Source organism: Psittacula echo (genome assembly GCF_963264785.1).
Source record: "Psittacula echo genome assembly, chromosome: 1".
Taxonomy (NCBI): Eukaryota; Metazoa; Chordata; class Aves; order Psittaciformes; family Psittacidae; genus Psittacula; species Psittacula echo.
The window spans coordinates 59,571,180-59,715,358 of NC_137735.1; the positions used below are offsets into that span (position 1 = coordinate 59,571,180).

Here is a 144,179-nt window from a genome sequence, read left to right on the forward strand (position 1 = left end):
ATTCCCTCCCTCCTCAAAAAAGTGCCTTTCAGAAGGATGGTTTAACAAAATGCCTGCCTGTCTCCAAAATGGCTTTTGTCAGCCAAGTGCCAAGTGAGGAGAGGAGCTAGACCCACAGTTTGAGAAGAGTTATGCCCATCCTCATGGCCCCACACAAATACTGGCTCCACATACAGCAGGAAATTCAGTGTGAGTTGAAGCTATCAGAGTGCTCTTTGACCCCTTTCAGAGCCCCAGAATGAAGCTGAGGTCAGGGACTCTGACTGCTGGCTACTAGCCCTGCCATAGTTGCAGGAACAGCAGCTTATACCCATGTAATGGGGATCAATGAATCTCACCATAGGACTGACTGCTTGTCCCCATGTGCTCGGACTTCCCATCACCAGTGTCAGGGACTGAGATGAGGAACATATGACTGCATTGAAAGGGAAGATGTGCCTTTTGTGAGTAATTGATCTGTCTCTTCTATGTGGACTTCTACATAGAATGGGCGGAATCACTTCACATTGAGCTAGAAGATCCAAACCCATTGATGACATTTCAGGGAAGTGCAGCCCTTGTCACAGTAATGGTAAAATCTCCACTGCTTTTATGCATCTTCCTTGTAGAGCTTAGTTTATCAGTGGTAACTATCTCTGCTTATTTTGGTGGTGTAGCTTTCACACACCTTTCAAGCAATATGTTTGCTGTAGACCCATAACTTAATACAGTGAGGAAAGGGCCAGTCACCTTCAGGGAAGCCCTACTAGTTTATGTCAGCAAAGTATTTGGCTCTGTACAGACTTTTGTTTATCAAAATATTGAAATTGTGTGTAATTATCTTAGATTGAAATAATAAAAATATATTTTTTGCAATAATTTTCCAGGAATTGGTTTAGATATTCAAGTGTTCATTGGTCAGTAATAAAATTTTGATCATTTCAATGTCTGCAGTAAATCAAAAGCTTTTCTTCAGAAGCAGCAGCTCAGACGTTATAATTTTAAAATAACGTTATAAATACACCCACCGTAATGACTGCAACACGACTTCCTCATATACACAGAAAGTAGCCATGATGATCAATATTATTCTTTATTGCTTTTGAATGGAAATAAATTTAGAAATGTATTAATATCTGCTATTACAGCTCAATGATTAATATATTTTATGGCTAAAAGGGGATTTATATCAGTTTGTCTCACCTCTTTTACAGCAGTTTATACAGTTTCTATATAATAGTCTGTTCAAATAAGTGTATCTCACAGCTGGAATTCAGGACCTGTGTTTTATATGGTCTTTATCTGCCTGTTTTTAGCAAGCCCCTTACGATTAGCCAATAATTTGTCACTGTCAATGTTCTGACTAGCTTATACCAAAATTTCTGCTTGCTGTATTGAATCCACCGAGGATTCCTTGCACACTTTTCATCTAAACTCTGAGACAGGTATATGTCTTTAATCACAATATAATCTTCTTCAGTTGTAGCTATTTTTTTCTTTAGATGCTGACATGTTTTGCATCAATGGTAAGACAATAACTCATTTCAGTATAGCCAAAATTTAATCCTAATTTGTATTAGGTGACCAATATTGTTAGGCATCTGCGTTCCCACAGTCAGGACTTTCCACTAACAAAGCCAGTGAAGGCATTCAAAAGCTGCATGACTGCATCAACAAGTAACAGGGTTTTTTCTTTCAGACCTTAGCTACAGAGAAGTTTGTCATGTCATACGGACATAAAGCATCTTAGTTAGGAATTGGGTTAGCCTCTTCAGTCAGAACTGCCTAAAGAATTATAAATAAATTAGGCAAGCTCTTGGCATTGCAAGCATTTTGTCATTTCAACTGCCCAGTCCTGTTAACACGAAGCTCAAACCTTCTTTATGTGTTCAGCCCCTCTAGTTTGCTGTTTCCTTCTCCTATGTTTCTTCCATGTGTCTATAACTGGGGCGTATTTCATGTATGCAGGCTCAATTCTCCAGAACTTAAGCGCATATACAACTTGATGTAGCATGGATTATTCCATTGACAGCAACTAGATAACTCATACATGTGAAGATGATTATATCTGTAAATATTGTTAGGAGAGGAACTTTAGTTTGGAAATTTCCTTCCTTTGGGGATGTGTGTGTGTGTGTCCCTTCACTTTCATTTGTAATTCTTGCAACAATCAGTTTCTCCATTATTTTATAGGGTTTCTATGATCCTATTCTGTGTGTCGCTAGACAAGATGTGGTGACCACTAAATTTTTATGTACGTTATAACACAATCAAAGAAAAGAGACCTGTTCTGCTCCCACCCTGCCATCCAGAGTGCATATTAGTCATGTGGTCACTTTTATCTGATGCGACATTTTTTTTTTTAGTTAATTAAAATTCTTTTAGCGTAACAAACCTATGTGATTTTTATAATAGTGATTGTACCTTCCCACATAGAAATGTATTCAGAACTTTGTGTCTCCACTGGAAAAAGCTGTCTTCAGAAATCCATGGTGCCCTTCTAGCACTGTAATCCTAAGTAGCCCAGAATCTCAGAATGGAAAAGTACTCCTAGTTGTATTAAATCCTATTAAAAAGCAATACAAGGAAAAATGAAGTGTAAACACGGTTTGCAGAAGCACTTTTAGAGATTTTTTTTTTTTTTTAAATAATCCTTATTTTTACCATTAAGGCTACTTTTGCTTTGCTGCAGACTTTTGCATTCTGAAAATGAATTGTCAGGAAAGAGTAAGAAAACCATCGAATTATCCAAGCCCTGATTTAGTGCCTTTATGGTTATAATTTCTTTTACTTCAGTTGGGTTTTCCTGGAACAGCTGCAAGGAAAGCTCTTCTCTATTAAATAACAGAGAGTCCATAGTACTAAAACCAAGCAGGTATGAGATCCTCTCTCTATTGGCAAGCAACCCCCAAACTGTGCTAAAGAACTCCTGGTGTTTTGTTAATAAATATTTCTAGAATAGATGAAATGTGACATAATTTTGTAGATACTTACTAAGGGCACATACATACACACACATACACACATACATAAAATATATATATACACATACACATATATGTATATGTGGACACCTTTAAACATCTGTCTCAGTAGATACCAGTGGAATTTGCTGCATTCATTTGTGATTCCTTCTGGGCTCTGGAATTTCAGGATCTGACTTCTAATGGGGAATCTCTAGATGTGTTGTTTCAAATGGTGGTTTAAATAAAAAAAAAAAAACTAAAAAAACCCAGCAGCAACAATGCAGCACATCACAATAGTAGGTTAAATATAGGCGTGGATTACAGAGCCATTGTTTTCACTCCTGCTAAATAAGACAGCACTCTTAAAATGGAACACCACTTGACCTTTTGTGTCTCATCAGTCTGTGATTGTATTTAACTGATGCAGGGAGGAAACATTTTCCCCCTGGAACTGTCCCTTGTTGATATGACGATCACTGCTGCTGGGTCACACCATGTACAGGGGGCAGAAACTGTGCACTCCAGAGCACAAGGGGGATCCTGCAGCTCATGGAGGAGCTCTGTCCATGTCCCACAGTGACACACGCTCTTTTTTCAACTTCTCTCAACTTGCGCTCTCCTCTGGCAATCTCAAACCACCACAAGTGCTCAAACATTCAAAAATCACTTACTTTGAAGTGGAAATTCTTGATGTGCAAAGCAAGAAGCAGATCTGCATTGTGGACAAGGTGAGTGTATTATTCCAGCATAGTGGGGATGTGCTTGGTTCACATGGTGCCAGTTCAGGGGCTCAGTTTTCACTCTGCTCTGATCTTATTCTGTAACAGAAATACTTTCACTATTTTCTCTGGGAGATCCTAAAACCTTCTTGTTAGTCACAATCCTTGGCTTTTTTTTCTCCAGGATTTTTGCAAATAATCCAAAACAGGTTTCTTGGAGACCTGGCTGCTCTGTGGACTCAAGCTATGTCCTTAAGCTGTCTCTTGACACTTAGATGACTGTTTATTTCAGAACATGATATGTGAATGTCTACTTCAGAATGGATAATGAGTTTTAATACATTTGTAAAGCTTAGCATCTCTGCAATGCTGTGGTTTCTTGTTAGTATCTAAATGTATTCTACTGTGCTCTATGTATCAGATTGGGCAGGAACCTGGCAATTTTAAGAGATTTTATTTTGAATCAAAGTGTTTTAGTTAAAGAGGCTTTTTTTTTTAAATAATGTGAATTTGAAAAACATATAAACTACAGTCCAATTGTGTAAGTAGGATGAGAGGACTGGGTGGGAAGAAAGTTTAAGACACGGTAAAAAGCAGCTGAGAAAATATTTCATAAATATTTTCATCATGGTTTTTGTGATTCATTGTCCCTCAGCAGAAGAGCTGAGCTCTTGCATGCCATGAAAATATGAATCCTAATCTATTTGGACTACATAAATTTTCAGTAACATAGTGGAGTTTTGAGACTTATTATTTTGCTAGGAAAAAAAAAATAATAAAAAATTCCCTTATCCTCACTGGCAACAGCTGGAAACAGTAGATAAGTCTGCTTCAAATGTTGAATTTAATGCCTTTGAAATATGCTGGGTGGAATACTACCAGATTACTAGTGTTCTTGATAGTTTAAAGAGTGGTTTTGCTATTTGTATGCCTAAAGATAAGTGTCTCATTTGTTCATTCTTAATGTGGCAAAACAGTTTTTGAGAATTTTTTAACCTAGCCAAAAAGGAAACATACAAAATAGTCAAACAAATATGGTGACTATTAGTACCAGTCCTAATGATAATGTTGGCATTAATTTATCAAATGGCATTTACTCAGTCATTAAAAATGAGTTATCTAAATACTATACTGAATATGATTTCAAAAAACCCCATAAACTGCTTCTTAACTCAAGCTTTCCTATAGTGTCATTAAAAGAAATATATTAAAAGAAATAGAATTAGGCAAAGAGCCACATTTCAGAAATCCTTTCATGATTCATGGAAGAACTGTAGTCTGCTGAGACAATGGTAGACCTGCGTTTTAATCTTCGTTCTGAATTTTGATGAACCTGAACATTTTCTGCCCCCTCTCAAAACCATGGATTCTGCCCCTGAAGTGGTGGAAAGAGAGTTACAAGTGGTGACTGTGAAGTACTCTATATAGAGGCAAAATACACACAGAGGAGCAATAACAACTGGAAACTGAAAGTTTCAGAATCTATGTTTAATTTACATGTTCATGGCCAGCAGCATAGACCTTCTTATTTTTTACTTTTCTTTCATAGCACTGTATGTGCAAGTATGGTACAAAACTGAGATTTCCAAGACTGCCTAAAAAATTTGGATTCTGAATGCACATTCACCTGGTTGTCTAAGTCCCTTAATTTGCTGTGATAATCCCTTCCTAAAGCAATCTTGAAAGTACAGAAGTTCCTTACTTCTGTGATCACTTGTTAGTATTGGTGAACTTCATTTCAGTTTGTTGTTAGAATGAGAACATTTTACCGGATTTTGCATAATCTTCTGCTTAATTAAGTATAACACTGATATAGACCTAACATGGCACTTCTAAGGCCTGTTTTCTGTTTGTAAAACAATTATGATTAGCTTCATTTCTCAGGGTTGCATGTACTTATTACTTGTCAGGATTTAGAATAGAAGAGACTAGGAACCATAGATTTTAAAATGTATGTATTTATACTCTTATTGTGTATTGTTAGTAGTTCAGACTATTATGATTTAGCAAATACATTTATACATGTACATTAATAAATCTAAACGGGCAGACAACATTGTAACAACAGAGAGAAGACTTCTGTCTTTCTCCACCTAATAGAAACTCAAGCAGAGTGACTAGGTGGTTAATGCTATGTCATTAAATACCAGTTACTGCTTCCAGAGGGTTAGTTTCGATGAGATCCTTGCATATGCATACAAATCCTATTCAGATTAGTGGAAGCTTTGTAAATCTGCAAAATGATGATACATCTAACTAGTTTTGGTATTTAGAAAGAAATGATGTTTTGTGCTCAGTGAAGTGCCAGGGATTTAAAGAAGGGTGTTTGGCGGTTTGATCTCAAGCGATCAATTGACATCTATAGGCTTTGAATCCAGCATAAGTGACTGTGAATTAATTCTTCATCTTTAAAATGAAAATAACATTATTTCCTTTGCCTTTCTTACCCTTCTTATACTTTGGGGAAGGATCAGTCACTTACATTAAGTGAACTGAGTGGTTACTATAAAATGCTGCTCATCCTTAAGATACACTTAAAGGAACAGAATAAATATATATTTGCCAGTTTTTTAAACATGTAAGATACATTCACATTGTACTATGTGCTTTTCCACTGTCAGGAAAGGCAGGAAAAAATTATTCAAAGAAAGTAGTAGAAGAGGAAAGCCCCAGACATTTTGTCCCATAGTCATCTCCCCTTCCCCAGGAGCAGGGTCCTGAAGAAAAATACCTAATTTTGTAAAACCTGAAGTAAATAGAGAAGAGTCGGCAACACTGGCAGTTCATTTTACACGTGTGCTTTGAACATAAGGTTATTTGTAGGAGCATAATTGCTTTTATTTAATGTTATCAACCCACTCTGGGGACTTTTTCTGTTATGAATATGACATTATGCTAGCAGTTTGGTGCATAGGAGTTTTGCCGGTGAGTTGCTTAAAGAATTTTAAAGAAAAATGAGATTGTGGCTGCCCCATCCCTGGCAGTGTTCAAGGTCAGGTTGGATGGGGCTTTGAGCAACCTGGTCTAGTGGAAGGTGTCACTGCCCATGGCAGGAGGGTTGGAACTAGATGAAGTTTAAGGTCCCTTCCAACCCAAAACATTATATGGTGCTGTAAATAATAGCAGTGTGAGATCTTTTTCCCCACATTTGTTCTTGGTACAGAAATCAATTCTGAGGTGAGATGTCATGGAAAAAAGGCTTCAAATTTTGGGGATGGGGAGAGAAGGGAGGAAACACAAAGGTGTCTCAAAATTTTTTTTCCAGTTACTCTACAAAATGTCCCCAGACTGATTCTGGCAGGATAGCAGGCACCAGCGATTTATAGACAAAATGGGGCTACCTTTGACAGCAGAAAAAAGGGATCAAAATGGAGTTAGTAGGAAAAGCTAATTTAAATCTCTGCTACAAGCCCATCCATTTGTCCTTAAAAGCAGTATATGAATGCTCAGAGGAGGTACACTGGGACTGTACTCAACTGAACAGAACTATCCACATTCTGATCTGATGGCAGCGGACAGACAAAAGGCATTTACGTTTTGAGGAGTGCTCTGTGCTCTGTTTATGAGAGAGCAAGAGTCTGGGTATGTGGACCAGTTTTAATGAGAGAGTCCAGGGTCTTCCTTCCTTCCTGCCCAGGGAGGCAGGCATGTGTCCTCACATACAACACAGCTTGGCCATAAACAGAGCCATGAGAGCCTGACCTGAGATCCTTCTACAGCCCAGGAGAGGATTTCTCAGTATGGAGAGGTCTTTGTCCAAGCTTGCACAGAGCTTACAGGAGCTGGTGTCTGAAGGCCACTATTACGCAAATTTAGTCAAGAAGTTTGGCCGATATTTTGACAGTCAGTCAAGGGGCGGTAAGTAACAGTTGGGCATCTTCTGGGTGAATCTTCAATCTCTTTAACATGCACATCAATCCTGTCCTTTTTTTTTTTTTTTAACATGTTCTGTAGTGGAAACATGAATCATACAGATTTCTTGCTCAAGGTGTGAAAGAAGTATTCAGCAAGGAATAAATCTCTTCTTTGGCCAGTGTAAAACAGTAGGTGAGCCTAGACGATCAAAAGTGCCTTTTTTCCTCATAATTTATTAATTTCTATGGATGAAATCCCTGTCTGTAAAGAGGATAGGACATGCAATTAGTGATCTCTTGTTAAAATATTTTCAGTTGAAGAGAGACACAAAATGTCTAAGGATTCTGACTTCTGTATTACTTCCAAAATGCTACAGAAAACTGCATAACATAAAAAAATTTGTTAAGTCTTAAAAATGAAAGAAAATAATCCCTTTTTGTATTTTTTAACAAATAATCCACATTTTTCATCATCAGCCACAACTTATGAAAAATATGTAGTTACTCAAAATCTGGTTGACTTGTGCATTATTCCAAAAGCCTGATGTAGGTTAGTTTCAAAATTACTGATGTGCCATGATTTGATTTATAAATGCTGTTAAGGCAACTCATAACTCTTTCTGTTATAGCATTCATTGTATAATGTTTTTTTCTTCAAATTGTAGTAAAAAGTATTTTCCCACAAACATAGTGCAATGCAATTAATTTTACATGAGTTGCTTTTAAGGCAGAAAGTGTTACACAATATAGTTTTTACAGAATAAACCACCTTTGGGAAAAACCAGGAGGGAAAGCTTTTTCCCATCAAAAGCTTTAAAGCTCAGGAGTTTCATGCTATGCAATTTTGCAAGTTAAGCTATAAGCAGAACTGCAAACTCAGGTTTTGGCTGCTACGCCGTGGCTCTCCTTTACAGAACGCTTCTTAAGACCTACAGAAGAGAGCTTCTTCCTAAGGTGTGCAAGAAAAAGCTTTTTAAATTGGTGTTCTGCAGACATGATTGAAAGTTATTTCCAACTGTTCCTTAAACCAGCTCTCCTGTACCCAGTGCCCTTTCCCATTAAAATCTTTTTGGAAAACCCAGTTACTGCTAGTTAAATATTTGTGGTTAATGATGTACTGTAGGAACATTTAACTATATGTTTGTGAGTGTAGATATGCTGTGCAATGCCTACAATGAAATTCATGTGAACAGTTATTTTTCTTAAATTAAAGGACCCTTGCATATGGCCTGTGCTTTTGTTACACAGTTTTTGTCATGCTCAGCATAACACAAGTCTTTACATCAATTCAGTCTCTTGCATATACAATTCTTCCTGCAGTTAAATATTAACACAGTATATGGATTACTGCATCTTTTGCCAAAGATGAATTAGAGCTTATTGTGGTTACTCTGAAAGGCTTGTCTGTTTCTGAAAGAGTTCATAACCATTTTTGTTTGTAAAGCACCTAAAACAAGTGTCCTTGTATCTGTTCATTATGGCTTCATAACACAGTGGTTTTACTCTGGAATGACAGCAAAATCATATAGAATTGGTATCTCCAGTACCAGAAATCTATTACTCTTGCCTGTGGGTTGCAGCTCTGTCACAGAAAGTAAGCAGCTAAGAACAGTCATCGCCAGCTCTCTTTTGCATAGCTATCTCTAGCAAATAAAAATAACTTCTCACATCATAACTAGGAGATCAGACTTATCACATTCATTTTAGGTGAGCAAATGCAATCATTAAAATAGGTAATGTAACTCTGCAAAGGACCTCTTTGCAGTACCAGGAAATTGCCTTTTAACATCAGACTCCTCATTTGCTTCATTCTGGGGAAGTATATTTTAGAAGTCCTTTCCCAAGAAATACATTAGTATTTTCTTTGCCTTGATTTTGGTCTGCTTTTGTTTGTTTGTTTGGTTGGTCGGTTGCTTTTTTATTTTGTTTTGTTTTGTTTTGGTTGGGTTTTTGGTTTTTTTTTGTTTTGGTGTTTTGTTGTTTTTTTTTTTTCCCCTAAATCTTGCAATTATAATATGTCACTTCACAGGACTCTATATTCTTCTTGTGAAGAATGAGCAGAACCTGTGCACTTCCACAGTGACCTCATTTCATTGCATTTCATTTTTAAGATCATCATCTTTCTCATTCAAGCAATCTATTGTTAGAGATATCTTGCCTCTGATGCCAAAGATGCCCAGAGGGACTGAATAACCATCTGTGTCAAAGGAGGAGGCTTCCCTGGTAAGACTACATGTTGATGCTGAGTCCCACAGACTAGAAATTCCCACAGCTGTATGGGTAAAGGAACACAGACATAAAACTATCTGAATGCAGGCTTATTGCTGTGGATGTCCTCTTTTTTACTTTCTTTTCTTGGTTTGTGTCTTTTACTGCATGTTTTCACAGCATCCAGCACAATGGGGATCTGGTTCCTGCTGGGAAGCACTGCAAGGAAATTCATTGCATGTAACAAAGTCTATGCATTTTCTTGCCCTTAAGAATTGAATCTTATGCTATCCCCCAAGTGCTGGAGGTGATGACAGTAGTATTTTCTTTCTCAGTTTTTAGCTACACTTGGTAAAATAGGTAAACAGATTCAAATTCTGTTGAAGCAATGCATCACACTCATTTCTTCCTGTTCTACTACAAATTTACACCATTTTAATGTCAATATAGCTACAGATTGTTTCAGATAAAGAGAAGCAACTCGACATACTCAATTCTACTTCATCTTTGCTGTCACCATTCTTGTTTCAATATAGCTTTTTAAATGGAATACCTGAAAAATAGCTTTTGATTTATCTAAAAGAGAGAGACTGAGTAGAGGAGAAACTTTTAACTTTAGGGCATTTAACATTTGTAAAGGGGTGATTTGAAAAATTAGAAGCTACTACAGAAGACTAATGCTTCAGCTGATACTGATTTTCAAAGCTTAGAAGTGCCTTTAAATGACAGGTTTTATACATCTCTCATTTTAGATAGAAAAGTCTAACCCTGGGGGAAGAAAGAAAGAGTTAGATATAATAAATGATTAAAAAAAAACCCCAACAAACCAAAAAAACACAAAAAAACCTTAATTCAAAGTTCAGTGAAAACAAGAAAATGCATTTTTGAGACACCAATTGTGCTCAAGTTCTTCATGAATGGAACAGGTTGCCCAGGGAGGTTGTGAATGCTCCATCCTTGGCGGTGTTCAAGGCCAGGTTGGATGAGGCCTTGGGTGACATGGTTTAGTGTGAGGTGTCCCTGCCCATGGCAGGGGGGTTGGAACTAGATGATCTTAAGGTCCTTTCCAACCCTGACTATTCTATGATTCTATGATTCTATAAACATAAGCCTTTCTGGCCAATGGAAAAATCAGCTACGCTACCAGAGCAGTGAATATTGCCAAATGTGTATCTATAGAGACAGATTTCCACCCAATGTGAAAATGCCCTCTTTTCCAACAAAGTTATGACATTTTACCCCAGCTGCACATTTGCCTAATTTATTACATCAAAGATAATTCACCAATTATTGCAAATTGTGAATGTACTGGAGCAATACAAGACCACAGGGAGCTGTAGGTGTTTTATTAGTCTAAGAGTTAGCACAACCCATGATGGAAATTTAGGTGTATAATGGCATCTCATATAGGCATTACTGTAGCATTAAAATGCTCCTGCCCATGATTTATTGGTCCGTCAGAACACGCTTCAGGTTTTTTATTTCTGAAATCAGACCTATGATTCTACGTGAAATACCTGAGCCATGTAGTAATGGTCCTGAAAATGTCTAGCAGTATATATAAGTGCTATCATATGTGCCTATGTTTAAACAATGAAACCTTAAAATGCAAGCTTTCCTTTTTTAGTGCATACAGATCTTGTGTTACAAGAGAACAAATTGTGAGTCAGGGAATCTGTACCAGAAGTACAGCAAGCAACTCTTCATTGCATTTGATACTGTGAAAAGTACTTAGATTTCTAACTGACCTGATGATGTCTAATTGTTCTCATAGATCATCTTCATTTCCCATTCCTTTCTGCTTCTCAGCTTCCTGCTTCCCCTCATGGACCAGAGGGCTTGCTGTCTTTCCATCTTTCCCTGCTTGTTCTTGCCAACATAACTTTGGACCTACTGGCCAAATATAACTACATATGCAAGAAGGTTCCTGCTTGTTTAATGGCAGCTATATTGCATAGTTTCAAAGCAGGGAGCACAGGCACAGTGCAGCTTTCACCACTGCTATATGCCAGTAGTCACCTCAACAGGCACCTTCTGACCAGGCTGTCAGTAAGTACATGGCAGCAATACAGGTCCAGTTTCTTGCCCTGTGAAAACATCATGGGACACAGGAATGGTTATGGGGTGGCTGGAAAAGCCTTTGAGGTCCTTTATTAGTAGAAAGTAAGGCTTTATTAGCCCTGCTGCTCATAGAACCACTTGTTTTGCCAATACATATTTGCCTCTGAATTTTCTTTTGAGTTGATCTCACTCTTGCTTTTTATTTTCATAAAATCTCCTAAATAGTTTGTGACCATCCTGTGCTAAGTATTGGTTGTGTTTCTTAGGTAAACTGCTTGATTTTAAATGTTATCAGTCTGTGTATGTATCAAAAAACAAACATGAAACTCTACAGGCATTTGATAGAAAAGGGAAGACAAATTCAGAGAGATTTCACAGCTAAGCTACATACTTAATCTTTGCTAGAACTGGTAATCAAAATCCAAACAAACCCCTAAACTTCTTCCTGAGAGGAACTGGTCAAATATGGTGTTTTTTTCTTAAAGTGTATATCCAAATATTGTTTCTTTTGCAAATTACAGTGAAAAAAGTGTCTTGATTTTTCAATGAGGTAGAACCTGGGAAAGATTGTTTTGCAAATTAATTTTAGAATATTTCAATCAGTTATGACACAATAAATATTTCAAGTACAATTTCTTTTAAAATTTAATAATGCATTTATTTGAATATTATTTCCTATTGAGTTATTTTTCATGCCATGAGAGCCATGTGTTGTATTATTTTACACTATCATGATTGATGTGCCATAAAATAATGCAAAAGTAATGAAAGTTCCATACTGGTGAGAAATAAAAAGAAATGAAAATAACACAATGAAATGAATTTTCAGTGTGTTCCTGAAGCAGGGTTGAAAAAACAATCCACCAATATTTTCTATTTCATTTTTAAAATTTGAAGTCAATGCAAAACTACACGTCCAGAGTTTTGCCAGAACAATTCATTTCCCTGCAGAGAAGTGGTGCGACAGTGACTGGTTCTGCTGTTAAAATGCTCAAGGTGAATAGGGCAACCCTACTCAGTTCCCTTTAAGAAAAGGTCAGAAGGCATAGAGATGTATCAATTCCAAACAGATTTGTTCAGAAATAGGTGAATGTGATGAATTCTGTAAATTGAAGGATGGCCTGCGTGCCTTCTGTCTGCTAATGGTTTGCATTCTTTTTGCTTCCACTCTCATCTTTAGCAGAGGTAGAAAAAGCTCCTTCTGGTGTCTGACACCTTTTCAGAAAATTTCTTGCAAAGGGGAGGATTTTTTTTATATGAATACCCAGCTAGCAGTACAAAAACAACACAGCAGCTTTAGTTACAAACTTGGTTAGTGATAATTGACATGACTACAGCCAGCAAGCATATGGTTATGTGTATTCTTAGATAATTTGACCCATAATCACTGGAAAGATTAGTCAGTTGGATTATCTCATATGCCAAGGTTCTTGTGACCACATATTAATCTAGGAGACTGCTAAGTGACACATCTCTCTACTCACATAAAGTGGAACTGATAAGCTAAAACCATAGTTCTGAATATCTCCAGTTTCTCTGAAGACTGGCTTAAGATCAGAGCTAGCTGTTTGGCAGTTCATTGTCTTTGTTTTGGGATCACGCTGTATCATTGGAAATCAGCAACATTTTACAGAAAGTAAATCAGGAAAACATTCTAATTGATCTCCATGTTTTGTGAATTTGGCTTCTAGATCAGATTACTTTTTCTTATAATTAATTTTCAAAGACAGTATTAAAAATTGGATATTGTTTTACTGTAAACTCCTTCAGGATGTCTCACACTGCTCTCTTGTAGCTTGGCAAACCAGTTCACTGCAGTCTACTGAGTAAAATATTAAATTCTATATAATGCCTTCGTGTAGTGGCTGACATCGCTTGTCTGCATCTAGATTTACTTTCTGTAAAATGTTGCTGATTTCTAATGATACGGCATGATCCCAAAACAAAGACAGGGTACAAAACCAGCAATGATGAAGTATTTGCTGACTGCTGAATTTGGAAATTACCTGGCTTTCCCATTAGGGGGTTATCTGTATTGGGGTCAGATCCTCAGCTGCAAGAAGCTGATGTCACCCTTTTGAACAAATTTACTCTAGCTGAGGATGGGTAATCTTCATTTGGTTAATGAGCAGCTGGAGTGGCAGAATTTTTGGATTTCTTCAATTATGGAAAATGAGTGCCTGTTGAGAAGCAAGTGGCTCAGCAGTGCAGTGGTGCTGGTATATCACAAAGAGAAAAAATATTCAAGGGGAAATATTGAATGAAAGATCACTTATTTGCTAAAATTCTATTGTTCAAATTCTTATTGATATTCTGCTAACCTCTAACCCCTAAAATAAATACTGAGTGCAAGAAATATGTGATGTAATTACACACAGATCGTCAGATTTGTTATAATTCCTTGACTTATAAATGTGAAAGAAGTATGAAGTAGATAACTATCAGATTCACTTTTACTCACTAAAGGCAGTATTAAGTTCCCTTATCTTTCACTTAGTGCTCTTCCTTGAGTGATGGCCTAAGTTACTAATACCGTATTTTAAATCTTACACAGAAATTGATGTTTTGTGCATTGCTGCATAAAGGAAGGATGAAACTGGTATGGATGACCCAGAAAGGTCCTTTCATTCTTGAACTCTTAAAAAAAGAAAAGCTGCCTTGAATGGAAAAGTAAAAGTATTTTGCTATGAAGATACAGGAAAAATAGGATTTGAGGTTCTTAAATAATCCTTTTCTGAATGAAAAGTGCAATAAATGCAACCCACACTGTAAAATCTGCATTTTTTCATGACAACTTTTTTGTGAAGAAAAATCACTCTTGAACCTTACACATGACAATAACCTACTAGAAAGTTAACTATATTTAAAATCTGGTGTTAGAGTGAAAGTTAAGTTGGAGAAAAATCTAGCTTGACCATCAGGCATAGAACATGTGCCAAGTAAGAGGTGTTTTTACAAAGAAATCAATCTTGTTTTAAATAGCTAAGGAAGGTCGTTCACTCCGTTTTCCCTTTTCGTATTTGAAAAGTGCTGAAATAGAGGAAAAAGAGGGTTATAACACTTTCAGAAATAATTCAAATGAATAAAAGGAGAGTAAGACTAATAATTACAGAGAAATGTTCCAGGGGTTTTTATGCAGTTAGTACAAAGGGTAATAAGAGCAGATGCTGTTCCAGTCTGTACAATTCTCTAGCTAGTATTGATGTACAATGAAAAGAACAAAAGATAATTAATGCTCTACAAAGAGGGCACTCTTAGTAGTAAGCTGATGTCTCAGCATCCATCTTCACATTGATCAAGATTAGAAACTGTAACTTCACCGGTTGTTTTATGAGGCCTTTGAAAAAGGACACAGAATTATCAAGATTATAAAAAAATGTATTCCATTCTTTTATGGCTATAGACTCATTTATTCTGCCTGGGAAAGAACACTGCGATTCCTCTATGTCATTGCCTATTGAAGAAGACAGCATTTGTGTTATTTTTCAACTTGCGATCTGTGTAGTTTGTCTCAAGTGGAAAGGTCCTTATCTAATCTAGCTGGTCCATAAAACAAATGTCTTCCTGCCCTCCTGGCTCGATGTGTGCTCCAGGCCTTCCTGCACATGCAGCCTGTACAGTGTGATGCCATGCAGAGCTGCCGGACTGTGACTAACCAACCAAGTACATGTTCTGCCTGGGCCTTAGCTTGCAGCACCTAGACCTGCTCTAGCCTAAAGCAGCTTGGATGTACTCAGGAACAGCAGGGCTCTTGCTTATGATCTCTGCCTTTCTCATACGTGTTGTGAGGCACAGTCCCCCCAGCTGCAGCTACATGGTTCAAACACCAGCTTCGGAAATAGGAGAAGTGATGTGTGGTGGTTCACATCTCACCACGTGGATACCCTGACTGGTTTCTTGCTGCAGTAGGCTGTTCTAAACACAGATCCTGGCAGGCACTTTGTAACTTTTAAAAACCTAAGGCATATGAATGGTTCTACAGTTAGACCTGAAACCCAAGCTTAGACTAATTTTTTGATAGCTAAAGATGACACATACTCAAAAGTACAGGAGATGGAGACCATAGGTTGTTTTGAGCTAGCACTGTTCTGTGAGCATGCTAAGCTTAAGTCTTGCAGCTTCCCTTGACTTAATCAGATGATCAGTTCTCCAGAGCATGGGTTGGCCCTGGCTTCAAACTTTCCCAGAGCCCTTCATGGTGAGATCTCCTGTAAGGGATGCAGGCCTTGCAGTAACATGGCTTATGCTGTATTTAGAAAGCCATATCACTCTCCGTCACATTGGAAAAGACCATCCCTGTCCTTGAGCTGCAGCTTTGAAAACCTGCACACCTGCCCTGCACTAGGACTCATGACACATTTTAGTCTGCAGTCTTGTGTGCTGTATAGTCTTTGCCAGCTAACAGCACTTGCATCTGTATCTGAGGGATTCTAGGCTCCAGATCTCATGGGTGTGAGTTTACAAGGTGCGATTTCAGATATTTTTAGAGGGTTTGAAAACAGAACCCACCTCTATCTCCCACATTCAAATCCACAGCAGTTGTACACATCAGAAGAAAAGACACATGTAGACTATGGGAGATGTGCTGTTCTACTCGATGTTGCATGGAATGTCTTAAGTACAGTGAATAGAGACAAAATATTTTCTTAGTTTCTTCCATTATTCCCTGTAGCTAGGAAGAGACAAGACCCAGCTGGCATCAGGGACTCCAAGGGCAATGTCGCTTTCCTGACCCAGTACTGTTCAACAGTGTTTGGGTGCAACACAGATCTTGGTGCTGTTTGGAACGGAGAAAGGGTACATTCTTGGCTTCAAGGACCCCAGCCTTTGATTTGTGTGGAGTTGGTACTGCTTAGCACCTGCATCAGAGACAGAAGTTAGTGTTTAAGTGGAGATTAATCTATAGCAGTTTCTGCAAATAAGGGGTTTTCCAATACCCACTAAAAACCTCTGTAACTGTGGAAAAGAAAGTATTCTAAACCCAAAGAAAAAGCTAGGAAAATCTGAACTTTGCATACCGTTTAGCACAGATATAATTTTACAGCTTTTAGTCATTGAAATCTGTATTAAGCTCTCTGTCCATGTTATTACTAGAAATAGGTTGGCTTACTGCTAAGCACTAATAGCATGTATATTGTATAATTGTGTGGGGTGGCAAATTATAGAAGAGCAAAACTTTTCTTTCTATATTAATTTGTTGCTTTGGAGTCAGCAATTTTATTTTCTTACATCAGTATTTCTTCCAGCTCAGTCTTATAAGCTGAACCACCTATGTTAACGTGCTGACTGATCACTACTAGCAGAATTTCTTTTTTATCTATTTTTTTTTTTGCATGGTTATTGCCACCATTCACTAATATCACTAATAAGTATAATAGATTAATATCATTAATAAGTACAATAGATTAATAGCACTAATAAGTACAATAGGTAGATAGATAGATAGATATCGCCAATCACATTTGAAAGAAGTGGGGCTACAGGCTAAAGATCGTGCCAAGATCCAAGCAAGTCTCAATAAGTCAATTAATGCTTAATTGTACAAGTTCTAACTAATTCAGTGAAATAGGAATTGGATTGCCCAGCAAACTGTAGAAATCTTCAGGGGGGAAGAGACAGACAAGCTTCTGCAGAGCAGAACCACTGGGTTCTTGTGTAACTACCAATGAGGCAGTGTCAAGCTACAGACACATTCTGGTTCAACTGAGGGAATTTGGAGATAGAGTGATGCAGGTGATGAGTGCCCAGCCAGGGAAAATGGTGCTATGGCTGTTTCTCTACCTCAACCCAAAGAAATTCTGCTGCTCCTCAAGATTTTGCTAAATGTCACCACCACTTCATACTGGTATAACCCTGTGCACGTGCTAAAGTCTCCAAGGATGGTGGTTTTCAGCATTCTATTCTCTGACTGCAGCAATGAGGTCTCTTGCTAGAGCCAAAACAGATCCCGATAGTTAAACCACAGTTCAACTTATTTCTCAGTCTCTGTGCTTAAATGAACAGTACAGAATGTCAACAGCAAAGGGTAGTCTTGTTAAGACCAGATCCTTACCTCTTGCCACCTCGATCTCAAGCTCAATGTGCTACTTCCTTAAATGTTCCATTGCCTTTCTTTGTAAATGCAAGGTACTTCTTAGTCTTTTGCTCTAGTAAATCATAAATGTTCTCAGATACTTTCTACAAAGTGAATTAAGAAATCAATATACATAATAAAATAGAGCCTAAAAGGCCTCCAGACTAACACCTAACACTGTGACACCTGAATTGCTTCAGTGAACATGAATAACGGCATACAGAAGCAAATTTATTTTAGAAAGAAAATACAGAACTTGCCACTTTGCTACTGGCCCCTCAGGAAAACTCTTTCATGTCTCCAAGTGACATGCACCAGTATGTTCAAATATAACGTTAAAGATAACCCTTCAAGTTTTCTCTCTGGTTTGATCTTGGGGACAGTTATTGCCACTAGCAGGGCCAGCAGCTTTCCCTTGACCTTTTTATTAGACAAGCAGAGGTGGACAATTTTTAATAACATATCAACATGTGAGAGCAAATTTGCTGATTTGCTTCATTACTGCCTAAGGAAGTTGCAGACAAATTGAATCGTCTTTTCATTAGAGTTGAGAAGAAGGGATCCCAGACAGAAGAAGACAGACAAATTAATCTGCCTGCATTTTGTTGTTTTGTTTTTTTTTTCCAGGTACCTCCGTCATCTACCCTTCTTGATGTGAAACACAAATTCCACAAAGCATGTAAGTACTACAGCAGCAGGCTGGAGGCATGGCTAGAAGCCTTTCAGCTTGGAGAAATTGTCAAATTTATTTTTCATTAAGTCTTGCAAGAAAGATGAGCCTACCCTGACAGCTCTAGTGCTATGTAGGAGCACTGTTTGGGCTAAGGTTCTACTGTAGCTATCACAGATGTGAGAGGCTGGAAGGAGAGGAATGCATAATTTATCACTGCCAGTCCATTATTAGGGGCTATACATTTCTATCTTCTTTTTAACATTACATAGTGTCAGTTCAAGACCACTACTGCATTTGCCCTCCTAGTGTTATATTTGATAAGCTTTGATAACATAAGGCTGTTTCAAGCTGGCTACAGACAAACTCTGTAAACTAAAAAACTACTGTAGTGGGAAAATCAAGCACAGAGTGATTAAATGATTTCTCTGGGATTGTGCAGGCAATCTGACAGACTTCTCAACTGACTCAGCCATGTCCAGTTCCTTAATGGTCAGGGCAATCTCTCTTTCTTCTAGTATCACTTTTCTTGTCTTTTGCATTCATGAGGTGGTGAGAAAATAGAAAGCGAGAGGTAATTTTTGCACATACAGACTGCAGACATGGACCTTGTACATGAGAAGAGATTAACACAATCACACTCAAAAACTCCCTCTTTTCTTCCTGCCAGAGAACAGAGCAGTTTTGCTGGATGCTTCCCTTCTGCCTCTTCCTAGTTACAGGCCTCCAGCTCTTACTGGAGAGAGGTTGTTGGGAAGATGGGAGAAAGAACAATGAAAGTATCCGAGTGCCAAAGTTTGGTGCCATTTGCCCTTGTCCACTGAATTGCTGGTCAGGATTTTGAGGAGTGGGGCCAAATGTACCTGAACTCTGCAAGACATATACATGTATGCAACTGAGATCTGAAATGCTAAAATACTGCTGTATCTGCATGTGCAGAGATCCTAAGTGTGGCACCCTTGTTCCTAGACTGTGAAATGTTTCTCCCACTTCTGCTTGTGGGAAGTAAGGTGTTACTTGTGATGAGGATTGAAAAACTTGAGTGTCACCCACATTTGAGACGTACAGTTCTACTCAAGGCCTGTAACTCTGAAGTGGGCTTCTTGGAATTGCAGGGGTATTTAGCTGAGCAGAAGAAGGTGCAACAAGAATTGAGGGTTGGAAGAGAAGGCCAGAGAAACTCAAGTTAGGAATGAGGTAATGAGGTATTTGTTTCCAAGAGAGGACAGTTTATTGTTGGAGTAAGCATCTTAGATGATAGACTTCCATTATTCTTACAAAAAGGGTGTATTCAACTGAAGGCTAGATGCCTGTTATTGAAAAAACAAAAGGAAGGTGCTTAGTCAGACACTAATACCCTGGAGTTCAGAGTAGGGAAGTAGAAAAAATATTATGCTTCTCCTCTGTCCTTAGAATTTAATAAAACACTAAAGCTGAAGGCTTTTATGATTGCACAAAAGTTCAGTTGATGAAGCAAAAGGCTGTTGACCTAACTACTCTAAAACTACTTGTTTTCACTCCCTGCAAGAGCTTGTTAAATTCAAAATGGTAAAAGTTAAAAAAAAACCCCACAGCTAAATATGAAAAGACTGAGTGCATAAGTTTTAATATTTCAGTAAGAGTGTGTCCTTCCATCAGTTTATGAAATGCAGTGCATTTCTGACTAGACTCTCTTAAATCAATTGAAACTGGATTTATATTGATGCAGCTTAAATCAGCTGAAGATCACTGGCACAGAAGTTTATCCCAATTTAACTGTAATGAGGTTCTTAATGGATTTGGGCTAAAATGGTGCAAGCCTGTTGTATAAGACATTTTAATGGCTCCTGTATACATATTGAGAGATATCTTACTCCCAGCGCGGTACATGAAGCTGAGTATAAAGAAAGCAATACAACAAAGCACAGTACAAATTGTGAACTGAAACTCTGACAGTGCAAGGTTTTACAGCGCATGAAAGGACTGGCATATGCCTCCAATACATTTTCCAGTTCTCAATTTTTTTTATGTCAATTTCTCACATTCCCAGAGTACACTGTATCAGGGTCCTGTGTCCTTTCTTCCCATTCCAGCTCATTGCTTTGATCTCTCTTTTCCAGTTCAGCCTGGAAGTTGTTGTCTCATGAGGTTCCCCCTCCTCCTCCTTTTTTCCCCACTTGCAAAGAACAAGCCTTTTTTATTTTCATAAAGTTTGGAGTATGACATCTAATAGGATACAGTTCTTTCAGGCAAGAGCTGATAAGGGGCTGAAGTTGATCTGTGAATGCCTTTGGTTAACATGTTATTTTGTACTAGCTCATGCATTCATTTCTGTCATTTCGTGTGTGCCAGACTCACATGTTTCTCTATAATCTCTTACTGAAACACACTCCTACGCACACCCTTTTACAGTCTCCCCGTCTACATACATTCTCCTTTGATCGCGCATGCAATTAAGCTTTCTGCTCAGCTGGTATCTTGTCAGCCCTTCAGTGAGAGGAACCCCTGTGCAGCCATTTTGCAAGCATTATTTCTGTCGCTGATCAGTTTTCACTGCCTGATTCAAGAAAGGAGAAAAAAGCCTGAATTATGAATTACTGAACAGGAGGACGCTAATCATTAAAATAAAAAAAAAATTAAAAAATGCAAGTGGCAACATAATATGTTACTGCCAAGTAGTGTTTAAGTCAGTCAAACATTAGTTTAGATCTGTGTTGATACGCAAAGCAGAATATGAACTCAGAAGTCCAGGAACAAATACAGAAATACTCCTCAGCTTTTCCTTGACCAAAATTGCCTCTACTGGAACAACCCCAGCAAAGCCTAACCCTGTGTTTTGTGTGGCACTGAGTTCTGCGGGGAAATCCCAGTTTTATCCCTGGAGACCCGGGGAATCCATGAGCTTTGTGGAGAATAACGATCTTAAATAAGCTGCCATTTCCACGGGAATTGAAAGGTTTTCTCTTTTTAAGTGGTTTTGAATCAACCCCTGGTCGCTGTAGCCACTGCCCCTTTCAGGGACCAGCAGCACCAACCGAGGTCCACACAGAACAGCAGTTTCCCTGTTGCAGCTTTCCAGCCCTTGGCTCTACAGGAGGTTTTTGTAACAGATGCTAAATCCAGACTGTCGTTCTTAATAGCAATCATCACACCTGCCCACCATGAATCTACCTAATCCTTTTTAAACCTACTTACAATTTCGACCTCAGCAAAATCCTCTGGGAAGGAGTTCCATAATATAAGTATGTTCTGGACAAATGTCTATACTTCTGCTGCTTGATATTTTCTGCCAGAGATTGAGTGCAGCTGAGTGCCTGAGTTTTACTGGCCATTACAGTGTATTATGTAATGTATGGTCAAAGAAGCCTCAATCAGATTGGTGCTGTACACTAGGTGACTTTACTACTATTTTCCTCCTTTCGGCTAGCTGGCAGAGGTGAAACCAAGCCAAAAACTAAGTGTATAAGAAGCAAGGCTCTTGTCCCATTTTTTTCAGTTGCTTACAATGAGTTAAGTACCTGGCATTTTCTTTACCTTGTAGGCTTAACTTTGCAAGATCTTGTCCTTGGCAATAACTCTTCACCTTTAATTAATTTTTACCTTTGCAAAATACATTGTACTACTGGGGAGAAAATCTTACTGATAGAAATAAAAAACTGTGATAATAATGCTAATTCAAGTATCAAATAGCAAAAATGAAATACTTTTAGAACAGGTAATATAGTGAAGCCAGAGATCATTAAATATTTTCAAGATTATTGCAAAAAAGTTGCTGAAAAAGCTCTTGAAAGAACAAGAACAGAAAAGAGGGGGAAATAATATCTCAGCTATACGGTAACAAACTCATGGATGCGACCTGCACAAGGAGGTAGCACAATCTTTTGAAGTCAGAAAAGTGAGCTTAGGGAGACCAGAAATTGCCACCTAGATGGAAGGAGCAGGCAGAGGAGGAAGGGCAGATGGGAGGAAGACTGGTGACGGGTGGAAGGAAAAAGAGAATTTGAAGAGAGAACTGAAAACACATGCAGAGTATCCCGATCTGACAAGAGGAATGAGGTGCTGAAGTGCTCAAGCTGCCAACTGTCCCGATAAAAAACTAACTCCTAAACCTTCAGCTCCAAAATTGCAGGCCCCTCCAACTAAGCTAGCGGATGTTATTTGGGACGTTTAAAATAAGAAATGTCTATGAAAGTAAATCAGTAAGAAATTGTCAGTAGATGAGACTGAAGAATAAACACCATCATTTCTGGACTTTATGAAACTTTAGAAAACTGCTATACCGTCTTACAACTGCTTATTACAGATATTTCTATAGCAATCCTAAGAGCTACATTGCCTTGAAAACCACTGAGATATCTCCTGTTGCTTTCCTCTAGAGAGAAGACAAGGAGAAAGACAGTGAAATTCCTCCTTCATGGTGGGAACCAATCTCTTCTTTAGGCTCTTCCTTACCAGGCTTGTAGGCCAGTGTGTTAGGATGCATTAATCTGCCAGGTTTTACCTACTGCTCTCATCCTGCATGTTCCCCAGAAGCCATAGAACAGGCAGCCCCTTAGACGTCATTACCCTGCAGACCTCTTGGTCACAGCATACCCCTGTCCGACTCCCTGCACAAAAGCAAGATCTGAGGCTTCTGTGCAGGCCCGTCCAACATCATTTCACTGAGTCTATCAAACACTCCCACTGATTTCCAAGTGCCTTGAATAAGATCTTTATCGTTTAATGTAAAGAGATACCTTACCATGTCAGAGGACAAATGTAAGCAGAAGTACCATATCACACAATTCTTTCCCAGCTGCATGGAAGGCCTGTGCATATTCTCCTGCCTTCCATTTTCAAAATGACCAGTTACTGCCTCCAGCTTGCTTCTTTCCTCAGTTGCTTGTCAGTAGCGCTCAGCTCAGCCAGCACTGAGCAGCAGGAAGGACAGCAGCATTTTGAAATCAAGAGGTTCCTGTTTGACCAAAACTCTGAAGCAGATCTTCAAAATACTGATGAGCAGTAGTCATGCTGGACAAGTGAAGAGTAAGAAGAATGTCTTACTGCTAAGAAATCACTAGACAAGCCTTGTGAGAGAAGCTTAAGTCACATGAGGTACTAAAGCTAATCCTTTAGTGGAGGAGGTGCTTTTCCTTTTCTCCTTTCCAAAAAGTCTGCTAAGGGTTTTCATGCTCTGAATCTGCAGCTTTCCTGGTTTTGATGACATCTGAGAGCTAGCAGCACGAGTCCAAGAGCAAGGGTGTAAGGAAAACTCCGTATTTTGCCAGGCCTATGCGAAAACATAAGAGCTGGATGCAGAGCAGTTGCTGGAAAGGATGACTGTACTGCATCACATAATTCTCTTCTAGAGGCTGGCTGCGATGTTAAACTTCAAGGCTCAGAGAGGTGAGAAAGGATGCTGAGGGGATTAGTCATTAAGAGCAGTACCAGGGAGAATGGTGACTGCTAAGCTAGTGCCCTGCCTACCGGCTCAATATAATCAGGACTGTTTGATAACACAGCCTTGCTGAGAACGTGCCGTTCCTCTGATTTCTCCACACTGTCTATTACAGCTGGATTCTCAAGTTGAAGAAAGTTAATGAAATCTGTCAATTTTGATGCCTGGAGAGACTCATGTGTCTGATGAATACACCTGCTGTGGACTCAGAGAAGCTGAATTATGCTATTTATGGCTCTCCCAAGCTGACTGCAAGGTCTTGTCCTGTCAATCAACTAGAAGCCCTTCATGTGTCTCACAAACTGAAGAGACCCAAATAAGTTATATTTAGGGCATAAAGCCTTGCAAAAGGATCTTTCTTCTGCCTTATATTAGGAGATCAGAGTTTGAAAAAGCCAAAACTTTTGAAAGAGGCCTCAGTCTGATCCTGCCATGAGTTGCCTTGAGCTGAGTGCATTCCCAGGCAGAAAGGTAGCTACAAAGTCTATGGCTTTTAACAAATCTTAAACTCATTCCTCTCCATTTTTATCCTAAGTAGTGCATGCTAGCCCAGAGCAACAACTCAAATCCATATATGGATGAGTATTCAAAGGGACAGGCGATACCCAGCTGTGCAGGCTGTCTGACTGCGGAGCTCATAGGCCCAGCATTATGTCCCCAGTGCAGATTTGCAGAGCATACTGGGTTGGCAGTCACATTCAACTTTTGTTTTCAATAAATTTTCCCCTCTCTACATTCATAAAAACTCAATCGGAAATTAACAGTGAAGGCGAATCGCTAGAGAGAGATGGGCAGTTATTGCAAATGGGCAGTGAGAAGTACAGTGTTTTCATCTGGGTAAATGGCTTTTTCATCTATCTTGACTTTGTAAATGACAATGACTAGATTAGGAGGAAACATGATGATATTTATTTCATCTTATAATTTATTTTTCCTTTGTCTTAGTCACGCAGCAGATAGCGGTAGAAAAATAGTTTACAAAGAATTTCAGTACCCCTCAAATGACACAATTCTAAACTTCTTTTGCTTCTCTATACCTGTCAACACAACTCAATTTATTAGATGCTCCTTGAATTTCTTGTTACTGCCACAGTGAGGCCTGCATATACTTAAAATACTACTTTTTGTTTTGCAAGGCTAAGCACAAAATAAGGAACAGCTCCTGCCATAAGCCTCAAATTAGTTGCTACTATCTTCTTCCCCAGCTCACAATCAGAGATCTAATCCATGAGTAAATTGCTTCCTGCCTCTGCAGTGTGTGTGTGTCAGAACAGAGACCTAAATTCTTGCCCTGGCATGCTGCTTTAGCCAAGAGGCCAGCTTGTCCAGTAGGCTTCATTTCTGATCTGTACAGGAGGAAGTATCAGGAGGATGACCTCCTCTCAGCTTATTTGTGGCATATCTGTGCAAATCTCTTCACAGAAAATAAAAGAGTCTGCTGGTACAGATTTGTGTACCTTGAATTTATGGCGTAGCTGTCAAAATAATTGAAGCACACCTGTCAAAGCTGGGAATACTTTCACTTATTCCGTAACAGCCAGTCAGGAAATGAGAATGGATTCATTGACTTAACACAGTTTAAAAGAAAAAAGACAAACTGAATTAGCGTCATGATTTTAATCTTCAAAGTGACTAAAAATTTACCTTAAACTCCAAAATCTCTCTCTCTTCCCATCCCCTCCACTCCACCCCCTTCTGTGTTGGAATTACAGAAAACCAATTCTGGCCAGTTTTCAAAAGGGACAGACAACGCATGGAATGCTCCAGCTGAAATCACAGTTGTGTAGCCATTGGGCAGCCCTCCAGAAGGTACCATGCACTTCACAGACACTATTTTGCATCCTGAGTTGTGGTCATAACCCTCCCATTCAAGCCCTGACTCGTGTCTCTTGTTGACACTGCCAATGCCCAGAAGTTGCATTTAAACATTTCTAGCTGGGTGCTGATGTCTGACTTCTTTATCCCAGCATAATTGGACTTAATAATGAGAGCAAACACCAGACTAGGCACCTGTGTTCACTTTTGCTGAGCACTTGAATCTCATTATAGGTTGTGGAGAAAGAGACGTCAAATCAGTCTGAAAAGCATCTAATCACATACCCCTGGAGTTTTGCTTTCTGAAATGTATATGTGGTTACAAAGAACATTTTCCTTATGTAGTGAGTTATGAAAGTTACGGTTTGGCTTACCCATGTGGTTTAGAAGCAGTGCACTTAGTAACGTAGTACCTTAAGCAAGTCTTTTATGGTCAGATTTTTAAAATATTTAGGTCTTCTAAAGATAACAATAAAAGCCAGAAGACCAACTGAGATTTTTGAAGCCTCCTGATTTACATGGAAATGAGTGTGATTTTTAAGATTTAGGTCTTTGAGACTTGATTGAAACCCAACCGAAGTCATGATATTGACTGGGGTGAGTTGTGTGCTAGACACATTCTCACTTTTGAGCTTCATTTTCTCATCTATAAAATAAGAATAATTAGTCTGTCTTTCATCCACCTTGGGATCTTTTGTCTGTTTTGGCTGTGATCCCGTAAAAACCATTTGGGACAAAGAATGACTTAAATATATGCCAAATGACCTATTGAACCAGAGGGAGAAGAGTGTCTAAAACACAAAAGTCAGGCTATCCATTAAATGTTCACAGAAATAAGATGACCTTCAGGAAAACACATAAATTTTTTAAATCAGCAATGGAAAAAGTGAAGATCAACTCAAAAACTTTAATGGAAATGAACATTATTTGTCTTATTTTGGCAGCTGCTCCATCTGATGTTATTGCATTTCATTAGCAGGATTACAGATATCATTTCAGATGTGCAACATAATAAAAGAAAAGGCAGCAAATCTATTGAGATGTAGCTTGAAGCAGAACTGGCCCTCTCCACTCTCTGGGATATTGTTCCCGGATGAGATTTACAGGGCTCTAACAGTGCATCACAAATGACATCCTATGTAAACAATCTGAGAACAAATGTGAGATGCTATTTAAATGCCTCATTAAGAAAAGGAAATTTTATAGCTAGATTCTTTGCTTTTCTTGCTTTTGCAGTAGATTTAATTGACAGATCTAAATGGGAAACAACAAAATTTGTTTACCAGAATTGCCTATTATTATTTAGAATGGGTTTTATATTACTGCCTATGGCTCAATTGAGAAAAGGGTAGTGCAAGGCCCTATAGAGGTAATCCAGGCCCTAGAGAATATCTAGTCTCATGTAAAATGAAGAATTAAAGCATACTGAACTATTAATACAAGATGCTAATGTAGTTTTGTTTTTTAAACAGCTTCTGCATCAGTTTAAATGTGGTTATTACACTTTTTTGTCTGAAGAACAGTTAGACTTCCAACAGTAACTTGATGTTCACCACCAGACTCATGTGGGTTTAATGTTCATTCAAGGAACTCAAGACGCTAAAAGCCCCAGTAGGTCTTCATGATTGTGAAAAGAGTCTCATGCCCATTAAAAAGACTGATGCCTGTTGATTATGGCAGGGTCAAGATCATTTCAGGCCTTTAAAAGTGCTCTGCATCTGTATCAGGATTTTCACAGAAGTCCCTGTGCTTTTGGACACCAGAGTTGGGCAGATGGTTTTACAGAAGGATCCAACAGTTTCTCCTATGATGAAATGCATGAATTAGGTCTGCATTAAATGTCCCAGGAACTTCTTGTGAAAGAAAGCAAATAGGCTCTAGATAACAGAAAGGAAGAGACTCTCCCATGCCAGAATGAGAGGAGCTTACCTCCTTCTTGGAAAGCTCTGGGAGAGAAAAAATGACAAGGCCCACAGTGTCACCTCTGCTAGGTTAGAGAAGAGGCAGCAGCTTTAGCTGCTAAGTTCAGACTTTCCACTAGGTCTTCTCTGCCTCATGGCTTCACTGGCCGTGCTTCTGCAGCTCCCAGCTTCCACAGGGATGACAGGAGGTGTGACATAAAAAGTGTCTGCAGTTCTGGGTGTAGGATCAGGTAAGCAGAACAAAAGCAAGGGAGGCTGTTGAGACCTGAATGTGAAGGATGTCACCCTGTGATGATGACTTGTTTTGCATTTGTTTTCATGCGCGTTCTCTCTCGTATTTGTAGGCTGTTTATTTTTTTGTTTTGGCATGGGTGGAAAATAAACTCTAGGAACAATCAAAATTAGAAATCTTGCAAGCAAAACTTGATATTTTCCACTGTGTCAAGTTAATAAAAGTAATGCATCAAAGACAAGAAGCTGAACAAACGATTCACAATAAAAATAATGTAGTAAAGGGGAGTTCCACCTCTTTCTAAATTGTCTCCAAATTGCAGTGATATTGAATATATTTGCTGGAAATGATTCACCATAGAAATAATTGATATGTGAGTTACACTGGATCTGCAGCTCATTCACAAGCTGTGCTCATGTAAAATGTGGGCTCGTCTTGCCCACTGCCTGGCTCTCATTGCTGCTAATGGATGTTAGGTACTTTTGTGCATCTACCTCTGTATTCCAGTTTAGTTATTTACAGTCCTCCAAGTATGCTCCACCAACCGACATTAAATTGAAACTAATTCCTATGCCCATCAATGAGTCTGAAAGTTTTCAAAGAAGGACCAAAACACCTCATCTCCTCTCTGGGGAAACAGGAACACAGCCATCTCTTGATTCCTCAAAAGACTCTGGAAAAAGAAGCTACCCAATGTTTCACCTACTACCTTCCTTTCTCATTATTTTGATCTCTTTTTTGAATGTTTGAAAATAAGCAAACGTACACAAATAGATGGGGTCCCTGAAAGTGTAGAAAGCTTAGCAGTATCTAGCTAAGAGAGGACAGGGACTTCTCTGGAATTTGCTCATCTTTAGGAGAACAAGCTAGTTTTTCCTGGAGATAACCCCTGTACCCATTAGGTAAGAGCAGTGGTTGCTGCATTGCCATGTAGAAGGCTGCCAACACATTGCTTAGTTTGATCATTGCCAAGAACTGTCTTAATTTACACTGAGATGACTGCATGGCAGCACCTTGGCTGAAGGAACATTTTTGATCTCTTAAAAAAGAAACAACAAAACAAAGCACTGAGGTTTTGAAGATCTGTCATAGAACTTCAATTTCAAATCGAGTAAGTCTAAACAAACACATTGGATTCAGTACTTGCTAGATGCCTTTATATAAGGCAGGTTTGAATGTGGAATGTATAGACACATTTCCTGTGTGATCTGAACAAGATTTACCACATAAAGGTGCAGGCATTTGAAGCCCAGGGGAAAGGTGGCTGTATATACTTTTGTCGTGGTTTAAGCCCAGGCCGTAAACCAGAACCACGAAGTCCACTTCCCCCCCCCCCTTTCTTCCCTCCGCTCCTGGAGGGACGGGGAGGAGAATCGAAAGAATGCAGCTCCCACAGGTTGAGATAAGAACAGTTTAATAACTAAGGTATAACACAAATCACTACTGCTACCACTAATAGTAATAATGATAAAGGAAATAACAAGCAAGAGAATACAACCGCTCACCAACCGGTACCTCACCCCCACCCTGCCATGTTCCAGCCCTTCCGGGCCACTCTCAGTTCTACCTCCTGGGCATGACGTGCTGTGGTATGGAATACCTCTTTGGCTAGTTTGGGTCAGGTGTCCTGTCCCTGCTTCCTCCCGGCTTCTCCTCCTCCCTGGCAGAGCAGGAGACTCACAAAGTCCTTGGTCAGGGTAAACATTCTGACCCACAACTGAAAACATCAGCTTTATCATATTATTCTCAGGTCGAAAGTCAAAACACAGCACTGCACCAGTAGAAAAACTGACTGCTACTGCTAAACCAGGACAGTATCCACCCCTTATTCCATACCATTCACGTCATGCTCAGATCCCACATTTTCAATATACCCTCACTCTCATCTCAGTGCACTCTTATCTTAGTGCACAGACCAATCCCTATAAAGCTGCTGAGTCCATTCAGTCCATGATGGTGGGCTCCATCTCTTGTAACAGTCTTTCAGAGCAGGAGAGGCCCATTGCAAAGTCCACCCCTCGATCATGAGTCCATCTCTATGCTGCATCTCCGCCCTGATGGATGGGCCCATCAGGCTTAAAATAATTCACCCTCCCCTGCAGCAGTCTCTGCAACTTGTCGGGGACTCCACAGAGCTGCCTTCCATCTCCGACGCTTCCAAAGCACTGGAGGGGCCCAGTGGATTAGATACTCGCCCATACTGTCCCACACACCGTGACACTCATGGCTGTCCAGCCTTGGGGAAAACCTCTCGGTCCCCCTGTATTGTCTAAACCCAGACAAGACCCAAACCTGACTCTGCTTAACTCTCAGGATCAGACAAAATGGTCGTGGGTAGAACACACTCTGTGTGTGTGCCAACATGCTGATCCCCATCACAATCAGCAGGCAGGTCCCAAGGGTACCCAAAGGCCATTCAAAACTCTCAAATGATGCTGCTGTACTTGTCACTGGGGCTGTAGCTGCTGTGCTTGAAGGCTTTCTCACCACCAGCTTCTCTTTTTCCGAGTCCAGATCTTCCTCCTCTGCCTTGCTGGGAAGCGCTGCGGGGTCTCCTGCATCCTCCTGGGGCTCAGGCTCGCGGGGCTCGGCAGACGGCTGCTGGGGGATGCTCTCTGCCGCCGCGGGGCTGGGCTCGGCCGTGGGGCTCGGCTCCTCCGCCGCCTCCTCCCGCTGCTCGGCAGCCGCCTCCTTCCCGGCCTCCGGCCCTGCTCCCGCCGCCGCTTGGTCCCCGGGGCCGCTCTCCCGGGCCGCTTCGGCCGCCGCCGGCTCCCGGGGCCGCTCCCCCTCGGCTCCCCGCAGCCTCACAAAGACGGAGGCGAGGACGAGGGCCAGGACGGGGAAGAGCAGCGGGACGGCCAGGTACAAGTCCACGGCCACGTCCATCCCGCCCTGCTGCCGGAGCCCGCCCGTATCGCAAGCCATTACCATAAAATACAGTGAAACAAGAACCTTAGCCCAAGGCCCACACTTGATAAACACTAACACAGCAAATACCGGCTCCAAGCAAGCTACGACATACAGAAACTGTGGTATCAAAAAGAACAACTTTGAGAGCCCATAAATCAGCATTGTGCCTTGGTCAGATCTGTTGTTACCTCAACCCTTCCTGCCCCACGTTGGGCGCCAAAAAGAACTGTCGTGGTTTAAGCCCAGGCCGTAAACCAGAACCACGAAGTCCACTTCCCCCCCCCCCTTTCTTCCCTCCGCTCCTGGAGGGACGGGGAGGAGAATCGAAAGAATGCAGCTCCCACAGGTTGAGATAAGAACAGTTTAATAACTAAGGTATAACACAAATCACTACTGCTACCACTAATAGTAATAATGATAAAGGAAATAACAAGCAAGAGAATACAACCGCTCACCAACCGGTACCTCACCCCCACCCTGCCATGTTCCAGCCCTTCCGGGCCACTCTCAGTTCTACCTCCTGGGCATGACGTGCTGTGGTATGGAATACCTCTTTGGCTAGTTTGGGTCAGGTGTCTTGTCCCTGCTTCCTCCCGGCTTCTCCTCCTCCCTGGCAGAGCAGGAGACTCACAAAGTCCTTGGTCAGGGTAAACATTCTGACCCACAACTGAAAACATCAGCTTTATCATATTATTCTCAGGTCGAAAGTCAAAACACAGCACTGCACCAGTAGAAAAACTGACTGCTACTGCTAAACCAGGACAACTTTGTATATACTCTTCTGCATATACTTTGCTCCATTTTGGTTATAGATAAACTGTTTAATTATTTAGCATACACTTTGGGAAGTCTTAACTTTTCCTTCACCTCTTTTATTATTGCTTTTGCGATGACATATATTGGATGCAGGTTTAAGGCTGCAATCTAGGCACTATTCTCTTTCAATGCACATTTATATTCCAACTTGTTTTTTTGGATAATATGGCTCATACTTTTGATTTCCTGTCAAAATGAATATAGGAGGTGCAATGTTTTCCAATCAAGATTTCCAGCTCAGGAAGCTAAGTCATGCCTAGCATCAGTTAACAAGGCTCGATTTTCTTCTTTAGGCAGGCAAATGTAACTTCCATAGCCTGGCAACCAGAAGTTACCAAAGCTTCTAAGTAAAGAAAATTTATAATCTAAATTATTCCATAAATGTGGTTAGAAAGAAAATCTGGAGGTAGAAAAAGTAAAAAGAGAACTGTACATGAAAAATCAGAGGCTGAAAAAGAACCAATAAGTCAGTCATGAAACACAATACTATGGTTTTTTTCTGTGTTTGAAATATACAACCTCACATTCTCCACAAGCAACTCTGAATTCTGACACAAAAGCCCTATTTCTACAGCATCAAAAATATTTGTGAAAACTTTCAACTAATTCTGCTTGTACATAAGAAGACTGCCTCCAAAAATTTTTACTGAATTTTTGGCACTGAAGTAGAACAAAGAGGAGGTTATGCCAGTGGTTTATTTGCTTTGAACAATGTGTATTGCTCTGGTTTAAGTACATACTAAAGGGAAGGCAGTATTTTTTTATATTCTGCCATTAGAGCACAAGTTTTTGTTCACAAACAGTCTAGATGAGTTGTGGCTATAACATTTACAGAGGAAAAGCAGTAGAGGTGTCCAAAGGCCGTTAAATGTTTGCTGTATATAATGGGATGAAATCTCATCCCTCAAGTATGAGAATGAACATATTCACCTAGCACTATCGCCATAATCAAGTCCCACAGTGATTGTGACTGTGTAAGTGTGGAAAAGCAATTTTAACCATGTTACACTTCTTTCTACTTGGCTGCCTCGTGGTTGATGTGCAGACAGCCTGCCTGGGTTCATCTCCTACTGGGAGAGGCTTGGGATGGTGTGTCCTGTGCTCTCCATGGGGACTAGAGCATCATTCACAGCATGCACAGGAGGTGACCTAGAATCAAACATGTTTTCTGTTTATTTAAGGAAAATAATTTGTCCTCTGTTGCAGAGCTGGCATAGGAAAAGCAGTTTCCCAAACCCTGTGGCAGTCTTTCTGAGGCCCTGAAGCCTTTGCTCAACCTAAGTAACATGGTGGGATGGAGAATGAAACCAGCCCAAATAATTTCTCCCAGAAAGGACACGGGAACATGACTGAGCCTCTGGCTTTCATGCTAATGTTTTATCTGCTGCCAAAGCAGGGCAGATATGTTCTACCTTTTCTTCACTGCCTGTGGAGAAACTACAGTTTAGTCCTGGTATTAGTGGAGATTAATTTTCAATGTGGTAAGTTTATCAACGAATCTATGAGAAGTTAATTTGCACTAAGAAAGAAATCATGTCAGTTCAAATGTGTTCAGCTAACTGTTGATGTCATCGGTATGGCCATTAGATAGAAAATCCACATTGCTATTGCAGTTAGTGAGGGAATGTATCCTGATTAGATTAGAGGCTAGAGAGAGTGCTATCCCCTGGACAGTCAAATACTGAAAGAAAACCATGCTTCATTAGCATGTTTTATTAGCTAATTGACTAAGGAACTCTTTTAACGAAACACAGCTAGAGCCTGGGGTAGGACTCTCCTCTGCCCAGTACACCTGTGATGGAGGCACAAATGAGCTTTTGAGCCATTTTTGCTGTGTCAGCTCTGATTGTTGGAGCGCCGGGTACTTTCTGATGCTGGAATCAGCAGAGCCCCAAGCCTGCAGACAGTGCAGGGTATAACAGCGGCCTTGCCAGTTCTCTGCTCTGCCCTTCATGCTGCTACCTAAATGTGCTCAGCACCTGTGCTGAGCTAGTATCCAAACTAGAGTTGGGATACTGATTTCTGAAGTGAGGAGGCAATGACCTGTGTTATCAGTGTTCTGAAACACTGCCTTATCTATAACACTGCAAGGCACAGGGCTGTTTGTTCTCTCCGAAACTGGCACAGGCTGAACATGACCTAAAGTTTTGAAAGAAACAACATTTTTAAACAGGCCTTTATATCTTACTACTTGTGTTTTCTGAGACCACAAGGATAGTCAGATACTTGTGTTTAAATGTTCTGATTTGCTGCCTTTGAATCCCTTGGCTGGGTTAGCTACTGCCACACCAGTAAAGGTATTTGAACATTTAAAGATTCAGAATAGACAGCAACTGATTTCATAAACCACCAAACATTAAACTGCATTTTTAAAAATCCCATGATAGAATATGAAAAGGCAGATAACAGAAGGAAGGATATTTTTAGTCGCTGGAACACATATTTAGTTTGGCAAATGTATGCTCCTTAACATGTAGTTTCTCATGTTCTGGTCATTCTTTGTGTGAAGACTTCACTGACACAGTTCATATTCAGGAAAAGAATCCTTCTTGAGTTCTCACAGCCCCTTCAACAATTATCTTTGCTACCCTTTCCAAACTTGTAGAGGCAGGAGAATCAAAGACAAAGATAACTTCCAGAATATAGATCCTTGTTTGGCATAAATTACACACCTCTCTCTTAATTGGGGTTGGCATTTCAGAGCCCGAACACAACTGTCTGCAAATACAAAGCAGACTCTGTGCTATTTTAGAGCATGGATCACAGGACACAGTCGTCTCTGGGAGTCCCTGGTCAAAAGAATCCCCAAAGTCACAGAGTCCAGCTTCACTGACCAACCTGCCTACCACCCACCACCCCACTCCCCGCAGTGACAATGCACTACTCTGTGTGCCGCAAAGGCAGCATGAAGCCCATGCTGTGGGGAGCCAGGCCGGCTGCTGTGCCCTGCAGCGCCTGATGCCCTCAGCACCTTCTCACCTTCTTGCACTGTTTAAGGGCAGTCCCTTATGGGAATGATGCCTCAAGCTCGAGACTTGTCAGAGTATCTGTTTACTTGTTTTTCTGTATTCTGCTCTGTGGTTGTTGTTAATGAAATGAAAGGTGAGCCTCATTCCCTTTCCCTTCCCTTGCCCACGCACATTCATTTAAATGCAAATCCACATAGAAAGATCAAAATTAATTATACTTTCCGCAGCAGGCTACACAGAAAATTGAAATGCACACGGCTGGATTTTTCTTTTTCTCTCTTTTTTTTTTTTTTGGCAGTAGGAAGGATAAACAATATAGCAAAAATAATAAAATACAGATCTAAATGTTGTATTCTTGCTTGCTTTTAGTTTCTGATGCTTTTTGCTTGTCTGAATTTCCACAGTTGCTTTCAGTGTCAAGCTGTTTCAGACTGAAAATGGAAGGCTTAATCTGCTAGTGACATAAATTGACCTCTAAATGACAAATAATATTCTGTTTACCACTAATAAAAATTGATCTTCATTAGGAAAAACTGCTGACTCTTAAGAAACTTTTCCATTATTGCCCAATCAGAATATAGCTGAAGTCTGATATGGTTTTTTCTTTGTGGAAAAAAAAAGGCTGGGGGGGGGGAGGAGAAATAGTGTTCTGTTCCTCAAGTTGTTCAGGTATTTATAGAAGCTTTTTCCAATGAAAATGCAATCAGATGAATTTGATTCATCTCAGATGTTCCCTGGAAACCTTACAAATTAAACAAATCAGAGAAAATACTCAGAAAAAAGCTGACAAAGAAAAGGGATTTGTCCCTGGGTATGGAGCCATTAAACTCATTATCCATTTCAGTACCCTGATGAGATTTTACTGAACACTGGATCTGCTCCTTTCACTGACTTCTGATAAAAACATGGATCTAGTTCAAGACCTTGCTAAAAACATGGATCTAGTTCAAGACCTTGCTACAGATCTTTAAACATTCTGATATACCACATTATAGGTCCTTCTACAAAAAAAAACAACAGCACAGCTAAATGATCCTGGATCCAGCAAATACCTGCGTGTCCTGGTTTTAGCTGGGATAGAGTTATTTTTCTTCCCATTAGCTGGTGCAGTGCTGGGTTTTGGGTTTAGGCTGAGAACAATGCCGATAACACATTGATGTTTTAGTTGTTGCTAAGTAGCGCTTACTCTGATCAAGCACATTTCAGTCCCTCATGCTCTGCCAGTGAGGAGAGGCACAAGAAGAAAGGAGGAAGCAGAGACAGGACACCTGACAAAACTAGCCAAAGTGGTATTCCATACCACAGCACGTCATGCCCAGTATATAAACTGGGGGGAGTTACCCAGAAGGAACCAATCATTGCTCAGGTTGGGCTGGGTATCAGTCAGTGAGTGAAGAGTAATTGTATTGTGCGTCACTTGGGTTTTCTGAATTCTCATTTATCTTTTCTTGTTGTTCCCTATTGTAAGTATAGTTATTGTTGATATTATTTCTATTATCACTATAGTTTACTTAATTTCAAATTATAAAACTGTTCTTATCTCAATCTGTAGGTTTTACATTCTTTGAAATTCTTATCCTCCCCCTATCTCTCCTGGAAAAGGGGAAAAAGTGGAGGGAAGTGAGAGAGAGGATGCATGGTACTTAGTTGCCGGGCGGGTTTAAACCATGACACTTCCCAAGGCCAATCCTGTCCTCTAAAGACTTAGTGAGAGCTGGTAGCAGCATACACTTGGTGGCCCTGCAAGCACATCTGAGCTCAGGAGCTCGGTATGATGCCAGGCCAATACATCTGGCTGGTAGCTGGAGAAGGCCTAGCTAGAGCTGGTGTCTCTGCACTAGCCCTGAAAAAAAGAGACCCACGCAATTGTGATTGGTGATTTGTGGGTCAAGGCAACAAAACATTTTTAGGTTTGTGGCCAAAAAGGGCCTTCTGAGTGGGACCTTGATTGCCCCAGGCTTGCTGCTGCAATTCTTAAAGTGAGCTAGATGTTCAGACTGCAGTAGTCAGTGGCTGTCATTTATTACAGTGAAGGCAAAAATAGTAAGTAATAGCTTCAGATACTTTCTTTCTTGGTCTTATGGCCCAACGTAGTTTTACTGTGGTTCTTAGGTGCGTTTTGCTTACTACCATCGTGCTCAGGAATCACTCAAGTGAAATGACAGCACTATAAATCTCACAGCCTTTTCTTCCAAATAAAAGCAGAAAGCAACAGCTTCAAGTCGTTTCAGCATCCCACTTTTCCTGCTGTCATCTCAGTACAGCAAAGGGTATGAAAACCTCAATCCAGCACAGGCTATAATTGTAAGCGTGGCAATATCTCTATCCCCATTTTCTCAGACGCTTTCTTGTCTAAAAACACCATCCCCACACATACTGGTACGTGAATCTTTCCTAGCAATCTCTTCTTAATGCTACACAGATATAAAAACTAACGTCTGATTAAAGTGAGGGAATGCATTTCAGCCATGCTCAGTTCACACAACCAAATGCTGTTACATTTCTCAGCAAATGTGTAACATTTTGTGACAATATAAGGGATACTGGTGCTGCAATGATCCCCAGAATTGTCCATATTTCTGCAAATCTAAACTTTAAAACTAAAAACTAAAAAATAAAATAAGAAAAGTTTAAAATTTAAACTTGAAAACAAATTTAAAGTTGCTGCTGCTGATTGATTATAGTTATTTTGTTGTTCATATCATCCTATTCATATCACAGTGAGTATTGCTTGTAGTTATTTAAGGCTGTTTGTCATTGCAGATGCATGGGTGCTGAAATACAATGAGAAGCAAACAATTTAACTGATAACAAAATTAGCTGATCATGGAAAGTCAGTCTGCTAATTATCTCCAAATTGTGTCTGTCAACTCTGTTTTGCATTTCTTACACTCCTTACTCCCCAGAAGAATAGCTTTTGCAGGGCCATGTTCTAAGGAACACACTGAATTACCCAGTAAGAGAGGTCTTCATCATGTTATACCTTTGCTGGCACACAGGTTCATGTAACTTCATAAATAGTTTGTGACAAATGGGCATTTGTGTAATTTACCACAGTAATGCACTAAAGAATTTTTTATCAAAGGCTCTTTCTGAATCTTGACAAAAATTAGACTAACCCCTTCAATTTCAAAAGCATTGTAAAGCACCCAGTACTTAGATTCCTTAGTTGTTAAATTTTCAAAACCTCTTGTGATATTTAAGTAGTGGGGCACACATGAAGCTCAGTTTGAATTTCATGTGGATAGAAAGTACCTTTGGCACTTTTAGAACTTCATATGGGCTTTTAAAACTGTCCTCAGGTCCTGTGATTGACAGCCTATTCATTTACTGAAATTCTAGTATAAATGCAGTGAAAAAACAAACTATGTGAGCAGTGGGACCAGCAGAGCTTGGTTTTCTGTGTGTCTTTCCATAGCGGTATTGGCAGCTGGGCATGGTACTGATACTGTCATTGCAGCAAGCATTTGTATGGTTATTTAATAACACTGCATCTCCTTTTTATATCCAGTATATCGATAGGTGATTTTATACTTGTGTATGGTCAAATTAAAGGTGGCTGTCAGTTTTCATATATACTTATGTTTTAATTTTTGTTTTAAATAATCGCAAGTACAACAAATGACCCAACCAAAATTAAATATTTTTCCTTATGTCCATTCTTTAAAAGAAATTATTAAAAGTGAACATTGAGTCACTTTCCAAGAAAATACTCTCCTGTGTTGAAAAATGCTGATGTTTTAAAGGTAATAGTATTAAAATGTTTTAACAGTTATTAAGTAAAAGCATGGAGTTTTTCCACAAAGTTGGAACAGATTTTTGACAGAGAAGGTGGAATAAGGTAAAAGGTTTAAGACTTATCATGAATTGCTTACACTTCTGGACTAAATGAAGCCTGTACACATGGAATAAACATTGTCTGAACCATAACAGTACGAATCATGGAATTGTAGAACAGTTTGACTTGGAAGGGATGTTCAACGATCATCTAGTCTGCCCGCCTGCCATGGGCAGAGACATCTTTCCCTAGATCAGGCTGCTAAGTGAAGAAGAATGATGTTGATATCACTTAAATCAAGGAGTTTGTGAGGAGTGGGCAAAGTTTTCAGGTGCCTAAGTGCATGAAGTTGAGGGGTGACCGTATTAAAAGACCAAGACAAACATCAGGAGAAGTCAGGAGGATAGAAATAATCAAATAGGAGATGGAAAACCAAGATGACATTTCAATAGCTGTCCAAACGCAAAGCAAAGAAAGGAATCGAACCTGTTCTACACAAACTCAGAAATCTAAGAAATGTGATGGAGGACCCACAATATTGGCTAAACATCAGAGAATATAATATTGGTTAAATAGAGCTGTTGTTTAAACCATGAAGTTTGAACCATTGTTTTATGGTCAAGTCTGTATCTGCTTTTTCAAGTGAAAACTGGTCGGTGATATAAGTGGGCTGAAATGTTATTTTTGCAACATTTTCTAAGTGTGAAATACATAGCCAAAACTATAACCCTGCTTAAGAGAGCTGAACAGCTCTGCTGATCACAAAGACTATACAGGGACGAGATCTACTCATACCATGTGACTGAGCTTTGATGCAGTATCACAGTGTCAGAAAGTAAATAATAATACATGCCTGATCTTAGATACAATAAGATAAACTCAGCCAGCCATGCTCTTGGACTGACATTAATCTCTGTAGGAGGCACCAATGGAAAGTGTTAATGAGAATAAACTGGAAAGTAAAACCATACTAAAAAAAAAACCCATCTGCAAAAGAGAAACCCTCCAGAGAAAACTTCCAGACTGGAAATGAGGGGAGCTTTGCCAGGTGTGGGAGTACAGAGGAGCCTTGGAGTGCTGCAAGCAACTGCATCTGTGTCTCTATCTTTAGTGAGTACTTGTTTATCTGGGAGCATGCACTCTCCACATGCACTTCTATACTCCTGCTGATGGCAGGTTAAGCTAATCTGCCAAATGATGACTCTAGGTATCCAAGAGAGATATCAACCCCTCATTCTGACAGGTAGTAGCAAGAAATAACACAGGTGATAATGAGTTGCTTGGCTTCATTTCACTATTAAAAGCAAGGAGAGCTCTTTTTCTATAGGAATGACAAAGAAGAGATTCAGAGCAGCCCTGCAGAGAAGGACTTGGGGGTGTTGGTCGATGAGAAAGTGAACATGAGCCGGCTTCAGTGTGCGCTCGCAGCCCAGAAAGCCAACTGTATCCTGGGCTGCATCAAGAGAAGCATGACCAGCAGGTCAAAGGAGGTGATCCTGCCCCTCTACTCTGCTCTCGTGAGACCTCACTTGGAGTACTGTGTGCAGTTCTGGTGTCCTCAACATCAAAAGGACATGGAACTGTTGGAACAAGTCCAGAGGAGGGCCACGAGGATGATCAGGGGACTGGAGCACCTCCTGTCTGAGCACCTCAGACAGGCTGAGAAAGTTGGGGCTGTTCAGCCTGGAGAAGAGAAGGCTGCGTGGAGACCTCATAGCAGCCTTCCAGTATCTGAAGGGGGGCTATAGGGATGCTGGGGAGGAACTATTCATCAGGGACTGTAGTGACAGGACAAGGGGTAACGGGTTCAAACTTAAACAGGGGAAGTTTAGATTGGATATAAGGAAGAAATTCTTTACTGAGAGGGTGGTGAGGCACTGGAATGGGTTGCCCAGGGAGGTTGTGAATGCTCCATCCTTGGCGGTGTTCAAGGCCAGGTTGGATGAGGCTTTGGGTGACATGGTTTAGTGTGAGGTGTCCCTGCCCATGGCAGGGGGGTTGGAACTAGATGATCTCAAGGTCCTTTCCAACCCTAACTATTCTATGATTCTATGATTCTATGACATGAATGTGTGTTTGCCAGAGCCAGGCTGGATTGGAAGGGCTTCCCACATTGCCCAAACAGAAATCCAGAGCTGTCCTAGTGAGAGCTCTGGAGGATCCCCATGGGAAACAGTCACAGTGGTGAGCAGGCAAATCTTTGATGTTTAGGAATATGTGGGGTTTCTTCTCTATGAAATGAGTCTCATCAGGCTGATGAGTCTCTGAGATCCGAGAAATAAAGTGGGGTCACACTTCTGTCCAGAAAGCAAACATTTTTTGCAGGAACCCAGACAGTAAAGGCTTAGAAAGAGCCTTGCTAAAGTCTGCTGCCGTTAAGACTGAAAGTTGGAAACTTTCACATTCAGACTAAACCCCTGATATGTACAAAGCCAGACGTGTTCGGACTTTGTCCCCTACTCCATTTGCATATCATTTCCACTTGATGTTAGCTAGTGGCCCCCCACCAATAGTAAAATCTGGGTAGAAATATCCCAACAGCTAATTCCAGGTCCCTCCAGCAAAATACATGCAACACACAAAGGATAGTCTGGAAACCAGAGAGGCACAGTGGTGTGATAGTAAGGTCACTGAAGACAAGCAGCAGCAAAGGCACAGTTCCATCTGTCTAAATCTTTGAGTATACTTGAACATAATGGTGTACTGAGGCTAAAGGACTGGAAATGTGTGATGACGTGCTGAAACGCACAACCTCTGTTTGCCCTTGTGAAGATTATGAGCCATACCTAAAAGCACATTGCCACAGGATCAGGTAAATTGGCTTTTATTGAAACATACTGTAATATGGGGAGGGGAGAGCTGAGGAGAAGATTCCAATTTAACGCAAGTACATTGCATTTCAGGCTCTCAAATAACTATTGATATCTGCTGTCCTGGAGCAAATCATATCTTCCTTGACAAGTCAGACAGCTGCTCTTCCTCTATCTTCCTTTTGTTATCTTTAATAGCCATGGATTGTTGTAATACCTGGAAAAAATAATGTTTGTGACTTACTTGATGGATATCTTGCCTCCTGCCATTAGCCCTGGTTCATGGGTTCATCTAATGCCTTTTCCTGCCTACCTACAAAACTCAGACCAAATGATTCTGAAATAAGAGTGCGCTGAGTGCCACTGCACAGTGGGTGCAGTGAACATTGTGTACTCCCTTTCCTCCTAACTCCCTTTCCTCCCTGCTCTTGTAGCTCACTTTCCCCTCCAGCTGGCAGCTGGTGGCATCAACAATCTCTCCTCATCATCCAAAATACAGTTAAGGCAGAAGCAACATCTGGAGTTCATCTGGTCCAGGCTCCTGCTCAGAGCAGGGCCAACTTTCAAGACCTGTAAGATTGCACAGGGTCTTCCGCAGCTGAAGCCTGACTGTTTCCAGGGAAGCAAATCCCACAGCTTCTTGGGCAAATGTTCCCATGTCTGATCACAGTCATTGTGAAGAATTTTTTTCCATTTGTTTAAGGTACAGGAATACTGATATACAGGAATAGTAACAATTATAAAGCAGGTCTAAAGAAAACTGTGGCTGTATTCGACCAATTTCACCTGGACTTTGAATTAAAAAGACAAAGCAAATCTTTTTAAAGCTATTGACTGTCCTAAGGTGTATCAAAGAAAATAAAGAAAATGCAGTAGAAATGGCTGGGGGTGGTGATAGTGCAACTGACACATTTATTACAGAGTTTTGGCAAATACACTAATAAATAGGGTGCTCTGTATACTTCCCAGTGGTGCGCACACACACCCATTTGTGTGTGTGTGCTGATGGAACATTCAGCATAAAGGCTGGCCCTTCCAACACTCCCGTGGGGAAAGGGGATTTCTGGTTCTGTATGTGTATTGTGCGCTCCTCCTAGCTCTCTCGTATTCTCCTTGTATAGCTGAGACTGAAAGAGAGGATTTATTTTAACCTTAAATTTGTAGCAATCACCTGAAAAGAATACTAATAGAAAGAGAAATTTAGATCCCCTACCATGAAATTAACCGCCATGCTTTGTGATTTTAACAGGTCCCCAGTGGTACCCTTCCCGTGTTGGCCTGCAACTAGAACGCAGTAAGTATTCATATGGTTGAATACAGCTACCTAATGCATTACTAATCCTCTGGCAAGTTCTCCTCTTAACAATATTGCTCTCTCTATATGTGTTATTAGGTGAACTGTTGGCACTTTCTCATTAATTGATATCAATGATTAACTTATTAGCTCTCTCATTAATAATGGAATCTAATGGTTTTCATAACCACTGAGTAAAAATGCTTCAGGATACAGTATATGATCAAATAATGAAGACAAGGCAGTTTGAAATACATTTACTCACTTCCCTCACTCACTGCATTATCCCTTTTAATACTTGCTCACAGCCTCATCAGAAGATGCAACTGGCATTATTGTCAGTGCACCCGTTCTGGGTGGACATGACAGTGGGAGATGAAGTTTCTGTGGGGCGTGTGGCATTTGTTCTGTGAACACAGCATTGCAGAGCCATAGAAAATGACGGCTCAGCAACTGGTGGAATTTAGCACCCTCACTGACTTAAACAGCTATCAAACGTTGAAAAGGAGACACAATACATAAAGTGGCTGTTGGGGTTTCCCAATATCCAGCTTACTGGCCCTATTAAAAAAATTGCCATTTTATGTCTCTGTGTGCACATTGTGGATCCATCAGAACTGGAAGCAGACGCCTGAGAATACTGTGAAAAGCAATGTAATGCTCAGATTTATACATCTGGTCTGCCTAGGTCAGACTGCTTACAAAAGATATCATGGATTGTGGGCCTTTGCCCAAGAAATTGTACTCATCATGATGGTGCCACCTATTGTAAAATAGCTTAAGAATGCAAATGTTTCAGCAAATGATACCAGTGAGAAAGACACCGCATAACACTGACTTTCCCATTAGTCTTGCAAGACAGAACAAAAAGCTCTCTAAAAAATTGTCTGTGTGATTCCATGGCACGTTTCTAATGGTCTAGATAAACAGAGATAGCACCATAACAATTGCTATGCATTGCTGTCCAATGTCATGTCAGCCTAATGTTTTTGTTAAAATGAGAGCAGAATAACTCCGATAGAAAGGTTACAAATTGCTAACCTGGAGAATAAGTACCAAGTCACCAAAATAAATCAGAATACAAGCTGGGCCTACACCCTGACCGTTAAAAGGCAGCCTATGTGTTATGTTCAGCCTCTAGGAGAACGCCTGTTGCTCCTTCCATCTCTTTCCTTTTTGTTATTACAGATGGGCCCTATTTGAAGGATTCTATTAGCATTCAAAGCCTTGCTGTTTCCTCCATCATTACACTGTATTTTACAGACCTTGGTCAGCAGGTTGGTTGGACCACAGTAAGTATGAACTTGTACCAATCAACATGATATATCTTAATGTATTGTGTGTTTTAACATCAGATTACTCCAGCTTCCTCAGCCTGTTTTTCCCTATGTCAAATGGTGCAATTACTTTATCAGTAGTCAAACCAGAATTAAATGGACAGTGAGCCAAGTTATCAGTGTGCTAACTCTGACACCCAATTAAAGATTAGAAGGTGGACATAACAATATTGCCTGAGGAAAAAAAAAATTAAAACCAGTTTTAGCTTATCTAGGTTTATATGCCTGCGCAGGACCTGTAGCCAAATACATTAATGTGGTGCAAGGATCCTCAGCTTTGAAGTGGAAATACATTAAAAACAAAAAATGGATTTCTGGTAACCCTGTTACTAATGCAGGAAAATTATTGAATGAGAATGTCTTACTCTTTGATCACCTGAAGAACAATTTTGAGAGTGGTGAGGCCAATGTTTCCAGGCAGAAGATGCCCAGCCAGGCTCAGGAGTCACAGGAATTTTGAATCTCTGTGTAAAACAAAATCATTTGCTATGGGCAACTATGCCTGTCTGGTTTATTTCTGCTCTCAGTTTGACTTCAGTTATTTTACTGTTAAGCAGGTGTTAGAAGGTCAGGCTGGTGGGAGAGAGGCAACATGTTCCATTCAAATAAGGTTGTGGGGAACTCTAACATTACAGGCTCATCTGTGCAAGAAGGAAATGAAAGATTCAATTCTTTCACAGCCCAACAGCATAAGAGTTCAAAAGGACAGTGAAGCAATGGGAGACGAAGAAACCTTTCCAACATTCTGCAACAGGCATAAGAGGTGGAGCTGAAAGTAGTCTCACTACTAGTCTAACCTAAGTTTTGCTGTAGTTTGCATGTACTGTATTAGTTGGAGTAATACACAGCCCATATCTGTGTATTGGGTGATGAGACTCACCAATTTCTGCAGTGAGAAACATGAGTAAGACAGAACTACAGGTTCTGTAAGCCATTAAAGCCATTCATAGCAATGGAAAACAAACCATTAAGTGTTTGCAGTTCCTTTAGTTCCTTGCAAGTGAGTTTCTGCTAACTGGCATCATGGCTATAGGACAAAAGGATTAGATTCTTCCCTCAGACAACCCACAGATCCCACCCTGCTCACATGGGGGTACAACAAGCCCACTGCCCTTCCTTAGCTGTGTCTGTAGGGGTGGAGCTTGTGAGTGTCAGGTCTTTAAGCAGTTTGCAAATGATATTACCAGTTCTTGTCTCCAGTAGGTCACTATGAGCAAGGAAACATAAGATTCTTAGAATGGACATGCTCCTTTTTACAGCTTCTTTTCTGTTAAACAGTACACTCAAGGTGGATGTTACTGCTAGCGCTGCCCTTGACTTTGGCAAAAGTCAACTTCTGAATCAGCACTGTAAGGTCATATATCCATCTTACCTCCTCAAGGTCACGTGCTAGGAAGCAGATAGCCCTTAGCAGCACAAACTTGGCAAGTTTTAGCCCCTGTGAACAAGTCCATGACCTATATATATCCTTCCTGGTTCTAACGGCAGGATACAAATCCCCAGGTAGTGACAAGCAGTTTATTTCAGTGGAGTTAGAATTTTTCACACTGTGACCTACTCATTTCAGTAGAGGTCTGTGAGCTTACCAAGGCTGAGGTTTTACCCCAGTGATTTCCATACTGATTAATGCTAGCTGGGGCTTTGTTTCCCCCCCATCCCATCTCACCACCTTTCAACCATGGAATTTCCTTGCAAAGCAAAATTGTGAGTAGTACAGCCTCCTGTTTTCTACAATTAAGCAATCTGCAAGAACGTTATTTATTCTCTCCTTTCCTTGTGGCTTATGTAGCCTATGACAATAACATAACTAAAGCTTAATATCCTATTACAAATAGTGCAGTTATGACTAGGTTGCCTAGTCATTTTTTATGATTTGATCTGTGTGTACAGAAAGTTGGCTTCATGAGTTTCTGAATATTTATCTTATACCATTCTGTTCTGTATTTAAAATTGGCTTCATTCTTAGTGGCAGAAATCTTCTTCCTAGCCACATCATTTAAAAAGTCAAGAGATTTTTATGATAGCTAGTCTATAGCAATAAAGTTCACAGAACATTGTATTCTAACAATAGCAATTAAGAATGCATTTGTACACAGGACGTATAGTTTTACTCTCATTTTTACTGTGCTTAGAGCTCCTATTTTTCCATTCCCCTTGATGCTTTATCAGATTTATGCACATGATGAGGGATGCTTCTGAATTAAAGGGTTGACATTTAAATAAGTGAGGCACAGAATAAAAATATTCTTATCTCATCAGCAAAATGATAGCTGAGGCACAAAGAGCCACATTCAGACCTGAACTCCAAAAATAGGCACATAGAAAGACATGGCAATACGTCAGTGCTCCAGAGGTTGATGCATCAGGCACAATCTGTCTAGGAGAAAACTAAACATAGAGGTGGGCCTTATAGGGCTTTGTCACCTCGCTGGAGATCACATTTGAGAACAAGAACACTAAAATCTCTGAAATTGTTTGACCAGATTTCAGATCTAGAGGCTGGGTTGCTCTGAGGGAGGAGGAGGAGAAACTAGGGTGAGGGATTTATAGTTCTCCACTGGAGCAATTACTTGTCAATCTCTTGAAGAATAAGGCCCTTTCCTGGGGTGATGTGGATAGAAATCTAACCTCACCTGGCTCTTTAGAAGAAAGGACACACTCATGGCTCATTTCCAAAAAGAAATTCAGGGACTAACCAGAATCATTTGCTTGGTATCATGGATTTTGTTAGAACTTTCTACTCTGCCTTCTCTTTTATAAAACAAATATTGCTGGAAACACATAATTTACTTTTTGCGCAAGACTTACCAATTACTTTACCCTACCTGGAGGGGATAGTTGAGGTTTGCTGAATGATGCTGCAGACATACTAATGAAAGCTGAGCTTACAGATCATTTCTACATACCTTTTGTAAAGATTGTACTCCCAGGAGTGTTTGAATTTCCCACCACTGGAGTCATGGGTTTTACCTTTAATCTCTGTCCAAGTTTGAGCCTAAGCACGTTTGACAGAGACATCTTCTTTTCACATATTGCAACCTAGCATTTGACTTTTTGAAAACATGGCTGGCATTTTACTGCTAAGAATGCATACTGCTGCTGTAGTCCAAAGAAAGAAAATTCTTCCTGATCAAATTCAGGCTTCTACTAAATCTTTCCTGATTTGAGCAGTGATTGCAATTTCTGATTTATCAGTTTCTGTTGCCTACTTGCTACCCAGGCAGGCTACCAGAAGGATCGAAATAGAACTAAGAAAACAACATGAAACTGTGAAAAACATATTTTATCGCCAAGTCTCTGAATTTCAAAAGATTAATTCTGAAACAGTACTTCAGTAAATATTTTTTGTGACTATGATTTAAAATTAGAGATCGCTTAAACACTTTTGACTCCTGAGAGCCTTAAAATACTCAGGCTGGCAGCAGAACTGCTCCGTTTCAAGACTTCTGCTCAATTTAGAAATTTAGAGACTAATATTTATTTAAACCCAAGAACATCTTTGAAATCTGAAAATCCATGCTTTCACTAATTAGTCTGTTCCCTTCTGGATGGCAAAGCAAAATTATCATGGGATCATAGAATGGTTTGGGTTGGAAAGGACCTTAAGATCCTCTAGGTCCAACCCCCCTGCCATGGGCAGGGACACCTCAGACTAAACCATGTAACCCAAGGCTCTGTCCAGCCTGACCTTGAACACCGCCAAGGATGGAGCATTCACAACTTCCTTGGGCAACCCATTCCAGTGCCTCACCACCCTTACAGTAAAGAACTTCTTCCTTAGATCTAACTTAAACTTCCCCTGTTTCAGTATAAGCCCATTGCCCTTTGTCCTATCACTACTTTCCCTGATGGAGAGTCTCTCTCTGGCACCCTTGTGCGTTCTGCTCAGATACCGAGTTAGATATTGTGGAAAATGAGCAAGCCAAGAGATCTGTGTTTGAAGCTTTGCAGTTACGTGTAACAGGTGTACACAGTGGGCAAGAGCATGCTGTATTGAATAATTAGGTGCACCTTTTCTCTTAAGGGAAGACAGAGTTTGGGTTAATATGGTTCTCCCCTCCCATCTTGCTGGTGCACAAGTACCAGTTTTCTTCTGTCCTGTGGGTGTGAGTGGGTGGTGAATAGGGAAGGAACAAATTTGCTCTGACTGTGGCTGGCAGAGCTCACTCTGCTGGTCCTGCAAATGTGGAACAATCCCATGAAGTCAGAGGGATGAGTGTGATATGAAGCAATTAATGAGTATTGATGGGTTTGAAAAAGAGGCAGCCAAACTGCTGCAGATTGATTTTCTCCATCTTCTCCATCCTAAGGGCAGCTTTGAGCTTTCCATGGGGAACAACTTGAGATGTTTCCCATAATTTGGGAAGGGAGAAAGAGACTTTAGTAACCTGCCAACAGGATGTAGAAGTACAGACAATTATTAAAGAAGAAAAAAGACAGGATCTGAGGAATTTGAAGGAGTGGAAGGGCTGGGAGTCCCAGCAAACTAGTGGACCAGTGTGAAGAAGATAATGTAAGAAAACTCATATGGTCATTGCTTTGGAAGGAATTTGACATCAAGGTAAAAGAGAAAGCAGAAGATCTGTGGGATGTGTCAGTGGAGAATGTCACTGAATATGTTTCTCAGTGGCTACATATTAAAGCTTGCATTCAAACACAGCTGTGGAACAGGATCCTACAAATTGAGTAACACTTTCAGGGACTTGTGGGTATATAAAAAACTTAACAGCAGTGCCAAATAAACAGAATGCGTGATTCTGTGTAGATCTGCGACTGGCTAAAGAACAACAAAGTGTCAGAGAGAGAAAAATCCCCAAGTGGCTTTTCATTGCTAAAACTTTTGGATCAACAGATAATTTGAGCATAGGAATGCTTTGATCTCCAGGAAAAAAAGAAGTCACTATTTCCTTTACAGCACCTTTCCCAACTACAATTATTTGTAACACAAAGTACCTCCATTTTATAGTTAACAGCTTATACTTGGCAGCGATTTCTGCTTGAACACACAGCGAGTGTTTCTCTACCTTGGTACTGCTGGCCAAGTCCTGAGCTGATGCCAGTCAAATACTATGAACTTTCAAAACATTATAAGCTTTCACAGAGGCAAGCTACACACACAAGATGGGTCTAACTATTTATTTTATTAAGTCTAATAATTTTCAACCTTCGGAGTTATCAGGACACAGCAGTTTGCATTTGCCTGATTTCTTGCCATGGTTTTACTTGTTTTTGCCTTTCCTTGAGCCACATGTACTTTTGGCTCTTTGTTACTGCCCAGTGGCAGCATGAAGTCAACTGATAAGGGAAGAGAATTGTGAAACTGCCCAGCTGGCAATTGGGATTCCTCAGACACTGTGTCTGATAAGGCAAACAGTGTTGCAATAATTTCTCTTGGTCTCAGCAACAAATGCCACTAGCTCATGATGGACCATGCCAATGTGTCATCTTTTCAGGCGCCAAAGACAGAGGAAAATTGATTCTGAAGGGTGAATGCTTTAGTTGTTGTTGAACACAGTTCAGGCTGGAGAACCCATGCATATGGGTTTATAGTAATATGCTTTTTTATCAATTGAACTACTAAAAGAAGATAGAGGGAATTCAGTAAGCATAAGCAGAAAAAGCTGTTTGCTTCAGTTACAACTTTATGCTTAAATCTTTCCTGCTACTTAAGAAACAAAGAGCTACTTGATGTAAGGTGCTTATAAGTGTAGACCCTTTCCTATTTGTATTTGGACCAGGTACCCCTTTGTTATTCTTTGCATAGCTTGTCTGTTGACCTTGACCTTGACAAGTCACTGAATTTCTCTGTATTTCAGTTTCCAGATATGCATCACGAAAATAATAGTATTTTCCTCTTTGCAAATTGCTTTGAGGCTTCTAGATGAAAGACAATGTGAAAGAGCTGCTTGAGGTTATTAGTAATTGCCAGGTGTCAAAAAGAACTGTTTCATTTAGGTATCTACATAGCAGATGATAAATATACATTTTAAAATGATACACATTATGTGACAGATTTCAAAATGCTGTCAAAGCCCTGTAGAGATTTGGCAGTAAATCTGAACTCATATTGGTGTTTGGTTACAAACAGAACTTGAGTGCTTTGCATACATAACATGTATAATATGTGTGTGTAAGAGAAGAGCATTAATTAATTTGCAGTAGTTTTCCATTTTGGGTAAGAAACATGAAGAGGCTTGTGCTCCCAAGGAAGAATCTTGACCAGAGTATGAAGTGGTCTGACGCCAAACCAGTGGTTTCAGACAACCCAGTCTTAGGAGAAGACACAAGAAGAAGGAAGCTGGGATTTCACCTCCGTTTCCCCAGAGGGAGCACAGGCCTGGATCAGGGACAAACAGCATCCATCACTGTTCACTCCCCACCTCTTGAAGCTGGCCTGAGTCAGCTGCAATTTTCCTATAAAATTCTGTAGTAAATACATCCCTATGTCTGGTATTTGCTGTAAATACTGAGCTGCAGCCTGAAATGCTCTACGAAAAGGGAAGTTTCAGGTGCCCCTGCTTGCACTATTTAAATTTTTAAAATGGGTTAGCCAGTTCCATGAGAACTGGAACAAAAATCATTGAAAATTTAAGCAGTCCTTAAGATTTGTACTATCTGATGCAAAAGAGCTGCTGCTGTTGCAGATTTTTGCAAACATGAAAATACAAAATTTAAAGAGGTAAAGATTTAAGAGGTGTTGCTAAAATTATGCTGTTATCATATCCAGGTAACTATATGGGCTTTAATGAGGTAGCAAAGCATGTGAAGTAGAAATTATTCCAGAAATTAATAATGTTCCTTAATGATCATTAGCTAAGAGCACTTAGGGCTGGGATTGTAAAGGGAGTCTATGGTAGTTAGATGCGAAGTTGAATATGATTTGGAGACTTGAGGGTGTTCAACTGCCTGTTTTTCTTGGGTTTCTCAGAAAACCCAGCTGTGCTGCATACACTCACACATAGTAATTGCCTGTCTGATATCAGTAATGCTCCTCTTTATGTGATACCTACTGTCCCAGTCCTGGCTCAGACCTGAAACTGGTGCCTTTGTCTCACATTTATCAGAGAAACTGAGCTCTGCCTGTTAGACAATTTATATACTGCAGTTGTTTTTCCAGAGTTACCCAGATCACGCTCATGCTATTTTGTATCTCTCACTGTGCTGAGAGCTTCAGGCAATGACCAAAAGCCATTGTCCTGGCTGCAGGTGTCATCCTCATACCATGCCCTCTGCTTCCCCTGCATGAACCCAGACATCCTGTTGGCAGTGGAATAGAAAACATCACAACCAGCACCGATGAACTGGGAAAGTGACCCTACATGGTATGGAAAGAGCTGCAGGAAGGGATGAGTATGGAAAAGACTGTATGGCCTTTCCTCAGCTCTGCTCTGCAGCTTGTCATAAATGAGATAATGTGAGGTTATGCCAAAAGGCAACATGATACAAGACAGGGTCTGTTGTGTGATATTACTGAAAGGACATGTCATAAACATTATAGAGAGTAATTAGCTGATGCCCTTATGTGAAGATTGCTAATCCATGGGCCGTTCATTTGTAAAGATTCTGTTGGACTTTTTTTCAGGCTCCCTCCATTCCACCCCTTCTGTTTATAGCTTCTTTTTGTCCTTTTCTGCCTTTTTCCAAGCAGTACACACAGTACTATTAACTCACATCAAAAGCCTTTCAATTCCCTGTAGCAGACCTGTTGGGATGGTCCCAGGCACTCTGTCAGCCAGAAAATTCACCTCACATTCCCTTAAATAATTTTAGAGAGCTCCTTTCACCTCTGCTGCATTCATATCTCCCTTAATATACTCTCTGCCTCATGAAGTCTGGAATTATAATTCCTGACCTTGTGGTTACACAGTTCAGCAAGGTGTTACTGGCATGATCATCTTAACAGAGATCATAGAATCACAGAATGGTTTGGGTTGGAAGGGACCTTAAAGCTCATCTAGTTCCAACCACTTGCCATGAACAGGGATGCCATCCACTAGAATAAGTTGCTCAAAGTCCCATCGAACCTGGCCTTGAACACAGATGATAAAAGCATATACAGTCTGGCTTTTGAAAGATGAGATGTCTTGCTGATTTGCAAATTGGCTATCCTGTATTGTTTTCCCATTTGTCTCATCATCTCTTGAATGATGGAGACCCCAGCTTAGCTCTCTTTTGACGTATTACAGGTCTGTTTTGTTGTATTTGTAGTATGGGTTTACAGTTTAGGTATTACTGAATCAGTTCCCCAAGGACCTGATAACTGAGCCAGTTAAAGAAACTTGAGTTTACCAGCCTGTAAGGAGCTCATACCTGGGATAGGTTTGATTCAAGAACAGCACTTTATGACACTAAGAAAAAGAGGTATGTAGCATATATAATGCCAGACACTGGAGAGAAGAGAAAGAAGATAAAGAACTGGACATTATGCAAGATATAAAATAGAGTGTACAGATGTGGAAAAAAATGGACAATCTTCTGTTTTCTTTCTTCAGAGAATTTATGATGAGCTCAGCAGTTAAATTCTGTTGAGCTATGTACACTGTAAAAAGCTCCTTCAGGAAAAGATCTTTTTTTCCTTATGGACCACCATATTTGCCTGTACCAAATACATTAAATAATCTAGGCAGACCCACAAGATGTGTAATTTTTTTCTAAATACTGGATTCTTTTTACATTTCTACGGAAGAAAAATGCTCTGTTTTAAATAAATGCTTTTTTTTCTTTACAAAATGATATTTCTTTTGTCCACAAACTAAAATATGTTATTATTTTCAGGGTTTTCTTTAATCTTTTTTATCATTTTTTGCAAGATATGTTAACAGGAACTAGTATCTTAGTAATTTTGTGGGGGTTTTGAGCGTCTGTAAAAGTGATATAATGAAATGATCCTTAACACATCTAATAACTCCCCAAGCCCAGAAATTAGTCAGCCATAGAATGAGTATGAAGATACTAGGTAGATTTAATTGCATATATTCATTAAGAATCAATGGTAAAAGAATGTTGCTTGCCTTTGTTTGTCAACAGTTTGAGCTGATTGTAATTTTGTGTTAATTTAAGAGTACTTTCCCTTCCATCTGCTTGAACTTCTGGGGTTTTTAGCAGAATTTCTCTGCCTACCCTACTGGAACTCACTTTTCATTTCTGATGAATTTAAAATCAGTGAGCCAGAGAAGGAGAGCAGAGGTTGCAGCATGGGAGATGCAACAGAGGGAAACAGACTGAAACTCAACCAAAATGTGAAAAAAAAAAAAAAACCAAAACAAACCCAAAGAAAAACACTACAGCAAGCTGAATCTCATCCTATAAACCAGAATAGTACTGATCTTAACTACTTTCCAGCAGTGTGATGCAGTTATGACAAAGGCAAACACACTCCTGCCAGACGATACCTACTTTGATTGCAAATCTCACAGCTGACCCTGGGCTGCCTGCCTCCACATGGGTGATAAACACTTTGTGTCGGATGTGAGTGACACACAGATAAAACAGGACCTTGTCCCCAGCCTGTAAAGCACCCTGAGCATGCTGACACTGCTCACTTCCAGAAATTCCAACTCAAGAGCTGCTGTTGGTGCTTTCAGCTGCTTCTCTGAATTGCTGTGATGGGAGGCTCTGCATCCCCCTTCCTACATCAAAAGTACCTCCTCCTCCAGTCACAGGTATTGAGGTGTCACAAGGCTGATAGCTTTGGCTGTTAAATACAGAATGTATATTTTTACTGAATCCTGAAGCTTTCCTTCTTGTACAGCATCTGAAATCAGCCGGGGAGCAAGGCGGAACACTTGATGCAGTGACAAGTAACCACAATTTGGTGCTGTCCTGCCAAACTTTTCCTGGCAGCTTTGTAATATGCTCATGCCAAACAGATGATAAAAGCTGGCAATTACAGGTGCATTCTGTGGTGCAAGTAACGACCGACAGGAAAAGCTACACTGAAGGAAGCCGTTTACTCCAAACCTCTTACACTGTCCTGTCCAGACCATACTATCTGCATCTCTGTATTCTATGCCACCATTGTCTATACTTAGTGTATCCCATTTTCATAGCAGAGATTGTTTCTTACCTGTGATTGCAGACTGCCTAACACAGTGGGCTCACAGTTAGGAGTAGACCCATACAACTGCTATTAGGACAAAACCCTCATAAGCCCTTGGCTGTGATGTGTTCCACAACAATGTGGGCTCTTAGAAACTCCTTGATTAAATGTTTTCTTACACACAACCCCCCACACTTGGGATCATGCAGAGCCTAAATGGAGCACAGAAATCATGGTGTCACATGGAAAAAAAGAGAATTTTAAATTTCCCTGATAGACAGCACTTAAGAATGATACTTTTGGAGACAGTCCTGATATGAAAGGCTGAAATTTCAAAAAAGTTTCCCCCTGTAATAGAGGAAAAAAGTGGTACTGTGGGTCCCAAATGAAGGAAATCTAACTGCAGAATATTTCTGCAGGTAAACCTTCCTGTTTCAAAGCTCTTCTGAAGAGTGATTAGAAGAATAGCCTACTGGGGTTCAGACTGCCTGCCAACTACTGCTTTTAAGAAAGGTAGTCTAAATTTGCTGTTGCTTCCTTAAGCCACAGGTATTTATCCATTACAAATCCATAGCAGTGCAAATAGCCACCTTAAAGCCAACTGGCCCATTAGTTATGACTCTCTACCCCTTAAGCAATACTATGAACTTGAGTTATGATTTGCCAGTTGCTGGTCTTTGTAAATATGTAGGACTACACCATTTCCTTCTTATTCTGAGATTCATTCCAGTGGGGACAGATGATCAAATCTAGGCCTCATATCACTCTAACCATGTTCTACTTCTTCCAGCTGTTTGTAGCTTAAGAGTGTGCCCTGACAAAAGGCAATACAGGCTGTACCAAATCAAAGCCAGAATGTAAAACTGAGGGTAGCTAATTGGCAGCACTATAACTCTACCTTCTGTTCATGCCCCAACATGTCCTCTTGGCTCTCTAGGGTTAGCAGGGGTGACAATGTGGAGATGAAACTATTTCTTTCTGTTTTACAGCGTAACTTACTTGCTCAGTCTGCCTAACACAGGATACTTCTGCACAGGAATTAGTTCCATTCAGCCACTGAAGAACAGGCTCAAAGGGCCATATATCAGGCAGGCAGGTCCTGCTCCTACACCAGCCACCAACTTTCAAGCAATGAACCCTCCATTCCAGGTGACTCTGCTAGCAACCAGGATTCAAAGCTATGCTTGCCTTTGTCATGCTTGGCTGGATTTTATCTGATGTAACACTTAATTGCAAAAAACACTAGTGGAAAGCAAGCTGCCTTCAGCTTTTGGACCACAATTTTCAGTGTTATTTAGATTCCTAATAGGCATCTCAATGGCACAGCCAAAAGTATAAAGAGGAGATAATGGTGATTGTGAGCACCTTCCAGGAAGCATTCCTGACTGGGTTAATGTTCTGCACAGAAATCTCATTTTCATTTTCTAGATACTTTCAAGGGACAAGTAGGTGTTGTGGATAAGGGTATTCCTTTTCTCATGCTTTTATTAGTACAATTTCCTACTCTGATACATCTATTTTCTTTTTCATTTCTAGTTTTTTTTAACAGAATACACTGGGCCTCTTCTAATATATCTGTTCTTTTACATTCGCCTCCCAACTATCTATGATCATATGGAAACTAAGAAGAACTTTCGGCACCCAGTGGTTCAGTAAGTGACACTTGTGTGAAATATTTTCCTGGAGGACAAGGAGCCAGAGGGATGGAGATTGCATTTCCAGGGCTGAGAAGGTTACAGAGGCTCTGAGGCTGCATGCATGGTCTCAGAGTCAGTGGGAGTTTCAGACTGTTATTATCAATAGCCATTTTTTATCGTAGCAGCACTCAAAAGCCTGACCAAAAATGGGTTCCCAGTTGCAATGATCACTGCACCTGGTCACAATGGAAGGTGTAGTATTTTCCCCAAGTAGTTTGCACTCTAGACTCACAGCATGAACAGAAGGTGAAATAAAAAACACAGCAGGTAGTCACCCAAAGTCACACTTGACAGGGAAGAGAGGACAAGATTTCAGGGGTTCTCGTCCTAGTATCCTTACAGCACATTCCCACTCATGAGTAGCATCAGCATCCAGCACAGAAGATAATTACCTCCACACTAGCTCTCACCTAGGCACAACAAGGAGGAATTCTGAGAGATCTGCATGACATAAGTCAGGACAAGAACAACTGAGAAACTCAAAAGAAGCACCATAGGAATTCAGAACTGGTACTTAGATTTTTGAAACTAACCTCTTCAAAATGAACTATGTCTATGGGACCATACTCTACATGTTCGTGTTCTGAAAGACTTTTTAGAAATAAAAAACTTAAGTGACAAACAAAAATAAGAGCTCAGCTACCAGTATAAAACAGTGAAGGGAAGAGGTTGTACAGAAGTAAATCAGAGGAGCTCATATATAAGCATAAACCAGATAGCATTGCTTCCTTCCATCACTGGAGCAGTTATGCTAACAAGGAAAATGAAACAGCTCTGATGTAATACAGCAGGAGCTGACCACAATGAAACACAACCTGCTTAGTCTGCTAGCACTCAAAAATGTGCCAAAAAGCAATAGAGGACAGAGAGCCAAAATAGCTTTTTATGACCTTCAATAGCCCCTGCCATTCCAAAGCCTTCTGCAGGACTCTGGAAAAAACAAAGCAGACTTGATCAATTGAGAGGGATTAAAAACTTACAGACAAGAAAGTGGCAATCACTATTCATGGTAACTCCCAGGGATGATCAAGGCACTTCCACCACCAACTGTACCCCTCCACAGGATAGTGGTTAATGCACCAAGCAGGCTGGGAACTTTCACACTTAAGGAACTTAGTTCCCTTCAGTGTGACTGTCTCCATTCTGAAGGACTAGTGCCTGGCAAAGGGGTGGAACATGATCAAGAAAAGCCTGTTGGCTGCACAAGTTGGAGCACTGGAAGTGGGAGGGCACACAGGGAACTAGGAGCCTCAACAAACTGTACAGCTTTCCCGCAACACTTTTTCCATGCTATGATTGCAGAATCAAGGTTACTGGTATACAGCAGAGAAACACAGTGAGTGATAATACATTTTACAGGTGGAGAAACAGAGACTTGCAAATACATTTAGGGAGTTAGTAGAACTGGGAAAGAGAACACAGAATAGCTGAATTCAAATCCAGAGTGCAAGATTCTTGCCTTCCTTTTCTTGCCCATACACTTACAAGAAGATAATTTCTGATGACACAGAAGAGTTAGCAATACCTTAACCTTATTTTAAGTGGGCAAGAGATGTGTGAAATCCTTCCAGTGGCCGCCCCTTAATGAGTTCATCTGAGGTTGTCATCCTAAGCCAAATTAATTTTAAAATTCCCAGCAAAGCTTAAAGTTTGCTCTAGACTTTTAGATAAGTCGTTAATTGTTTGAAATTTTCTTAGTTCAATTCTCTCTGGTTTAATTACTTTGAAATTGTTTAATCTTTGACTCTTTGAGATTTCATATGCTGAAAACCACTTTTCATTTATATATTATAATTGGTTTGCTGTGAGACAGGCTCTGGTAATACGGTAAATGTAACCAAGATAAAATGCCACCAGGAATCACTCTTGACATTTGTTTCTGAAACTCAATCTTTATGAGCTGCAACTTATTCTCGGAAGCAAATCAGAAACGCCTGTTATTGTTTCATAACCTTCCTCAAAAAAGAATCACTAAAATAATTTCTACTACAATTACCTCATTTCATTGTAAAGTGCAACAAAAAAGCCATCAGCATAGATTAACTTTGCAGCAAAATCTCATTTTGCATCCACAAGGAAATGAAATACAAACTACCTCCATGCAGCTAGTTGAGTTGGCAAAGGACAAAGAAACCATTCAGAAGATATTCAGAATGTTTTTAAATGTCAGATACATTCTACAGGAGCATTAAGGTGGCCTTAAAACATGGGAGACATCTTTTGAAAAAGCACAGCAGATGCCTGCTTGTATACACAGCTGTCCTGTTTTATGTCTTGTCAAAACTATGTGTCACATTCAGAGTTCAAGGAACTCTTTTTAATTCAAGACTAGTAAAAATAAGTTGCTTGTCTGCAAAATGAAAATAACTTTTTTATAAAATTGAAAATTATTCCATTAATCTTTGGATGCAGATGCCTCAATTAAGACAATATCTTAATGAATTCTGTGTGACTGCGGTTTTAGAATATTAGTCCTTACTCCTTTTGTGACATTAAATTGTGAAGTAATAAAGAGCAGTTTCCACTTACATTGGTTTTTTTTTCCCTTCCAGCTTGGCCTGTTTCTGCCATTGTTTACACTACATCAGACATCTTCTGGAGACATTATTTGTTCACAAGTTTTCAGGAGGGCACACTCCTCTGAAAAATATGATAAAGGTGACAATATGTTTATCATTTATTGTAAGAGATAATATCCTCATATCAAAGCAGTCCTTGGAAGAAGACAGAAGAATAAAAAACAATTTTTTTGTAGCTCCAGGAATTAGTCAAAATACAAATATAGGAAGAAATTCAGGGCCATGTCCCCAAGCACATGAACTGAAATCAATGCCAGTTTTTGCTCCTGCATGTCAATGTCCACTTTGACTCATTCACCCAGGGGACTGGATGTCATGTCTAGGATATTTGTCAGACTGAATACTATTTTATTGTGAGATATGCTGCTGCAACATCTAGTAATGCTGACAGAAATCACTCTCCACTTCCTCGGTGCAGCATAAATACAGAGCATGAGACAGGTTTGCATTAGGAAGTGAAAATAAAATTACAGATGGGAAAAAATAAAATATTCTCCTTTTATAGATGGATGCCCCAGGAAGGAAGATACTGAGGTGGCCTAAAGTCTTGAGTCTCCCAAAGCCTCCTGAATTTCAGCTGTGTGTCATTACTTACAGGCTGTTCTTTCTTTTATTTCACATACTCAGTCTTGGTAATTTTATATCACCTCCCCCCCATCCCATTCAGTGTGATGTAAAGATCCTCCCTTTATAAGTTTTGCAATACATTTAAGATTTCAGTGAAGGAGATAGACATATGGCCATGGTAGGGGGCTTGACTCAGTTCCAGTCAGAAAGGAGCTAATGAGATGCACAGCTAGAGAAAGCTAAAGAGCTTTGGAACCAGAGTGCCATTTCCAAAATGATTCATGCATGTGGGAGTTAAAGACTCTGGGTGTACCGGTGGCATTGCATGAGAAGTTTAAAAGGAGAAAGCCTGACTTGCAGCCCTACTTATGGTATAGAGCTGTATCCAGTCCCAGCACACTGCTCTTCCCAAGATGGTACTGAGCATGGGATCCTTAACTTAGACACATAGAAAGGCTTTATCCAGTCTCCAGGGTGGTTTCAGTTCTTTGGCTGGTGGGTTTTGGTTTTGCCCTTGTACAAAGGATGGGAGCAGTGACCCCCTACACAGACCAAGAATATGACCACATTATCTCTGCTTGGGCTTTCCCAATCCCATGACTTCAGTCATCAAGCAAAAGCAGCTGGAGTACTGCTTTTTAACAAGAAGATGAAGTGGGCCTGGATCCATGGGAGTAGATGCAGCATGTAGCTCAAATGTCTTTATAGTAACTGTGTGCCCTTTCTTTTGCCAGGGTTAAACCAGGCCTCTTTGGTTTTATTCTTGTCTCAGCTGGTTTAGCATTCTGTTTGGCTAGCTCTATATTGCTTGAAAATGTTGAGATTAAGGTATAGTAGCAGTTCAGCTGTGTTAACCAGCCGTAGACTTTTAATAGTACAACTCTGAGAAATGTGCCCTTTAGCAGTAGAATCTAATAAGGAGAAAACAAATGTCAATTTCTACAAAAGGCATAAAACAGATTTAACAATCCAAAAAAATCTACACTGTGTGCCATTTTACTTTTTTTAGTGGCTTCGTAGCATCTTAAAAAGATCTATATTCTGCAACTCAAAAAGCCACTGCAAAATCTTTCAGCAGTCATCTGTGTAAACTTACCAGAATTTATAAAGTTATGGTTTGTACTCGTTTATTGCCCTGTCTAACAAAAAGCCCAAAACCTCTCTTTTGTCCATTCCAGGGCTGTGCCTTTTACTGGGGATTCACTTCCTGGATTGCATACTACATCAACCACCCACGATATACGCCACCATGTATGTATAAGTCGAACACAAAACTGACCTTGGTTTTTAAACAGTTTTTTGCATGCAACTTTAAGTCCTTCAAAATCAATAGAAGGCTTTCAAATGAGAGCATATGACTAATCTAGCCAGAGATTAGCCTTTACCCCCTGTCAGAAGGAAGACTCTTGTGCATGAGGCACTCCTGCTGTGCTACTGAATGTATGTTCCTGTTCAGTCAGGGTCAATCACTGTCTGGTTTTGTGAACTGGAAATATTGGCCAAGTGGAGAAAATGCAAAGATCGATATATTTTGCTCATCTTCATAATATTTGTATTAAGAATGTAGGATTCAAGCAGAGCTGGCGCCATTTGCTTAGAGAAGATATTTTTTTGCTAAAGGTACATCCTTTCAATGAAAATTAAGATTTTTTTTGTGAAAAACCTGAAAAAGTTAATCAGATATTAATGCTGATAATGAAAAGAATCCTATGATTTTGCTTCCAGATTTCATTCATCATTTTGTTCCTTCTCACATCTCATTGTTACACTGCTGTTTCTTTATGGTTTTTTTCTTGTTTACTCTTTGAAATTTTGCTTCTTTTGAGCATAATTGGCATAAATTTTACTTCCTGCTCCTTTACTTTCCTTGCTACACCTTAGCCTTTCTCTGCATCTTATTTGTGAGCTTTTGGATCAAAAGGTTTGTTTTGCCATTTTTATTTACACTCAGTTAAATTACGATTTTTGTTTTCAATAAGAAAATTCTCCTACATGGCACTTGCTTTCCTTTCAAAATAACACACAAGTTCTATTTAAGAGTTATGTGATTAGCTGAAAGTTGATTTTGGTGTGGCTTTAACAGTAATGCTGCAAACAATGTTGAAACCTCCCTAGATACAGTTTTTAGCAGTCTAGGCCATCAAATCAGTAGGTGCAGCTTCTTTATAGAGGGAATAATTTGTTCCAGACATAACTTTCCAACAGAGAAAGCATGCAGAAGAAGTACTTCTAATTGTTTGCAACTGCCTTAAAAAGGCAATAATAGCTACATGGGACTAAAGCTGCAGCATCAGCAGCCGTCTGGCACAGTCAGCTGTTAGTAAAACATCTATGGTTTATTTTGGGTGCAGGAGAGGTGACCTCTACAGCCATATCCAGAGTCTGCTGATTTGGGGACAGGTAAGGAAAGGCAAGGATATAGTTGCAGAATGCTATGCAGGATTTTTAGCATATGCCCTTGGCATCTCAGAGGAGTCATGTGCCAGAAAAAGGGCTCTCAAAAGTAAAGGCTCTCTGAGACCTGGTTAGGGAAATGAGGTACGTACACATGGTTCATGGCCCTCAGACCGGTAAACCTTTGGAGATGAGCATGATAGAGCACTGCAGAGGTCTGGGGACAACTGCAAAAAGGAGAGAGCAGGCAGAGATCAGGTAAAATTCCAAAGGCTAAATACATTTCTAATATGGTGAGACTATGAGGCAGACAGTGGCTATATAATAAAGCCTCCCTACTGCCTCACTACTGGGAAAAAAAAAGAAAAATTTATGAATAGGTTACATCTTGTGTTCTCTGCTCATGGAGACAGAAGGGCCTATGGATAATGCTGTGATTCCTGGCCTGGTTCTGTCAATGACCTGCTTCTTCTACCTGAGCCCTGTCCCTTGCCTTTCCAAACAATTTAACACCACCAGCTGCTTTGACAAGAGCCCTTTGGGTATATGAAGCTGACAAATACTAGAAAAAGTGGAAACTGCCTTGAGATCAGCGCTGAAGAGACTGTCATTTCTTAAGTACTGTTGCTGTTTGCATTGTCTTCATATTGAGTGTGTGTTGGTATCCACTTTTTCTTTCAGAATCTGTCAGAAAAGAAGTATTTCTGCCCCTCAGCTCTAGATTAATTTCACCCATCAAACCATGTGTATACTGTAAAATGCAATTTATCATTTCATTCTATTTTCTAGCGTTTGGCTACAGACAAGTTTCTTTTGCTGCCCTTGCTTTTCTGGTATGTACGAAAATAAAGTTTTATTAATGATTGTAGAATCAGAGTTACTCGTGATTTAGCAAAATGCAGTAATGCTGCTATGCATTTACATGTATATATATATATATATATATATAGACACACGTGTGTGTTCATGCTACAGTCCTGCTTCCTTTGACTGGATTTAGCAAAAATCTATTAAGGTTTCCAGGCCATGGAGTCTCCTAGGACTATTTACCTGTAAAAGCTTGATGTGAAGTACTGTATCTGAAAGTCATGAAAACATCATCAGCATTATTACTACTCCTAACTGCATTTATATTTAGATAGATTGGAACGTGCCACTTTTAAAAGTTATTTTAATACTGAAGAATTACATCCTCAGCAGACTTTGTAGTAGTACTGTGTACCTGGAATAACTTAACCTCAACAGCTATTAAAAACAGTAAAATCAATTCCTGCCAAAGTGTGTTAAGCCAAGGGAAAGGAGAGGTGACAAAGGATGGCTGAGGCTACTAAACCTGATATTTGAATGAATATAGCCATACAGTGAGACAGAGATTCACTAAAAAATTCTCACATGGGAACATACATTCTCTTCCATCCTCTGTGGGTATTGCTCTTGGAAATGCTCAGTGCTGACTTACTCAAGCAAGTATGGGTCAGTAGCCAAGTCATCCTTATTGAAAATCAGACACAGATCAGTTTCCAGAAATATAGCAGGGAGATGGGACAGTAACATGTCTAGGCTCCTTCAGGCAAACACTATTCAGAAAAGTATTCCAATAACTTCTTAGCAATATTCAAATGCTTTTGTAAATCAGGACCCATAAAGATCATGGTTTTGGCAGTGTATGTCTCTCGAATTGGCCATGCAGTTCTCAGCTTTTCCTCCCCTAATAAGGTACAGCAAAGAATATCCAATCAAAAAACTACTCACATGCACTCAGTGAGGCTCTACAGCTGAAAGCAGTATTCCTGTACTGCGGAGACAGGAGGCTGTGGCAGTGATACGCAGTGGCGTGCAGAGCACTTTACTGTCTGCACCCTTACTAAACTCAGGGGTTACTTGAAACTGAGCAAACCACATGCCTGAATATTCAGTGCTACCTGTAAAACCTTGTCAAAAACTCTGCATAGAAAAAGCCATGTTTTCTAACGAAACTTCCTTGCCTCAGTGCAACACAGCCTGTTACAGCTTTTATAGAAAATGCTGTCTTCAAACAAAGAGATGAACCTTGTTGGGGGTATTTGCTATAAAATATGGCCATCCCCTTCAGTTCTGCATCAGCACCTCGTCTGTGGTCTGAATTCCTCCAGCTCTTTTGATAACTTCCTACCCATGGGAACTCAAAACCTCTCCCTTTCAGACCTTGTTCTGGCAGGTTCCCAGACAAAGAACTTAAAACAGCAACATAAAAAATATAATAATTTGAAGCTGTTTTCCCAGGTTTCTAAAGCACACAAATAAAATATTTGGAAGATTATTTTGTTCCCCTTCTTTAAAAGCTTGTCTGTATTACATACCCTGATTTATGTGTGTATACCTGCAGCCGCTGTAAGCAACAGTACTGAGTCATCTGAAGCATGTCAGCAGGCAACAGTACTGAGTCATCTGAAGCATGTCAGCAGGCCCCTCTTAAAGAGTCTCACATTTAGAGAAATTACTCTAAGCTTTGCAAGAATGTTTTTCTCACATGGAATATGAAGAGGGAGAATAGTATGTAGACTTCAACATTCTATCATAAATATGATGCCTTTTTTAGTGTGACTTCCCATAGCCTAATATTTTAAGTCTGGGATACTAAGGACTAGCGTACTTCTTGAAATAGAGCATTAGCAGCCACATTTCTAAAGAAGGACATAAGAGTAGTTACAACAGAATATAAAAATCCCTGTAGAATTATCCTTTGCTTGCTTTATTTGGAATTGATTATAAAATTAGTAGCTGTTAACTACAGTGAATCTCCCTTGCTCCACAATGGTGTGGGCATTGCACATTTTAGTGTGTATAGTGCTTCACAAAAATGGTTTTAACTTTAAAACTTTTTTCTTTCAAGTAATAGTAATCATAAAAAATCATGTTCCTAGCTCATAATTAGAAGCATGTAAATTTAAATTACTTCTACTGCTATGGCTGGAATTACAGCTTCTGATACGGTATTTTATAATAGAATTTCCTTTTCTGGCTATTTAGTGTTTTACATCTGGTGTTTATGATAGATGACAGCCAGTTAGCAATTAAAAAACATAAAAGGACTGCAGGGTTTGCTCCATGAATACATTTCCATGCAGAAAACAGTTTTGTTAATAGACCTGATTTAAAATTTCCTAACAAAACCCCCACAAATCTCTCTGCCAAAAACCCGTAAAATTCTTCAGCAATGCTATCTAAATGTTCTTTCAGATAATGTCACATTTCAATATAAAATTAAGGTACAGATTCCTTTTAATTATTTTTAGCTTAAATTTATTATGGATGACTTTCTGAATTAGCTTTAAAAAATCACAATTGTATTTCTTTTTTTTCTATTAATTGTATGACTCTATACTTTTAGCATCTCTAGGTTTTAGCAATCTTCCTTCTTATTTTAATTTCTTAGTTTTTTCCAACTTTCCAAAATTTGGAATGAAAAATGACATAAGAAAACACAAATTTTTAACACTGCATTTTTTCAGTTTGAAAGGAGAAGTCAGCCTTCAAACACAGAAATGAATAAAACAGTTCAGTCTGAGATTGTAATGTAAACTGCATTTTGGTTTTCTTCATAAAGCAGGGGGAAATGAAAACCATAAAATTAGATTGTTGTACTAACAGGCTTTCTTTTTCAGGAATTAAAAGTGGTTATCCTACAAGTTCTTACTTTAAGTATGGGTAGTAATTGGTTTTGATTCCACAGTAGTTGTAATTGATGTACTGAAGCCATAAACTAATCTGAAATCACCCTGTATTGTGTGCTGTATAACCAAGTGAGGAGACATCGCATCCAAAGTTTAAACCATCTAAATATTAAAGACCAAGTTTGAGAGGTTGGTTAGGGCTGGAGATGGCATAACCAGAGTAGCAGAACCAAGAGTAATACTGACTGACCTAATTTACCAATTCCTGACTACTAACCATTCAACCAGTCTGCTTTTCAGAGAACTGCTGTCTTTTTATTCACTCTATTTTAATTTCCTCTATGACTTACCTAAAGATCTGGTTATTGCACTCTGTAATCAGCAGAACAAAGGTGTTATGCTGAACAGCTTTGAAAGCTCGTTTAGGAAGAGAATAGGCACTGTAACTCATGACACCTTTACAAAACCAGTGGATTAAATCCAAATCACAACAATGATGTTCAATTCAGAAAGTATCTTGCTAATTTCCTTAGACCCCAGGCAGCCTCTCTGATCTTCCCAGACCAAAACACGTTGTACATGCTGGGCATGGGGACCACAGTGAGGGCCTGTCTGCACTGACCTCTATGGAGCTGAAACGAGCTTTCACACCTGGCTGTGCCTATGGTGCTCACTAAACACTTGTGTGTTTGACAAAGATCACAGAATGTATTTCGCATGGGAAAGTCATTTAGAAGTACATATTTTCTATATACAGAGACTAAGCTGTAATGGGGCGGATTCTGGTTATGCACTGCAACACAGTTACTGCTGCATTTTAAGCATACAACTGAAAATACTTTTTTAATGTCTTGCAGATGTGTGAAGCTGGAAATCACTTTATCAATGTAGCTTTAGCTCACCAAAATCATTCAGGTCTGTCTTTGTTTCCTGTTTGTCTATTTAAGACTGAAGTGTACTTAACCTATCCATCTTCTGCTGAAATACAGTAATTTATGTATCTACATCCGCAGAATAAAGAAAGATGAAGTGAGTACCATGCCATCAGTATAACATTTTCAAAACAAATGTGTTAAAGCAACATTAACAACACTGTTGTTCCAAAGCTTATAGCAATTTATCTTACTTAGGCACAACTGTAATTTAAATATGGATTTAAGCATGTAAGTTCTCTAAAACATCCTGTTGACTGACAACAGAGTATTCAATTTTAGATAAGTTTCAAAAACTTTTAATTTAGATTGCAGAGTTTTTAGATATGTGCAACTCATGCAAAGATACACACGGAGATATGTACAAATACACAAAGATAGACTCATGAATAACTACCTACACAGCCATCAATGCATATATGTGTTCTTAAAAGGCTGCTCCAAGCATGGGTTTTCAGTATCTTTTGTACCAGGAGAATAAAAGTTATACTATATATACTAAAAAGTAAAATATATTTTTAGATAATAATAGTATAATCTCCCACTATAATACCCTATTCAAGAAAATACTTCACCACAGTATGATCAACTTCAGACATAGAAGTCAGTTTCTATTCTGGAAAGCTTTTGATGTGCAGTGGTTAGGCAGGTGCTTATGTTGCTTTTTGCCAGGAGCCTAATTTGGTTTAAAAGCAGCAAGAGCCAGATAATTAATCTACATTCCCAGTGCCTATAAGTATTAAAGAGAGCATTGTTGCCAGAACATAAGAATGAAGTGTTGCATGTGTGGCATTTTGTGTGAGCATTATCATTGACTGTGGAGAGTCATCCTATTAGCTCTGGAGTTTTTTTCTGTTCGACCCTGGGATGAAGGATGAGGATGCAAAAGGGGACAAGTTCACATTGTTAAGTCAGGCTAAATAAGGTACGGCTGCATCCTTTATAACCCAGAAGAATGCACTTAGCCCTCACCTACTGGATAGTCTGCATTAAACTACGTGTCTTTCTTCTGCTGAACAAAGTTTGCATCTTTTGGACATGCCAGACTTTTGTGTAAAAACTGATATATGGCTAAGTGCTCAGTATTCTCACTAGCTTTTGCTGTCTGAAAAGATTTCACTGAAACTTCTCTAACAAGTTGTACTCTGGAAGCATTGGCTAGGGGATGGCTATTACATAGGCCGGTTGTGGTTAAGGCTCAGTTACCCTCCCTTTATTGAAACTGGTTTTGTCTGAGTCTTTTTTTAACTTTCTTCTATTTTGCCTTTTTAAAGGAGGTAAATCCTGTATTCCAAGTCCAACCTACAACCCCTTCACATGGCTCTTCTTTCTGGTTTCCTGTCCCAACTATACATATGAGGTACATGGCTTTCTTCAGATTATATGCAAAGAGTAGGCAGTTACTGTTTCAGCCTTTGTCTGCAGAAGGTCTGCAATACCTTGATGTAGTTCCCTCTGCACATCAATCATTCTGTTTGGTAAGTCAGAGTCTTTTTACTCTGGCAATTGTTTCTCCATCAGACCCTTCTTTTCTGTCACATCAATATCATGACTCTTGTGTATATTCCTGTCCACTACAGACTCCCCGGTAATCCAAAGATTCACTGCCCATCTCTTCATCCCATTCAGCACACTGGGGAGCTCCTTTCTAGCTATTTTTCTTTGGCTGTTTTCAGTAAAAATATCACGCTGTTCATCAAGGGGGAGCTTTTAAAAACTTGCCCTTTTGCTTTACAGAAAATAAGCAGTTAACAGTGACTTTTTCTTTACAACAGGTTGGGTCTTGGATTAGTTTCACAGTGATGACACAAACCCTGCCAGGTAAGTTTGAAACAGAATAAAGATAACCTCTAGACTGTTGTTTGTGGAAGTGAATTCTGGGAATATAAAATTTGTCCAGAATTTTATAGCATATGAAATATTGCCATCAAATACCCCTTTTGACATGACTGTATAAATCTTCAAAGTGCAGAAAGTGAGAACACTGCTGCAACACCTCCTTTTGATCAAAACCAGCTCTCTGCTTTTTGTGAAGTATTGTCTTTTCTGTTTCCACACTGAAAGCAGACTTTGAAATTTAGAAAAAAAAAGAAGTCAGTGTTTTTCATTTACAGTCAATCATTTTTGATATAATAAAATTTCTTTACATTGTAAACTTGGATAAAACACTTCTAATAGGGAGAGGAAAACAGATGTACATGGTATTGAAGAGAGGAAAGATGCGTTCCTGGTAGCATTTCCCTGTTTGCTTCTAGCAGGCAGCCACTTCGTAACAGCAGCCTGCCTAGTAGCACTTTTGCAACTCCTGCTCAGTACTTTCCTGCATCCTCAGAGACCTAAATACCCATACAAATATGGTCCTTGGGACTGAGCTCTCCAAAACTTTCACTTTTCAATTATTTTTCCATTCCAAACCAGAACCTATAAAAGCTGCTTACAAAAAGTAACCCCATGTGGTTTACAAATGAAAAACAAATTTCAAAAGTGGATTAAACTGCATTATGCAAAAATAAAGCTTCTAATTTTGTTTGAAAAGATGCAACGTTTATGTGCTTTATGCTCTGGTATGGAAACAAACTGAAAGTTTGGAGACATTGTAGGGCTGCATTTACAAGGGAGGGAGCAGCAACATATGCATCACACTCATCCTTGCTGTCATTATCCCAAACAAAACTTGACCAGATGTCACATGAATGTTTCTGATCCACCAGCTTATTTTAAGGAAGAAAGGATAATGAATTTGCAAAAAGCATCTGTAAAAGCATTCCCCATTCAGTGCCACTTAGCCCAAAGGGAGAGATTCCCAAGGGATCACTTACTGCCTCCCAATAACCACAGCAAGGGCCTGGGTATCTATAGTTGTTAGGCCTCCCAAGGCAGCTAAATGAATTCATGCATCTGCTGCTTACTTGCTTCAGGGCCAAGCTCTTCCTCCATGCAACAGGAAGTTGCAGCATAGATCCCTGTTATGGTTGGGAGCCAAAGGTAAAAACAAAGGTGGCCAAAAGCAAACCAGAAAAATGGTTAAGGCCCAAGGAGGCCTTGTGATTTGTGATGAAGCCATAGGTGATACAGGGTGTGTCTAACGGTTCTGGACACCATCATCTGTATGACTGTTGATATGGAACCTGAGTCTCAAGCTAGGGTATATCAGCGACAGCAAGGCTGAGAGCAAAGACAGAGTTAACTTGTCTCTACCCACAGAAGAGACTGCAGACTTTTCCATAAACCCCTCTTGGTTTCACAGAAACAGACACTGAAGATGACACATAATCCTTTTTTTTTTTTTTTTTTTTTCCCTTTTTAATCTTTTTCTTTGGTAGTTGGCATTTTTGCTTTCCTGATGGTCATCCAGATGTCTCTCTGGGCGCAAAAGAAACACAGGCTGTACCTGAAGAGATTTTATCCAGAGGTGCGGAGAAAAGCAGCTATGATTCCTATCATCTTCTGAGCTCTTCACAGGAGTTGGAGCCTAAGCGTACAGTTCAAGAGCTAACTCAAGAGTAAATAAACCGTTTCATTCAGTAACTAAAGTGGATTAGAGGAAGAATCACTGGGTATCTCTTCAGAAAATTAACAGTTCAAGATGAAGAGCTTCTAATTAAGTGAAAAAATGTAGCTCTTGAATTATTAGTTCCTGCTAAAAGATATGATTTAATTAGATTTTCTGTAATAGAGCTAATTGGGAAGGGACAAGAAATTTGCTTATATTGAATGTTAGGCTAGATATTTAGCTGGTGTAAATGAGCACAGATGCTGTTAATTAATACAGCTCATCTTCATATATTCAGGTCTGGTGATTTTAAGGTCCAGTGTTAGATGTTGACAAGTCTTGGATTTTTGCATCAGAAAATGTTTTACAGCCTTATTATTATTAAACTGCACAGGAACAGCATGTTCTGCCTCAGCTCCTCTAAAGCACCACATCAAAGAATGACCGCTATGCTGTTAACACAGTTTAGTTTAGCTTTACAAAATTTTTCTTTCTTTCTCTTTTTATAATTGAATCTCGTAGCAAAATGCATAATACAGATTGGCTTAAATGTGGCAGAGAGGTCTGGCTTTATTTTAATTTCAGATAGATGGATCAGCCCCACAATCCTAGGAGGGGGCTGTTTGTGAGGTGCTTCCCACCTTGCCACTAATTTGCAGCATAAACTTCGGCACTTCATTGAAGTCCATCCTCCTTTCTCACATTGAACAGTTCTGGAAATAGCAGAAGACCTTCTGGACTAACAAGCATATTAAAAACCCTTGTTCACTGTCCGACTGCATCCAAACACCATTCACCTTACTTGTGTAAAGCTCTGTGAAATTCTTGGGCACAAGGTGAACCAGAAAACAGCTGATTATTGAAAAGGAAAAGGATCCTGCCAAATGCATTTCAGTCCATATCTGAACTGCCTCAGGTGGACACTGCTGCTTCAGCTCACCTTCAATATGGTCAGTAGCTATATGCTACTTTGCTTTACAGGACATTATTTTTTAAGGGATTCTCTGGGCTTGTTATTCAAGTTCTGAAAACTCCATTTAGCTCCATTTGCAAATCAGTTGCATCTGCGTGAGGCAGAAGCAAAATGTAACAATTTTAGTTACACAGAGCAAAAGAACCAGAACTGCTTTGGTTAAGTATTAAGATAAAGAGAGTTAGGGCATTAAGTCAAGTTTTTATTCTATTTTTGTTTCTCATTTATCAATGTCTTTTGGCTCCCTTAGGTTGGTGAAAAAGCTTGCCTAAAGAACTTTATAATAATTAGAGAGACACCAGAGCACACAAGCCAGGCAGGCAGTTTTCATCCTAAAAAACTCTTTATCTTTGTGCCAGCTCAAGTGTTCTAACAAAGTTAATTTGCTCAGTAAATTGGGTTCGCATCACTCTTCTCATGTCTAACTTGCAACACTTATCCTATTAGCCACTGTAACTCAATTTCATCTTGGTAATGTAAATAAATAACTTTCCATATTTTTAACTTGTAATCTGTTAACACCTGGGAGTTTTTATCGCTCTCAATGGAAAACTTCAGTCACAGTGAACACCCAGTTCTCCAACCCAGACTGCTAATAAAGACCTATATTTGAAAAATTATTTTCTGCACTCTTTAGTCACTTATACCTGACCACAATATTTTTGAAACTTATTTTTTCCCCTTCATTTTTGTATGTATGAGTCCAGACTGTTGGCTACTTTCTAAATTCAGCAACTGGGACTGTTTTCATTTCATGTTTATTGAGTATCTCATTTTAGCAATCTTCAAGCTTAAAAAAGTTCATGTGGGAGGGTAACTTGCCAAAATTACTTACGTACCTGCTAATCCCTTGATTAAAATGACTGCAGCTTTAAGTCTGTTCAGGGCATGTGTTTCCAGAATGATTCCAGTTGCTAGGAGCATGGTTTCTATTCAACAGTTAGCTTAGGCGAAGGATGTGTTTCAGGAATCATTTACCTTCCTGCTTATTAGTTAGTCTTTCATTACATGGCCTGGGAGGGAGAAGTGTTTTGATTCCTGTAGTAAATGAGGGGGTAAGACCAAACACTAGGTAAAGACAAGTGACAATACATTTCAGAAGGCTGTCTCAGATAAACATGGCATATATTTTGAGGTTCACCAATGGGTTGTTGACCAGCCAAAACTGCTTTGAATGGTGTTAAGTGGCTTCACAAATAGCAATAAATACAACTTCCTACACCTTCACAGATCTTTCAGTATTATTCCACCCTCTCTATTTTCAGGGCCAGTTTCATGTGATTTGAACAGCTAAGTTAGGTTCCTGGTATGGGTGTGTGGGAAAATGGCGTAAATCAGAGAACACCTCCCCAAGTCTCTCAAAGTTATAATATAACACTAAGGAAATCTTACGGTAAAATGCAGCTCCTACTTCCTGGGTGGGATGTGGATGGCATGCATGGAATCTACACTGTGATACTTCCCCAGGCAGCCCTGCAAATATAGAAAGACACAGGGACATTGGGCCTACTAGACAACAGTTTTGACAGGGGCTGTGTAAAAATAAGATGAACTAATGGATCCTTCCTGGCCTGCTCAACATGACTCTGTAAACATCATTGTTCAGCCTGTGGGCTCAAAGCGTATCTCAAAGTAGCCACTTCCTGGTAAACCTGCAGAGACTGTCCAACATCCAAGTCCCACCATGTTCATTTTTCAGCTTGCAACTGGGTTTCTGCTGTGATCCTCAAGATGGGTGAGTCTCATCTTTCCCAAAGTATTTCTGAGACTTTCAAATTCAGGAGCCTAAAGTTAAGCCCTCAGACTCTGAAGCTCTGCATTTCTGTGCCCTGCTATTGCCTTGAAATGACAATCTGTAAAAGAGCAGGCAGCAGCTCAGGCTTCCTGGTGGTGCAGGGAGGCATTGTGGGAGAGAATCAAAGTGGCAGATGATCCTGTGCACAACTTGGCAGGCTATATCTGGATATCCAGGTTGGAAAAGACCTTAAGACTAAGCCTTATAAGATCACTTCCACATCTTTGCAGCAGACATGACCGAAAATTATCTCAGTGATTTAATCTTTCCATAGGGAAAGTTGAGCTGGAAGAGACACTGAAAGCAGAAGCGAATGAAGGCAGACGGTCATCCTTTTTAAAAGATGCTATTATCACCAAAATATCTAGTGTTTTGTATAAAATATCTAGTATATTGTACAAAATACCTAATATATGTATAAAGGAAATGATTCTAAATTGGCTTTTATCACATTAGGAATAGAGATAAAACAGCCTGATACAAAAGCAGTTCTCTGAAAAAGAGCCTGCAGTGATAGCTAAATATAATAAAAATCACTGAATGTGAAGATTTCTAAAGCATACCATAAGAAGAAGAAAGCTACAGGAAAGCAAGAGACTATTTATTTATAGTTTACAAAGTGCTGCTGAACTAAAAATTAATTCAAACTATAAAGAGTTTTTCAGCAAGCTAATATTTTCCACGTGATGCTTTATTAGCCTTCCTTTTCTGTTTTCCTAAGCACAAGTTTTGTCTTCCAGCAATATTCCTCGTCATTAACATTCATGAAAGCTTTTAGAGAAAAACACTGTGTGCCCGTTCCAGTGTTCCACAGGTAAATGTAAATGAAGTGTTGTGCTGTCACTACACACAGATTAGTATCTGCATGAATGATATTTTGTTATGAGAACCCTTGTTTATCATAGGTGAGTGTGAAATGGCTGCTGTATGTCTACGATTGAAGGCAATTTTCACATCACACATTTAGCACCGTGAAAGAATGTTTGTTTTAATGGTCTCAGCATATCTTCACTCATATGTGATTTGAACATACGACTCTTTCTGCAGGTATCAGAACCAAGAGCCAAACTACTCAAGGCCTTTGTTATGGCCCCAGTGTCTAGTTATTTATTCATCTAGCACACCAAAGACTGGCTTTCACCCAGCTCTGCCTTGTGAGGACATCTGAGAAAACATTTCCATATCCATCTTGTTCAACTGGACAAGTGGTTGTCTAGTTGAGGAGCATCAGTCACCCACACTGAATTTCCTTGCAATGTAGTAGTCAATCTAAAAACCTCTTTACCAAAAAAAAAAAAAAAAAAAAAGAGAAGTTAATGGGTCCTGATCGCTTAGATTAAAAAAACTCTACTACATATTAACACCTCTACAATATTCAGGTTTCTAATATATACCTGCTTTTATCTAACTTCAAAAGCCTTTGAAGTCTGAAGAACCAAGTAAGAAGAAATCATTTATAGTTAAAAGAAATATAAGCGTACTCAATAATACTAATGAATTCTTTATTTTGAAAAGCAAACTTTGTATCTTTTGTCAAAGAAATCTGATTTTTAGCCAGCTTCCTCCTAACACACAGTATTATTCTGTGAAAAAGTAATATAGCTCTTCTAGCAATCCTGTTTATTGTTCTGAAAATTCAGTAAGGAAGACTTGAGTTTTAAAATTACAAGTTTCACCATTTGGGGGCTCTTTTATAGCACTATAGGACAGGCTCTGAAGAAAACAGACTGCATCAAAAAGTCTTTTCCTCTTATTCATACTGAAAAGTTGATGAGTTTTCAGTTGACTGGTGAAACACCGTGATGCTAAGTTACAAAATAAACAAATATCTAAAAAGGTTTCTCTCTCCTCAAAACAAGAATAGAAAAAAAATGTACTTTTTTCTATTAATAATAAGAGGCCATTTCCCAGGTGCAAGAGCAACCTTGCAGAAGGAAACATTTATTAGAGAGCTGGAAGACCAAGAATGTGTTCACACTGCGCTTTTAGGGATTAGCAGCTATGTCTTTTTGGAAAGAAATTTCACTCTTTCTGACAACTGAGCTTGACAGAAATGGATTAAAGATGACACATCTCCAACGTGGTATGTAATGAAAAACAAAGCACCTATTCTTAAACCAACAGGGAATATTTGTCACATATACAAACACTCTATTCTTCCACCCTCAGGTTTACACCATTACTTTGCAAAAGGTGCTTTGCTTTTGGACTTGACATCTTTCATTCTAACTCTTAATTATTTACCTATTAAAGCTTTGATACATGCAGTGGTGTTACAGGAAAACCAGCTGTTATTTTCAAAACAATAAGGACAAAGAATCTATTTGTACACTGTTGACCAATTCAACCCTGTTGGCCCACACATGTGATTATTTTGCTGCCTTTTTTTTTTTCAAAGAACCATGTTCAGAGACTCATCAAACATCCCACCTGAATCCTCTTGTAGAGCATAAAACTAAATCTTGAAGCGGTGAATTACAATACTCAGCACTACCTGAGCCTGTCCTGGGTTCAGCAGTAGCAGTCAGTTTTTCTCCTTCTTAGTAGCTGGTGCAGCGCTGTGGTTTTGACTTTCAGCCTGGGAATAATACTGATAAAGCTGATGTTTTCAGTTGCTGGTCAGAATGTTTACCCTGACCAAGGACTTTGTGAGTCTCATGCTCTGCCAGGGAGGAGGGGAAGCTGGGAGAAAGCAGGGACAGGACACCTGACCCAAACTAGCCAAAGAGGTATTCCATACCACAGCACATCATGCCTGGGGATGTAACTGGGAGTTTCCTGGAAGGGCACATTCTCTGCTCTGTTGGGCTCATTTCCGGCGGGTGGTATCGTATTCTCTTCCCTTGTTATTTCTCTTATCATTATTATTATTGGTGGCAGCAGTAGCGATTTGTGTTATACCTATGTTGCTGGACTGTTTTTATCTCAACCCATGGGAGTTACATTCTTTCGATTCTCCTCCCCATCCCTCTGGGCTGGGGGGGGAGGGGAGTAGAAACTGTGTGGCTGACTTGCCGACTGGCTTAAACCATGACATGACTCTCCTTGTTTCCTTTGCTCCTAACCTGTGCAGGCTGAAGCTATTCAGGGACCTCTCTGCAAAAATACGGGTCTAATTCTTCTGTAATAATAGAAGCTGCAACATTCTCCTGCATATGTTTGAAATGTTTTCTTATTCAGAGGATCCTAGCAGGTAAAAGGAAAATGGATATTGTGCTTATACAGAGGCAGAGACAAATTAAACAGGGTTGTGCTAATCTGAGAGCTGGCATCTTCTCAGAGGCTTAGTGCCTTGGACATCTATCCCAGGAGAGGGCAGTGCAATTTAAGAAAGGCGATGCTTATCTTGATTATGGATCTGAAATCAAATAAACAGGTAATCTATTCTGATATGCAAATATTTGCTGGAAGGTGCACCTGAAACATTTTTGCACTTGATTTGGAAATACCAGTTGCAGAATAATTCTCATTAAAGACACTATAACCATTTGACAGGGAATTACTGCATGCCCTGTTATTATATATAGTTACTTGTCTTCATTTTCTCTCAGGGAAATTAGGTGCTTTTTCTACCAGAGAAGTGGTGGCAAATTTTCCTTATGAAATACCTATGCAATACCAAATCCTTAGGGTAGACATAACACCCAGTCAAAGTCTGTCAAGGGGAATGAGTTTCATAGATGGAGTTCAGGAGTCATTGACAGTTAGGTAATGACAATCCACATGGACTGCCTTGCTCCAGTGTCGGTGGACCAAAGCCCATCTTGGCCACTGCTTCTCCCTCTGAGAGTCCCTTTCCCCATGGCCGTGGCCCTGGCCAGCATTTTCAGTGCACAAGCCCTTCTCAAGTGCTGGTCGCTGTGATTCTGAGCAAGTCAGTGATGCTCCTTCCTCATCCCTTAGGCAACTCTGATCCTTCCCAGCCTGTGCTTCATTAAGGCACACATCTAAATCACTCTCAATGGCAGAGGACTGCCCAGACCAACAGAAGTGAACACAACAGCCATTGCAATCAAACATTTAGAAATATTACTACTTTTATTTACTGGCAAACGGTTTATATAAGAGCACTAAATCTGGGCATGCACAACACGCAATATGCAGCAATGTTGCTTAGTGAGGTTCTGAGGCCTTGGGAATGCAGATGCATATACCATCCAAAAAGAGTACCTAAGGAAGAAAAATGCCTCTTCTATTCACAAGGTTGTGTTGTAATTACATACAAATAGCATATTATAAAACATGTTGACAAGATCTCCACTTCTCAGTAGCCCTTCAAGCAGTCACTTTCTAGATATCACTGAGCAAAGAGAAGTAAAATCAAATACTTCAGTGCCCACAAATGTATGGTTGACGTACACAATCAATAGGCTGTTACAAAGACAGAAAAACTGTAGGAGTTTTCTTACTGGAGATAAGGAGTGTGGGGCTAACTAGTTTCCCACACACACCTTCAGCAGAGAAAATAAAATTGATTCATTGGTTATAACACAAGGAGATGAGCATCTCCAGCAGAAACTAAGGGCACAAGCAAGGTCATGATACACAAGAATTATAAGAAACTGCAGACAGGACTGGCTAAACTGACTGCCGTTTTAACTGCAATTGTCAATAAAATGCTCACATTAAGAGGCAAGCTGGAAGATGGTCAAAAGGTTAAGCCAAGCAGGCTGATAGAGAAAGCATAAAAAACATCCACTGCCATAACAAATATCTGCAGATGGGGCTTCTGCTCCTGTCCTGACAAGGACAAGGCAAAACTCAGGGCAAGCACGGGTCCTTATGCCTTAATCTCAGGCAGGCCCTGTAGGACTTGGTACTCGAAGCCAGTGAAGGTTTGTGGCACCAAAAATCATGGCTGGTATTTATATTACTTCTAAAGTTTCTAATGAATTTCCCTGCAATATTTTCTCTCCATCTCAATTTCCTTCATCCCCAGAGGATATACTATATGCCTTTATGTTTCTGCAGAATACTCTACAGACACAAGACATCTGTTCTGCGAAAGTAGTGCCTCAGCTAGGATTCTTTTTTCATTTAGGGTTTTTGGTTTTTTTTCTTTTCCTTTCCTAATGAATACAAGTAATCAATCAGCTTGCTTACATTTCACACAGCTGAAATACCAAGCATTCAAACATAAGCAAGGAGAGAAAAAGTTCAATCAACCCAAAATCACTATGTTTTTTTTTTTAATTCTTTCCAATTCTTGATTTACAGAAAGTGTTGAATATTCATGTTTACACCGGAAATCAGGACTTACTACCTCCCACTGGGGACCCTCCTCTCCAATCTCCTTTTTAGCAATGAGTTGCTCACAATGCTTTATCCTCAAACCAAGTGTCACTTCATAGCTAATTACTGTAAATTACAAGTACAAGGGAGAGCAGCCCCTTGTTTTCAGAGGGCTGAACACCTTGGCTCCAAAGCAACCTTAGGACAAGCAAGGCAAAAGTCACCAGAAACAAGTGTCCCTTTACTGGGCTCTAAGAAAGCCTTATCTCTCTGACTGAGCTAATATCCTAGAAGTTCTGCCCTGCTCCTCATGTTCCCTTGCCCTCGATGATGCCATAGTGCATTCCTCCAAAACAAAAGCTGCCCACAGTTGCAGATGGACACTGTAATATCCCTGAGTGACATAAAATAGGTGGATGCAAGCAGACTAATGATTTACTCTAGGACGCTTGGTTATGATGCATTGAAAAGAACAGCTGGTTGTCAGCATCATATTTACCAGGAATTTAACAGACAACAACAGCCATATAATCCAGAGGATTTAATGACAGACTGGAATGAATGCTGAATAAATGCTCCTTTTGATAAACTCACAAACATTTGGGGGATGCAACAGTGATTTATATTCTTCTGGGAGAAATAAACAAATTCAGGATTTCATGGCCTTGTGGAGACCAGATTTTGTAAATGTGAATTTCTGTGTACTTTCAGATTAACCTTTTCTCTCTTGGTATTAGAGGGAAAAAAACCATGGACTTTTCAGCTTGCAAGAAGCTCCAGATTTTAGCGTTCCACTTGCTTGCTATTCTGCCCTCCATAAACCAAGAAAGAAAAATTTGTTACACTCTCAAAATGTATTGTGGACCAGAATTTTGAACCTGGTCTATAGCGAAGCTGTGAGATGACCATACCAAAATTTTACCATTGTGGATATCAAAAATGTTGGAGTAAAAAGCTTAGTTTTCATAGTAACAGAATATATTCCTTGCAACATGGTAAAATCACTGCATTTTACAGTACAGAGTATGATGGTTGCATTTAAAAATGACTTATCCAAGTTAATACAAATAGGCAGTACTACTGAACTACCACTTTACATGGGTAAAGCGAAACTACTAAAAAATAATTAAAAATCAGGACTCTGTCTGAATTCAGCTGTTGGATATCTTCCTACAGAATTTTCAGATTTCAAAAAATGAACATTTTCTAACAAAAAATAATTACAGAAATTACTTTGGCCAGCTCCACCGAATGTGCCAGTAACTTAAAGTACAAAGTGCATGAGTCTCTGACCATACTTGCTCTTGAGCATTGGACTCCTTGTATCTGTTCTCCCCAGGCCTCATGTTTCTATATTCTCAATAAACACAATGACAGGCAGCATGATACAGCCTCTCCTGGCTGCAGCGGCAACATACAGAGTTCTCAGCTTATTAAGCCCAAGCACACAAAAGTTGCTGCCTCCATATGCACCCTCCGGTAACACAGACCATTAAGTTAAAGACTGGAAAGAAACACCTTAGTAAATCGGCAGCCTAGGGAGTGAGTGCTGCATTGTGAATCGTGGCCATCACATTCAGTGTATTGAATGGCTCTAACTCAGAGTAAGAGATCTCTCTCCTATCCCACCCTGTGGGTGCTGGCAGGGTTGGAAGCACATCCCATATGGATCCCCTGACCAGATTAGGCTCTCAAGGGAATGTTCTCCTCCTGTATGTTTAACTTGATGTGGTGGATAGCACTGTCCAGAGGGCTCTCAGTGGCCTATTATGGGGTTGGGAAGCCCCATACTAGATAAGACCACAAATCAGACATTACCAAAATGCTGTCGAGACTCTCAGACACAATCACTACTGAAAGGATACTGCTATTTACTGACTAAATACTTTTCTTATTTCTTAGCATAAGATGTTGCTGTCTTTCACTGAAGTCCTTCCTGAAATACAACTCCTTTCATCCTGCCTCATCATTAGACACAAACTTTCAGCTGTAAACATGCAGCGTTTTTACTGTGCTATCATTGCTACCACTGCGCTGAAGGTAGTTATTATGTACTACCAGCACTGTTACTAATCTGCAGTACACAAGCATTCAGAGCTTTTTGGTTGCTATTCTGAGCCAAGACACAGGCACATACTTAACCTCAAGTAAACAGCAAGCCCCAAGAAATCAATGGGCCAAGACTTCTGCAGCCACGGGTACCTGACACTTAACACAGAAAGCAGTACTAAAACTCTTCCCCTGCCCACAGTATTCAGCCATGTGAAAAGGCCATTCTTTTAGCATTAGCAAAAAGCTTGTGAACTCAGCAGGGGAATAGTGCTGCAATTTCACCAGGATACTTATTTCTTTTTCTATTGCCTACCAAAGGAAGCAATGTTAGATATTTCGTATCATGTGCTCCATTCCCGCTGAGAGCTCATAGCCTCCTTCTGGTTTTCGTAGTTGGACATGTCGTTGCTTATTAGTTGCCACGTTATCACCTGAAGCAAAAATCATTGCTCTGGATACTGTAAACAAAAATAAAAAGGCAAACAATACTACTCCTATCTGAGCATGAAGGGAGGTAAATAATACAACGAGGTATGAGGATGATAAGTTGAGTTATGGAGGATGATATAGAAAGAAAAAAACCTTTGTAGATTTTCATTACCAAACTCATTTGAGATAAACTGTAGGAACAATAATTTCTTGGAGGGGAAACGAACTCTGTGCAGTTAAGTGTATGCTACCAAAGGCAAAAGATAAAAATGACCTTTGCTTTTAATGTATTTGTCTTTCATATCAATTCATAGACTGTGAACCCAGTCTATTAGAACTACTGGTTTAACACTAAAAGTCAATGTGATTTAACCATACTTGCTGGCACTGCAAACTGCCTGCCTATCACTCAATTAGAAGAGAGACATTAGCTCAGGAGTTGCCTAGAATCTAGCTGCTCCCTCACCTTTGTAATGTACCCACCATTCAGCTTTAATTCAATGTTCTGTAATCACCTAGATTTAAATCAATCCAGGGTTGTCAAAAGCATATGGGATCAAATGAAAATGTGAAATTTAAAATACAAATAACCATTGATGGTAGATTTTAACTGCTAGCATTGTATCATTACAGCAAAGTTGATGTCATTTACAGCAACATTAAAGCAAGTATTATTAAGAGAAAATGAAGCATTTGTCAATGAGCATTTTTACTGTCATTGAAGGTCTCAGAATTAACACACTTGCAATATTTTGACTAAAACTAAGCTCATTCAAGGGCTCTTTCTAGCACATTAGCATCTCATTAGACTTTGAGGGTGTTTCAGATATTCCTTCCTTAACTAGTAAAGGAAGAAATAGAATTCCAGTCAGAATGGTACAAAACTGTGCAAATGTGCTATTTGCTTTTGCATGTACACTTTGAGACAAAAGTACTCAGAATAGAAATATCAGCCTTTTTGCCAGAAAGTATAAAACTTAATTTCCATGGTCCCAAAAGGAAATATGAACCAAATTCTTATATTCCAGCCACTGCTGAAGAATTTTTGATTATATTAATTACCCATTACCTTTTTATAGGGCTATTTCTTCAGTCAGAATGCACCCACTGAGATTAGAGTTCTGTCTCCAGCATCATAAAGCTAAAACAAGCTGCTAGTGAATATCACAGATGGGTTTATGTTTATTATAAGAGCATTTTTTGAATATTCAATTGCAGCAGGAAACTTCTGAGAAGCAATCTGAGTTGTTTTCAGAGTCCTTAAGACTGCATTCCTCTGTCTTCTTTTCCAAACATCTATGGTGTTTTATACATACAGGTATTTCAGTACAGAAACACACATGTTACTATGTTACACCCAAACTACCTCCTTGCTAAACCTTACAAATAGAAAAGAGATAATGTCAGGGAGAAGGTCAGGAGCACATAAGAGGTTTGGGCACAGCTCTGGGCAGTCTGGTCCAGAGCAAAGCACAAGGCTGCGGTGGCGTTGCATCACATGAAAGGCCCACCTCACCAACTATCTTGTCTTCAAAAGCATCCAGAAAGGATAACAGAGGAGAAATGCAGTGACGAAGAGACTGCATATGCTTCATGACTGTGATTCAGCAGGTGTATCTATCTGGGCAGAAACAGACAGGCTCAGTGTACAATCCAAAGAGCCAAAACCAAAATATTTCTGGGGCAGAAAATGCATAACAGCAACAGCACATGTGCAGACTACAGTTGTCGCACATCTGTCTAATTCAGAGAGCACAGCAAGAAAAAAAAACTTGGTCTTACACCTATTTACCTGGTGTAAGCAAGGTATACACCTCTAATCATTGTATACAATCATCAGAATACAAAGCCCTCCTTCTACTATGCTGAAATGTATTAAAAGGAACTACAGGTTTCTTTCTCAAATGGTCTGCACTCATGTTAAGCTATATTTACAGGGCCTAAGCAGCTTGTGCCGAGTAGACAGGGCTGGCATCCTCATTTATTGAAGCCCACATATGATGAGATGCAGAGAGGCTGTGAGAGTGCCCTTCTAGCTGGCTTACAGACAGGGTGAGATAAAATCAAAATGCATGAAGATTCAGATAATAAGAGCAAATGCTTTAAGGTATAAAAGGCTGCAATATAAATACAATTGTGTTGAAACGCATATTGAGCAGACTACCTTGTCACTGTGAGTGCCATCCCCTTCACATGAGAAAAGTCTGGCTCTGTGACTTCTTGCTCAATTATAAAGTTAATCAATGAACTAATTGAGCTTGGTCTGTTTGGTCTTTTGAGCCTTTTTTTATGGATTAACTTTGATTAGAGGATATGAGGAAGGCTGTAAAGGGGAAGGAGTTTATAAGCTTAGTATGTGAGACGAGTGATACAGCGTATTTGTGAAGACACAATTGGGTTGTAGGAAGGAACATGACAGAGATATGTACCTTTTAAAGCCCTATAACCCACATGGCATTAGAAATCTTTCTCATGATGTTTTGCCATCCCTGCTGTTTATTTCTCTAACTGTGCTTCTAGCTTTTCTAGCTTGTTTGCAACAAAACAATGCCCTACAGGAATGAGATGTTTTATTTGTCTGTAACTGAAACTAAAGACTATTCCTCTTTTCTTAGAACAAAAGGATCCGAAGGAGAAAACACAGGCATCTATGTGATATTAAAAAAATCTACATATATAATATCATTTACATGAAAAAATATGACAGAAAGGGTCCAACTTCTGTGCAGAAGCAGGATGATTTATTAAAGATGCTGTTAAAAGTGAACTTGCATTATTGGATGTGGGCTTCAAAATTAAGGCATATGACTAAGTTATGTGGAAAAGTAGCAATGAGTTATAGTTCCTGGCACTTTTGTGCTACTTTTTCTCTGAGACTAATATGGAGGAAAAAAATAATGTTCTATACATAAGAGGAATCAGAGTATTTTTTTTTTTAATTGTTTTGGAAAGCACACATTCTGAAAATGTTTTAGTTCATACTGGATAATGATGAGCAAGCTAAACTACTTCATGCTTTTAAAACGTAAATATTAGGTGTTCTTTTTCTAATGAACATCTTATGCTACAATTGCCTTCCTTTTGGCTGTCTAAATAATATTATCTTGATGAAAAGGAAAAGTGCTTATGCGAAATACCATCACTTAGATACAGAGGAAGAAACTCTTATTTAAGGCAGAGAAGCCAGGTTTCAAAGGGAAAAATATTGAAACTGAAGCTGTACGCTACCTATATGATTTTTGCTTATCTCTGTTCTGGTATGGAATGAAAGCTGCAGACTGGGAAATACATGGCTAGCGTGAAGTTCAGAGTCATGTACTTTAGTGAAAACGTTCACTTCTAGAAGCTGATGAAAATTAGGCCACTTTGATGACCCTGATTCCCTCCTCCCAGGAGAGAAAAGTATAATTTCACAGATAAGACAAACTGGGGAGATCTTGACTGAAGTTCAGGGGACAGTTCTTGTCAGCTCCATGCAAAAATACAAACCCAACAGGGCATGGGGGCAGGATGATCAAAGAAATGAAAGATTTGTCCCTTGAGACTGAACTGAGAGTGTTTGTCTTTCTTAATTTAGCAAAGCAGAGGCCAAGAGAGATCTGATTGAGCTCTATAAATACTTCGGGGTAAGCATCAGGGAGACAGAAGAGCAATTTAAGCTTAAGAACAATGTTGGCATGAGAACAAATGAGCATTAGTTGGCATGAATAAATTTTGGCTGAAAAGCTATCTGAGGCGTGATTCCTAGAACAGCTTTCCAGCGGGGACAGAAAATGCAAAAATAAAAAACAACAACAACAACAACAACAAAAAGCTAACATCAAGGAGATTTAAGGTAAAGTCTGATGCATGCCTGACTGGGTTGTGACAGCGTGGCTATCTGTGATAGCAGCAGCCAGAATTTAAGTAAGCTTCTCCTGCCCTACTTTCCATGTTCATTTTCTTGGTGGGATTGCCATTTACAGAAACTACTCTGCTTTGCAACCTGGGTGTTATTGAGGCTTTCAAAAAAATGTGAAGGCATCTTGGGAGAGCAGATACTTGCCTTGATGATACAAAGCTTCTGGATTTTGGACCAAACCACATACTCTTGCACAGTATGAGAGCACACCTTCTGCAGCATATGTGAGTTACTTGAATGTCTGCCCAGTACAAACCAGTGGTCCTGAGGTGCTAATGTCGCAAACAGAAATATACAGCTGAAGGGACAGCCCTTTATTTTTAATTAACTAGTACAGTTCTTCAGCTATATTGTACATCAAGCCTGTCCATAAAAATGGCAATTTTGCAGTGTGTAAAAAGAGAATAAAAAAATTCACAGAGATTGAAGATTCATTTATGGCAAACGTATATGCCTTTCTGAGTGTACAACACATTCCAAATAGATACCTTACTGTGACCCATAAAACTACTTCAGTAATTTATTTACTGTAACTTTGGGTGACATTGCCACAAATTAATGGATTTGTAATATGCAAAGGTGTATTAGGTCATCATACAGCTCTTTCTTGAAGGGATTTCTTTTGGTCAGATGTGTGATGTTGATGTACAGTGAATGGCCATGGCAACTGTTTCATGTTCATTATTGTCTACGTATTGTTAGGACATAAAATGAGTGGATGAACACCAGAGTAATCTGGGCGATTTAGTGAAAACCTAAATAAGATATTTCTCGCCTAAACTTTTTACCCTGCAAATCTGAATGTGAGGTAATTGTGACCAGCTTAAAAAAAAAAAAACTAAAAAATTAACTTAAAAAAAAAAAATTAAAAAATTAAAATTTAAATTAAGATGGGAATAAGAACTTAAATGTTGTAATCTCTAAAGACCACAGGCAATCCAAGTCTAATATCCTCATATTGTGCTAGATAATGAAATATTAAGCTAGAGATAATAAGATTTCTTTCCACTGGATAGTCTTCAGCATAGTTAAACCTATGAATGCACAGCTGAAATGTTTTATATAAGCAAAAGGTTATATGTCAAGGATTCTGAGGGGTAGAAAAAAAAAATCACAGCCCATTTACTACCAAGTAGATAGACCTCACATCATTCATTCTCTTTTAAAACTACACCATAATAAATGCCTTTTAAGAAAGACAGCCTCGCCACCTTGCACTGATGGGGACTGGGGAGAATGCAGTGGACACTTTTTGCCTAGCTTCCTCAAGGAAACAAAGGCTAGGTAATCATGCTGTATGTATGCATACATCTACGCCTTCATTCTTTCCAGCAAATTCAATTCCACTGAATTTGACAAGAAGGCAAAGATCTCAAAGACAGTAAATTTCTAAAACATTCAGAGACTCGAAAAGCTAATAAAGAAAGATATATTAGCATCCTGTGACTGAAGGAACAGATGGGGATGAGTCACCTGCGTCAGCCTCCAAGAAGTCAACACTGGCATAAAAAGTCATAGGAAACCAAGCTTAGCTTCATCCCACCAGTGATAACATTACAGTGAGGTGCAATACCGCCAGCAAAATAACTGCTTCCCTGACTGTGGTCATTCACCTGAGGGGTTTTATATTTAGAGCTTCAAGGAGGAAATGAGTCCCCAGTGTCCACTATGGAGCAGAAAGCAAAAATTAGCTTGACACTGTAAAGAGAAGTGCAGGAAAGAAATAATTCAGGTAGGACTTCTCAAAACCATGTGGGACTGAGACAAGCACAGCTCAGTGAAACAGAGCTCCTTCTAATTTGACATGGAGATCCAAGACAATAATCTCCCTAAAACCTGTAAAATGCAACACAGGAATTAAATACACAGCCCTTGTGGATCAATTGAATCATCCAGAAAGTGAGTTCCTACTTCTGTGCTTGACAGGAAGAGGCCCTTGCAGAAGAACATAATGAAGGACATACACAGAGTGCCCATTCCTCTGGGACTCCCTCCCACTTTCTTGCAGGATAGAGACTTGCATCCAACAGTTTTTATATGGTCCACTACAAGTAATAGATACCAATGGGCCTCTCTCCTGTCAATTTTTTTAATGCCTTTTTCCCCAATCCTTCTTTTTGACAGGCGTTTGCTCAGCTTACAGAACCGGTATAGATGTTTTGCCAGCTTTCAAAAATGACTTTGAAACAACAGATCATCAATGCTATAACAGCATGTTGTACAACAGCAACCTGCTGTACAATGAATGAAAGTGAACTGTCATTCACACTGTTTTTCAAAGTGCATTAAATTGCTAATGTGATTAGATGAGCAGTATTTTCTCATGGAATACTTTTTGAATGGATGTTTTCTTTTACATGTTTAAGAATGCCTATGCTCCCTTTAACTAACACAAATATTCACAGCACATCTCTGTTTCATTCCAAATTACAAAATCCCATCAATTAATCACTTTCCTTCATTCACATTTTTTTCATGATCCCTTTTGCAGAAAAATTATGGAGAGGCAGACTTGGTCATATAACCAACATCAAAGTCAGGGACAACAGAAGTTAGGTAGATTTTTTATTTTCTAAAAAGAGATGAAGGTCATATAAACTGGATGAGGAGGCATCATTGAAGTGCAGTTGGGGAGTTAATGCATGGAACCACAGTAAAATACAAGATCAGACATGGAGCATGGCAGCACAGAATGCGACACTGTGATTAGAACATTGGACGCCAACATAAAGAACATCGTGTCACAGACAAATAATATGCTATACATAGATTGCTGTGTGGCTTTATTTATCTTTTGGTTTTTACTTCTATACTTTTTGTTAGGCAGAAACTCACAGAAGTACTATCCCTTGGCACATTAGCAAAACTGCTGGAGAAAAGGTGCACAGAAAAGAATGTGGATTTACACTTTGTAGCTGAACTACATTTCCAGCAAAAGCAAAGCCAGGTTCTCTTGGGAACATGTTTGGTCTTTGCAAAACAGTGAATACGTTAGGATTTTTCTTGTCATTTTAAAATAAACCACAGTAATGCACAGAGAAGGTGGCAGATGGCTGCTTCCTAATCTGCACATGAAATATCGTCCAATTACAGAATTTGTTGCTTAATGTCTCAAAGTCCATATTAATTATATACACTAACAGAGGGCCGGTACTGAAAATGACTGGATCTTGTTGTGAGGCTGAACAGTCTTCAGTGTGGAGTTTAATTGTTGTTCCTCATAAAGCCAGTGAAAAGTTCAGACAAAAAAATTTTGCCAGATGGCAGTAGATAACACAATATGTTGCACTGCTTTGTCTACTGCAAACTGCCAGGGGAAAAGCAGGCCTCAAAATCTCCTATAGGTTTGAAGATTTGGGATTTTTTTTTTTAAGCACGGGATAGAATTCATGCTTGCTTTTGTGGTGACAAGAAGGCCTCCTATGTACCTTGTGAGACTTCAAAATAAGCTATAGGCAGTATTTGAATGCCTTACAGGCCCTGTCGTGATCTTCTGCGAGGGTTAGATACTCAGGGTTAGATAGCTTGCTATCAGTCATTGAACTGCAAGAAAATATATTTTCAATACACACATTAAGGAATCGGATTAATTACACACACACACTCTTGTAAAGCTGCAAACATGCAGTAGAGAAACCAACTACTTTCTGATGCTGAAAGGAAGAAAAATACCATGGCAACATTTCTGTGCTATTTAATAACATTTGCTGAAATTTTATTAGGTGCTTTTGAAGTAAAATGGCAGGAAATAATCTATAAAAAAATTATGTGCTTTTAAATGCAAAGGCCTTGAATTTGAGTAGAAAATGGAAACCAAATCTCTAATTTAGTGGAACCAGTATGATTAAAAATAATTACATTTGTAAAGTGAACATTTGGAGGAAAAAAAAAAAGATTAATGTGCTAAGTAATAACATCCATCTAATTTGAATAATAAGCATTTTCATTTAAAGCCATGTTTCCATTCAAAATATGAGGAGATTAAGAAGAAATAACTCAGAGTCATTAGCATCATCTGCCCGAATTTACACCAGCATCCTGATTCTGAGTGTGACATGGCTTTATGGCTTTGTTTGTCATTCAGTCCTTACAAAAAACCAAGAACGACAAGTTCTAGTTATTTTTATTTTATAAACTCACATATATGCCATGAAACATTAATTGTGGCAAATCAAAAGAAATACTAGACTTTTAAATACTGATTGCTTGCCATGTCAGCAAAAGCACAGAAGTTAGCAATCTATATGGAGATAAATTAATATGCATTAAAGCTCTATTAACTTTCCCTGATAACAACCTTGGAAAATATCATTTTGCCTTTTAGTGTGCGGTTATAGCTTTAGATAGTCAGTTTATTTTTTGCTCTATTGCAGACTGCCCCCTCTTTCTTTCTACAAACATCATTGTATAGTAACCATTGCTGGAATATTATTTTCGTTACAGAGTGCATGATACTGGATCATGTACCAATCACTATAGTTCCTTGAGTTAGCCTCTTAACAGATTTCAAAGTGAGAAGTTATTGCAGGTAAAGAAACAGAGATGATGTTGCTTATAATATGCCTCAAAAAACCTGCAGCATGAGACCTGCTGTCTCAGAGTCCACCCTTCTCCCATTTGCACTGCATGAGCAATCTCTTCCTCTCCACAACTCCAACCGTTAGGTACTACAGGGAGATCGGTATGGCCTGGTCAGTGGCTGGGCTAGCAAACAGAGCCCTGCTGAAGGAGAGAAGACACTGGCCAATGTCACCTCAGAAAATATCTTGTTAAAATCTGAGGAATGCCTATGTGCCCCTGCTGGGTCACTGACACCATTTTCATCTCATGTCCTGCACCCAAGTCACACAGTCTCAGTGCTCTGTGTTTCACACCAAAGACAAGTTCTGATTCTGTCTCTAAGGTGGATAACAAACTTGCTCCTAAAGAAGGTATTTCATGGTCTTTGGTCCTCTTTCAAATCAGCAGCTTTTCCATGAGCTTTGTAAGTGATATGAAAACACTATACACTGCCAAAGCATCTGCACTGAGATGGCATTTGAAGGTCCAGAGTGCCCAGAAAGCCCTAGGGGCCCCATAGGTGGCTAGACTAGACATCACCCGGCATAGACATTTGCAGAAAGTCTCACAGCCTCCTTGTTTTACTCCTGAATCCCAAGATGCTCTGAACATGGCACACCAGGGTCAGAAATACAGCACGGCACTTCACTCAGGAAAGCAGCCGTTCAACTCACTGAAGTTTGCCCTCATGAAGTCTTACTGCTTTATTAGTTCTCATGAGCTGCTTTAGGTGAATAATTAACAACATTCACTACAAACTCCAAATTTATCCCTACCTGGTGGGGAGGAAGGAGGATGATACAGAGTATGGACACAGGTCAACTCTAGCTCTAACTTTTACATTCTTCCTTATACCCTATAATTTAACTATTCCTATAACTGTCTCCCTGATCTAGTTCATTGCATTTCAGGTCAAATTCAAGAAAAGTTCCACAAAAAAATGAACCTCATTTATATTACATCTTTATTGCAGTGGTTGGTTAGAATGACTTCATTCCCATGCACTCCCCAAAGGTTTTTCAAGGAAAATATTTTCCATTTGCTGGCTAAATGAACGGAGAGGAAAAGAAATCAGTTCTCATTCAATCCAAATTACTGTAAGGCACCATAAATGAGAATTCTGTTCTCAGTTCTCATTTTTCAAGGAGACTTCAACAGGAATTTAAAAGGTAATTCCCACAAACTTTCTCTAAGTGTGTCACATTCTGTTTTCTGAATGTTTAATAACACTTTCAAGCTTGCAGACTTATTAAACAAGACAAGGACATTGAATTTCTCCTGCATCTCTAGCCTTGTCTATGCCAGGAAAGTTTAAGTGGTTTTTATGTTGGCTGACTGAGCTGGTTATAACTGTCTGTGCTTCCAGCACTGAAAGACTGAATGTGTACAAGAGAATTGCAAAAATATAATCTTTATGTGTTAGATGCCCAAGGTTAAGGGTGCAAATCCCTTACTCTGAGTGGTGCATCAATGGAAAATTAATGTTAAGAGGAGCTTAATCACATTATTGTGCTCGGTACTGGGGCACAGGGCTAAGATGCTGTGGAGGGCAAAGCAGATGATCTAATGTGTCCTCCTAGCCTTAAAATTTATGAAAATGAATAAAGCCTGAACTTAAACTCTCATTTTGATATAAAAGTGCCAGTTTGAATCAAGTTGTGTAGAAATATTGCTAAGCTTCTCTGAAATAATAAGGCTCCAATTTCAGCTCTGCAATGTTGTAACTATAGCTTACAAACATAAGAAATTTCTCACACAGACAAACCAGTTAAATCATTCCTTTAAGGAGCAGCCCTTTGCTGTTCAGGGTCTGTTCAGCAGGGGTCTGTCGCAGCTGCATCAGACCAAGTTTAACCAGCTGAGCATTGTGGCAGATGAGGTGGGACACTCCTCACCGCAGTCCTGTGAGTTATCACAGCTTGCTGTCCCCCTGGGGTTTTGCTACTGTCCTCCTGCTTCCCATGGGATGAGGACAACTGGCAAGCCTTGCTACAAGGACATTATCTCTGACAAAGATGGGAGAAGCAGCACCTCCAGCCACTGCGAGCCTGTGAGATCCCGCAGAGTAGTGACAGCAAACTCACTTCTGATGGCCACTTCTGTGCCATTCCCTTGCTGCACAGCCCTGCTCCTCTATCTAGAAGGCACTGCTTTTAACTTAGTCTATGACCCTTTTTGTACTGTAACCCTGCAACGAGCAGTCCTGCCTCAGTCTGAGGGGCAAAAATCTGCTGTGGTTGTGAGAGAAGAATTTCTTCCACCAGCTCTCCTGCCGCAGAGACTGCATCCTTCACATGCATCACTATAGATAAACAGGGGTGCTTATTGCTGCAGAACCCACTCAAGTTTTTTCTCCTTTTATTCCCACTACTCTTTCACAAGAAGAGAGGGGAAATCCCAACACCCCCAGATCTTAGCTTCTGCTGCTGTTTTGCAAGTATATTTCCCTTTAAGAAAAAAAAAAAAGTCTGCCAGGATAGGAAACTAGACTGTCATTTCTAAGGTAAGGCAATGAAGAATCTGTCATGGCCATTGTTGAACTAATAAGGGATAACGTCAACGACCTCATTCTGTCAAAAAACGTGTACAACAATGACCTCTTCCTTCATCAGCAGCTATGGGATACAACAGCACAGCCATAATTTCTATGTAGATAAGAAAGCATCCCCCTGATGCTCCCCTGAACAGTGATGCATGCCTGTAGCTTTTTCTAATGTCTCCCATTTCTCATGTCTGGCATATTTTGATTCCAATATTAATATTTTATTTGAATATCCTTGCAATAATTTACAGACACACCTCACTAATAAGATTTAATTGTTGATGTTGGAATATGGTGTTAAATTGGGAAGTGCTGGCAGTCCCATTTACTTAGGAAAAGACAGATGGCTAGTGTGGCCTCACTGCAGTTTGGTTGGGAAAAGTGTGTGCAGGGTAATTGAACCACTCCGTTGTACAAACTTCTCAGATAATTAGTAGTGGCTTAAAGCTTTATTATTGTAGTTCAGAGTCCATGACCTGCATTTCCAAAGCAATTAATAAATTTTAAGCCATTTTAATAAATTTGCAAGGACCGTTGCAATTTTACAGACTACTCCACATAAAGCCGGGCCAAAGATCAATACCAAATAACCTCTGCATCCACCCCTTAATTCCTGACTGAGCACTAGTAGTTGTGTTAGAGAGATGTCACAGAAAGAGATGGATCATTCACCCCAACTTGGGGTTAGTTGTTCCTTCCCTGTTAAACATTTCCACTTTATTTATAAACTGATTTTGGCCAGCTTCATTTTCCAGCCAATTATTTTCATGATGCCCTTTCTAAAGCTTTCTAGTATCAAAAGTCCTTGCTGCACTTCCTCCTAGCACTGAAGTCACTTCTGCAGTTCTTGTTTGTGAGAAGCTGTGGCAAAGACATCATGTGAAATCAACGAACCCCAAATTGCCTTTTTAAAGCTTCTTTAAACATCTTTAGTGGACAGGGAAAGTACTTGAAGGCTGAGAAGCCAGAGGCATGTGCAAAGAATCCCTTCACAGTTTTTAAATTGAATTCCTTAATGCCATCCTCATTAAAAAGTTTTTCCTGCCAAATGTTGTTTGCTTATGCCTTCAAACCGTCTACATTAATGATTAATAACTCTTCTGCAAGGTATTTACATGTTGCCTTGTCACTGCCACAGACAGCAATTTTATAAAGTGTGAGAAAAAGAAAGAAAGAAAACTTGGGGAATGAATTCACAAATTGGGCCTCTGCTCACTGCAAACAACCATGTGATACTTCAGGACAGATGTTTTAAGCACATGGTTCAGGAAAGCATCCCTGTGGGCCTATTATAATGATTTTGCACAGGTAGATTTTTGCAGAAGTTGTCAACTCATATCCTGCTCTCTTGTGATGCTCAGTTTCTTTCCTGAGACACCATTTTCTGAGATATTCAACACCATCTAGTCAGCTGAAACTATATTGTGCATTCCTGGATGCATAATCCTGTGCTGACTGTGCTAAATCAGTAATTCAAATCAAAATGGCATCACATAATCTCACTTGCCCTATACAACTGTTGTTCCCATTTCTGTTTTTCACTCTATTAATTCAATTTTTTTCCTGCAGCAAAGCTAGACAGTTTCTTCTAGATCACAAGAACAGATAATGTAGACTAATCAGTCCACAAAGCTTCACGGGGGACCCATGTGGTATGTGACCATTTTGTTGCTGAGTCCCTGTTTGCTAATGCTTTTAGGTGACTATCAATAAACACACTTGCAATTGGTTTAATAGCAGAGATGCAAGATGAATGAGATGAATGCCAGCATTCTGCAAAAATCTACAGACATGCTGACATCATGTATAACCATGTTCAAGCTTACTGTCAAGCACAGACTTGTTCTTCTTCCTAATGCTAACAGCTTTTTCAGCCTCAAATCCAAAGTTCTCTGACTTGTGAGAGCCAAAGTCACACTGAGCTGGATGTGACCAAGCAAAGAACAGCTCAGCTCATTGTACTTTGAACTACAACCCTGTTCAAACAAATAATGTTAGCAGCAGTGTAGATCATGGGACTTCACGAGCTCATGCCCATTTCCACACCTGCAGCCCTTCAGACAACCAGAGATGTATCTCCTTCATGCTCCTGCCTTCCTCTACCTCCCTTCTCCCTCTAGTACCTGCCATCCCAACTCCTAACATCACAAAGCAACTTCCTTCTGTTTCTATTTCTAGGAGGCCTTATAAGACCACAAATGCTCACCCAGCACATCTACTGATCAGTTCAGGCCTTGACTGTCCCCAAAAATCCTGCCCACACAGAATAAACTACCAGTCATTTGTGAAATGAAAGATGTAGGTTCAATCTTTCCCGCTTGCACTCTGGCTGTACTTTATATTAAATGTCTACTGGATAAGCTATACAAAACTGAACACTGCTTGGAAGACCACATACAAACTGGAAAAAACAAAGCCATAGGGATGCGGAAATCAATTTCTTTCACACTAATTATAAAGCTCTATGCCAACGTGCAGTAACAACAACAGGTTGCCAATTACTCACATTTAAACAGTGAGCAGGAACTGAGGATATATATTTTACAAGGCTAGATGTAAAAAACTCCTAACGAGAACCAGCAAATATGGTGAATACACAGGCTGTGTGTTGCTGGCACAATTTATTTCGAGTAGTACATTGGATAGGCAATATGTGTACTTATGTCAGTCACAGTGTCCCTGCTGACCTGAAAATCTGTGAATTAATCTAATACCTGGACAGTGCTTTTTTTGGTTGTTGTGCCATGAATGCAACTGCATTGTGGCTTCTGGAAATTTGACTTGGCCAAGCAGAGACAGGAAGCACCAGATTTGTAGAAATGCAAACCCGCCTGCCTGTGCTCATGCTGATCCCACACAATGCAGATTCTCCAGTTTGGGTAAAACAAGACCGATCTGGAGCTAGCAGGAGCAAGAGTTATATCCTACAGACAGATTTCCAAACTTCAGGGCTGTATAGCAGTAACAAACTTTTCAAGATGAAATAAACTATCCCTGCAGGGTGCTGCATGGTAGTATAAGCACACTCAAAGATTCAGCAGGCTTTGATATATGCTGTTTTGGGTACGTACATATTCAGGGTAGACACAGCCCCTCTCCGTGGAAAAGCAAGGGATAGATGGAGAGCTGGATAGACGTATAGAAAGACACCTGGCTGGAGGGTGACTATGCGTTTGTTTAATGTACAGTTGTATATATGTTATTAATCTCACTGCTAACCTTTAAAATTGAGTGCATTTGGAAAACCAACTATGAACCACCACAAGCCATGTGAAGTAAATTCTGAACAAATGAATTAAAAATGCTGTTAATTTTTCCAAGGGTTTGAGCTAGATTTTACTTGCTATACAGATTCCCAAGGAGACTCGTTTGAGAGAACTAATGAAACATTAATGCCTGCAAAAGATTTTTAAGAGTGGTACTTTAGGAGCTATTTGGCTTTGATGAAAGGTTTGACTGTCTGATAACCCCAGAGCCTGCAGTTATAGTACAATATTTATAAATGGAAGAGACATTTACAGTCTCATAAAAGCTTCTGTTTATTGTTATCAAATTGCAGTGTTGCACTGAAACATTAATATGTAGCTTAACCTGTTTCTTGTAGCTTTGTTATGAGAACAGATTAGGCAGCTGAACAGGCGTAATGGGCAGAAAGCTAGCAAATGCCAAGTGACAGGGGTAATGCATGACAATGACAGAGGACAGTTCAAGCACTACTACCACACCTGTAGCCTGCCTTTGGCTTTTGAGATGTCCAAGTTACACTGAGGCAGGTTGCAACTTCAGTGTAACGTTTCTCTTGAACAAGAAATTTCTTTACCTAACTGAATCCTCTGCTGCTCTAGGACACAGCATGAATCACAAATCTCACTAAAACAGGCCTGATCAGAGTTCTGGGGATTAACTGGGCCGATACATTCCCTGGACATCCTCTTGTTCAGCAGATGTTCATGCATTTCTCCCTTGGTCACAGTAGTGACTTGTTCAGATGCCCTGTTCTTCTGTTTCACCTTCCCATATGTACAATTATGGGGACTGAATAAACCTAGAAGCAGCACAATCTTATCTGACTAGGTAGTCTCATATCTGGATCCTGAAATGGGTAGGGTTTGGTGTGGCAGTTGGATGATAAACTGCCCTGAATGTTTTTGAAAAGTTCCAGTGCTCAGGCAAGTTTTCGCTAGGAGCCAAGTGCCTTGGAAATGCAGCAAACAACGCAGCAGGACAATAGGAGGAGGATGGGACTGTGAAATTTTTTGTTTCCCCTATTCCACTTGGTTAAGTAACACATTTGACATAGCAGCCTCTTACGCTCTGTACAGCTGCTGGTGAATCAGAAACAGTGTGATACTTTATTTTCCTCTCTGATGGATGTATACCCATCGCAGTCTCTGAACAAATGTATTTCAATTTAAAACTTTATGAGTTCATAAAAAGAATGCAGAACTGACATTGATGCCTTTATTGTCAAATCAGCTCAGCATATAACCTCTCTCTGTCAAGGAAAGTCTTGAGCAAATAGACCTTGCAATGTGATGTGAAGGTTAATGGGCATAGTTCTTGTCTGGCTAACACTGGCAAAAAAACATTACAGTGGTTGCTTCTTCCTTTGAGATCCCTAAGGTATGTATGTAGAAGGCATACTTCTTTGCCTTGCTTGGGGCCCAAGCTCCTACTATGATCTACATCTAGCCTAAAACACTATGACTATGTTGGTGGCAGGTTGTGCTGGACAGTTTGGTTACATTTATTTAGCATAGCGTCTCCTTGGAAATACCAGTACTATCCAGATGGAAAGGGATAGAAGTATAGATTACTAGAAGAATGCACATCTTGACCTCTAATTCAATTAGCTTACAATGAAACTCTATAGATCCCTACAATTTCAAATGTTGAAACCTGAAACCAGTCTTTCTAAATCCCATTACTATTTTGGAAAGCCTCATTTTATTTGTTTGTTTGGCTGTATTTTTCCTACCCATTGAGAATAAAAATCTGGCCTTCCATATTTTAACCACCTTTGTTTGCTACATCCTGTTAGGCAAAACATCAGTGAGATACTATAAAGGTCCTCAAAGTCTTTTCAGCATATACATCTCAGGGCCTTTAATACAGTTAGTGTGCATGCTGTGGATTCCAAGAAGCAACAAATTCTACACACCTGAGATGCAACACTCTGTAGAAGTGCTCCTAGTTGATATATATGTAAAGAGCTGAGCAAGGTATTATTTCCTCCACTGTCACACATCACTGGGTCCCACCATGGATGTGGATAATCAGAATGAGTTCTCAGATTTGTTGGGCAGCGGGAAATCGGGCCAGAAGAAACTCCGAATGATTGTCTATCCATCTTCTCATCCATCTCACAATCCTCGTTAACTATGAAATGTTTGTCTCATGGTTGTCTTCATATTTAAGACTTAGTAACTTTTTGTCCCTTCCTGAGGAATCTACAGACTTAATATGGGCCATTTTTTAAAAAAAGGGAAAGATTTTTTGACAGTGGTAATTCAGACACATAAATCTTAACTGCTTTTTCAATTCATGCACTGCATCCTTTTAGACTTGCTCCCTGCTGAAACCAGCATGATAGCTGCAAATTTAGAATTGATTCTTAATTTGAAGACCTTTGAGTTTTGATACTTTAGACTTGCATTTTCAAACTTTGTGACATTTATACTGAGGCACCAGGGTTATTTGAATTTATTTTTCATTACCAGTAAAAAAGCCTTCAATATATTATGTCATGATTAATCTGAATGCAAGCCTCTGAAACAAAAGGAGGAGAACTCTTCTAAATCCTAAATTTTAGTACTAAACATTTTTGTAATAGAAATATCTTAACTTTTCCACAACTTACTTGAGAATTTTAGGAAGATAAAGCTCTTAATGTCCTTGTCCATTTAACAACTTCTCTAATCACCTCAAAACACCAAAGGCAAGGTTAAGGTTAGTTTGTTTCCTAGTGGTCAAAATGTTATAAAGCAGAGGTTTTACGAATGTCACACTCTCACCCCATTTAAATGCTGATATGACACTTTGCTCAAAACAGTTTGCAGTGAAGACCAAACACATCAAATTTTACTTCCAGCTGTACGTACAGTTTCCATGTAGTGTAGACCACAATCGAAATGCATGCATGGACTGCCCAGAGATGCTTTCTTCCAGTTCTGGCTATTGATTTGATGCTAACTCACTTGTGTATACCAGACCGCTGTCATGGGCACAGAAATATTTGCCATTTGTATTGACCGTAATTGCATTCTGCAGTTTCCCTCCCTTGACAGCTCTGGGAAAGCCTTCCTTGCTGGAAAACACTTGTCTCCCCAGCACAGACACCCCATCTTTGCAGAACATAGAAAACGTCCTTGCTCTGGCACTCCTGGCTGAGGAAACTACAGTCTTTGGTGCTTGCCTGCTCCTTGGAATGGGCCCTACAGGCAGCGCTCAGCCTGCGTGACAGCAGCAGGGACATAAAGATGTCACACCTGACAGGTAGCTCCATTGCTGTGCTCATTTCAACAGCAATTGCTACCATCAGACTTGTACTACATAAGCTGGCCCCAGCAAGCCATATACACAGCACAGCAGAAAGCTCTGCTAGCAGCAGGTTGAGACTATGCATGGGCCTTGGAGTCAAGAATACAGATGAAATAGGCTTCACCACACAAATTCTTCCAGCAGAAGTAGGCAAACAATTACTGCAATTTACAGCTGCCAGCCACAAACATAATGTGCAATCACAGCCAGACAGCCACCTTAAGGGAGAATGTGGTCTACTTACCTCAGCCATAGTAAAAAGGACTTTATTTTTAGGGATCACTGCTAATGGCAGACAGTTTCTTGGGGGCCATCAGGATTTAGGCAGATGTGGGAGCAGATGGCAGGACAACAATGTTTTTTTGGATGATTGACTATTACCTTTTACCAAATGCCAGTGATAATAAAGATATTTTGCTCATCTTAGATCAAGCAACAAAGAATTTTCATTCCAAGAAGTGACAGGAGTTGAATTTTGCTTTTCTTTGTGTGTTTGTAAGCACCAAGGAGTACCCATGAACTGTAGTCAACAACACTTTTGCCTTCTTTCTCTCTATTTAAGAAATTGCAGCTCTTTATATATGAATACAAATATTTAATCGGTTTTGTCATGTCGACTCTGTTGAAAGCAGGATGACATATATACCAAAGCAAGGGAGTAAAATCTGTCCAGCAGAAGTGAAAATTTATGGCTGCAATTTTGCAGAGGGGTCCCTATGATGCAGTAAATTGCAAGAATGAAGCATGAAGAGTTTATTAAAGCCATAAGAATCCTGAGATGAGATTACAGCCTTTATACTCTGCCATGTTTCAGATTTGATAACGCATGTCTCCCACCCACCCCCTCCCCCTGCCAGCTATGCTGGAAAGGCAAAGAGAGCAAAAAATCCACAGTAGATTGATTTTGATTTCACATATAGCATTCTCATTAATTTTCCAGGCATCAGCTCACGCAGATCAAAGTGGCAGAAGACGCTGACATCAGCTTTCATATCTGAGAGGCTATCACTCCCTGATGATAAAATTGCAGGATTATCAAGGAGTGTATCTGCAAGCCTATAGCTACTGTAAAAAGCATTGTGACATATAAATGCACAATGTGACACCATTACTGTATCATCTTTACTGGAACACTTAGCAAAACATTTTCAGTGTCACCAAACGACAGTCATGCCGTTGATTCTATTTCTCAGGTTTTTAACCTTGGAAATTATCATTAGGGGTAGCACTTTTTGTTTTCTTTGTCCTGGCTGTCCCCAGCTCTGACATGACCCTCTGCAATGGAAAATGTGCCATGAAAGATCTAGACCAGCATGGCCAAGGAATCCTTCAGCTTTTTCAGACATGCTGATGGAATGTCATTGTGACAGCAAATGATTCCTTAATACCACTATTGGAAATGCTCATTTTATCATTCCAGTTTTTTTGGTTTGTGTTTTTTCTTTCTTTTTTTTTTTTTTTTTTTTTTTTTTTTTTACACTTGGTTTGCTCCTATACAGAGCCTCAGGATTAAGAAACATGGTATTCTGTGGACTTAACACAAGCTGTTGTTTGCTTGTTTTGTTAGCAGGGGAGACAAGAAAAACACTGTATCTTCCTTCAGTTTTCATCTCTAATGCAGAGGATTGATAGAGTCTTAATAGTTCTTAGGGCATTAAATAAATAGGAAAACAACTTCCCAATAACATAGAGAATAACATCCCTGGTACCTTTTTTCGACAGCAGAGATATGGGTTGCAAGTTCCCTGTTATACAGGGATAACAGTTACATTCGCAGTCATTCTTCTTCCCTCTTCTCTGTCCTACCATCCAATAATGCAGTCTTAGGGATGAGTTCACAACAGGAATACAGGCGAAGGACTATCCAAAGCAGCTCAGGTATTTAGCTAGACATTATACAGAAGGGCAGATCATCCTTTCCTGATGATTGTGGTACTGTCAAAATGTACCTTAACCAAAGTCAAAATGTTTTTATGGATTACAAAGACTGCAAAAATAAGGGTAGAAAGCACACTTGTCGCACACCTCATGTAGGTTTGCTTCTTAGCACTGGCGTGGGGAGTGAGGGGGAAGGGAAGGCTATGCTCTTGTCTACCACAAACTCAAATCAATACAGAAATCTTCAGTTAGAAATACTGCATGAAGACTAAATTTCAAAATGCAATACTAATATCAAACTGTTCTGAAGCTGTTAATATATAGCACTCACCCTCAAAGTCATGTGTGAGTAGTACCAATTAATTCTATTTTTATGGCTCTAGCCTTAGTCATGCCAGTCTACAGCCTACCAACTCTGACTTAGTGCACATCTGCCTAATACTGTTGCTTCTGCACAGCTACATCATGTAAAGCACTGCATGTCCATCTGTTGCAGTGTTTTTCAGATTAAAAACACTATCACTGGTCAGGATGTAGATCACCTGCCTCATAATGAGAAACTAAAGACATGTGATTAGGTTTATCCAAGACAAAAAGTGCGATTCACAAAGGCAAGAGTTTTGCCATAGAAGAAACTGATATTAAAAGTCATGTCCTCAGGGACAGGGCAAATTTGACCTGCAAATGAAGGCCACATGCCACTCCAAACAATACAGAGTAGGATAAATTACAGACCAAAATCAATAAAATCACAATCACTGTCACAATAGTTCATCCTGATATTAAAATGACCTTTTGCTTTGTGGGCAAGTGTTATCAAAGTCACCATAGAGAAGCTGCTTTTGTTACTGACAATAGTGTGTAAAGACTTCAACCTGACTGTAGGCTGCAGAACAGACTCAAAGAGTGCTCACATCCAGATGCCTTGGATGTCAGTCCAGACTGAGCTCCACAGATGTTGGCTATGCTGCCTAAACTTGCTTTTACCTAGCCCATTCACTGTATCTGCCACAGGTATCATAAGGACTCATTTAGATCAATGATAAGAATAAGCCCTTTTTCAAGGGAAGGAACTAACCTCAGCAATAAGCGACAAAGAGAAAGCCCAGCTGGCTGATTAATGAGAATAGCAGTTTTGTTTATTATTAGAAATAACATGCCCCATGAGAAAAAGAACAAAAAAACCCCAAAAAACAAAAACCAGAAAACCCCCCCAAAACAAAACCAAAAAAACAAACAACAAAAAAAAACAAACAGCAGCAAGTGCTATGCTAGCATAACCTGAATAGAAATTGCACAAAATGTCTTTTTTGGAAAGTCGCTGACAATTTGCTTTATATAGTGTAAGGTCATGGTTACCAGTACAATGAATTATGCTTTATATTTTTTTAAGCAAAGAAGGAGCCTGTGATACAAGACCAATATGATGACTACTTGAACAAATTCTAGACAGAACTCAGGCTGAAGACATAATGAAGAAATACCACCCAGCAGAAGTAATAACATATCCTGTCAGTACTTGTAACAGTCCAAAAGCAATTTATCAACTAGAATTGAAAAGAAAATACTTTTGTTCAGTGGGATATTCTGACATTTTGAAATGCATTTGTATTGTAAAATAGCACAAGAGTTGAGATTTCTTGTGAAACTTAAAAACAGTGGAATACCAAAAGCCTGCTTTGATAATGCTGAATCTATTATTTTCTTTTTTTTTTTTTAAAAAAAAAGAGAATGTTTTAAATCAACATTGGAGTAGTATACAAGAAAATAATGAGCATTTTAGCATAAAATGAATGTTTCAATACGAAAGTCTCAATGGAATTAAATGAAATAGCATGAAAATTAAATGTTTTAACCCACTGAGACAAGCAACTCAACATTACTTAAGTGACATGGGCAAGCTATTTGCTTCCATCCTTTCCCATTGAAGATGACATCAAAATGTAAATGTTCCCATGAAATGTCTGCTTTGATGATACTGCAGTATTCCAGTGGAAAAACCTAATTTTGCCACATTTTTCTTTGCTCTTATTTTTACACGCAAAATATGGAGTCTGCTGGAAAAAAAGAAAGGCTCCACTACCTTGTTCATGAGTAAACAAACTGGTTATGATAGTGAGAGTCCACTTTTTTTGCAACTCCTATCTGAGCAGTGAGAGCTAGTAGATGGTGAGGTCTTTTGAAAGCGATGCCCATTTTAGCTCAAAGTATGAACATTTGCCAAGAAATCTTCAGATCATGCCTGTCAAATTTCTCTGTTTAGTTGAATTTTGAGAGCTACAACATATTTGATAGGACCAGGTGCAACATGTGGTTGATCAACACCATGTGTTGATTGGGGTTTAGCAGTAACATTCCTAGTAACTTTCACTAGAAGCCCGTATCAGATTGTGACCTTCCCAAATTCAAAATATACATTATTAAGCATAACATAGCCAACCGTAACGGTCTTTTACAATCTTTCATGATCTTTTACAACTCCTTTTCCAACTTGTCAACTCAAGTGAGGCTTTTTGCAACTACACCATGATGCTCCACTGATAAATCCAAGTGTCTCACTGGTGTTCTGTTGTGTGTTTTTTGTCTGCAAAACTTCTAGCCACTCTGACACACAAGCCAGCATGTCCTCCCATTTGGCAAAAGAATTTCATTGTCAGCTAGGGCAAGTGATGTTCTGCTAAGCTGAATAAGAAGAAAAGCTGCCACTGAAGAACACCACTTGAAATTTTAAAATCTAGATCATCGCAAGTCTCTTCTAGCCATTGAAAGGTTATTATTTAGCCCGCAAAATGGTGTGCAATTAAAAGGTCAAGCTTTTCAAGGAGTGCACATTTTGATGCTATCAGTAGTGAACCTGTTGAGTTAATGCCCATATTAGGTCACCAAGTCAAGTATTCTGGCCTATTAACATTTATAGCCAAGCACCTACATGGTGCACTACTTGAGTGCACTCTGCATGTAGGAAATGGCAAATAGTGTGACTTTTGATTTACAGAAGGAATAAAACAACACACAGAAAAGATTCAATCTCATGATGCTGGGAACTTGACTCAGCAATCCTGGCAGCTGCCCCTTCTGAGACTCAAGCTCTTAGCCTGCATGCAGCCCTGATCTAAACAGCAGAAAAGAGCTTTCACATCGCCAGGTATATTTTATGGAGAAGATGTAGGTGAGAAAGCTTATGGCATTACCATGGACTGACTCCAGGAGAGCAAAGGACATTAAACACAGCAGACAAACATAATTACCAATACTATTCACTATTTTCAGGGGGTTTATTTTACACTGAATTTTCACCCACAAGTTGTGTCTTTTTAAAGACATTAATAACAGTACTTGCACAATATTGTAAAGAGTTTGTTGCTATGTTAAGAGTACAAAATGTTCATTCTGACCATCATGTTCGTGACCTCTAACCAAAGACTTCAAATTCCATGTTGCAACTTTTCTGCTTTATGGGTTACTCATTCCCGTCCTCCTCTCATATTAGGCTTGATTTTATAAGATCTTTAATGTTTAAAACTGGATTAATGACTAAGGAACCCTCTTATTTTTTACCCTATGTGAAATTTTTCAGTTTTTGGTGAGCTCTTGACAGAATTTGTAATACATCCATGTTGAGATAATTCAGTTGCATTATGTTAGGTGCTCTTGTCTTAGTCCTTTTCCTCATAATTACCTTTAAATCATAAATCTCTTCTAAACCTGACTTTTATTTTCATCTTGTTGCCTGTTTGAAAGCCTTTCACACTGAAATGATCTCATCAACCTTTGCAAATTGGGAAAGAAAACACTCTCAAATATATATTTAATCATCTTCTGATCAAACGATGTATTTCTAAAAATGTTCCATATTTTTATCTTTTTGCTTTGCGGAAGTTTTGTGAACACCTGTATTCTGCTACAACACTAGAACTGCAGCCAACTTATACCACACTTCTTACAATATATCCCTAAAATAGTTTCATCAGGATCCAGTGCAAATATACTGCATTACAGTTGAAAATCACAAACAAGATTGTATAGTGGCCTCAGTCACACACAGAGGATTACTCAATCCCCTCAAAAAGTGTGTGGAGGTATAATGTAGAGTCACTTTTTCCCAACTGGTCCCTCCTCTAGCCCTTTAAGAATGGCTGCTGAATTAAAATTCAGCAGCCACTTGGCTCTGCAGCCTTTGCCTACAGCAGCTCCCTTATCGCTTTGGGCTGATGCCACAGGATAGGGAAATCAAAATGACAGCTTGATTCCCATCTGCTGAAGAGACTCACCTTCCCTCCAAGCTGTCATGTCTCATGCTGCACCTTGAACAGGTGCTCCATGAAGGACAGTTAGACATGTACTATTTCTCTGACCTGCCCACACATAAAATAATACAAATGATGTCATATAGCCGCACATACCAAAAGTCAGATCAAATTAGAAATTAAAATTTTTTAAGTCCCCCATTTTTCTTGGCCCAGAACTGCATATAAGTCTGTTTTGAAGACTGTTGGAATGTAATCTGGAACCAAATAGTCTACCTGAGATGCAGCTGAGTTGACTCCTTAAGGGGCACACATACAGGCATTTAAATGAGCCTGCCCATACCGCAGACTGTATTTGTGGTTAAGTGTTACATTATGATATAAAAACAAAGAATAAAAACATTGGCTGTCTTTGATAATTTGGTCTTTTTCTACATGAATGCATTCATTCATGGCATCCGATGTCCCCACAGATCCTAGAAGAAATTGCCAGGAAATTCTGCTTTCAGAGCTTATGTAGTGGGACTGACAACAATGAACTCATCTTTCACCAGACAGGGGCTATCATGTGGCCTCTGATGAGGACTGCCTTTGGGCATATACATACGTAGTGGAAAGAGAAAAGGATTACCCTCATGCTGACCTGATACTAGCCATTGTAGCAAACAGACCATCAAGTGACAGTGCAGAGCTGCTCCACCTACCCTTATTTATGCCTGCATTTATAGCCTCAGTGATATCACAGCTCCAATGTAGGATAAAGCAGTGTGTGGAATTTCTTGCAGAGAGTGAGCCAGGAGATGATGTTGCTCCTCCAAAGCCAGCTATCAGTGCACGTAAGAGCTCCTTGTACAAAGTCTTAGAATTTCCTTACCCAGGCAAGCCTTCCGTATATTACGCATAAATTTACAAGCATAAACTTTAGGCTTACTGTGTTTCGCACAGAAAATGCATGGGTGTGCACTCATTCACTCCATTAATATACAACCCTTGAGCATACTGTCACAACCTTCCTTTATCTGAGTAATCCACTTCTACACTGTTGCCCCTCCAATAAGAAAATGTCGCCCAGAAATGATAAAGCTTTGTGGTAACTTTTGCTTCTTGTACACTGAGGAAAATCCTAAGCAGCAACTCTTTGAAGCTATATAAACCAAGGAGTATGCCCACACAACATACTGACCCCCTGTCCCAGATCTCACACTGATATGGTAAGGTAGACAGCAATTACTACTGAATGATGGAAACAGCAAAATGCAGCTTAGGCTCAGTGAAACGAGTTATCTTACTGTCCCTGATCGCACACCAATAGAGAAAGTAGCTGATTACTGTGTTTTTCTGCATGTAACCAGCAACACCACAGTGGGATTATTTGACTGAAAGGTGAGCTGAATGCATGCTGGTGAGAACTGCCTACCATTATTTATTATTTAGCAGAGAATATAATTAACATCACAACTGAATTAAGGGATTACATGGGCTTCTTCACCATTTGAAGCATTTAAATGAGGATCCAGAGTCTCCTTTTAGGAGAGGCAGTATCTCTGCCAAAACTACAGGCTCCATGTAGGATTTATGAGCTCTGACCTATGAAGGTCAGAAAAGAATCATCTATTTGGGTTTGAAATCTTGAATCTAGGAATAAATAATAGACCCACATCATCATGCACATTCTCTATTCATCTCCATTATTTTCCTCATTCATTTTCACTTAGTGACCATTCCTCCTTCCCTGGCACACCAAAACAATCGGAGAGTCAGCCTTGCTGCTCCTGAAACACAGCCTCAAACATATCAACACTTTCCCCATCCATTGGAAACCACTTGCAAATCTCCAAACATTAGCTAATATCACATCAAAAGAGGCAGAAAGGCAGGCCTAGCTGAATAAGATTTATAGTTTGTCAGGAAAATAAAATCTGGGAGAATGGGGCCATTTTTACCCAGAAAAAGAAGAGGAAAGGGCTGCCCCCTCTATTTGCACAGGAGTCTTTAACAGAGCCAAAATCTGAACTAATGTTGCATTTTCAGGATGTGTGGCTAACAAACCTGCAGTATTTCCTACCCAGGAATGAAGAGGCTGCTGTGTAGAGGTCTAAGATAAAAGTATGCTTTTTCAAAAGATTTTACATTGGAGTAATAAAAATAAAGAAATTCAGATATCACTTATGTGTCTTAAACAGGAAAGGAAAGAAAGCAAAAAGAACAAAAAGACGACGACTTTACTCCTGGAAGTAATGCTGATCCCTCTGCTACAAATCAAAGGCAAAGAAGTTGACACATACTTCAAAGAATAATTGATGAACAGATTAATACATTAATTCCATCGTGCTGGTTTCTATCTTCCTGCATTCAGTTTTCTTTCTCACCAGCTCTCATTTTGCAAATTTTTTTTTTATTCAATTCAAGAATTATTTCATTTGTTACTAAGACGTGAGATGCCACATGACAGACAGATGGTAGGACACACTGAAATATTTCTGGAGTCAGCGCATTCTTTGAATAGCCAAAGTCCATAGGGGGTCAGTATGAGTAACCTCTGCAGAAACCTGATACACATGGCTATCAACATTTCAAATTTGCACAAAGATACCTCACTGACAGCATCTTCTTTGCAAAGGTGTTTGGGACACACAAGTTGATCTCCATAGGGATTCCTGGAAAACGGAGCTTTTAAAAAAGCCTGTCCTTGGGGTGTTGTTCTTGACAATATGTCTTTAGTTATGTGGCAAGTTTCTCCCATCTCCTGACTGCTGCCAGGAGATGGACACTTTCAAGAATCAGGCCACATAAATCACCAAATATTGAAGTTTTAAAATATTTTGTAGGCATAATGCAGAAGGAAAAAAATAATATTTAAGGGTAGAAGCCAGAATAAATCATGCTATTTCAAACAACTCTAAGTTCTATTTCCAATCTAATCAAGGACTAAAGTCACCTCTTTATCTTTGGGCTGTTGGATAACTTCATAGCTACCAAGAACTGATTTGGGTTACAAAACTAGGGTTTAAACAGACAGCACATAAGATCTAACGTTCATTGGAGACATCACAGTTGTTACTTCTCTACCAGTAGTACTGTGGCTGCAAATGGAAATCTATACCTTGATTTCATAAATACCACACTATTGACCACCTTTCCCTGCTCATGGTAATTGATAGTACCATTTTGCTGCTTTATTACACTGCAAGTTCAGATGACAAACTACAAATAGTGACTGTGCATCTGTATTACAGTTTATATCACCCAGAATCACTCCCTCCCAAAAGTTTTCCAATGTTTGATGCTCTTAGCTGGCCATCGTGACATCCACTGATCAGTTACACACTCAGGACTGAAATCTGTCCCTCACTAACCAGCTGGAAATTTTGCTGCTTTCAGCAGAAATTGCAGCTGGTAAAATTGAAGGATGCATGAAACCAAAGCCAAGCTTTTACCCAGGCTGTGACTGATGGCATGGCTTTGAGAATGAAGATTTGGGAAGGGCATTACCCACATTCACTACAAGCACGATGACTAAGGGCAAGTGGAATAGGCAAAACTGATTGGAGAAAAGCTGCATAGGCAATCAGAAAAATTCCGAACAGGACAGTCATCTCCTGGAACAAGCTCGAGCAACCAATGTCCTGAACCGCTCACAGGCAAGGTTGGGTCTGCAGCTTCCAGTGCACCTTGTCGGCTGCCGTTTCGACCCTCGCCTGTCGCTACAGGGCTTTGCAAGTGTGAGTAAACCCTTCCAGCCTGCGCAATGGATTTTTTAGGTGAGGCGCAACGTGCACAGAACTGGCCCCACCCTTTACACCTGAGGTTTATCTGCCACAGCCTAGATAGCCTGGACGGTGACAGCAAAGTCCTTAGGTCGTAGGTTGTGTAAGAGTGTCCTTCTCTGAGATGGAAGACCTTACAAGGCTAGACGAGCTCTGTCAGCCCCAGTCTGAAGATAGGAGTTTTCCTTCTCCTATGAGGAAGGCATGTCTTCGCTAATGAAGATTTGGGAAGGGTTTTACCCACACATTCTGAACAAGACTGACATCTCCTGGGTCAATCTTGAGTGACCAATGACGCAACAGCACAACATCAAGCATCAAGGCGGGATTCGGACTTTGAGGCATTCAGTCATAAGCCCGCAGATGTTAGCCTGGCTTGTGGTGGACAAGCATTCATAGCGACGTCACTTTTTGATCTTTCAATGTCAACTCTTCCTATTATTGTGAAGCAGAAATCACCAAGCGTTGGATTGTTCACCCACTAACAGGAAACATGAGCTCGGTTTAGACCGTCGTGAGACAGGTTAGTTTTACCCTACTGATGATGTGTTGTTGCAATAGTAATCCTGCTCAGTACAAAAGGAACCACAGGTTCAGACCCCTGGTACCCAGGCTGTATACAGACATAAAATCACATATGTAACTTAAATCAGTGAAAAAAGCTTTAAAGGACAGCCTTCAGCATTTATTAGATGAGAAATGTTAACAAAAACACTGGGGATGAAACATCACTCAGAAGTGATGTATATAAAATCTTATACTGGAATTTGAACATAAAATTATTCAGTGCCCTGAGGTGCTGAGAACATGCGGCAATAGCAACACACATTTCAGAAAGATGCATTTTGAGTAGTGATGGTGGTGTTAGGTTTTGGTTTTGTTTGGGTTTTTTCTTAGTTTTGTTTTTTTAAGCAAAACATGAATCAGTGTTTCTGGAAAGCAGTGTTATTTGAACACCTCAAACTAATTTGACACACTGAGCACTTATAAGTGAGGGCATTACCTTTGGGGGTAATCCCTTCTCCAAGGCTTATTATATTTCAAAGCAAATCAAATTTGCTTAAGCTATAGTTAGCATCTACAATTAATGCAATTTTTCCTAAAGAAAGATAAAATTCCATGTACAAAAAACTAATGGCTCAGAAATGGCTTTCACATTAACCACCCAACTACCAAATTTATGCCAATCCATTTATCTTGACTGTGATACTTTCAGGAAAAGGATAGATAGATAAATAAACCACCACAAAATATGGAGGTGTCTAGCTTGGGTAGAATAAACTCCAGTGTTGGTGAAAAGGAAAATATGAAAGAGGCTATTAAACACATGCTCACATAAATTTATTTACGCTTAAAGAACAAGGGAACCATTTGCAGTAATTAAATGTGAGATAATTTAAAGTGGGAATTACCAATTAGAGTTTATATATTAGCAATAACTAGTCTTAAAAATACTGCAATGCTAAATGTGCCAATATTATAGTCCATTTTATTTTTCAAGCACTGCCATTTTTAAGAGCTCTGCACAAAATTTTTAGTGTACAGCATAGTTCACTGCTTTCTAATGAGGACAAAGCACACTGAATTTCCCCTTGACTCAATTGTTCAGTAACAGGCAGCATACACTAAATAGCCTCCCTTCCAAATGCTACTCATTTTCAGTGTATTGACCGAAACTTGCATGTACAAGTCAAAAGTTTATGACTGTTTGCACAGGTTGAGCATAACTTGTATCACAACTACCATAATACAGTAATATTGTATTAAGAAACTACAGTGCACCTGCAGAAGCAATCAGGCCTGATGGTTGCTGACTGGTGCCCGAATATACGGGCTCCCTCTCTTACCTGTCTACATTCTTCAACATTGCCTAACCCTTCAAGATGTTTTTTTTTTTTTTACATGGATCCCTTTATAGTCCTTAATATCAGGAGACACTTCTAGTATAAAAAAAATTCTTCATTTGAAATCAAACTACCTGAAGACCTATTCAGTTGTGCTGAGAACCAGCCAGCCCCTGTCACAGACAGGGCCAGCTCTGAGTTCTACGTATGCCACCAACAGACTACCAAGGAAATGGATGCCCCTGTCAAAAGGATCCAGAGCTGGGGAGCATCAGGAGCAGGAGCGAGAGTGGGTAAGTGACACACAGGTACCTTCCCTGTTATGACTGAAACTGTGGGATCTGCAAGTGCGTCATGAGTAGGTAGGGCTTGCTCAGACCCTGCTCAGGAAGGTGTGGAGAAAACTGCATACCCTGTATGCAGTCCACACAACTCTGTACGCAGTCCACACAACTTCTCTGCTACAAGCCTGATGCATTGAAAACTGCCTTCTAAACAATTACTTCGTGTTTCTCTGTATCCTTCACACACATCTCTCCCTTGAAGCCTAACCAGAAGCAAAAAGAACAGTGGAAGGTGCTGCCTGTGCAGCTACCCACCACACCGAGGCTTATGGGGCTGAGGATAGCACAGCAATTGGACAGGGCAAGCAGAAGTCATACCCAGAGACCAGCTAGGTCTGCAGCCTGTCTCAAGTGTGGCACCAGGCTTCCAGAGCCCTGCTCACCAATACACTGCAAGACTACCTCCCCCCACTTCATAAGCAAATATTCTTAGAGTCACCTTGTTAAATAAATGGAGTCTCTTGTTCTTGTGAGAAGAGAGATAAAAGAGCATCAGGTGCTGACTCCTTTTTGCATAAACGTAGTCACATGTATCATCCATTAGAACAAAAGAGCTTTACACACATATACACACTGAGAAGATACTCTGTCCCCGTACGTCTATTGAAAGGAAAGCAAAAGTACAGAATGAATGGCAAGTCTAAATACAGTGGTTAAGAGTATCATGTATTACTGACGAGCAAGATAATATGCCTGCAGCCAAAGAAATACGTTTTTATTATCAGTAGGTAAAAGCAAGTGGATGTAGCATTTCTTACAAATTCCTATTTACACATTTCATAAACCCTTGATTCCCTGTAGTCCTGTCCATGAAAGCACTTCAAATTCATTTCTGCTAGTACCCAATTCACTGTTATGACAGCAGGCTTTAGTCCCTGCAAAACAGCAAGACTGAAACTATTGCAGAGTCCTTCCGCAGATGAAGGAAATCTCATCCATGAAGATTGCTGGAATGATGGCACAGGTACATATGAAGATGATGACATAGGTCAAGTAAAAAATACTGCAGTAAGGCTGTTAGGAACAGCAGAAAATTGTAAAGCAGAGACAAAGTTATTTGCCAAGACATGACAATTTAGCATCTTTCACAAATATAATGCCACCACCATAGCAGCATGTCAAGGCTTCAGCGGAGGTATGTGCTGCAGGTTAGGAGGCTTCTTGACCCCAAAGATCTTGTAATCTAAAGGTCAGGAGAAAAAGCTGATTATTTATGGTTATTTTAAATACAGCCCAAGCTGCAGAGTGTCCTGGGTGCAGGCTTAAATATGGTGTGGTCTGCAAAATAATAAATGCCTGCTCCTGATACCCACAGACTTCTTGAGAAGTCTGGCCATGAGCCCATAAGGGAGGCAATCTTCACAAAAAATAAGACTAGCTGTATTTATATAATTTAGTATCTCAAATCAATGGGAATCATTGTTTTAGTTTCAAAGTAATATATTTTGGAGTCTCTGAACACCTATATACCTTTCAGTATGGGATGGGTAACCATATTATCTCTTCTGTAAATTACTTTATATTTGTCCTGTAATGTTTTTGTCAGGATAAAAGCATTTTTTAAGGCTTAAACTCTAAGCTTTCAAATTTCTCCAGGACCCTTTCTGTGGCCTCATATTTCTTCTCCTCACCTCTGAACTACATTTATTTGCTCACAAGCCAACCCATGACAACATTTGTCAAAGAATTTAATGCTCCAGTTAGCAAGGAAGAAGCTTGTTAGTTGACATTCATTATAAATACTCTTCACTCAGCGGGCAAGGGACTATACAGACATTTGACTAAGAGATAAATTGCAGCAAATAATTTTAGGTACTTTTTTTATCCACTAGAAGTAGTCAATCTGAAATGAATGCAACAGAATAATTTTCATGGCAACAGCTGTAGCAAAAAGGCTTCTATAAAAGATATGTCTGTGCATAAAAAATAGTTAATAGAAAGTGCTGCCTGTAGACAGAAAAGGATTTATAGTACTGTATAAAGCTCTCCCATGCCAGTCAAATGGCTGCAGGTCAGAAGCCATGTGAATGCAAACCTAGGAACATCTGAAACATTTCTAACAGTGAAGGAAGGAAAACTAAGCTAGGCAGCTTACACAGAGCGCCTATGGAGATTTGGCCTCCAATTCAGACTGAAATCAAGATGTTAGGCTACTAAAATACTTTTGAAAATCATATTAGGTATAATTCTGCTTCTCAAGGGACCAATGTGGGCTGTGATGTCTGGCCCTCGAGTAGGTCTGTAGTTTTCCTAAATTCATTAAGGACTCCTGAATGTCTCAGAATATTTCTACATTGCTATTTTCATAACACATTTCCTAGAGGAAGCTCTGACTCAAAACAACTTCTGCTGGAAGCAACAAAAGCAAAACATTACTATGATGCATGGAGCATTAGTCACATTGCAAAAGGAAACAAAATAATGGAATCACACTGTAACGATTTTCAAAACTATTAACTTTGTTAATGAATCATTAAAAATTTACTCCCTGCACTGATTCAGTGAGAGAACACAGTCATTCATTAAAATCTCATCCAAAAGGTTTTAATTCAGCTGCCTCTTGAAATGTGCGGACAATGCATATGTTTGGGTTTAAATTACAAAAGTTTGGAATGTGAAGAAAAATAGTTTTTGAAAGTATGATGTAAAAGTTTCCTCAAAGTATTTACTACAGTTTTATTGCAGATGTGCAGCAGCAGTCAAAAAAACAACAAGATGTGAATGCACGTCTCTAGAACTATGATATACATTAAATACTCATCTATTTATCAATATTAAATACATCTGCTCTGCTGCAAATCATATTTTTAATGCAAAATAATGAAGCACAAGTCTACAGGGAAAATGTATTAAAGGACAGTGATATTTAATTTTCCAGGAACACTAGTCCAAACTTTAAAAGAGTAGGCAAAGGACAGTAAGTTTGCAGTCCTGCCAGCTTCTATGATTTCATTACAAATCCAGTGACATTTCATGCTCAAGTTGTGGCTCCTGAAGCCCTCTAACATGAAGGAAATTCTCAGCTCTTCTATTATTCATAAGTGACTTGCCCTTCAGCTGGCAGTAGAAAGCTTGAAAATGTAGCCGCTAAAGAAATACCCAAGAGAAATACACAGGCACACATCCTGGAGTCTCAGGATTTTAAACCAATCTCATAATTTATGGAATCTGTGCTCACAAATTTGCTACTTTGGCAAGTATTGAACTCTTCTGAAGTAATCCATGAATATGAATACGCAATTATAGTATCAAAACCAGGTGCTATTGTATTTTAAATTAGAACATTTTCCTTTGAAATGCAGTGAACTAACACACAATGATACTGTAAAAAAAGTTGCTAGGGAATAAAAAGCAGGCACTTCTCAAGAGCGCACCAGAGGGAAGGCAGCCAAGCTTCAGATTTACTGTTCTCTATCATGCTGCCAGTTCTGTTTTGCTAGGTTTAGGATCCTAGGCCAAAAGTCCTTCCTAAGACAGAAACTGCAGCATCTGCTGACGTTGTCCAGTTTGACAAGTCAAAAGAGATAATCTGGAAGGAGAAAGAAATTGAGAGACTTTTAAAGTCAAGGAATAGTAAAGACAATCTGTAAATCATTATTGTGCTGAAGCAATAAAACTAAGAAAGAGGATGACATGCAAAACTGCAGGAATGCCCTTTCCATCGTCAGTCTGGGCTCACAGTCACAAAAACCTCACTACCCTCCCAGCCCTCTGCTAGGTTTTTAAACTGGTTCTATCAGGATCCTCTATAGACAAGAGGCCACTTTTCAGTGCAACCTCTTGAAGCAGGATTACAAAAGAAATAACTTTAGCTTGGTAAAAGAGAGAGTATGAATTACTAAAAGGCAGGACATTTTTATATGTTAGTTTCAATAAAGGAGTTGTAGGTGTGTAGAGAAGCTGATTAACCTACAAGAAAAGTCCACAATTTTCAATATGAATTTTCTTGAGGGCCCCAGAAATTCTTCCAATGCGAACAAGAATGATTCAACATATTTCCAAGCAAAAAAAAAAAAAAAGACATACTAAAAGAATACAAGCATTGAGAAAAATATAAAGGAAAATATTGTATGCAAAAGGTTGCACAAATCCCATGGAATAGTAGGTAGCATTAAGTGAAAGGAGTACTTCGGTTACCTGAAGGTCAAGCTACAAGCTGAGCTGCTTTAATCATCCTGACAAATGGATAAACTATAATTAATTACACATCTCACCAGCTCAAGCCAAAGATGACGAAAATCATAAACCTTGCTAAAGACCTTCCCAGTCAGATCACCAGTAATGTTGATTAATAAAGTTTGTGTGCATGTGTGTCCCTGTCTCCTGGCTGTTACTTATAGGGGCCTAAGTACATTTATAGCAGGAGGGTTAAAGCATAAGCACTCCTGCTGCCATCATCTTTTTGGGCCAAGAAGGGGAGAACTTCAAAATAGTTCTGTATCTGTGCTCATGTCGTGGGCGAGAGCATATGACTGCTGTGCCCTTGGTCTTCAGAATACATTTACTTTTGTTAAACAGCAGCAAAGCAAAAGAAAAACAGCTTAATGAATTTCATTAAATTTTTCCTGCCACAGCCTTTCCCTTGGCTGCTGTAAGAGTCTGTAAACCAAAGGCCATAAAAGTAAATATAAACCTTTCTAAAGTTGTCATTAAAATTAAAGTCAGGGCCATTAACTGTGTATCTGTATTAGTATAAGGCAGTATGAGACTTGGATACTGGGTTGAGATATAGATAGAACTCTAAGGTCCACTGACTTCAGTAAAACTCAAATTTCACCACCAAATGCATTCTTGTCTCTGACACTTGAGCCCTGGACAAGTCATTTCACTACACAGTTTTTACCTTCTCTATGCTGATCACCATGGAAAGGGACCATCTCTTATGCTTGTACAACAGCAAGTCCAACAAGCCTTTGAGGTCTACTCTTTTCCTGTCAGCAGTGACTAAACATCTTTAGTCTCATTTAGGGCTCTTCAAAGATAGCCACCTCCATGTTCTTATTTTCTATGCCCCTTTCTAGGAGTAGCATGTGAGCAGGAAGGCAAGGTTTCAAAGTACAATAACCTCCATCTTCATCACTAATGTCAAGAGAACGTTTCCCCAGGAGCTGCACACACTTTCCAGCATACTGGCACTCTCCCAGCTGCTGATCTGTTTTGTGATCTTCCATGATAAACAGATACAAATGTGTAAGCACATTCAAGGAGATATTTTTCCAAAACAGCAAATAATCACTGGAAACATGGCAGCAACCATGTTAATAAATCATGGTTAAATGCTCTCATCTTCAGTTATCACATTTTCCAACACATTTTGTTTTCATTTGTTGTGTTTAGAACTCCTTTATGTTGTTCTCATTACCAGTACATGAACTGCTTCTGTCAATGACAGGTGGTCTGATCCTGGAAAATGCTTAGTGCAACCACTGAGGTGCTGGGTGCCTCTAGTTTTCATTGGCATTGCATAGGAACTGAACAATCTGAACATGTTCTAGGATGAAGCCCCAAAAATATTTTGGAAATAGATGTTTGTCCTCTGGCATCCAGCAGGGACAGCATGCAATGAGCTAGCACACTGATAATTATTTTTCCATTACTCTGAGAGCAGTTTCATCTTTCTTTATTTTCCTCTAATTGCCTTGACAGTATTTCCTAATCTGATCAGAGTGAAGCAGATTTAAAAAATATATGTTTTCCCTTCTCACATACTGTTAATTGTTGACAAGCCTTAAGCAGTTTTGTTATGCAAAAATGGCCTCTAGCTCTGGACTATTTAAAAATGTGAGAAACATAATGTTCTGTGTTCTGATTCCTGTACACATGAAGGATAATCACAAGATTAAAGTATCCTACCAGAAACCAAGGTCCTAGTGTCTGCCTCAGGGCTGTGCTTGTAACTCCATGGGTAATCAGAAAGTATCTCTTAACTTCTCCCTTATCTCCATTGAGCAAAAATATTTTTTATTTTCTTTCTCTTGGTATTTTTGTCTTATCTATTTGTATTAGCGCGTCTTCTAGGGTGGGAATTTCTTGCACCTTGTGCACAAACAGAACAACATCACACAATGTAGCAGACCCTGGCTCAGTCAGTAGTAGCCTTTATTTGCTACAGTAGTACAAAGAGTAAGAATTACTGGCCATATCTAAATGGCATTTGAAAACTGGTCCTGCTTTAACTCTGCTGAAAACACCTGCTGCTTCTGCATTAGAATTAGTTAGCTCATCATCAGATATATTCCTCTTGATTTTTTCATCCCAAACTACAATGCATAGTAATTTCTTATTGCTTTGTTATGAAGGCTGCTACATTAGCCTCAGCATAAACAAAACAAATGCGCTTCAGTCCATGTCCCAAAAATCATACTCCAGATGGACTTCCATTTTAAACATGAGAAATGGATGTCCACCAATATCAAAATGACAACTACAAAGTCACACGGGAAGCAGAAACAAAGAATGGCTGCTTTGATCTAAGCTGATCAGCATAACGTTGCTTCTTTGCATTGAAATTCTCCCTTTCCATCCCTGCACACAACATTGAAGTTTGAGTTTAGCACAGTTTTAACATTCACAAATGGCAGTCTTTCACATTTTCATAAACTTTATCTCAAGATATGATTTTTTAAACAAGCAAAATATTTTCTCTTTGAAAATACCACCTTTATTTCAGTAATTTTAATCAAAAGGGCAAGGCAAAAAAAAATATTAGCAGATTCAGGAAGCATTCAGTGAGTAGCTACAGTTAACAAAACCCAGCATTTTTTCATCAATAAACTATTCAACAAAAGCACTGTGCACATATCTGCTGTGAGCACTTTAATTTGCTGCTTCTTTATTTGGTTTTGGAAGGAGTTATTGAGTTTTCTTATTGATTTTTAGTGAGTGAAGCAGTAGTTTTCGTTGGGATCTTGACTGAGCTAATTGATAAGCTCTTGGTAATAAACAATAGCAGTGGCAAAAAGGTAAATGAAATGCAATCAATGCAAGTCAGAGTAAAAAATACGTCTTCAGAAACTTGCAAAATGGTATCATTATTGCTACAAGCCAAGTGTTGCTGCAGAAACACTTGAGAGCTGTTGGAGTAATGAGTGCTACTGGAAATGTAATGACTGCACACTGAGTAATTAACATGTTACATGAATTACTGATACATCTAAGGATGCATGTTTATTTTAGCTTGCTGGGCAAGATTAAATAAAGTATTCTACAATTTACTCACTATGGAGTTTTTATTTCCTACAGCTTGGTTATAAGTTAAAATTGAAAATGAGACTGCAGACATATACTCTGCATGCACAGTTAAATCAGCAGGGTTCAACTTAAAAACCATACCAAAGACCACAGCCCGATCTCTCATTGCAAAATATTAATAACTATTGATCCACTGTTCAAAAAACTTGTGAATGTCATAATACAGCAGAAGTCTCTATATATCATTGGTCTAATGCCTTCTAAGTCACACCTGATGCAATCTTAGTCAATTCACTCAAAAACCAAGAAGAAAAAAGCCATGGTTTAAGGTGAAAATTGTCACTTCACCCAGATAATACAGATATAAAGCAGTCGTTCAGCTAACTAGAAGAGAGTGCTTGCTTCCCTCCCTCCTCAATACACGTGTACTTTTATTAACAGACATTATGAAATCTCTACAGGTGACAGTTCAAAACCTTAATCCATAAGGTCAAGGAGAGGCTAATGCAGTTAGTGTGGAGCATGATAGGCAGATACAGAGTTCATCCCTCCCACATTGTCGGATATTAACGTTTATTTGTGCAAACGATGTAGGCAAAGGCTTGAAGGGGGGAGAGAATACTCACAAAAAATAAACAAACAAACAAACAAACAAACAAAAAAACACCAGAAAAAAAACCACCAGAAAAAAACCCCAAACACTTTAGGAAAGCATTTTTCACTGAAAATAGTTTCTTTTTTTACGGAAAGTTGAACACTGACAACTGTGAAGTGCCACAGACACTTATCTGGAAATACTGCTGTGGGTCCTCATAGGTATTTTCCTCATGTGGTGCCAGAGCCTCTTCCCCTCCAAGCCAGAAGCTCCCGAGTCCACTACATTTTCCATGAGGTGCTGAAAGGTTTCCCCTTGGAGCTCTGCTTGAGATATGGTCCAGAAGGAAAGCTCTGTCCCTGTGAGGGAGGCAGAGGCTCGTTGTCATCCTCCATGAGTTACAGTAAACTGTCAGAAAAAAACCCATGCCCTGTCTCTCACCAAACCTCTGTCCCTGTGCAACAAGGCTTCTCTCAGACCCAAACTGTTATTTTTCCCCTTTTCCACATTTTTAACTTTGATGCTGCTTCTGCTTACCTGAGCTCAATTAAAATATTCAAATGGATGCTTTTTGTGAAGCATCGAACACATTTCAGACTCACTTTAAATGAGACTGGAAAAGGAGGCGGCTGATGAACACAAAGACAATGTGCTTGACAGAAAGACCCTTTGCCCATCTCATTAATTGTAGTAAGCAAGGTATTGGGAAACACCTCCTCTGAATTCTGCTAGCCTACTTGTTTGTATGGAAGCCACTCAATTTATCAAGTCAGATTGCAAAATAAGAAGAAAATATATGCAAGAATGCCCATTAGTCTACTTTCTGAGCACAACACAAAATGACATCCTCACACTTTCCAAGAAGACAGCCAGCCAATGGATTACAGAGTATGTTGAAACCACCCAAACCACCACACAGATCCATACAGACCAGGAAATTTAGGTGACATAATTTGGAGGGGAAAATTCCTCTTAACCCCTGTCAAGCACCTGCCTTACTCAGCCCACCTGTTTACTACCTAGTTTGAGACAAGAGGGGCTGGAAATGGAATAGGTTGGAAAAGAAGCTTGAGGTTGAAAATGGGTTGAAATGGGATTTGCCATTAAAAGTGCCAGTGAGTTAGCAATGGGAACATGGAATGAGCATTTTATCTTTCATTTACAGAACAGTCCAGGCTCTTCAGTTAAAAGTGGTAAGTGCCTTTGCTCTGGCGCCTTGCTACTACAGCCTGTGCTATTATACATCTGCATAGTTCAAGTAAAGCACAGCTTCCTGACAGGGAATGAAAGATGGCTTCATTTGCCCATATTTCAGAGGCACCTGGAATCACTGCTCTCACCTCATGGAGAGGAGAGGCATTTCAAGCTTGCCAAGACAAGTCAACGGCAACTCACCCAGATCCCAAAAAGTGGGTCTGCCCAGGTATACATACGTAACCCAGGCTTTTGATCTGAACAGGTTCTCAAACATTATACTTAAATTCCTAGGAAGGAAGGCACATAAAAAACTTCTGCTTTACCCATAGCTCTCTGAGGACTCAGCATACCCCAAGCCTCCACAGAGTAACTGCTCAAGAACTCCCTAGGGTGGCAGTACCTGGCATTAAGGAGTGGGTAGGTGTTTTGTTCTACAAACAGTGAAGGCTTCACCCACAGATGAAGCAGGATTAGGCATGACTATAAGCAGAGCTGGCTTTTAAAGCAGCTGTTCAGCTAATTGCATTCTAGGTGAGACTTTGAGGTTTTCAAAAATATTCTTAATGCGATCTGTCAACTTGCAGGGAGAAGGAAAGTCAGACAACTGTAACTATGGCAATAAGATCATTACTGCTGCGGAAGATCTAGCCTTTCCAATGCTTCAGCACCCTTCATGCATGATGCCAATTAGACAAATTCTTCATGGTTCCTTCAGATATCTACAGTATTGAATACAGAGTTTCAGCCTCTAACAAAGAAGATTCACTTAAAATTATGTGACATAACCACTGTTGTAAAGTATATTAAACAAATTTGGCCATTATTTTCTCAGGTTGCATATCCTGTTCCATTTCAGTACTGTCTTCAAAGACTTACAGATAATTACCGAAGGCTGAGATAAGTGCCTTTGTTGTAGTGGGTCAGAATGTGCTCTGTCAGCTCCCCCTGTGCATATCTCTTCATGATGCTAGGAGAATAGGTAGTTCTCAAAGAGTGACAAGCAGTTCAGAAATCTGGTTCTTTTGAGTGCAGAGCTCTTTAAACAATCATCCCTGGTGTGGGTGCTATAGATGTCTGAAAAAGTCATACAAGGCAATTAATTGGACAGATATTTGTTAATCCCATGGTCATATCTGTTCATTCAATCTTACAAAGAGTGGGTGCTCATTCAATTTTCCTACTATGAATGATTTCAGTGTTATCATTTTGGTTATTCCTTAGTGCAAAAAAACCCATGTACAAACGTCTGTGAAGGCTTATAGCTAACATTGGATAGCTATTTTTTCAGCAGAACTGTTCCTGTAAGAAACAGCTAATGGCCAGAACTAAAAGGCTTTGTGGACTATGACCCTTTTGATGAAGTATGATCACTTGCTTTTCTCCTGGCTATCTTGCTTCCCTTACCAGATCCCCAGAAGACCTCCTGTGAGCCACTGTATTTCACATTGTACTGGTTCCAGCTGGGATAGAGTTAATTTTCTTCCCAGTAGCTGGTACAGTGCTGTATTTTGACTTTAGTCTGAAAACAATGCTGACAACACACCAATGTTTTAGCTGTTATTAAGTAATGCTTACCCTTATCAAGGACTTTTCAGTCTTATGCTCTGCCATTGAGGAGGGGCACAGGAAGGTGGGAGGAAACAGAGACAGGACATCTGACCCAAACTAGCCAAAGGGGTATTCCATACCACAGCACGTCATGCCCAGTATATAAACTGGGGGGAGTTACCTGGAAGGCACAGATAACTGCTTGGGTTGAGCTGAGTATTGGTCAGTAGGTGGTGAGCAATTGTATTGTGCATCACTGCTGTTTATTTTTCCCCTTCTCCCTTTGGATGTTATATTCTCTCCCCTTGTTATTTCCCCTACCATTATTGCTACTAATAGTAGTATATTGTATGTTAATTATTAAACTGTTTTTAATCTCAACCCATGAGGTTTATATTCCTTTGATTCTCCTCCCCAGCCTGCCTAGAAGGGTAAAGGGGGACGGGGTGGGGAGGAGTGAGTGAGCACGCAGCTGTTTGGTACTTAAGTTACTTGCTGCGTTTAAACCATAACACCCAGTTCTTGGCTACTGGTACATTGCCAACTTTCAAGGACCCCAGATCCTCTCTGTGGTGCTACTCATTGAATTCATCTGCTAGCCATCCTAAGACTTTGTTTCTCATAAGCTAGCCATGACCCCAGACCCAGCCCTGATATTCCTCAAGCACCCCTCTATTTTCTAGCTCAGCAAGGTTTTCTGCAGTCTCTGCTCAGTGCGCAATTTTTTATGGCCTCCAAAGCGCTAGAGATAAGACAGAGGTGAGAGACAGGGTGGTCTTAATCACCTGTGAAACACTAGTCATCAGATGAAAGACATCTTAGGAACAGAAATATATAATCAGAAGCAACCTTTTAAAAATATTTGGGGGTTGTGGTTTTTTTCTTGTTTTGAATTGTTTTTTGTTTGGGGTTTTCTTAAAGGATTTCTCCCAAGTCCCTGCAGACAGAACTTACGCAAGGCCAATTCACTCTGGATGGGGAAAAGTGAGGCACCACTCCGTAGAAGAGACAATAGCATTGCAATGGCATTTTACAAAGTTATGAGCAGAAGAGGTGACAATCCCGATAGCTGATAAGAACGTCTTATTTGTAAAGCCACTGCCCCTACTGTTCAACTCTTCTGAAAGAAGAGAGCAGAATTCCACAAGAAATATTTTTAAGCAGAAGTGGACTAGGAGGATGAAGTGGGTATTATTTAGTTACAGAATAGAAATCTAGTTCTCATCAGGCTTGACTATATTACTGTGCCATCTAAGACAGGGGAATTACTGTGCTTGAGTCTGGAGCAAAAAGTAAAAGGAACTTGTAAACATCTCAATGTTAAAAAAGCTCTATTTACTGCAAATCTCCTTGAAATAGCTTCATTATGTGTCTTGCACTATCAGTTTCAACAGTTGTTCTTATTTACTGTCACCCACATTCCCCTTTTGAAGCAGATTATTACTGTTACTGATGAGCTCGTCTTATTGTATAAAAGTTCCCTGATGCAGGTAGACTTATAAAGTGTTTTTTGTAAAGTTTTCTTTTTATTACTGTTCGACAAGCAACTGTTCATAATCCCAAAGCCTAACAACTACATTAATTTTAAACTAAAAGTTGGAGCCATACATTTTCTCCAGTATTTCCTGCAGCTAAAGAAACTCAGTAATCAACAAAAAGAAAACACTAATGATATTTCATGACTTCTTATTTTCTTGTCACACATGCTTCAGTAATGTACAGAAATAAACAAGTGCCTGATTTTGAGATTTTATTTTGTACACAGAAATCACTGTAGGGCACGTAATAAAACTTGATTTTTGGCTTATGCCTCACAATCAATAGTTAATCCTCAGCTGAACATTTGATACAAGGTGCTCTACTAAACCTTTTGTCTGCTGTCTCTCCTTTTTGCATGCTGTTTGATTTCAATTAAGCTGTGACAGAATATATCACCTTTGGGTATTATCTTTCCTTAAATTAAGCAGTGCTTTGTTTCATGATCTTAATCAGAGCTCCTCGAGGAGGAGTTTCTACTGTTGTAACTGGGCACCAAGTCTTGCCTTTGCAAGTAACTCTGAGTAGAGCAGTATGTGTGATAGATCAGCAGAAGAGGAGAGGGTCTACCACATGCAAACAAAGTGATCAATCATTGACAATGCCACGAATACCAATGCCAAGAATAACAACCTGTTCTAGGGGAGGATGGTAAAAATTCAGCTTTTCAACCAACACGGAACAAATTCAAGTTATTCAAAAGCTCAGTTTAGATTAATTTGACTGCCTGGTCTATCTTCTTTAGACAAAGCTTTCTTTAGTTTCATCTCCAAATTTTCAGAAACCAAGGTCGAATTATAAACCTATGATGTCTGATATTTCAATTCAAAAAGTGCTAGGCAAAGTACCATGAATTTATCACTACTGAGAAAAATGGTCTACCTTCTGCCAGTCCCCAGATTAGTACTTCTCTGATCCAGAAAATTTACTTCTCTATGGACCACGAAGTGTGTGGCGGTCCCAACAAAACAGAGAAATACAGCTGATGTAATGTGACCACTTATTTTGAACAGATCCTTGGACATTTGCTTCTAACAGGACTTAGTGAAGATGCACAGTTCAGATGGAAAGGTTAACCATCTCTAATGAGAGCTCCCAATGTTTTCATTGCACCCACTGTCACCCTTCTTGCTCAGATCTGGTGCAGTTCAAGCAGATTTGTAGAGTGAACCACCAGCAAGACAGACATAGCCAAACTACCACTACAACTGTTTTTTTCTTCCCCTATAACCACATAGAACTGCATTATATTTCTGTTAAGGTATTCAGAGATATTCCGAATCTGAAATCCACTGAGCCCATACTAAAGATTCCTCTAAAAATGCTGTAATTAAGTAAGCTCTTGACTTTAAGTAAGCTTTACAAGAGTTGCCAAGGGGCAGCAAATGGGTATTTACACAGCCTGTGTTAAGCAGTTACCTTCAGAAGCTTAAGCCAGGAGCCTGGTCTCAGGCTCCTTTAACATCAAAGGAGAGAAGCTCGGATGGAATGACAATGGCATGACTGTGGTAAGAATGAGCTATACTTCCTTTTATGGCTGTAGATTCAAATGCCATAGCAGGTGACCAAGAAAACAGTAAAGGAGCAAAATTAGTCTGAAAATCAATGTTGCCTCACATACAATCATTAAAACTTCACAGACCAAATTGCAACATGTCAAAATTGCCTTCAAGCATGTTGAAAGCTGCTACCGCAGTCAAAGTTTCCAATTAAGAAAAACACATTGATTTAGGAATATATATGAATTTTATGATTGACTTTGCCCATTTTGGTTAAAATAAGATAAAAAGGTGAGGTTTTAGCCAACTACTCCACAAAAAAGTGGATACTACTTCCGCTGCCACATAACTCTTGTGATCTGTAGCTAACAATTCTCTGAGTTGCTGTAAAGGAGTGCTACAGAATACTGCAACCTCCACAAAACAGACTCGAACTTGGTGATGCTATGAACAGACAGCGTTGCTGTGAACATGCAGTTCTGGATTTTTATGCCCATTTGTCTGTTTGCACAAAAAAAATAACAACAAAAATTCCCTGAGAATAAAGAGGCTACCACTGAAAAGTGTCTGATTAGCTATAAGGGGATTTGAAAGATGTATGCTAAATGTTTATCTATCTGTCAAGTCATCCTCCTTTCCATGCCCCTTACAGATCAGCAGGGCAAGATCACTTTCCTTCTAAATCAAATATTTTAGATTTACTGTAGCCTTAATGATTTGACATTCCACAGCCTTTATGGGAACATGGGATTGTAAGCTTGTAAGTCAGTGCCCTTTTTGAGGTAGCACAAGATGCTCTCTCAGTAAATCCTGCCTCCATACATAGAAAGCCTGGGTCCCTAATGTCATATTTAAGAGGCGCACACAGGCACATGTAGAGATTGTATCCCTATGCAATGAAGCAGAAGTGGGGTTGCTAATCTTGAAAGAGATGGGGAAGAGCCAGGGGATCCCCAGAGGCTGTGACAATTCTTCGTGGATTCTTCCAGCCTTTACTGAGAAGTATCTGCTCCCCAGATCAATACCTGGTCCCGTTATACTGTAATCCCTATTGCACCTGAATGCAAACACAGATGCACACCAGTATGATTGCTTTCATACTGTATTTCATAATGTATAATGTTCACCTGTATTTCATAAGTGGAATAGAAAATACTGAACAACTCTGCTCCCCAACATGATTTTGTTTGTTCTTGGGAAAATACTGTATTGAGAGGTCATCATTCAAACATACATTCAGCATCCAATTTAATGGCACAAGTGGCAGAAATAGGGATATGGTTTTGTCACATGGGCTTTGCTTAACCCTTCAGCACATCTCCCTTCTTTGGAGCATACAGTTTACAACTACCAGGCAAAAGGTGCCGCTTCCTTCTTTTCCAAAGTAAATTGCTTAGCAGTAATGTTATTTTAGCCTCAGTGTTAAATAATTTACTAAATTTGTGTGTGCTCTTATTTTTGGCAGCTGAATTTAAATCTCCCTTCTGACAGAACCATACTGTGAAACATTGGGCACATCTGGTGATTTTTACACCAGATCCTGGAGAGAGGGATGGTCATTCCCCAGCCTCTGTGTATCACAAGTGTACACAGCTTAGGGATAAAGGCTGTCTTTAATTATTAATGAATTTATGCTTCATGCACCAATAAACTGTTCTCATTTGAGATCTTAAAACTTGTTATAAACAGCTGAGGAACGAAAACACCTAGTGCAAAGAATTGGTTAAAAGATTCTAAATGCTGTGGGTTTTATGTTCTCCTGTATTAAGCCTTCTGACAGGAACAAGATGGTATTTCTGCCTGGAATAGTCTTCTGCCTCTAGTTTCAAGTGACAAAACATTAATGTATGCAAATATGCAGCCTACAGCTTGTTCATTAGGAAACAGAAGTAGAGGAGAATATGAAGGCAAAATGTCACTAAGACATATAAAACTCTTTGTGGCTATATAAAAGTCTTTACCGTACTAGAAATAGGAACGTGCAAAGTATAAAAAGGAGAGAATATGGAACTATTCCACTCCCAAATGCCTAACAATGGGTATGACATAGGACAGGAGCACATGGAGACCATAAACTTCTTTGAAGAGATCCCTGTAGAAAACCTGAATATATTAAGAACAAAAACTGCCTGCAAGACTTCCTTGTTTTGTAATGACTCAGAAGTTTGTTCTACCTGGATGTATTTGTTGCACTTTGCAATGCCTTGGCCTAGCCTTCCTTTCTCTTCCTCTGTATAGGTTCAGGTTTGCTCTCTGCTTGTAGCACTAACAGCATTGATAATGTTGCTATAAAGCAGAGACAACATGGCCAAAGGACTAAGAAGGTGCAAGGAATGCATGTATTCCAGTCCTGGTTTACAGTTTCAATATCAAAACCTTCAGCTTTGCTTCTTCTCTTGGCAGGTATCTGCTGAAGAAATAATTTGACTTTCCTCCCATCACACTAGTCCACAATTTCCTACTCTGATCAACATGTGCAATGGTTTTCCAAGTTCATGATCACATGCAATACACAAAACAAGATCTACAAGCCAACATCTCTGCTAATTGCCAAACCGGGGTGAAGAATTATATGTGTCAGTACATTATTAAAATTAATGAAATATGTTTTTTTGAATGTATCCAAACTTTAATAAAATGTAAGTCATATTCAGAAGGCAGGGGCAGGTAGAGGGAAATAAAGCTGTTAAATTTTAATATTTTTTTAAACAAATTTTTCAATTTACGATGCAATTAAATGATATGAACTAGCTTAAAGATTCAGTAGTGTTGTTGTATCATTTCACAACGGGAAAACAACAAAGAAACTAATTTTCAGCTGACCTTACACAAAGCTATATTGATTCTCACTCCCTCATGTTCACTCAAAGACAGAGAGGCAACACAGGTCACTTCTACAACCCACTGCTGCAAGTCATTTTCTTTATCACCAAAAAGTTGCTTCATCCATTTGTATCATTTATTTTGCTGAAAAAAATGTAACTATGAAAACATATCAACCACTGTCTGAACAGAAGAGTTTCATTTTTTTTGACCTAATTTTTTTTTTTTGTTTTTTAAAAATATGTGATCAAAATCAAAACAAAACCTGCCAGATCTAACACTAATTTTTGATGAAAAACTCCTTTCAGAATTCTTTTTGTTATCCTGCTTGGAATAAAAATAATTTCTGACTACAAAACAGCTTGCATAATAGAAAAGCTATGCCAAAAGCCTTCCTAATATAAGCAGACAAAAAGCAATGAAGCAAGAATATACTTGCAGTTAGTACTGGACTTCTAGCAAAACATGTTATTAGTGAAGAATTAACTGCATGGGACAGTCAATGAGCATTTCTGGTTTACAGCCGGCTTGAAGCTTTGTTTTAGGGGTCATGTGTTGAGTGTTATAAATGAGGAAGGCAATACAGTATTTAGTCTTCCTCATACAGCTTTATCTACTCCTTTAAATAGGTACATGGGTGAAGTGGAGGGAAACTTTATGCATATATATATGTATGTCTCTCTGTGTGTATATACATATAAAAATTTTTAAAATAGTTTTTTAGCAGTAATGATTGAGGAAAATAACTGAATCTCTAAAGACATGAAGTCCAGAAAATGGGAACCCCTAAAAAACAGGAATCAAAAGATGTCTTCTCTTACATACATCATAGCTGTCTTAAAGGAGATGACACGTCTGTATGTCTGGTGCTATGCTTATTTTTTTCGCTAGACAACAAGCAAAATCACAGACAAGATATATTTCAGCAGTTTTGCCTTATTAATCTACAGAGCCACCAGATGGAGCTGAGGTTATGTTTTTAACAAAGGGGAGCACAATTAATTTCTGGAAAGATTTCAGTAAACAATGTGCATTTGTATAGCAGACAGACATGCTGCACTCTGTACAAATTAAGTATATTTAAGGTTTAAACAAATAATTTGAACAAGCCATAGGAACTAGTAAATCAGGTTCACAAGTCTCTCTTCTGCATGCTTTCCAAGTGTGTAATAAAGGGTTAGCTCTTCTTGACTGTGGCTATTCTATGAGCCACTGATACTTAAAAATTCATAGGAGTGCAGTCCCTTTGACATCTCTGCTTCTTTTCCAAATATAACTGAAATTGGCCAGCAGCTTCAAAACCTGTTAGACTAAACAGACGAATATACATGTCCAGACAGCAGAATTATTTAAGCCCCACTACCTGCTTTAGCATCCAGGGTGTAAAACACTTAAAGAGATTTAGGCACTAAAACCTAGGCTTATGTTTCACAATACTTTGCTTATGGGAAAATATAAGCTTTTCTCTCTATATATATATATGTATATGTACACACACACACTCACACACATATATGAATAGGCATGTGTGTATATACATATATGTATGTACACACACACACACACACAGAGAGAGGGAGCTAAGTACTGCAAAAGATACAGCTAAAGCATCAATGTGACTCTAAGGAAACCGTACTACTTCCTACTTACATCCACACAGTCTGCCAGAAGACCCAGACTAAATTACTGGGACAACAGGAAGTGATTCAAGTCAAAAGGTGTAAATATGTCAATGCCATTTAAAATTACTTGCTAACATTTTCTCCCACTGCTTTAATGATGTTGGCTTGAATCCCTGGAGTTTCAGGTTGTTAGAACTCAAACGTGTCAAGCTTATTATATATATAGTCGTTGTTAATGCCTGCTACAAGATACGTGGCCTGAATTAGTACTGTAGTAGACCCTGGAAAACCTAATGACAATTACTATTCCTTTCTTCTTCACAGTTTACACAGGAAAAAGTTCTTTCCTGAAGGGATTCACCCTGACCAGAAAGGATTCAGGATAGGAGAAAGACAGTGTCTGTGTAACAGAGAAATTCTACCACAGCCAAAAGTAGACTATCTAGAAAGAACCTTCCAAAAAACGATGAACATTTGGGTTCATTAACAGCTTTAAGATTTTGAATTCTGAATTTATTAAGAAGCAAAATTAAACAACATTCTTAGAGAAAAAACATTGCTTTGAACTCATCTGACATTGTGCTATGAAATAATTTAAACTGCATTTATACATTGCGTTATAACTTCAAAATTATGCTATATATAAAAAAAAGACCAACAAAAAAAAAGGAGGCTCAAGCTCAAGCTTTTTCTTACACACTCCTTTCAAAGTAGCAGAACAAAAATAAGCTCACTTTCAGGAAGTATTTGGATTGTGATGACATCAAAGTGAATGCATCAGTTTCACCAACTTTTCTCTAGCCACCCCCTTCCTATAAGCTAGTTCAGCGCTTGAACCTTCAAAACTCAAATCAATAATATATTTTATCAGGAGTGGAAAAATTGCCCAGATGTCCTAAATCCTACCTGCATTGCTTCAGAAGGCCTAAACTCTGAGATATATAAAGCATTCAGACACACAGGATTCATCACCCATGCCTCTCCTCCCAGCCATTATCAAGAATTCTCTTTGCCAATCTTCTGGAAGTCCTATGCTCCCTTTGCAGTAACTGGGGTTTTTTTCTTGACCTCTTTACCTCCAAAATATTTCCTGATCATTCACTCAGAGCTCCATGTCCAGTCAGACCTGTCCCATCCCACAGTTGGTGCCAGGGTGACAGCACAAGTGCTACTGATTGCAAAGGAGGGCCAGAACTGCAGCCTGTGACTGGAAAAACATAAAACAGCCAGCAGGGAACAATATCCCCTAGGAAATCTTTCTTTTCTTAGGCGAGAAGGTCATGCCCTTATTAGCTTCCAAAGCTGATGTGCAGTTCTCCTTCTGGGCTGGCTGCTCACACCTCTGCAGCCATGGCCTTTTGCTGCACAGCAGAGCCAGCTATTGAAGTAAGTTCTTCCTCTGTAGTAACATATTCATGCTTCACATAAAAGGAGGATGTGCCTCTAGGATGAGACATGGAACGATGTGCCTCCAGGAGAAAATATATATATGTTTATTTTCTTTTTTTAAATTTTATTTTTTTTAGCCTTTGTTCCCATAATCACCACTGTAGATAATCTTTGTCTTTTCCTGACTTATGGAACTGTTGGTGAAGGACACTTTTGCAGCTTGCATGATCTGAAGCTGCTTTTGGCTGACAGATGTCTGAGCTGCTGATTGAAGACGAGTCTTTCCCAGCCAGTCTGTTTCCTCCACCCGATTCCTTGACTATCATGGAGTACAAAGTGCCTTCCTACACCATCCCATGCAATTTGTTAAATATAGTGGGCACAAGAGGTGTCTACCAAACAACTTTCTGATACTTAGTGTGAAAAGGAAATGTCTCCACTACAGAACTGGATTTAATTATGTCCTCCTGTCCCAGAGGTTGCACCACAACATCTATTTGCTCTGTAGTTCTGACAGCTTGTGAGAAGAGAGTCCCTGCTGCCAGTACTGTTCAGTTGTTAGGTGCCTATTCACTCCCAGCCTTAGGAGGCACGAGATGAGCAGCCAAGACAGAGGCTGCATTCTTAGATGTCCCATGACTTGCTTGTGAAATACCAGAATCAAGCCAGTATTTCTAAGGGCTTTAGCAAATCCACAGTCTACACTCTCACGGCTCAGCTCTCTAAACTAAGTTTGGAAGACCCTATGCATTATGCCACGGATCTTTGGGAAGAACACAGCTGTCTGAAATAAGAGTTAAGAGGCATCCTAGTCTTAACATGGGTTTCTATCAAAGAGATTGTTTTGTGCTTTTTCTCAATATGTTAAGCATGAGATGGATAAGAATTGCAGACCTTTAGACCTATCACCTCCTTTGATTTTTTTCACATGAGATTTTATCATTAGCTGTCCAAGGCAGGCAGTTTTCTCAGCTTTATAGCTGCTTTAATACAAAGAGTATCCAGTGTATCACACCTAACTATCACTCAATAGAACTTGACACTGGTACATACTTCACTTGTATGAACAGGCAAAGAAGTAGACAAGAAATTGAGGATAAGAGTCAGGATACAAGGTAATGTATCAATGCATGTAGTCAAAAGTCATGAGTCAGCAATGTTGGTGTCAGGTCCAGCTCTTGATCCATAAGAAACATAAAAACGGGCTAGAAGTGTGAGTGCCAGCTGAACTTTCAAGCCCCATCAGCTTTAGATATACTAAACCTCAGATGGGACTAAAATCCCTTGAAACAATTTCTCACTGAAACAGTTCCCATCATGAAGGATGCACAAACCCTAGTAGAACAGAGAGTTCAAGGTCACTGGAATCTGATTCTGCATTAAAGCAGTTTCCTTGGTAACCAAAAGTCAAAACAGTTTTCAGACAGTGCAGACACACAAACCTTTCACTCCTTATACTTTTCCGTTAAAGAAGGATAAACATACATTCAAATTATGAAGTGGTAAAAGCTTTCTAAAGTGTTCAACCCAGTGCAGCAAGCTCTAACTGCAATATATCTCTTAGATAACAATACTGCCTGCTAAGTTTCAAGTATAACCATAAGACATAGTGCAAAATAAAACAAATAACAAAATGCTTTTACATTACATTGAGTGTAAGTATCGCAAGGTCTTTATTCCATGCCACAACTGTCCAATCAAGACACACTAGAAAGGTTAGAACTCCAGTTTTTGATCTCTGATGATGGTCATCAGTGAGGAAGAGCCCAGTTCACCACTTCTAGTCCTAGGGCCCGAGACAGCTGGGTAGTGCTTCAGGGTGGAATCATAAAGTACCAGTACCACCTGCTACCACCAGAGGAAAGGCTCATTCCTCCATTTCACAGTGCCTGGGGAACCACAGGTTAGAAAGAAGTGCTCTGCTGACAAAAGCCTGCTGTGGCAACAGAATAAGTTGCCCTGGGATATAACATTTGGGCTGAGCATCCTGACATTCGAGGAGCAGAAAAGGCAGAGTTGTGGATGACAACACAGCCTGAAATGATGATAAGTGAGCCTTCCTGGTGCTAGAAGAGTTACACCTTTTTACACCAGGGATGGGCTGAACAACTATGCTGCTACCTCTTTGTGTTGCCAAAGAAACTCTGAAATTGAGTCCTTTGCCTTCAATGACAGCGTGGGGTATACAATTTTGTGCTCCCTGTCCTGTCATTGCGGAAGACGGGACTTTTTCTGTGCAGATGGGTTTTCTTCAGGTGCATACTCTAAAGCACCAAGCCTGGCAAATAAGTTGGCTGGAAATGCAAACACCCATCCATGTAATAAATACAGGCAAATTGCTATCAACGAGACAGGAATATTCAGCTTCAAAGAGAGAACGACATTTCAGCCCAGTGTTCAAAATTTATCATTAATAAACTGAGAGGGATTAGTGGATTATAAGGAGTAGTAACAGACATGCTTTAAGAATAAGGCTAGCTGCCATGATTAAAAGGCATTTGCCTGATTCCACAAAGACTTGTAGTACTCTGTGTGCATGCATATGCACGTATATTCTCATTTTTATGGAAGATCACCATCTTTCTCTTTCTAAGGATTTCACAGCTTTATGAACATTCTAGTTACACTGAAAATCTGCAATAATGTCACCAATGAAATTGTCTATGAATAATACATTACTGCATCACAAACCAGTCAATGATTTCTTGAGAGATAATGAAAACTACTAGTACTTACTGGGTGTTCAGGTCAGGCAGTACATTGCTAACTAATTTATTTTAGTCTTTGTTAGATAAAATATGCATATTCATCTCTAGTGTCGTATATCATATAGCACCAGAGAAAACGGGAAGCCAATCTGAGCACCCTGAATGGTATTGATAGGCCATAGCTCAGCTCTGCTGCAGCACAATTACAAGGGGATGCCAAGGACACATTGGTATTCTGCACTGGAAGGCAGGAGCCACTGTTCAGCTTACAGCCTCATACTCATAAAACCTGAGTTTTATGAGCAGTGCAGAGTCTAAAACAGCTACAGTTGTGCCCATTAGTCAAAAGAAATAAGTGAACAGCGTTAATCGGCCAGATCTTTGCAGGTAGTGGGTTTACGTTCAAACACCCAAGATGATTTAGAGGAAAACCCCTCTATTGGGGCTTAGAGCTGTTACTGACTTTTAGGTCCTGGAGAAATGACAGTATGTGTTGCACAGGAGAGATCAGCCAGAACCCAATGACACAGGTACTGTGCAAATACAGAAGAAAATCCTCCTCTGAACCCTTAGTCTTGACCTACCAATAGAACACCTACAGAGATATTAAATCCTCAATATTTGATTGCCAGATATCTGAAAATATGCAGACCTTTCTCATAGAACAGTTGGAAAACAAAATGCCAGCAGACCAAATAATCTCTACTTAGTCATCTCCTCAGGGAAAACTGACACACTGACATTACACTCAGTGATTACCAGACTGAAAACTGGGAATAATTATCCATGCTCTTCACATAATATTTGATTTGCTTACAAAGGATCAGAGTGTTTTATTACAAAATATATTACAGTCTAAGCAACATTACCTTATTTCAGACATATCCATTTGACACACTTCTGCCTCGTTTGCTTTACCAATAGGTAGAGTTCGCTAGATTGGTCTGTAGGTAAAACCTTTTGAGAATAAAAACAAGTTTTTCAGTGCTAATATTTTTATTAAAGAAGTTTTCTTGTGCCTCAAGGATTTACATAATTTTAATAAAATATTTCAAATTGAAAGAAATTCTATGCTGATACAAATCAGAAGTTAACTTAGGTTTTCAGGTTTTGCATTTTTTCTTCTTTCCCTGTCCTCTCCTTTTTGTCATTACAAAAGTGGACTGAGATAACAGACAAAAATTAGACACAAGGAGCAACAGTCTCAGGGCGAAAACCCAAAACATTCCATCCTCCTTTGAAAAGCATCTAGATGAAAATGATTAATTTATATTTAACTTTAAACCAATATTTTTCACTTCATTCCCTCAAAGAAACAAGGAAAAACATGACAAAATCTGCCTTTTTTTTCTTTTCATAGTGCTCTTCCTTTTTTTTTCACAACAGCTCCACCCATGTTTTTAGGAGGCTTCATTATTCATATTTATATTAAGAGCTTCATTTCTCTTTTAGTGACTGAATAAACTAATGCAGTGCCTTCAGCTGCTCCAAATGCACTCGGATGTGAGCCACCTACAAAATGTGCTTATAGAGGATATACAAAAATTTTGTAAGAAATGAATTACTGATGTGGAGCGGCTTCCTGGCATGATTGTTTTGTTTCAATACCAACTGAACTTCAGATGCACAGTAATCGCTCAGGAGTGGGACCCACTCCAGAGTGGATTCCTAAGGAATCCAGTAACAAAGACAGATCTGTCCTGAACAGGCTATAGCATTTGCAGAACTGACTAGGGTTACTGTAGGAGGAGTGAAGGCATGCATCTTTGGTCAGACCACTTTGTTTACACTTATGTTCTTACCCTCCTAACTCCTGTCATAGGAGCAGAGCCTGTGCAATTCCCTGTGAAGCTTTATATCATGATTCACATAAGATGTCCATGAGCTGCCACTTGGAGGAAAACTGACCACCATAAACAACCGGTTGCTGAGAATGGTGGAAACAATCCAAAAGGGTAAAAGTAGCTCTTAACAGCATCCATGAAGTCTAGGTTGTTTAGAAACCAAGATCCCCAAGCCCAGGCATAAAGAAAACTGCTTCCCTTCCATACCTTACGCAGATGACCTTTCACAGCCTGCTGCCATTCCCCACCAGCTAGGCGAACGTTGGCAAGCAAATTCCAACTCCTAACACACCAACCCAGCTCTCAGTTTATAAAATAAACATAGGAGACTTTTATGGGAAAGATAAAGTGTTCTGATTTGATTAGTGGAACAGCAAACTTTTGTCTCCCTCCTTAAGAACAGGGCTGAAGAAGGAAGGGAACTATGCACCCAAAATTGATGGTACACAGGCACCTGAGCTGAGCAATTTATTTTGAAGATACAGGAAATGCTTTCAAGTGTATTTCTATGTAGTAAAAAAAGAAAAATAAACCAAAAAAACCAACAGCCAAACAAACAAAAAAAAATCCTCACAGACAAAGCCATTAAGTTGAACAGAAAACTAATCCCCCAGATAATGAATGCCAAAGCAGCAGCAAGTTCAACAGCAGTGAACTGATATACAGGATTTCATCCATATGAAGAACGATTATGATCTTTCTTAAGAAATAGCAAAAAATTTCTGAGTTAGTAACTTACTAAACTCTGGCTGCCAGGGAAAATAACGGCAACTAATTCTAACATTTTCTTCTCTAGACAGTCTCTGTGATTCACGGGAGGAAGTGAGGAGCAGCAACCAGAATGCTCATCTGCTCTATTTCCATTTCACATTATTATTCCTTCTCCGTACTGCTGTGTGGATGCAATCTCATTCCCTGGGAATATGAAACCTGCAGCCACTATTTCTTAAAAGGCAAGTCTCTAAACAGTCTAATCTCATTGCCCTTCTTTACGGATGTAATCTCCATTTCTCTAGGTATTACCTATCTGACTCTTTAAGCCAACAGTCTTTGTCATGAAGTTGTGAGTTCACCAAAACTTTCTGCTTCCTGTGAGAATCACCTGGCTCTATGTCTTTATACAAGTTCAAACACAGTGATTCCTAACACCTTAAGAGGAACTTCTGTTGGCTAGTGACTCACATTTAGTGAAAACTAAATGCTAGTGGTCCGCCTTACACTGCAATCCACAAATCTCCCAATTTCCATCAGAAATTTGGTACTTCCTGCATAAGTCTGGGGCTCAGAACAGCCTATGATACAGCATAGGAACAGAAAAGTGTGTCATCTATTTGGGTTTTAAATACTGATACCTGAATGAGACATGTTTTGAATTAAAGCTTAACAATTGTAGCAGCAGAACACAGCTAGCTATTTTAGCCTTTCTTCCTCAGGCACTTCTTTTTCACCCTCTGAGCAAAAGAGTTCAGTTGTCCTATTTGATAGGCAGAGAAACTGGAGTGCATTAAAAAGGACGTTTTGCTCCTGACCAAGTGAAAAGAAAGAAGTTAAGATCAGCACCAGGCACCCTGGGCCCCAGCCTAATCTGCCATCTCAGGCAGACTGCACTACCATACCAGACCAATGGTTAAAGTACATTTAATCCGGTAAATCCGTCTGGGGTGGCACTGCGGTAGTGCGCTGGTGGGAGCCCACGGGAAGAATCAGCACTTCCTGAAGAAAGCTCTTTTTTGTCTGATACAGCTCCTCAGGAATACATTTCCATGAGAAATCAATTTGAATGCTTTCCAAGGAAGTGTGATACTGCCTGGCTATACACATTTCAGCATGGCCTCTTTGCTGTCATCTTCAAAATCAATTTCTTTCACTTGGTGCCAATGCAGCACATTAGTTTTAACTTGCCTTCTCGCTGAATAAGATATGGCAAACCTGTGAATTTTACTGGTTTTAAGAAAGCTTTGAGAGGGAGAACAGTAGAGAGAAATATCAAAGGGAGACTTCAGACCATATATTGCTTTTTCTTTCAAGCGGAGGGGAAAAATTCATTCTTTATCTTGTAATGTGATTCATGGCTCTTTCCATAAGGCATTGGTAGTGCAATTCATGAATTTGGCATTGGTAGCCTTCACTGATTTCTTTGCATATATTCCACTACTATAAGCCTGTCAACATATTAAAAAGTGTCCTGCCCTAAATATATTAGCACAAGAGCAAACCTGATGCAGTTGCATGGGACAGGGGTGTTTTTTGTGACAGGAAGTTACCCAATATTAGCAGATGCAGAGCTAACTAGAAACTCAAGGAAATGAGTTCAGAGTTTTGGGGTAGCTTTTTAATTCACTGCTTTCTTGTAATAAAACCTCTGGTTTTGAGAAAAAAGTGACTACTCCAATTTTCTTTTCTAGCACTAAGGTTTTGTGTTACATTTCTCTTCCAGAAATTATATTTTGAGACAACAAGCAAAACTAAAAATCTTAACAACTCCCAAGCACTTTACAGAGAAGACCAAGCTATTGATTGCTTTTTTAAATACAGTCACGTACAGAAGCTGAAGTACAGCAAAATGAGTCACTCACAGCAGTCTAACAGTTATGGCAGAGCCCACATTTCACTGCTGTGCCCACTAGCCTGAAGTCATATTCTCTTGGGGTCTAAAATTGACATTAAAAAAAAAGCATCAGATTTACACTTCTGTTACAGGAAAGGGAAATTAAGATAATATTAACCTATAGAGCACCTAAGTGAACTAGTTTTTCACCATAAATTCAGGTTCCTGTAGAACTGTGTAGGATTATACCAGCCTATAAAATAGCCTTATAGAAAATGGCATATCCCAAGTTGCATGCCTCCAACCCTGCAAGTTTAACTGATTGTAATTCTTAAAATATCAAGCTTGGATTTTCAAAGGGCAGAAGACATTCAGGCATACATTTCCAATCAACTTTCAATGGGAAGGGCCTGACCCATTTCTGCTTTGATTTTACTTTAAATGAGAACTGCACTTCACATTTCGTGTGAACAGGCTTGACTCACAGTTACAGCCTTGTGATATTCCAAGCACATGCAACTGTGGAGACCTGTAAACATTATTTGATAATAGTTTTCCCCCTTATACGGCAAACAAGATATTTAACACAAGGATGGACATGATTATGCTACATTGCCTTCTTTGCTGACTGGTGACTTGTAGCTGATATTAGCTGCAGTGGATCATAACCTAAACTTTTATATTTTTAAATGGTTTGAATATGCACAATGGTGTGTAAATGCCAAATAACATTGTTTTATTTTAACAGCACTTAGTACTTTTCATGCACAACTGACTCAATCTATGATCATTTGGACACAAGAGCACTAGGTACAGTAAGAAACAAAAGCAAGCAGTTAAAACAGCAGTTTTTACAATAATTAATATTACTTAACTTCTAGCTAATTCTGGCAGACTACCTTGCCTTGTTCTTTGTAACCACAATTCATGACTGACAGGAAAACGCAATGCTCTCTAGCACAAGCATATTGAGATAATGTACTGTAACAAAAATACTGAAATACCCAATGGCAGGTATTCAAGGCTTACTTTTATTTGCCACTATTATCATGAGTGCATATCCGATATCCATGCAGTGTTCCTAAGCACTGCATTTGCTGTAAAGTGTGTACTAAACTTCTTTGAGCTGTTCGTAGTAAATCAACTAAATATTATAGGACATAAAACAACTCCCAAAGGAAATAGTGTTTTGGAAGAAATAACTTCCTTATCTTCTTAAATAACCTACATTTACTGCAAAAGTGCCTAGAAAACACTGCCATCAGGTACAAGTTACAGTGCTAACTGACGTGGCTTTAGCTACTACATCGTGTTTGCAACTGTCTGTGCTATGTTACCTGCTATTCTGCACTATTCCCCATATTGCATCGTCTGCTTCATACTGCTGGGATTCTAGAGCATGGGCTGTTGGAGGAGGAGAATACCCTTGCCCTGCCTGACAGCACAGCACAGTTGCTTTGAAACCCTAGTGCCTGCTGGGGTTCCTTGAGATGCTGCAGCACCCACAGAGTGTAGGTAACAACAGCACTGCGACCTCACATCTCAATACAAGAACAGCTTGAATCAAATGCATGAAACGCAACAGGGCTGCTTTGTGAAAGCTGATTAAAACACCTTCAGGATCTTTGTTTTGGTTTCCCTATGGGGCCCCTAGGCCAAGGCAATTAGCAGCAGGTTTTAGCAACTCATGAAACATCAATGAAAGCTCTTCTTCAGAGTCTTGTAATCATGACAAGCTAAGCTACTCTGAATTGTACATGTACTACTAAAAATACAGAGACTGTAACAGACCAATAGGACCAGTTCTTCCCACTTCAATACTAGCATTCACTTTTTTCATATAATCATAGAATGGTTTGGGTTGGAAAAGACCAAGGTCATCAAGTTCTAACCAGAAGAACAGAATATTTGCACAGGCAAAGACACCTCACACTAGACCACGTTGCCTAAGGCCCTGTCCAACCTGGCCTTGAACACTGCCAGGGATGAAGCAGTCACAACTTTCTCAGGCAACCCATTCCAGTGCCTCACCACCCTCACAGTAAAGAACTTCTTCCTTATATTGAACCTGAGCTTCCCCTGTTTAAGTTTAAACCCATTACCCCTTTTCCTATCCCTACAGTCCCTAACAAAGGGTCCTCTTTGGCATCCTTGTAGGCCCCCTTCAGATACTAGAAGGCTGCTATGAGGTCTCCATGGAGTCTTCTCTTCTCCAGGCTGAACAGCCCCAACTTCCTCTGCCTGTTTCTTTATTAAGCTCACATTTTCTAAGTCTCATAGAAGACTATGGCACTTATTTTTTATTTCCCACCACACAGAAGATGTAACTCACTGCTAAAGTGTAACACGCAAGCCAGATGTGAGTCATGCAGCCCAGGCCAGGTACTGCAAGCATCTGGATTGTGACCAGTTCCACACTGTATTTATCTGAGCTACGCAGGGTATACACATACTTTAAAAGAGAAGGAAAAACAGCCCACAATTTTACATTTCTGCAGCTTGTTCTGAGCCAGCATGGGTATCTCCACTGTACAGAAAAGGGTTATGTAGATGTACACTAGGGGAGATTACTCCTGAACTAATGCTACGGATATATGAGGTTTCCTGTTTCTATAGACAGCTTCTGTCAAGAATTCTCCCTGCCACTAAAGATTCATAATTTAAAAATAAAACATAATTAATATTTTCTGAGGAGGATATTTATGAAGTGAAACCATTTTTTCATAGTAGAGTCCCAAACTCTATCTGTCAATAAATCTATATGTACTCCTATGGGGTCTACCCCACTGTAAACAAACAACAGGCTCTTCTTCAAAATTCAAGACAGCCAGCACAGCCTCACCAAGGGCAAGTCCTGTCTGACCGAACTAATGGCCTTCTATGATTGAGTAACTACATTAGTGGACAAAGGAAGGCTATGGATGTCATCTATCTGGACTTCTGTAAAGCCTTTGACATGGTCCAGTAACATCCTTCTCTCTAAATTGGAGAGGTATGGATTTGATGGGTAGACTGTTTGATGGATGAGAAATTGAAAGGATGGTTGCATCCAGAGGGTACTGGTTAATGGCTTAATGTCTGTATGGACATCAGTGACAAGTGGTGTACCTCAGGGGTCTGTACTGAGATCAGTACTCTTTCATATCTTCATCAATGACATAGCAGAATGCAGTTGACACACCCAAGGGATGGGATGCCATCCAGAGAGACCTGGACAAGCTTGAGAATTTGGTCCATGAGAACCTCGTAAGGTTCAAGAGGGCCAAGTGCAGGGTACTGCACCTGGGTAGGAGCAACTGCTGGTATCAATACAGGCTGGAGGACAAAGGGATTGAGAGTACCCCTGAGGAGGAAGACTTGAAGTGAATGAATGATGGGACGTAAACTGGCAGTGCGCTTGCAAAGTAACCTGATGTAGCTGAAGATATTCCTGCTCATTGCAGGGAGCTGGACTAGACAACCTTTGAAGATCCCTTTGAACCCAAACTATTATATGATTCTATGAATCATTCACACCTAAAGACAAAGAGAAAGAAATATTTAATTTCTTTTTTCCTGAAATGTACGTAGGTTGACAGACCTCTGTTATTGAGAGATTTACATGAAAATGATATTTTGCTTATACACGGACAAAGCTTTTTCCTAACGTCCTCTTTCTTGTAGGGAGTGGCAGGGAATAGCTTATCTAAATCAAATGTTTCTAAGTTGTGTGGCATAAACCACTGATTGTCTTAAAGTTTAAAGGTAAAGACTAACAATATTTTTCAGTCATTAAAAAAAAATAAAAGCAGCAATTTCCCTTTTCAATTTCAATGATTAGGAGAACTTAAAATGTGCTTCCCCCTTTCTATTGCCACTTACTGGTGGACAAAAGTGCATCATTTCACAGTCAAAGTAAGAACCTGTCAGAGAAGCCCAAAATGGCTGGAATTTAACTCTTCACTCTTCTAAACAAGTCATCGATATATGTGAAATTTTTACTTGAAAAAAAGGCACTTGGGCCTTTTTGTTTTATCCTTGTTTACCACTTGACCATCAGACCAGACTTCACCATTCTCACTGCAAAGCACATGCTGCTTAGGGGCTTTTCACTGGCTCAGGGTTGTGCCATCAAAACTGTCTGGCCCTGTGTATTTAGGGTAAGACAGATGCCACTAAAAAAGCCTTATGCAGCCCCAAGTCTCCCTGGCATCATGAAGCAGCAGGAAGATGCTGGAGCTGGAAGCCAGGATGTGGCACCGAAGATGAGATAGAACTGAGAGCCCACTCAGTCTTCCAGTAAGGAATTTGAGATGGAATAAAAAGAGGCTTACAGGGACTTTGCATCGTCTTAGGTGGAACTTTATTACCAAACAGCTTGTGACATGCAGGACTTCACTACCGAACTTCAGTTGCTTGTATGAGCATACTGGCAACAAGAGTTCTAGGGAAGGGATGTGCATCAGAGAAGCCCTCATTAGATGCTACATCCTAAAGACTCTGCTCAAAAGACCTGCAGTCATCTTTAATTGAGCAATTCCTTCCTGTTAACTTGCAACAAATTCTCCTAAATTTTCTTTCTAATTTCCTGTGCAACTGAGTCACCTGAGCTAGAAGTTCACATTTGCTGTTGTCTGCCAGTAATGAGCTTTCATTCATAACAGATTGAAAAGCACTTGGGGATTCAGAATTTGATGGTCCATTCTATCACATCACCTCTCTACCACTCCTATACCAAAGTCATTCATGGGCACACTAGCATACAAGGAGGACAATGTAGTGGCAAATAAGGTCTGTAAAGCACTAAAGATAGTGTTTCCTGAACTGAGTTCTGTCATGTGGAAATACACTTGAGTTTAGATATATAGCTTTTAGCATTTATCACAACTGAAAAAAACATACACATTACTGCTAAAACAATTATCCATTTTAGTCTAACAGGTCCACTGGTGAATAATGTCATGCACAAGTCGTATTGCTGAAGATAAATGAGCCAGATTACCTAGGTAATATCTCATCTGAGTAAAGGATTATAAATGGTGCACAAATACGTATAAAGCCAAGTGACAGAAGTACACAGTTTTTTTCAGGAAAGGAAAAAGTAATAAAATAATGCTATACCCACGTTATTCCTAATGCAGCTCAAATTAAGTGTGGAATTTCACTCTGTTAAGATTTCCATTATACACTTCTATTTGGAAGGGTTAAGAACTCGGCCATTAAAATGCACTCTTGGATGAAATTTCACAAGTAGAGCATTCCAGCATGGGAAAAAAAAAAAAAAAAAGAGAGAGAAAAAAAGGAAAAAATGCAAAAAGCTAGCGTTATATATCAGGAAGAATAACTGTAGTTTTTATTTCGGAATTTAGTACAAAACATTTTTTCTCTTTCTTTCAACTAAAGCATGAGATGCCTGTGTTCTTATTAAAACTTTCAATGAATAAACTATCAGCATCTAATGAAGTACACACCAAGGCAGGCATTGCAATTACTGCACGTGTTAAAAAAGTTCTCTCCCCTCTACTACACATTTAGTTCTTCCAAGTTTCAGGAGGCCAGATTAAAAATAAAAAAACCCTAAAGATATGAAGGTATGTTCTCTCTCTTGAGGATCAGGATTATGGCATCTGTTGTCTTCTCTCTTCACAGAGCACAAGCATTTGGGAAAGTCTAAAGACAGGGAGACGTTGGAAGAATACTGCACCTAGTCTATTTAAAGCCAAGTACCATTTCTGATTTATCTCTTAGCAGAAGGATATTGCTACAGCTTCAGGCTTCACATAGAAGGTGTTCAAACTCTAACGTAAAGACAACAAACCCATAAAACACAGCAAATCCCAGTCCTCACAGCATGGGGTGCTCAGCAGAGCTGAACAGTGCTTACACCTGCAGAGAAAGTGCAGACGATATGGAGGCTATGTAAAGTGTGGGGAACTGCCTGAGAAGTTTGTTTCCAAATATTGGATCAGCTTTAAAAAATAAGCTTGTACACTACTGTCTTTTTAGTTAAACAATAAGAAATATTAAATATTTCTACTGTATCTTAAGATTAAAAATCCTATAGCCTGTTTATACTGCTATACTCCAAGCTATTCAAGTGAGAGCAATAAAGACAAATTTCATTTCAGTAGGATCCCTTTAATTAGTCTGCAATGAGCTCTGACCTGTTGGAGGTTTATAGCAGATATTGTGGAAAATTCTTTGTGCAATTCTATTTAGTCTTACTCCATCCCATACAAATATCCCATAAAATATTTTAAAAGCCTACCATTATAGAAATGTGCTGTTCAACAAGTCATAATACTGAGCTGGCAGTGCTCTCACTTGGGAGAAATGCTGCCCAAACCACCAACGCATGTAATTTCCAGAGGCTTCTGTAAGAATGGGAGAAACAGCTAAACACAGGCTGAGCTCCTATAACTAATAGGTTATAGGATCAATGCTACGGTCGTTGATTTGACTGTATGCTGATTTAGCCTCCAGTCTAAAAATATGTGGCAAGGGATCAGTTATATTCATAGCTGGTAAGATAACCCCATGTGGTCAGTGAAGAACAGCGAAGGCTGCAGCAGGGAAGAGAAGGGCAAGACTTTCAAAAAGATGTATATATTGCAATATATATAAAATTCAGGCCACTTATTTCAAAATATAAACGTAAGTCGTAAAATCTCCCCAGCAGACAATCCCTGCTTTGTGGAAACCCAAGTGACTGTTAAGCCTCACAGCACTTATTTTTCTCCCACCTTTGTCTTATAACAAAAGCAGTAAGAACAAAAGTGCCAATTCATAACATCTTAACTCTCATGCCAAAATCTGCTTTGTATTCCCAGGCAGGAAGGCCACAGATTCCAGTGGGAATGGCACATAAGCAGCTGAGGATACAGTTTGCCTCCACAGATGCACATTTGCTGCAGAGCAGAAATATTTAGTTCTCAACTTTTATGGTTGTTTGAAGTGGTGTGTCTCTAGCACTCAAGAAGAATTGGGAGTGATAGTAAGAGTATTTGGATCTTACCTTCTAAAATTAAACTCCTTTCTCTATGCATCCTGACAGAACAGAGATAATAGGCCATTCTTAGAAATAGCACTGTATGATGAGCTACACCAAGCAACTTAGCACAGAAGGGTGCCTAAATATTACAGCCTGGGGTACAGAAAACTGCAAATCACAACAGGGGAAAAAAAAAGGATGGGAAAGGTGATGCCAAATCCTTTACAAAAGCAGTTTATTCATCCTTACAAGATGAGATAACCGACTGCTTGATATCCAAATGCTGATGTCCATCAAAATCATAACAATCAATATAAGTCATCTGGCTTTCTGGCACATAACTGAAAACAAATTTGCATAAAATCAGGACACAACTGGAAATCTACTCCATTATGTAAAATTACAGCAGTAAATAGAAATGGAGATAGATAAACCTGTGTCCAGGAAAGAAGCCCTGCAGGACACATCAATTAGTCACTGTAGAAGCAGGTGTAAAGTAGGTAGACTGAACAAACTTGGAGAGAAGTGTCTATCCAAGAGGAAAACCAAAGCAAACTGCTGTTCCAAGGCAAAAGGGATAGCAGCAATACTTTGTTTCACTGTTGACACAGAGTGCAGTGTTTTTTCTAAGCACTTGTAGGCCAGACTTTCAGCATGAAACCGAGAAGCATGTCCATCAAGTCTTTTTCACACATTAAGGTTACTGCTGCTGCATAGAATCAAGGGAGAGTGGACGGGTTAAAGTGAGGACAAGAGAAAGACTGAGAAGTGAGTAATTGTGCTTGAAGAAAGTACCATGAAGTTTCTCACTTGTCAGAAATTTAGTTTACACAGAAGCCCACATCCACACCATCCTGTCCTTTTTCAAAGAACAGCTGCAGAAAATTTTGGACATAAAAATTATGGTCCTACTTTTTACTGAAGCACTAATAAGGGAAGCAGAAGTATTATTTAAATCTTACCACTTTCACTAAGTTTTCTGACAGTTCCACCTATGTCTTGTCTATTTAAGAGCAAGCTTTGTCAAGGATGTAGTTCCCATAATTCAAAATCCTATGTCAGTCCACCTTTCTAACCATAAATGCAGGTCCTGAAAAATGACTCCTTAAAGACCAGGCTAGATGTTGTCTACTCCATTCTAGAAGATGAAGACTTATCAGCACTGAATTTGGGTAGAAGATCACTTTAAAAATATTAGGTCAGTAGCACAAATATTATTTAAGGCTATCAAAACCAGGGTAAAAACTCAATCTGCCCAACTTCAGCAGAACTCTTCTTCTAAAGAGCATGAAGACTACTCATACAGTAAAATTCAAAATACCCTACCAGTGATACTGTTCTGAAAGAGCCAGGTTCAGAGCTACATAAAAACCTCTTACTCCTTCACATGCACTACAATCCTTACTGCAGAAGTTAACTGAA

At 39.5% G+C, this 144,179-nt stretch overlaps 1 protein-coding gene across 1 annotated transcript; it reads left to right on the forward strand.

Moving 5' to 3' along the window:
• Positions 1-2,472: 2,472 nt before the first annotated feature.
• TECRL (trans-2,3-enoyl-CoA reductase like) lies at positions 2,473-69,210 on the forward strand. Its single transcript, XM_080627026.1, has 12 exons — positions 2,473-3,673; positions 18,488-18,539; positions 42,448-42,492; positions 43,681-43,784; positions 55,405-55,520; positions 58,118-58,223; positions 59,890-59,962; positions 61,895-61,938; positions 65,616-65,673; positions 66,965-67,050; positions 67,466-67,511; positions 69,014-69,210. Exons 1-12 carry the CDS (start codon positions 3,440-3,442, stop codon positions 69,139-69,141), a joined length of 1,092 nt encoding a protein of 363 aa, XP_080483152.1. The 5' UTR covers positions 2,473-3,439; the 3' UTR covers positions 69,142-69,210.
• The last annotated feature ends 74,969 nt before the right edge of the window (positions 69,211-144,179 follow it).

What these genes read in the sequence shown, in the direction of transcription:
- TECRL (XM_080627026.1), top strand. Translation starts at nt 3,440, where the DNA reads ATGTACAGGGGGCAGAAACTGTGCACTCCAGAGCACAAGGGGGATCCT. An exon ending in ACACAAATTCCACAAAGCAT is followed by an intron (nt 18,540 to 42,447) that starts GTAAGTACTACA and finishes TGATTTTAACAG; the next exon opens with GTCCCCAGTGGTACCCTTCC. An exon ending in TGGCCTGCAACTAGAACGCA is followed by an intron (nt 42,493 to 43,680) that starts GTAAGTATTCAT and finishes TTGTTATTACAG; the next exon opens with ATGGGCCCTATTTGAAGGAT.